The following is a 117868-nucleotide window of genomic DNA, read 5'->3' on the forward strand; positions in this document are numbered from 1 at the left end:
GGCAGCTTGCTTTCCCACTCTGGTCCTGTTTCCTCCTTCAGTGAACAGTCTGGACTGGACACTTCTTTCATCTCCCAGACCTTGTATCCAATTCAGTGCAGCAGGGAGCTCGTAGGAGGGAGATGTGAGTTCACTCTGTGGCCTCAGGCAGGTCCCTCCCCACCTCAGAAACTTGGCCTTTCAGTTCAACAGTAAAAATTCCTGAAATCTATACAGTTCTCACTGTTGACAAACCATTTTCATGCTACAAAGGTAGTACCATTTTACAGATAAGCAAACTAAGGTTCAGAGAGGTCAAATGATGCACCCAAGGCTCCCCAGTAAGTGACTGGCAGAGGGGCTGGGACAGGAGCTGGCCTTAGGAGTTTGTCTCTAAGAATCAAGGCTGCTTCCTCATCTTTCAGTCATCCCACGCCCCCACCGGTATCTGGGCTGGCCCCCCTGAGGCTCCCCACCTCCCAGCCCTGGGCCCCACCAGAGCCACCTGGTTCTGCCCTGGGGAGTGAGGGTTCAAAGGCCAGACAGGCCTCCCACCAGCATTCCAGCTGCCACTGGGAACACAGCTGTCAGCAGGGCCAAGAGAGCCAAAAGCCGCCTCCGAAGCAGACCCACATAATTGGTACATTGTCAACTCAAAACCGGAGATGCTGTGGGATCCTGGGCAAGCCACAGTCCTCTCTGGGCCTTAATTTCTTCATCTGGCCACGGTCGATTGGGCTAGACGAGTTCCAGGGGCCCTTTTGGCTTGGACGGTTGCCTAGGGAGTGACCAAGGAGAAACACGGTGGGGAGAGGCAGCTGTATGGAGATCCCCAGTAGGCCATGGGTGTGTCTCAGGTGTCTGGACCCAAGAATCTGGCCTCTGCCTCACTTGTAGGCTGGGTTCACATCTAAGTCCTCTCTGAAGTCCCACTCGGAGAGTGTTTGCAAGATGGATGCATGGGCAGACAAGTGGACAAACAAAGGTATGAAAGACAGAAGGGAGCAGAAGCCCTCAACCAGCGTCCTAGGGACAAAGCACCCCCTGAGGAGGAAAGAGGACAAAAGGCAGAGGGAGGCTCTCAGACTACCTACCTCCTTTGTTTATTGGACAAACCTCTCTTGAAGGTCACTCTGCCCCACCCTGCAGGGCAGTCTTTGGGGAGGACAAATGTGGGGCAGCTAGAGGAGGGTGGTCAATGCGGAGGGAGCAGTCGCCTGGCCTGTGGAGGAGGCTCCTGGCTCATCTGGGATGGGGAAGAAAATGAGCGCAGGCTTCCAGGAGCAGTCAGAGCAAGCCCGGGGAAGGGAGCGCGCTCCAGTATGTGTCCAAGTGGGTGCAATTACCCTCCCATTTTGCGGATGGGGAAATCAATTCTCAGGAGCAGAGGGACAGAGCCAGGCAGTGTGTCCAGGCCCGCCTGACTGCAAAGCCAGTGTTTTTTTGTGCTATGCCACGCTGCCTCCCGAAGGAGTGAATTGCTAATGGTGGCATTTCAGATTTCAGATGTAGTGACAGCAAACTAGGGAAGAGGTTCTGGACAGATGGTTCCCAATCGGGTCCCTGCCTCGGGCTAGCAGAGCAGAGGGTTGTCAGGGCAAGCGAAGCGCCCTCCCCTCCATTCCTCTTGAGTGTGGGATGCAAACGGGTCCCCCCCCACACTCTGCTCACCATCCCCCTCCAGCCCTTTGGCCCTGCCGGGTGACCTGCATGAGCTCAGCTTCCCAGCAGCCCTGCGGAGGAGTCAGCCGGGGCAGAGGCTGCCTCTGCCCTCTCACGGCTTGGCAGTGCCAAGGGAGGCGGGGCCGGGGAGGGGCGGGGGAGGGGCAGCCTCCCCGCCACCAGACCTCTGCTCCTGTCCCCCAACTCCGGCGCCCCTGGGGTTTGCTGCAGAGGCCCAGGCTGGGACAGGTGGTGCGGGGCTGGGACACGCCGGTCAGGCCTGTCCCCGTTGCTGCAGCCTTGTTGAGCTGCCATTAACAAGTGGCCGGAGGTTGCCGTGTCTCCATGGAGACCAGACAGTCAGTGCGGCTCCGGGGTGAGGGCCGTGATTAGTGAGTGTCAGCTTTGCCAGCTCTGCTCTTCCCACCGCCCGCTGCTGGGCTCAGAGACAACAGGCCTGGCCCCGGGGGTTGGGGGGGTGGGGAAGCACTCCCAAGCCCAGGCCCAGGTGCTGTGTCTTTGTCTCCCCCAGTGGCTCCTCAATTCCCCCTGCCTTCCCTCCCAATCAATCTTCCACACAGCCCCCAGGGGGGAGCCTTCTAAAACACCAGCTGAATTCTGACCCGGCCTTCCTTAAGAACTTTCCATGGCTCCTCATTCCCTCCAGGCCAAGAGTCAAATTCCTTCTCGCAGCCTTCAAGGCCTTCATTCATTCATTTCTTCATTCGCTCACTCATTCCTGCAACAAATCTGGTTTGGCCCATCTGCTATGTGCCCGAGAGACTGCCAGGTACACACGGGCAGTAAAGCCAGCAAGATCCCTGCCGTCCTGAAACTTCCAATCTAGTGAGGAAGACACACTCTAGACAAAATACAAATCAATAGATACTTGATTACAAGCATGGCAAGGACTGGGAAGAAATGGAGAGGATGTGCGGGCAGAGATTAATGCAGGGGGGCTGGCCTACCTAGGACAGTCAGCGTGACTTCCTGCGAGGGAAGCGATCCACCAGTGGGGACACAGGGAGGAAGAGCTTTCCAGGGAAGAGCCTGGGCCAGCGCCCCAGTCTCTCGCCCTGGCCCACTCCTCTCCCCACCCCCACCCCCATGTTTCCTTTTTTTTTTTTTTTTAAGGTTTTTATTTATTTATTTGAGAGAGAGAGTATGAGTGAGGTGGGGAGGAGCAGAGGGAGAGGGAGAAGCAGACTCCCTGCTGAGCAGGGAGATGAGCAGGGAGCCTGATGCAGGGCTCAATCCCAGGACCCCGGGATTATGACCTGAGCTCAAAGCAGATGTTTATCCCACAGGCGTCCCCCCACCCCCGCTCCACTCCGCCATGTTTCCTGTCTTGGTTAAAGCATCAGGCTTACTCAAGGAAGAGACCTGCAAGTTAGGACCAATTTTGTCTCCCCACCCCTACACCCCCACCTCCACCATGCTCACCTCTCATCAGTCCCATGTCCTGTCAACTCTACCACCTTCCGCTGGTCTTCTCTCTCCTCATTGTTACTTCGGACCCCATCCTTTTCACCCCAATCACACCTGCCCACTAAGGAGTTTATCCATTCACTCGCTAGCTCCTTTGTCACTCTGATCATGCGTTGAGCGCCCCCTATGTGCTGGGCCCGAGGCTGGGCCTTGCAGATGCACCGGTGAGCAGGAAGCACACAGTCCCTGATTCTCGTCCAGGAGACGGGCAAGTCCACAGCAGTAGGAGTAGGAGGACCTAATCTGGGACAGGGGTGCCTAGAAGAGCTTTCCAAGAGAAAGTGGCTAAACGGAGACCTGAGGGAGGGTGAGGAATTTGCTGCAGAAAGAGAAGGGGAAGGTAGCCCACGCGGAGGAAAGAGCACGTGGGCAGGCCACGTGGGCAGGCAGAAGTAAGAGAGTCAGAGTCTCCTGTGCAGGCTGGAGGGGGCCACTGGGGGACTTGAACCCACAGGGGCGCACCCTCAGATCTGCTATCCATTACACTCTATAAGCTTTGGCTAGAATCATCTTTCTACAGTTGGCACAACCATGCCCCTTCCCAGCTCTTAAAATCCGGCTCTGTCCCCAGTCTTTTAAAGTCCAAACCCTGAGGAGCAAGTCATTCGCGGCCCTTGAAACCCTCAAGCCGGCCTCATTTCCTATCGCTTCTCCTGCCGCTCCTCCTGCCGGCAGACTGCTGGGCCACACCCGAACAGGTCATATCCTTTCCTGGCTTTGGGCCTTTGTCCTTGGAGTCCTTGTCCTTTGTCCTTGGAGTGCTCCCCTCCCCGAACGCACTCCCCCACTTCTCCAGGTGAAGTCTTCATGCTTCGGGGACCCAACCCAGATGGGCCTCCTCCCCAAAGCCTCTCCTGACCCCTGTCCCCAGCAAGAGTAAGTTTCTCCTCTATGCCCCGATCACTTCATGACAGAGAGCTAATATTCAGTGGATGCTGTTTCCTCTCTGTTAGGCTTTACAGAAGTATTTCATGCTCACGATATTCTTTAGGAACGTGTCTTATCATCAGCCCCGTTTTACTCATGTGAAACTGGGGCTCAGAAACTTGAAGGGACTAACCTAGTTTCCAAAGTGACAGAGCAGGGACTCAACCCCAGGCGGCTGACTGCTACAGCTCATGTGCTTAATCCCTAGGCCCCCTCACCCTCTAATAAGGTTTTCTAGCAATGTACGTGCCTCCCTGAGCAGACTAGCAGCACGTGGAGGTCAGCGTCCAAGTCCAATTCATCTAGGCTCCCCAGGATCCAGCATATGGCTCTACACATAGGAGCAGGTAAAAATGTGTGTAGAGCGAAGAAAAAATGAGCTAGAAGGCTACTATAGGGTTGCGCTCTGGGCACACAGACAGCTTTCCTTTTCTTTTCTTTCTTTCTTTTTTTTTTTTTTTTAAGATTTATTTATTTATTTTGGAGAGAGAGAGAGAGAGTGCACATTTTGGAGAAAGAGAAAGAGGGACAGAGGGAGAGGAGAGAGAATCTCAAGCAGACTCCCTCCTGAAATCATGACCCAAACCTAAACCAAGAGTCAGACATTCAATCGACTGAGCCACCTGGCACCCCTAAAGACAGCTTTCTGAGGATGGGTTAGACCCCTCCGTCCTGAGTGGGTCTGGTCATCAATTCTGGGACAGACACTGAGCCCAGTCCAGCACCTAGCTCCTGGCCCAAAGCCAATAAGGGTCTGCTGGTGACCTCGAGATTCCCATCTCTTAGGGAACAGCCCCTTTGGAATCAGATGGATCCAGCTCTGAATCTCAGCTCTGTTTTTTTTTTTTAAAGACTTTATTTATTTATTTGACAGAGAGAGACACAGCAAGAGAGGGAACACAAGCAGGGGAGCAGCAGAGAGAGAGGGAGAAGCAGGCTTCCCGCCGAGCGAGGAACCCTATGCAGGGCTCAATCCCAGGATTCTGGCATCATGACCTGAGCCGAAGGCATACGCTTAATGACTGAGCCACCCAGACGCCCCACATATAGCTGTGTTACCCCAAACAAATGGCTTACCTCTCTGAGTCTCAGTTCCTTCATCTTCAAAATGGGCTCAGTAGTGCCACTTTTATTTTAAGATTTCATTTATTTATTTGAGAGAGAGAGAGAGACAGCACAAGGCGGGGAAGGTCAGAGGGAGAAGACAACTCCCCATGGAGCTGGACCCTGATGCGAGACTCGATCCCGCAACTCCGGGATCATGACCTGAGCCGAAGGCAGTTGCTTAACCAACTGAGCCACCCAGGTGCCCCCGTAGTGGCTGCTTTTAAATGTTGGTGGTGAAGATAATGAATGGCAGCCTTTCTTATTATTCCCCATGTGTCTACTACATGCTGTGCTGGGCTTTGTCGTTTATTCTTGAGTAGTGTAACCCTTAAGCCAGGCAACTGGGGAGGTGGGAGCCCCTGCATTTCAGAGCCCACTCTGGCCCTCCTCTGCTGGGCCCTTCCCTGTGGAGCCAGGAGTCAGAGAGGGCAAGAGGCTACACCCACCTCTACCCACTTCTAGACCATCTCTGGGTTCCCAGATCCCATAATCCTTTGAGCTAGCTTCTCAGTGCCTGGATCGGTCTTTGCCGAATCCAAACCTCATTGCCAGTGTAGATTTCCAGGGCTGAGGGGTAACCGAGGGACAGCTGGTTGCTGGGAGTGGGTGAATAGACCTTGAACTTGCTGGGGGTAGAGCATGGATGGAGTGGAGGAGAAGAAGGGCCTCTGGTACACTCTCATTAGGGACAAGCTTGCCCTTACTGATCTTTGCAAATGCCCACAAAGGAAGGAATTCCTGGTGCCGTTGCAGAGAAGAAGAAATCGAGGCTCCGACTGGAGGAACGACTCTAAAGCCTGTTCATTGGCTTGGCCCTGAGGCGGCCATGCTTTAGGTCTCTCATCTCACTTCATCCTCACGACAACCTTCTGATAAAGCAATATTGGCATCCCATGTTACAGATGAGGAAACCGGGGCACGGAAGGATTAGGGGACTTGTCTGAAGTAATGCCGCTCGGAAGTGACAGAGCTGGGGGTTGAATCTTGGCAGTCCAGTTCTTAACATTGAGCTCTGCTATCTTACCATTACCAGAGTTATAACTGGCTTCCTTAACTTGGCTGGCCACCACCCTGCCTCAGTCATCTGTCTGAGGAATGGGTACGGTAAAAATGCCTCTCACATCAAGGCCATAAAGCCAGGAAGAGGCAGAGATGGGATCCAGGCTGAAGGAGGGCCATATGGCAGCTGCTGGGGGAGTGGGGCTTAACTCTGCTCCTCACCCCCCTGCCCTGCAGGCCCAGGATAGCTGAGCAGGGCCCTGGGGGTGGCTCAGAGAGAGGCCCCTCTGGCTTGGGCTCACTACTGTGCCCTCCCTCCCAGCCTGTGGCCAGAGAACACAGAGTTTTCTCAGGGCCAGAGGCAGAGGAGGCAGCCCCCCTCCTTCCTCTCCAAGGCCCAGCTGTGGGGCGGCTGCCCAAGCTCCCACCAGCCCCGCCTCTCCTACTCCCCAGCCAAGTTGCTGCTCTGTGGTCACCTGGACCCAATTTCCTCCTTCCTGCCCCCTCCCATCTCTGGGAAGCGCCCCTGGGCTGCCCTGCCAATTTCCAAAGTCTTCTCCCCCTGGAAGCCTTCTCTGTCCTCCCCCCCACCCCCACCCCCAGGTCTTCTACCCCTACTTGGAACACTCCAGCTCCTCTCCCTTCAGCCCCACACACAGAGAATCATCTGGACCATGAGCCTATTTTCCATTTGGTTCCTGGCTGAACATTGGGTCTCCTTGGCCAGACTGCGAGTTCTCTTCCCCAAGGCAGTTATCACATTGTGTGCTTCCCTTTCCCCCCACAGCGCCAGGTAGGGAGGAGCCCAGAGCCAGAGTGGCCCATACCCTAGATGCTGAACCTTGGTGCTCAGATACCTGAAGCCAGCATCACTGTTAAGCTTTTGAGATCTAAGCACCCCTCCTCTTAGGTGAAGAAAACTTTAAGGTGCAGGCAGGAGAAGGGACTTGCCCAAGGTCACCCAGAGGCCAGGCCAGTACTCTCAAGTGCAGGTTTCTGACACTCGACCTGAAGCAAGTTTCTAATCCTCCCGGGTCCTCATTTTCAGGCAGGGGACCAAAAGAGTTCCCAACGATGTATTATCAGAACCTGGGGCGTTAATTCTGCCTCACATGCCAGATCTGGAAAAGTCCCAAATCCAACCTCCCTCTATCTACCTTCATTTCATAAACAAGCAAACTGAGACCCCAATAGCAGAAGGGACCTCCTCAAGGTCACACCAAGTTGGGGCTAGAGTCAAGACTGGATTCTATGTCAAGTTCTTTGAAGAAAAATTAAGTATCACCAACTAATCCATTGATTCAACAAAGGGGTTGTGTGTGTGTGTGTGTGTGTTTTGAGAGTCTAATAATGCCAGGCTCTATGCCGGTTGCTAAGAATATAAGGGTAAAAAAGACAGTCAGAGCTGGTAGGGATATGAGGGGGCTCCTGGGCAGGAAATGTTCTGCATCTTGATTTGGGTACATGCTACATGGGTGTGTTCAGTTTGTGAAAATTCATTGAGCTGTACATTTTGGTATGTGCACTCTTCTGAATGTATATTTCAAAGAAAAAAAATTTTTTTAAGATTTTATTTATTCATTTGAGACAGATACAGAGAGAAAGAGAGAGAGCACAAGCAACGGGAGAGGCAGAGGGAGAGGGAGAAGCAGACTCTCCGTGGAGCAGGGAGTCTGATGTGGGACTTGACCCAGGACCTGGAGATCATGACCTGAGCTGAAGGCAGACGCCCAACCATCTGAGCCGCCCAGGTGCCCCTAAAAACATTTTTTTTTTTTTAAACAGTCACAAGCATTGAGTTTACAGAGCTACAGTATAGTAGAGGAGGTGAGATGTTAACTAATTACACCAATAATTGATTAATTACAATTGTGACAAGCGCTACAATGAAAGTAGAGGGTGCTAAGTGCCGTGGAATAGCCCTTAGCTCACGTCGGGGTGGTCAGGGAAGGTGTCTCAAAGGAAGTGAGGGATAAGCTGAACTGTACAGAGTGACCAGGTATTTAGAGAACAGGAATAATTCCCAACCCCTACCTTACACCGCCCGAAGATTAATTCAAGATGGGGCGCCTGGCTGGCTCAGCGGTAAAGCGTGCGACTCTTGATCTTGGGGTCGTGAGTTTGAGCCCACATTGGGCGTAGAGCTTACTTAAAAAAATAAGAATTCAAGATGAATCACAAACCTAAATGTGTTAACACTATAAAGCTTCTAGAAGAAGATGTATTGGAATATCTCCATGATCTTGGGATAGGCAAAAATTTCCTAGGGACCAAAAATACTAAACATAAAACAGAATTGTCAGGGGATGGGGAAAAGCATTCAAGACACAGAAAACAATGTGTGAAGGCCCAGAGGAAGGAAGAGGCAAGGTATGTTAGAAAAACTGAGAAAAGGCCAGAAGAAGCAAAGGCAGGGGGAGAGTGAAGTGTGAGAAAATCCAAGAGGAGGTAGGGGTCCAAGCCAGGTCCAGGGTGTTATAAGCTGGGTTAGGAACTAGGAGATTATCCTCACAGTGGTAGGCAGGCAGAGAAGGGTTTTTTAAGTTTCTTTCTTTCTTTTTTCTTTTCTTTGTTTTTTAATTTAAGTCATCTCTACACCCAATATGGGGCTTGAACTCACGACCCCGAGATCAAGCATCCCATGCCCTTTTGACTAAGCCAGCCTGGGCATCCCAAGAGAAGGGTTTTTAGTAGAGGGAGTGGCAGGAGCAACAATTGAAACAACAGTTAGGGATAATATGACCGTCACCTGGGTTTGCAAAATCAAGAATTACCCTCTTTGATGTGCCCAGGACTACAAGATATAGTCTATGTAGAACCACGAATGAAAGGGAACATCCCCCTTTCTCCCTGCTCAGCAACAAGACAAAGCCAGGCTTGGGTTTTGCTTCCTTGCAAATCAAGATGTAGCTTTACAACTTGAAAAGTCACTTAATCCAGGTGCCAGGATGAGGGTGGGTATGGCAGGCGGGGACTTGGGCTGCGAGGCCCTGTCCTGCCAGGCCCAGCCCGGGTCTTAGAGGAGCTGGAGTTTGCCAGCTCCCACCCACGCCCCAGCTCTTGCTATAGCCCCACCCACCTCACCCCCGCTCAGCACCTGGACCTACTCATATCCTCTTCCCTCTTTCCCTTCCTTGGAGGACCAAAGGGTCTCACCAGGAAGAGCCCAGAGGTCAGGAGTTTCCTTCGCCCCCTCCACCTGCCACTCCCTGCCACCAGTATCCCCAGCACCAGGCCCCCGCAGACTCCAGCTGTCTCACCACTCAGGCCTTCTCCCTGCAAGGTGGTCACCAAGCCACGGTGACCCCCTTCAATTCAACCAACATTTACTGAGCACCTGCTGCGTGCTGGGCAGGGCCTTAAGGAAAACGGTATTTATTCCTCCTCTCCAGGAAATCTTGGGGTAATGGGGGAAAGAGAGAGCAAAATTTACAAGGGCTTTATAGAGGAGCAAATGCAAGCAAGTATAGAAAGTGAGACTGACTTCACCTGCGGAACAGAGTGTGAATATCAAGGAAAATTTCCTCTAAGAGGTGACATTTGAGCTGGGTCATAAAGAATAAGTAAAACAGAAAGAAAGAAATGAAAATTAAAAAAAAAAAAAAAAAAGGGGCACCTGGGTGGCTCAGTGGGTTAAAGCCCCTGCTTTCGGCTCAGGTCATGATCCCAGGGTCCTGGGATCGAGCCCCACATCGGGCTCTCTGCTGGGCAGGGAGCCTGCTTCCTCCTCTCTCTCTGCCTGCCTCTCTGCCTACTTGTGATCTCTGTCTGTCAAATGAAATGAATAAAATCTATTAAAAAAATTAAAAAAAAAAAAGAAAGAAAGAAATGCTCTTTGTGACAGTGGAGAGTATAAGAATTATAGTGACCATTGTGGATGTCAGATACTGGGCTCAGCCAATACCTTCTGATGTCAGATACTGGGCTCAGAATACCTTCTGTATTCATTGACTCCTTACAATGACTCTGTGAAGTAGGTATTAGAATAATGCCCATTTTCCAGATGCAGTAACTCAAGGCTTAGAGAGGGGAAGTGATTTGCTTACAGACTCTCACGGCTGTAGTGGCAGAACCAAGACTTGAACCCGGGCCTCTCTGCTTCTGTGCTTTTTTTTTTTTTTTAAGATTTTATTTATTTATTTATTTGACAGAGAGAAAGAGAGAGATCACAAGTAGGCAGAGAGGCAGGCAGAGAGGGGGAAGCAGGCTCCCCGCCGAGCAGAGAGCCTGATGTGGGGCTCAATCCCAGGACCTTGAGATCACTACCCGAAGGCAGAGGTTTAACCCACTGAGCCACCAAGGCACCCCTGCTTCCGTGCTCTTAACATCTACTACATAGAGTGGCTTGAACAGAGGACATGTGGAGGAGGGGGGTAGGAGGGAAAACTGGAGGGGTGGAGGCAGGGCTTGGTGGCAGAAGCCTTGGTGAGGAGTATGGGCTTTATCCAGAGAGCCGTGGGGCCATGGAAGGCTCATTAGTGAAGGAGGGGGTAAAGAGGGACAGCACCCGCACTCAGCTTTTTACACTGAGAGCCCACTTTGAAGGAGGAGAAGTTAGAGATGGAGAAACCTGTAAAGCAGTTGTTACAAAAATCCAAGAAAAGGGGGCCTGGCTGGTTCAGTCAGTAGAGCATGTGCCTCTTGTTCTCTGGGTCATGAGTTCAATCTCCACATTGGGTAGAGAGCTTATTCAAAAAAAATCCAAGAAAGAGATGAGAGTTGAGGGATGGAGAAGAGGAGGTGCACTGAGGAGAAACCAAGCAGAACTTGGGGATGAGATGGAAGGAGTTGTCAGAGATGGCCTCCGGGGCTTCTGGCCCAAGTGTGCCCTCCAGAGGGAAGCCAATAATTGGTCTTTCACAATTTATTGGGCACCCTGTCCCCCAACCATGCCTCAGCTCCACACTTGGCACCTGCAAAACTCACTCCTGGAAGGTGCTTTGTTCTTCTTCAAAATGTATCTTCCTCATCTGTTTGTGTATTCATTCACACTGAGCACCTACTGTATACCGCTGTTCTGGGAGCTGGGGAGGAGCAGGGAACAAGCTCAGCCTGCCTTATTCGAGGGGTAATGGTTACAGCCTGAGGTCTGGATTTGAATCCCGGTTCTGCAACTCTTTGGTTCTCCGTCCTGGACGAACCTCCAGCTGGCTGTGACTTCAGGTAAGTCACCAAACCTCTCATTGTCTCAGGTGGCTCATCCATTAAGACAGGGGAATGGACAATCCCTGCCACAGGGACTCAGTGGGCAGTCCCTGGTAAGGTCCCCGGTACTGGGTAAGCATTGGGTGTCAGCTATTACTTGAGTTCACATTGTAGTGGGGAGACAGATCCAATTACACAATTAATTATTTAATTATAACAGTGATAAATACCCTGAAGGAGCAGTGCTGTCTGGAGGTGAGGGAAGGCTCCCCAGAGCGAGGGACGGTCCTGCTGAGCCGAGCTGAGTGAGTTGGGGCTGGCCAGGTGAAGCTTGAGGAAGGGGGGGTTCGGGTGAGGCAGAGGGCTGTCTGAGTAGGCAGACCCTCAGGCAGAAGGAGGCGCCGAGAGAGGTCTGTATTTCTGTAACTTTACCTCTTTGGAGACCCCACATAATGTTGAGAAGTAGGTCAGGCAAATCCTTGGCTCCCATTTTCTAGAAAGGACACTATGGCCCAGAGAGGGACGGCGTCTTAGCTGGTCTGTAACCAAGCCTCTGGGTCGATGCTCTGCCCCCACTGATCCAGGGAGCTGGAGGGGATCAGCCTGAGAAGAGGCCTTTGTCCCCGAGCCCACTGGGGTGGGAGCGGCAGGAGCGGAGGCTGCAGCTGGCCACCAGCGGCTGTGGCGGCCAGAGCTGCATTCCTTCCCCTGCCAGCAGAGCAAGTCCAGGCTCATGGCAGGGGCCTGGAACGTTCTTTTTTGTCTTAAAAAAAAAAAAAAAAAAAAGGAGAGAGAGACAGAGACAGAGATAGAGAGAAAGAAGGAAAAGAAAAGCACTTTAGTCAACATTAAGTCTTGACTTCAAAGGACACAGCTTCCAACTGTCTCCCCTAACCCTGGGTCTCTCCCACTCCCTGGGGTAAGGCCCCAGGCAGCCAAGTTTCTGGGAAAGGGAATGCGAACTGGACTTGGAGCCCAAAGACTTTGTGGTGAGCCCTGGCTCAGCCTCCAACTTGCTGTGTGACCTCCGGTAGGTCAACAGCCCTCTCTGGGCTTGAGGGTCCCCAGCCAAACAGGGAAGGGAGGGTTGGATGACATCAGGTGGGGTGGGGAGTCCAGGAACCGGCTCCAGCCAGCTGCAGCAGCTTTGCTGCCCTTCAAGTCTGAGGCACTGGGGCCTCGGGGGTCCGGAAGCTGGGGACAGGCAGCCTTTCATCTCTGCTGGCCCAGGGTCGCTGCAGGTTGGCAGGCCCCACATCCCGAGATCGCGTTTCAGGCTGGAAGGGGCCTTCCTGTGACCTCAGCCGGCCAGCCCTGCCCCTGCCCCCCTCCTCCCCGTTCTCACCAGAGGGAAGCAGGCAGCATCCCGCCCAAGGTCACCGACCAGCAAGTGGCTGTCCTTCGGCCTGCCCTTCCCTCCCACCCGAGCCAGCACCCCCTCACCCCCCCCCACCGCCTCCCACAGTAAAGCCCCAGGTCTCCTGGGCCATTAGGAATCTGCCAGGCGAGGCGTGGTCTTCTTCCTCTCTCTTGTTTCTTGGCTTGTTTTCCCGGTTCTCCAACAGCCGCCTCCTGCAAAAGCCTCCGGGTGCGTGTACAGGAACATTTTTCTTTAAAAAAAAAAAAAAGAAAGAAAGAAAGAGAGAGAGAGAAAGAGAGAGAGAGAGAAATGCAGCTACAGTTTGGGTAAAAAAGCAACCAACTCCTTAATCCTTCCCTGTAACCTCTGGCTCCTCAGCCCGGTTGGCTCCAGCCGCTGGGAGGGAAGGCCCTGCTGGGCAGAGGCCGGGGCCTTTCCCTCCAGCCCTCCTCACCCGCCTCTGCTCTCCTTCAGGGTTGGGTCTGACTTCTGGAGCCACGAGGAGCCAAGCTGCAGGGTTTGGCAGGCCTGGGAAAGCACGGGGGGCTGAAGGGCTTGGCTGGGCCTTTTGCCCCTCTGCCTACTTGGCCGCCTTCTTGGGAGGTTACAAGACGAGGATTTTACACCCCTCGCCCATTGCCTCTGCCCCCGTTTTCATTCCTTTATTCTCCTATCTTAGGAACCTCTGGCCTCTTCATAGCAAAGAGCCTGAATGGCATCTCCCACCTCAGGGCCTCACTGTCCGGCACTGGGCTTGGCTCTCTCTCTGCAGGGCCTTCCATGCTCCAAGCCTTTGTCCAGCCAGACCCACTGTCCGGTGGCCATCAGTGTCCCTGCCCGCCAAGCCCTTAATTATCTGCTGCAGCCCCAGCACCTGGGTCAGTGCTTGAAGCCTAGTAGGTACACGGGGTCTCTGGACTGAATGGATTCAAACCGGAAATAGGTCTCTAGAAATATTCAGAGTGAGCTCTTGCAGAAGGGACCCTGGATTATGGTGTATCCCAGTAAAAGCCCTTTCGTGCCTCCCCGGCTCCCTGAAAATCCAGACCAATTCTCTATTGCCACCTCTTCCCACTTGCCAGCTCTCATCAAAGGATTTCCTTTTTCCCCAAAGTGCCATCTTTCCTCTTGCCTCTGGGCCTTTGCCTGTGAAATTCCCTCTGCTTTCCACACCCCTCTCCACCTCTCACCTGGATGACTCCCTCTGGCCTATCACCCTGTCTGATTACCCAATCAGTAGACCGAGCACGTGTTTAGGGCACTAGCAAAGCAGAGACACATAAAAAAATATACATATATGTATATATACATATATATACATATACATATATATATATACATATATACATATATGTAAAAAAATATACATATATTATTTTTAAAAAATATTATTTTATTTATTGACTTATGGGGGGGTATGAGGTGGGAGGGGCAGGAGGCGAGCAGACTCCTCGCTGAGCAGGGTGCCTGCCCCTTGCTGTGTGAAGCCTGATAGATCTGGGGACCCTGAGATCATGACCTGAGCCGAAGGCAGATGGTTAATCCACTGAGCCATCCAGGCGCCCCCAAATATTATTTTTTTTAATTTATTTATTTTTTAAAGATTTTATTTATTTATTTGACAGAGAGAGATCACAAGAAGGCAGAGAGGCAGGCAGAGAGAGAGGAAGGGAAGCAGGCTCCCTGCCGAGCAGAGAGCCCGATGCGGGACTCGATCCCAGGACCCTGAGATCATGACCTGAGCCGAAGGCAGCGGCTCAACCCACTGAGCCACCCAGGTGCCCCTTATTTATTTATTTTTTTTAACTAATTTGATGTTCAGGGTGCCTGGGTGGCTCAGTGGGTTAGGGCCTCTGCCTTCGGCTCAGGTCATGATCCCGGGGTTCTGGGATCGAGCCCCACATCCATCCCGGCTCTCTGCTCAGCAAGGAGCCTGCTTCCTCCTCTCTCTCTGCCTGCTTCTCTGCCTACTTGTGATCTCTGTCTGTCAAATAAATAAATAAAATCTTAAAAAAAAACTAATTTGATGTTTGATAATTAAAAAAAATTAAAGAGCACTCATGGGAAAAAATAGAACTTTATTGGGGTTTCTTACTCTTATTTTATAGTCAAAACTGTTTTTTTTAATTTTTTTTTTTAGAGATTTTATTTATTTAATTTGACAGAGATCACGAGTACGCAGAGAGAGAGGGGAAAGCAGGCTCCCCACTGAGATGATTCGGGGCTTGATCCCAGAACCCTGGCATCATGACCTGAGCTGAAGGCAGAGGCTTTAACCCACTGAGCCACCCAGGCGCCCGGCCAGCACTGTTTTTGTGGCTGGGTGGCAGTAGGTAACATCATGGGGCTCTGCTCTTTGAGTCTTAGCCTGGACATCAGCACCTCTCCAGGAAGCCTTCACTGACCCCATGACAAGTTTAGTTCTCTTTTAGGTAGTCTTAAAGCCCCTCTGGGTTTTTCTTTAATACCGATATCTTTGCTTTACTTGTGGCTTTCTGCCCCCCCCCCCCCCGCCCCCCGCCCCACACCAAGTCTGGAAGCATCTTCAGGGCCCAATTACTCTCTCTCCACCTCTATACCTGCAGCATATACAGTACAGGGTCTGGCACAGAACTGACCCAAAATATATTACTCTCTAACCTTTATTTATCCTAGTCCCCTTTGCAGGGTCTGCACTACACATCATATTCTTTTTTTTCTTTTTTTAAAGATTTTACTTATTTGACAGAGAGAGAGAGCACAAGCAGGCAGAGAGGCAGACAGAGAGAGAGAAAGGGAAGCAGACTCCCTGCTGAGCAGAGAGCCCGATGAGGGGCTTGATCCCAGGACCCTGAGATCATGACCTGAGCCGAGGGCGGAGGCTTTAACCCACTGAGCCACCCAGGCGCCCCAATAAATAAAATCTTTAAAAGAAAAAAAAAAAAAAAGAACCGTATCTGAGGAACTCCTACTCACCCTTCAAGGCCCCACCCAAATGACCCCTCCTCTATGAACCTGCTCAATCCTTCAGCTGTGTTAGGTTGAGGGTTTTGTGAGCTTACAGCTCCTGCTGCAATTGGTGTCTCCCTCTTTTATGGTAATTTTTATGTATGTAGGGGCACTTCAGTGGCTCAGTTGGTTAAGCCTCTGCCTTTAGCTCAGGTCACAATCCCAGGGTTCTGGGATAGAGTCCCACATTGGGCTCCTTGCTCGGCGGGGAGCCTGTTTTTCCTCTGCCACTCACCCTGCCTGTGCTCTCTCTCTCTCAAATAAATAAAAAAAATTTTTTTTAAACATTTTATTTATTTATTTGACAGACAGAGATCACAAGCAGGCAGAGAGGCAGGCAGAGAGGAGAAAGCAGGCTCCCCTTGGAGCAGAGAGCCCGATGTGGGGCTCGATCCCAGGACCCCGAGATCATGACCAGAGCTGAAGGCAGAGGCTTAACCCACTGAGCCACCCAGGCGCCCCCAATTTTTTTTTTAAAGATTTTATTTATTTATTGACACAGAGAGAGAGAGAGAGAGATCACAAGTAGGCAGAGAGAAAGGCAGAGAGAGAGGGGAAGCAGGCTCACTGCTGAGCAGAGAGCCCGATGCAGGACTCGATCCCAGAACCCTGAGATCATGACCTGAGCTGAAGGCAGAGGCTTAACCCACTGAGCCACCCAGGCACCCCTCAAATAAATAAATTTTTAAAAATCTTTTTTTTTTAAAGATTTTATTTAATTATTTGACGGAGAGAGAGACAGCGAGAGCAAGAACACAAGCAGGGGGAGTGGGAGAAAAAAGCAGACTTCTCACCAAGCAGGGAGCTCGAAGTAGGGCTCGATCCCAGGACCCTGGGATCATGACCTGAGCCAAAGGCAGATAGACGTCTAATGACTGAGCCACTCAGGCACCCCTAAACTTAAAAAAACTTGAAACAAATATTTTTTTAATGTATGTATTTTCTTCCCCACCAGATTGGGAGCTGCTGAAAAACAGAGACTCGGTGGATGGATCACTGGTCCCTAGAGCCCTGGGTTGGCCTGGCCAGAGGAGAGAGCAATGTATGCTCTTTAAAGAAACAACCTGGAGGATGTCATGACGGAGGAAAAATTCAGGCAAGATTTTGAATGTGGGGGAAGAATAACATGTACTCACTGAGGGCACAGAGTCAGCGCCAATAAGAACAAATCAAACAAAACAAAAAAAAGCAACAATACCCGTGACAGCCAGTACTGAGCGCACCATAATGTGGTGGGCAGAACGGAGATGAAGCTCTGCCTCTCACTGGCTGTGTGACCTTGGACAAGGTAGATCATCTCTCTGTGCCTCAGTTTCATCATCTGTCAAAAGGGGAGATTAAGGGTACCTACCTTATCGGGAATTCAATGGGCGAGTATCTGTAAGGTGCTGAGAGCTGGGCCGGGCCCGCATGGTGCTTGTGAGTTTGCCCCATGGCTTAGCACCTTGGCTGTGCCAGGCATTTTCATCTGGCACCCCACTTAGCCCTCACAGCCGCCTGAGAGGCAGGGCTGTTTGTCCTTTTACTGAGAAATGAGGTGTGTGGGGGCCAAAGGTTCTTGCTAAGGCCAGGCCAGTCACTGGGTAAGGGACAGGAATGGGATTTGAACCCATGTCTCCCTGGCCTGCCGCCCACCCATTTTCCTTGACTGTGGCACCTGCCTGCAGGAGGAGGGGGAGGAAGAGAAGATGGCACAGTGGGAAGGCAGGGAGGCTTCCCTGAGCAGGGGGCCTCCGGAGCAGAGCGGCAGGCATTTTTTTTTTCTAGAGCTTTCATTTCCATCTGCCTCTTCTGAGCAGGTGAAAAACCCCACAGAGGGCCCTTCATGGAGTCCTCCCCCTTTTCCTCCCCGTCCTGATGCTGCTTCATCCCCCCACGCTGGGAAGGGGGGGAGGTCAGGCATGCAGCGTGGGAGATGTAGGGGAGTGGAGTGAGGAGGGGGGGAGCATCATTCCAGATCCCTTTCCTTCAGCAACCCCCCCTCTCCCCATCACAAGCGCTCCGGGAGGAGAGAGCATTCCAGGTGGAAGGAATGGCAAATGCAAAGGCTGTGGATTAAGGACGTGGAGGCGGGGAAAGCCTGTGAGCTTGGCTGGAACTGAGGTTCAGGGCCCCCTGGGATTGCTCAGTGGAGAAGAACTTGTTTGACGAGAAGGAGAGAGAGAGAGAGAGAGATGCAGTGGACCCAGCAAGAGCTGATGATGCTAGAGGTAGGGAAGTGGCTGCAGACTGTCCTGGGCTCTGAACACACTGGTCTCCATCTTCTTCCCCTCAACCAGGGGTGGTGAAGAGGGGTCACTGTGATTCTTCATGGTCCTTGTGATTTGTTTCTTCCCTTAACACACTGGGTTCTGCCAGCTCTGTACCAGGAATTGGTTCATGGCTTTTTATGCATTCCCTCAGTGTTTTTCGCCCCAGCTGTACAATTGGTATTATTCACTCCATTTTATGGATGAGAAAACTGAGGCTCAGCCAGGTTTTATAACTTGCTCAAGGTCACACAAGGTGTAACAGGCAGATCCTGGACTCAAACCCAGGACTTTTTCTAGAGACGGCAATTTTGCCAGCTGTACTGGTTTAGGCTGCTTTCCCTGGGGTGTTTGCCATCTCCATAGCAACAATGAGAGGCCTGCCTGTGCTGACAGCACTTCATAGTTTACGCAGGCCTTATTCTTTCTGCTCCTCACAACAGCCCTGTAAGCAAGCTGCTATCATCCCTATTTCATAGATAAGGAAACTGAGGCTCAGACAGGGGGTGTGACTTGGCCAAGACTGTTGGGACTCAGACTCTAAATGACTTTTTGCTTTCCCTTGCAGTGGAAGAGGGTCTGTTACCTGCTCTAAGCTGCCTCAGAGGGCAGGGAACAAACAGGCAGGGATTACTTTTCAAACCTGGTGGGAAAGGAACAGGTTTGGCCTTCAGAGCCTGGGACTTGGCTACTGGCAGTGGATAATGTCATCCCTGCGGGCCGGTAGAGGAGGGAGGGCTTACCCTCAAGCGCAGTTAAGTCTATTCATGTTCAGAGGCTGGGTTCGAATTCCAGCTGTGCCGCCTGCAGACTGGGTGGCCTTGGGCAAGTCATTTAACCTCTTAGTGCTTCTTTTGTCTCATTTGTAAAATGACGGTAATGACAGGACCTCACTCATAGGGCTACTAGGAGGATTTATGAGTTAATGCATGGACAGCACTTAGCATGTGTTTGACACATAGGAAATGTTCTGTGTTAGTGCTTATTAATATGATTCCTCAAGTGTTCAGTACCATCCCCTCAGAAAGCAACTTGTCTATGTCCGTTGCCTAAAAGGAGAAACTATGGCTCTTGTTGTCAGACAATCTTCAAGCAAAAGCTCCAAAATCTTACCTAGGACAGGTGGTAATGCTGGTATCGACAAAAATAATTATTATTAAATTACTAATAGAGTTAATGACAATATTATTAAAGTTAATATTTAACAGCTGCTTACTATGTGCCAATCACTGTGGCTTTGCATTTATTTATTTTTTTAAAGTTTGTTTGATTGTTTAAAGATTTTATTTATTAATGAGAGAGAGAGACAGCATGAGGAGAGGGGTCAGCAGGAGAAGCAGACTCCCTGCTGAGCAGGGAGCCTGATATGGGACTCGATCCCGGGACTCCAGGATCATGACCTGAGCCAAAGGCAGTTGCTTAACCAACTGAGCCACCCAGGCGCCCCAGTGCTTTTCATTTATTATCTCATTTAACTTTCACAGTTCCGGGAGATTAAAAACAATTATGATTCCCATTTTACGGATAAGGAAACTGAGGCTCACAGAGGCAAAGTCACTTGCTCAAGGTCACACTGCTAGAAAGTGCTATAGTTATGATTTGAACCCAGGCTTGCCTGGCTCGCAAAGTCTCGCAAAACAATTAAGGTCAGATGACAACTTGCCCAGTGTATGGATGCTTCCATCAGCTCTCTCCTAAACTTATCTGATGGATCTGCTGCCTCGGGCTCACCTCCCTTCATGCTGGGAAGAATGAGCACCTTTTATGGAGGGCCTTCTGTGTGCCGGGACACTTTAGACACATTCCGCATTGAGTCCTCACTGCCCCCCATGACACTTTATCATTATCCCCATTTCTTAGAAAAGGAGATGAGGCACAGAGAGGTGTGGTGACTGGACAAGGTCACACAGTCTGAAGTGAGATGGCAGAGCCAGGATGCAAACCCTGGGTTGGCCTCAAAGCTTGTATTCAAGGCCTACCAGAAAAGTACACAGACCCTTGGAAATGAGCCTCATTTCAAAGTCAGGTTCCCTCACCTCTAACACCTCATTTGCTTAGGCCCCTGCATGAGCTCTGTCCTCCCTTCCCATTGCCACCTATTCCAACTGGCCTGGATGCCTTTTCTTGGCCTGCAATCCTTCTCCCAAAGAGCAGCTGCCTGGTTCAGCCCCATTCACCAACTCACCCCGAGATATCACCTCTACAGGAAGCCTCTTCTGGCCCCACCCCATTCCAACATGCACTCTCATAAACACCTTGTACTTTGCCTTCTCGTTCCTTACCAGTTTCTAACTCTATTTTGATTCATCTGGTCATTTGTTTTATGACTTACTTCCTCACTAAACTCTAAGCTCCATGAGGGTCTGTCTTTTTTGCCCACCATTGTAGCTGTACCACTGGCAGGCTGCCTATTCATAGTCAGTGCTTAATAACTTTTTTTAAAAGATTTTATTATTTATTTGACAGAGATCACAAGTAGGCAGAGAGGCAGGCAGAGAGAGAGGGGTAAGCAGGTTCCCCGCTGAGCAGAGAGCCTGATGCGGGGCTAAATCCCAGGACCCTGAGATTATGACCAGAGTTGAAGGCAGAGGCTTAACCCACTGAGCCACCCAGGCACCCCAATTTTTTTTTTTAAAGTAAACCCTACACCCAACATAGGTCTCGAACTCACTGACTCTAAAATCAAGAGTCATATGCTCTACCGACTGAGCCAGCCAGGCACCCCGGTACTTAGTAATTTTTTTACTAAATAGATGAATCCATGAATGAATAGATAAATACCAGGTACTTTTTACACATGACTCATTAATTTCACAATTAACTCACTGAATCCTCACAACTGCCCTGCTGTCCCCATCTTATTTTTAATTTTTAATTTTTTTTAGCAGCGATGTGGATATACATATTTTTTTGCACTGATGTGGATATATATATATATATACATATATATATATATATGAAAATTTTTTAAGATTTTATTTCTTCATTTGACACAGAGAGAGGGAGAACAAGCGGGGGGGGGGGGTGCCTCAGGCAGAGGGAGGAGGACAAGCAGGCTCCCTGCTGAGCAAGGAGCCCTATGCAGGACTTGATCCCAGAACCCCCAGATCATGACCTGAGCTGAAGGCAGATGCCTAACCGATTGAGCCACCCAGACGCCCTGTTGTCCCCATTTTAGAGAAGACATAAGTGAGGCTCAAAAAGCTATAAAGTGGTGGAGCTTGGATTCAATTTCAGGTCAGGCTAACCCGAAGCCACTGACTTCTGCACAGCACCTGCTGCCTCCCAGCACCCATTGGCCACAGTCATGATTTAAATAGTCATTGGTTGTCAGACCATATGTCCCAATTTGAGCCTGGAGGTCACTGACTCAGCCAGCACTGAGGCTTTTTCAGCACCATGCACTTGGTGGTCTCTGCCATTCTAAAGACTTAGACGGCTCCCCCTCCCCCTCCCATATTGGCCTCCTTCCTTTACAGAGAGGGAAAAGGACTAGGAATTACAGCCAAGGCAGCCCTTCTGGGAAAAACAATCCTGTAATGAAAAGAGCCCTGTTCTGAGAGCAAAGAGACCTGGATTTAAGTCTTGGCATGGAGGCTGCCCTGCTGAGGGCCAATGCCACTCACCATTGAGTGACAGTGGTGTCACTGCCCCTGTGTCCTTGTTTGGGATTCTGTCTGGGTTGCTGACCCACCTGTCATCCCCTACTCACCTCCTGATTCCTAGGACCCTAGAAACAGCTGGGGCCTAGGGTGACTGGAGAGAGGGGAACTGTACTGGCACTCTCACGACACTCCCCAGAATGCTAAAGGATTGGTGGAAGAATGTCTTTCTCAGGGGTCACCAGGCCTGGGAGGAGAAATACAGAAATGGAAGACAAAAGATACAAGTTTGAGTCCTGGGGTTGTTTCAAATTCCCTGGGTGACCCAGGGTAAGTCATGGAGTTTTCAGTTTTCTCTCCTGCAAAATGAAGACAACATCCGCCTTACAGAGTTGCTCAAAAGAACTAAATGAGAGATATTCGCTAACTTGTGAATTTGTCAAATGGTATCCAGCTGCAGCCTTTTATAATCAACAAGATGCACATATACCCAACTCAGGCATGTAGCTTCAAAACGCCAGGACATGAGGCCGACATGATTACTCCTATTTTGCAGAAGGACAAACTGAGACCCAGATAAGTTCAGGAAGTCGTCTGAGGTCGCAGAATGAGGTGACGCCTGACCAGGGTCTTGCTCACCTGACCCCGGCCTTTCAGAATCAGCTCCCAGTCCCAGGACCCCAGACCTCGCCCCGGAAGACTCGTTTAGCAGCGGGCCAGAGCCAATGACTCACTCTCCCCACCCTACTTTCGGTCCGGCCTGAGACCCGGGCAAAACTATCTGCAACTTGAGGGGTATCCGCAGAAAGTTCATGGGTTTGCCCCCTTCCTTCCACCAAAAACCCCAGTTGTTTGAACTCTAACAAGTGAAATCCATATTTAAACACACTCTGTAGGAGTTTTTACACTTTCTTAGGTAGGATTTTCCTACCTTGAATTTAGGAGTTGATTCAGTTTAATCTCCACCCCCACTTCACTTGGTTTGCCCTCTCGCTGTTTACTCCGATTGCGGAAGTAGCTCGGGTGGAGCTCCCCAGACTGTACCCTTGAGTACGTCTTTTGCGTAGCTATTTAACTGGCATTCCACTCGGGCCAATGGAATGCCCGAAAGCCCCAGGAGGGTGGGGCAGAGAGCCAATCAGGGTCGTTGGCGGGGTGTGGCTGTGTCCCAGGGCGGGGAATTGCGTAATGGCGGACGCGGGCCGGGTGAGCGCGGCTGGGGGCGTAGCGAGCTGAGGGGGGTTTGGCTGTGTGGCATTCCCGGAGGCGGCCCACGGGAACAGACCCCGTGCGGAGAAGGGCGGCTGGTAGGCCTCTCTGTCGCTGAGGGCGACCACACGAGACCAGGTGAGCAACAAGTCCCCGCGGGCGGGCCCCGCCGTGAGGCGCCGGGCCCGGCCGCGCCGCCACCCCCCCACCCCCTCCTTCGAGCCTCGCGGGGTCCCGGGGATTGGGTGGCGCATCTTCTGCCGCGGACCGGCAGTGGCCGGGGGAGCGGTCAGCGCGGGGTGGCCTCTTATTCTACACTCCCCTCCACAGGGAGGAGGTGTCCTGGAGGTCCCCTCGGAGACTTGGAGGGGCCCGCGAATCTGTGAGGCTGCGAAAGTGCCCCCATCCTGGCCTGGCGCTGGCACTAAGTCGCTGTGTGACCTTGGGCAAGTCACTTCCCTCTCAGGGCCTCAGTTTCCCTACTTGTAAAACGAAGGCTTTGCAGGCAGTTGTACATGAGTTGGATCTCAGATGTTCTCGGAGATCTCGGGCAAGTTGTTCTCCAGGCGGAGCTTTAGTTTCCAAAGTGGGGCCATGAAGGAATTGTAGGGCTCTTTGAGATCCGTGGCCTGCTGGTTCGAGGAGTGGCGGAGAGGATTGTGTGTACGTAAGTGTGTGTATGGACGTATGTATGTATGTACGTATGTATGTATGTATGTATGTATGTGTACAGGATGGTTCTGCAGGGTAAGGAGACGAGTTGGCTAAGGGGGCTCTTCCATGAAGGCTGGATGGACCCCAGACTATAATTAGGTAGATTCTGGTTGTCTTGGTCCTCTAGGGACCTAGAGCCTTTGAGATGGCAAAGTTTTATACACTGGGGCTCCATAGCATGGGAGGAGAGGAAAGTATCCTTGGAACCTCTTGGGGCAATGATTGAAAGTTAGGCCCCAAACAATTCAGGGGGTTAGGAGTGGGAGGGGAAACATTTATGGTGCTCCTACTATGTGCCAGCCCTTGTTTAGGCTTATGTTCTTAATTTTTACAGCCGCTTTTGGGAATTTACACTTAAGGAAACCGAGTTTCAGAGACATTTAGTAACTTATCCAAGGTCACACAAAACTTACCAACCAATCATAAGGTGGTTTCCTTTGAGAATCATCAGACAAGGGGGAAGTTATTATCCACTTAAAAGAAGTTTGCTGTGTCACAAATGGAGGGAGAGGTCTGGTCCCAGACACTTGAATTGACTTCTGGCATGGAGACAGGCTGGACCTTGAACTCTGGATGGCTAATTATAAGTGCATCCCCCTTTTTCAGTCTGTGAGTTGGAAAGGACCGTTTCTAAATTGTAAAGTTACTTTAAAGTTGTCAGAACCTCAAAGAACTCAGTTTGAATCTTGAATGGGTGGCTTGTAGAAGTTGACCAACTGTTGGTGTATAGATTTGACTCTTGGTTCAGAGGGGAGCCAGCCCAGTAACTGTTTCTCCTCCCTAAATTTTCTCTGGATGAGAGAAATTTCCCATTTGTTCAAATTTTTTTGGATTCCTGGAACCGAAGGTTCAGTACCCTGCCTGTGATGCAGCGTAATGTTCCTTCCTTTCTTTGTGTTCCCTGTTATCTGACTTTTAGATGAGTGAAGATTGTGGACCTGGAGTCAGAGACTAGTAAGTAGTTGGATATGATAAATTGTAGCCCTTAATTTTTCTAAGCCTCAGCTTTTGGTTAATCAAAATGGTAGGACCGGCAGTGTGTATTGTTCTTGTATGTCAATGGCAGGGAAGAAAATTGGAAGAGGAAGTTGCTGAGAAAGAGGGCGTTTCTTAGCAGTGGAGCCAATATGTATTTCTTTGTTTGAAATTCTAAAACCAGAAAAGCAGCAACTGAAGGAGGAAGGAAGGAAAGAACTGAAACTCTTCTTCCATTTCAGATATCTTTAAGTTGCTCCCTGTCCAAGGCCCTGCTTTCACAGAAAAAGTCAATTGTAATTTGTTCAAAGTTTAGAAGTTGTATTCTAGAATGATACTTTATTTATTTGTAATTTTTTTTTAACTTATTTGAGATAGAGCACGACCAGAGGGAGTGGCAGGCTGAGGGAGAAGCAGGCTCCCCCCTGAGCCAAGGAACCTGATGCAAAGGACCCAGGACACTGGGATCATGACCCCAGCCCAAGGCAGACGCTTAACTGACTGAGCCACCCAGGCGTCCCTAGAATGATAATTTTAGATATGAAACCCTCCGAGATAAATTTCTTAAAAATCAGAACATTTTACTGAGTTTCTTATTTACCAGTGGATGATTCTTTTTCTCAACTTAATTGCCAATTGCAGTCTTTTGGTCTGTATTAACTGTGATTTAAATTAGTGAATTTCAATCTAAGTAGGATTGATCTAGATACTGGATGATGTAAATATCACCATCACTTGAAAAAATATGTAAGGGTGTGTTTGAGTTTTGCATTTATTAAAAGTCTTGTTAATGCTTTGTTTTACAGGATTGTGTATGTGTGAATAGTTGTTAAGGCATTGAATTGATCTGAAGATCTACCTTCATTCTCTATATTAGTTATATTTTCTGTATAAGACTTAGTCTTTTTTTTTTTTTAAAGATTTTATTTATTTATTTGACAGGCAGAGAGGCAGAGAGAGAGGAGGAAGCAGCCCCCCCCCCCAGCAGAGAGCCGGACAGGGGGCTCCATCCCAGGACCCTGGGATCATGACCCAGGCTGAAGGCAGAGGCTCTTTTTTTTTTTTTTTTTTTTTTTAAGATTTTATTTATTTATTTGACACAGAGAGAGAGATCACAAGTAGGCAGAGAGGTAGGCAGAGAGAGGGGGAAGCAGGCTCCCTGCTGAGCAGAGAGCCCAATGCAGGGCTCAATCCCAGGACACTGGGATCATGACCCGAGCCCAAGGCAGAGGCTTTAACCCGCTGAGCCACCCAGGCGCCCCAAGACTTAGTCTTAATTAGCATACCAGTCTATAGTACCTTGGGGCCAAAAAAAAAAAAAACCCCACCCCACAACAGTTCTTGGGACCAGATGTATTTTGAATATAGAGTTTTTGGGATTTTAGAAAAGGAATATGGTACATGTACTGTGTGTTATGTAACGTCCCAGAGAGATCAGGGCAGCACCTTGTAATCAAACACATTCCCATTGCTATAGTAAAATGTCAGAATGTTCACAGCAACTGGTATAAATAAATATTATAAATAGCCTCATGTCATTTCATGTCGGGTTTTGCCACCAAATGAATAACGAAAATCTTATTTTTACAGCCTTTTAGATTTTGGAATTGAAGTTAAGGGATTGTGGATAAATGGGTAAAATTTACATGGGTCCATATAAGTTTGGATAAAAGTTATATGATGACATGGACAATTACAAGGAGAAATACTGTAAACCAAACTAATTTCAAAACTATGGGTCCTAAAAACAGTAGTACATAGAAAATGCTTCATGTAATTGTCTTGTTGTAATTAATATGTTCCAATTACATTTTTCCTTAAGTTCCCAAATTTACCTTTTAATACCCTCCTTGTTCTCTCTTTTAGATCATTGAATGGCACCCTACTCCTCTTTTTATTTTTTTATTTTTTTTAATTTTTTTTTTTAAAGATTTTATTTATTTATTTGACAGAGAGAGATCACAAGTAGACAGAGAGGCAGGCAGAGAGAGAGAGAGAGGGAAGCAGGCTTCCTGCTGAGCAGAGAGCCCGATGTGGGACTCGATCCCAGGACCCTGAGATCATGACCTGAGCCGAAGGCAGCGGCTTAACCCACTGAGCCACCCAGGCACCCTAATTTTTTTTTTTTTTTTAAGATTTTATTTATTTATTTGACAGACAGAGATCACAAGTAGGCAGAGAAGCAGGCAGAGAGAGGGGGGAGGAAGCAGGATCCCAGGGGCTCAATCCCAAGACTCTGGGATCATGACCTGAGCCGAAGGCAGAGACTTTAACTCACTGAGCCACCCAGGCGCCCTCTCTTTTTAATTTTAATTTTAATTTATTTTTATTTTTTTCTATACCTCTTTTTTAAAAAGTAATTTATTATTGATTTATGTTAAATATTTTATTTGTTTTTTGACAGAGAGAGAGAGAGACAGAGAGAGAGGGAACATAAGCAGGGGGAGTGGGAGAGGGAGAAGCAGGCTTCCCACTGAGCAGGGAGCCGAACACAGGGCTCCATCCCTGTACCCTGGGATCATGACCTGAGCCGAAGGCAGACGCTTAACGACTGAGCCACCTAGGCACCCCTAAAAAAGGAATCTATAGGGTCTTGTGCTCACCAGTTTTTGTGTAACAAGAGAATTATACCTTTTTCTATGTGATTCAGAGAGAGACTAGTTAGGCGAGGATCTGTAGGTTTATGTTTGCAGAATTGAAAGCTCATGGTCTCTTCAGGGTGGTCTTTAGTATGAGGACATCACTGCTGGGTAGGATTTAGGTTGAAGTAAGTTTTTTGTTTTGTTGTTTTGTTTTGTTTTTTAAAGTAAGCTCTGTGCCCAATGTGGGGCTTGAATTCACATCCCCAAGATAAGAATTGCATCCTCTACCGACTGAAAAATTTTTAATTTTGGGGATGCCTGGCTGGCTCAGTCAGTAGAGTATGTGATGCTTGATCATGAGAGTGTGAGTTCAAGCCCCACTTTGGGGGTAGAGTTTACTTAACAATATTTTTAATTTTTAATTTTTGAGGCTTTCACAATTTGGATATCTTGGTAGGGAGTTTACTGAAATATATTTAATTTAGAGTATTTTTATTTTAAGTGTATGTTATATGAGAAATTTGAATTTACCAGCCTTATGAATTTGGGTGATTTCTTTAAATGGCCAGGTCCTCTAAGAGCAAATTAAAAAACTTTTCTTGGAGTGCCTGGATGACTCAGTTGGTTAAGTGTCTGCCTTTGGCTGAGGTCATGATCTTGGAGTCTGGGATAGAGCCCCGCATCAGGTTCTCTGCTCAGCAAGAAGTCTGCTTTTCTCTCTGTCCTTCACCCTGCTCTAGGTCTGGCTTTCCCAAATAAATAAATAAAATCTAAAACAAAAAACAAAAAAACTCTATTCTTTATTCTTATTGGACACTTCAGCTATACAGTGAGGTACACTGGTCATGTTGGAGGTTAAAGAAGTATTTCTTCTCTTTAAAGGAGTCCCCATGGGACACCTGGGTGGCTCAGGTAGTTGAGCCTCTGCCTTTGATTTGGGGTCATGATCCCAGGGTTCTGGGATCGAGTTCCCCCATCAGGCTCCTTGCCCAGCAAGGAGACTGCTTCTCCCTCTGCCTCTTCCCCTTCTTGTGCTGGCGTGCGCGCTCTCTCTCTCTCTCTCTCTCACAAATAAGTAGATAAAAATTAAAAAAAAAAAAAAAAAAAAGAGAAGCCCCATGATGACGTGAATTTGAGAGATTCTGGCTTTCAGGTTACCTTGTAGCTTCCTGATTTGTGGGCCTCAGTTCATTCTCCTACTTGGGATGTCTCCATAGCTCCTGAGAATGGTACTTTACTGTCTAGGAGATAGAAAGGGTATAGAACAGCATATCAGGAGTTGCAGGTGGATTCGGTGTACAACTGGACTAGGTGATAGGAGCAGTTTTCAGACTATCCCAGTTTCTTCTATTTTATAAGCACTGATAGTATTGTAAAAGGACTACAATTGGTAGACTAACATCTTTTTCCAAATTAGCCTGTTGTGATTGTGGATGAGCTTTTCAGGATGGGAACTGACTGTGTCTTATACTTTTTTTTTTTTTTTAAGATTTTATTTATTTGTCAGAGATCACAAGTAGGCAGAGAGGCAGGCAGAGAGAGGAGGAAGCAGGCTCCCCACTGAGCAGAGAGCCCAATGCGAGGCTTGATCCCAGGATCCTGGGTTCATGACCTGAGCCCAAGGCAGAGGCTTTAACCCACTGAGCCACCCAGGCGCCCCTACTTATCTTGCATTAGAATTTACCATTAAGACATATTCATATCTGGGTTGGGAGCTCTGATGTCAGTACACAGCGAGGGGTGAGAACCATTGACATAAGCATATAGTAGGTGCTCAATAAATATATTTGGTTACTTTTTTTTTTTTTTTTTAAGATTTTGTTTATTTATTTGAGAGAGAACATGAGGGGGAGAAGGATAGAGGGAGAAGCTGACTCCCCATGGATCTGGGAGCCTGATGCGGGACTCAGTCCCGGGACTCCAGGATCATGACCTGAGCCGAAGGCAGTCGGTTAGCCAACTGAGATATCCAGGCACTCTATTGGTAACTTCTTAAAAAATTTTTATTTATTATTTTAAAGAGAGAGAATGGGGGGGAGGAGTAGAGGGAGAAGAACAAATAGACCCCATGCTGAGTGTAGAGCCTGGCCACAGGACTTGATCCCACAGACCTGAGATCATGACCAGAGCCGAAACCAAGAGTCATATGCTTTAACCAGCTGAGCCACTCAGGTGCCCCTATATATTGGTTACTTTGTTGCTGGTCCTGGCATGCATTGGGTAGGGTGAAAGAGGACCCACATTTTTTGGTAAGGTAAATGGACTTTTTTTTTAAGTGATGGCAGGGGCGGGAAGGGGCAAAGGGAGAGAGAGAGAATTTTTTTTTTTTTTTTTTTTAAGATTTTATTTATTTATTTGACAGAGAGAAATCACAAGTAGGCAGAGAGGCAGGCAGAGAGAGAGGAGGAAGCAGGCTCCCCGCTGAGCAGAAAGCCCGATGTGGGGCTCGAACCCAGGACCTGGGATCATGACCTGAGCCGAAGGCAGCGGCCTAACCCACTGAGCCACCCAGGCGCCCCGAGAGAGAGAATCTTAAGCAGGCTCCATGCCTGGCAGAGAACCCAATGCAAGGCTCTGTCTCACATCCCTGAGATCATGACCTGAGCCAAAGTCAACATTCTTTTTTTTTTTAAGGATTTTATTTATTCATTTGAGAGAGAGAGAGAGAATGAGAGAGAGCATGAGAGGAGAGAGGTCAGCGGGAGAAACAGACTCCCTGCCAAACAGGGAGTCCAATGCGGGACTTGATCCCAGAACTCCAGGATCATGACCTGAGCCAAAGGCAATTGCCTAACCAACTGAGCCACCCAGGCGCCCCAAAGTTAACATTCTTAACCAACTGAGATAACCAAGCATCCTAGCAAAATAGCTTTCTAAGATACTGATGGCGTTGGTAGATGTGGGCCCATAGTTAGATCATTGCCAGTTAGTTGGTAGGCTGTGATTTTGTGACTTAGGCAGGATTAGACAGAGTCTGTGTCTGCAGGCAACTGAAAGTTTTATTTCTGGGGTAGTGGTTTTACTTAGTAAGACTGATGAGGGTGACAGTTGCTAAACTGAGAATAGGTGCAGAGTGCAGTAATTGTTTGGGATTTGGGTGGGGGGATGTTTTTTGTTGACCGAAGAAATGAGTGGTTCTTTATTTGGAAAGAGGCTCATAAGCTATGAAACAAGATACTTCCTGCTCTTCTGAACTGAACAAGATGTCATCTCTTCCATGAAGCCTGCCGGGGGAAAATTGAGTGATTCCTTTGTATATTCTCTCCTTTTTTTTTTTTTTTTTTTTTAAATATATTTTGTTTATTTATTTGCCAGAGAGACAGACAGAGCGAGAGTGTGAGAGTACAAGCAGGGGGAGTGGCAGGCAGAGGGAGAAGCAGACTCACTACTGAGCAGGGAGCCCGATGCGGTACTTGGGATCATGACCTGAGCCGAAGGCAGACACTTAACCATCTGAGCCATCCAGGTGTCCCTCCTTTTTTTTTTTTTTTTTTTAAAGATTTTATTTATTCATTTGACAGATCACAAGTAGGCAGAGAAGCAGGCAGAGAGAGAGGAGGAAGCAGGCTCCCTGCTGAGCAGAGAGCCCGATGCGGGGCTCGATCCCAGGACCCTGGGATCATGACCTGAGCTGAAAGCAGAGGCTTTAACCCACTGAGCCACCCAGGTACCCCCCTCCTTTTTTTTTTTTTTTTTTAATAAAAAAATTTATTGGGTCACCTGGGTGGCTCAGAAGGTTAAGAGTCTGCCTTCGGCTCAGGTCATGGTGTCTAGGTCCTGGGATCAAGTCCCATGTCAGGCTCCCAGCTCCACGTGGAGTCTGCTTCTCCCTCTCCCTCTCCCCCTGCTTGTGCTTTCTCTCTGTCTCTGTACCTCTCTCAAATGAAAAAATTTCTTTTTTAAAAGATTTTATTTATTTATTTATTTGACACAGAGTGAGGGGGGGACACAGCAGGGGGAGTGGGAGAGGGAGAAGCAGGCTTCCCGTTGATCAGGGAGCAAGATGCGGGGCCTGAGCCGAAGGCAGATGCTTAACAACTGAGCCACCCAGGCGCATCTACTTTTTAAGATTTTATTTATTTGTGAGAGAGTGCATGCATGAGAGAGAGCTTGAGCAGGGGAAGGGGCAGAAGGAGAGGGAGAAGCCTACTCCCCACTGATCAGGGAGCCTGACTTGGGCTTGATCCCAAGGTTTTGGATCATGACCTGAGCCAAAGGCAGATACTTAACCGACTGAGCCACCTAGGCTCTCCTGTTTTCTTCTGTGTGTATCAGTTTGTCAAATCTGATATTAGACAGATTACAAACTCTTCACTCTGCCTGACTGTGAGCTCCTTAAGAGCAGGACTGAATCGTTTTTTTTTTTTTTTTTTTAAGATTTTATTTATTTATTTGACAGAGATCACAAGTAGTCAGAGAGGCAGGCAGAGAGAGAGGAAGGGAAGCAGGCTCCCCGCTGAGCAGAGAGCCCGATTTGAGGCTCGATTCCCAGGACCCTGGGATCATGACCTGAGCTGAGGTAGAGGCTTTAACCCACTGAGCCTCCCAGGTGCCCCCGAATCGTTCATTTTTTTTTTTTTAAGTTTTGATTTTTTTTTTTTTAAGATTTTATTTATTTATTTGACAGAGATTACAGTAGGCAGAGAGGCAGGCAGAGAGAGAGGGGGAGAAGCAGGCTCCCTTGCTGAGCAGAGAGCCCGATTCGGGGCTTGATCCCAGGACCCTGGGATCATGACCTGAGCTGAAGGCAGAGTCTTTAACCCACTGAGCCACCCACGCGCCCTGGAATCATTCATTTTTGATAGGACTGGTGCTCAACACGCAGTAAAGGCTTAGTAGATGCTAATAACGCTTAAATCATGGCCTCTGTCTTCTACTTCGTTCTTGTAAGTTTTGCTTTTCTTCCAATTCATGGTCTTTTCAGTTCAGATCAGCAAACATTTATTGAGTGTCTTCTGAGAGGTAGGTCTTAGGCCTTGGGGTAGGGTGTCTCAGCCTTGACAGTATTGACATTTTGGGCTGGATCATCTGTCATTGTAGAGGACTATCCTGTGCGTTGTGGGATGTTTAGTTGTGGGATGTTTAGCAGTATCGCTGGTCTTTACTCACTACCCATTAGTACCCTCTTCTCACTATCTCTAACAACCAAAATGTCTCCAGATGTTGTGAAATGTCTCCCCAGGGGCACAGTTGCCCCCTGTTGAGAACTGTTATATAGAGGGTAGGGGTGGTGGAATCATAGAGGGAAGTTAAATGTAGATGTTCTTAGGTGTACACTCGCCTTTTATTCCTTCTTTCTAGTTACACAATCTCTTGTTATGACTTTGGATAAGAAAGAAAAATGGATAAGATTTGGGTAAGATAAGAAAGAAAAACGAGGGGATGCATGAGTGGCTCAGTCAGTTAAGTGTCTGCCTTTGGCTCAGGTCATGATCCCAGGGTTCTGGGATTGAGTCCTTCATTGGGCCCCTTGCTCAGCGGGGAGTCTGCTTCTCCCTTTGCCTGCTGCTCCAGCTGCTTGTGCTCTCTCACTATTTCTCTCTTTCTTTCTGGCAAACAAATAAAATCTTTAGAGGCACCTGGGTACCTTGCTTACTCTCTCTCAAATAAATAAATACAATCTTTTTTTTTTTTCCTCTCAAGGTTTTATTTATTTAGTTAGAGAGAGAGTGAGAGAGAGCATGAGAGGGGAGAAGGTCAGAGGGAGAAGCAGACTCCCTGAAGAGCTAGGAGCCAGATGCGGGACTCGATCCTGGGACTGCAGGATCACAACCTGAGCTGAAGACAGTGGCTTATCCAACTGAGCCACCCACGCGCCCCAATAAATAAAATCTTTAAAAAAAAATTAGGGAAACCAGGAAGTGACAGCTTTAAAGTAGCCCCATTATTTTCTTTTTCTGTTCAAATTTTATTTTATCTGGTTTAAATATATTAGAGCAGGGGTGCTTACAAGTGTCTGCCTTGGGCTTGGGTCATGATCCTGGGATCAAGTCCTTCATCTGGCTTCCTGCTCAGAGTCCCTTCTTCCTCAGCGGGAACCCTGCTTCTCCCTCTCCTACTCCCCCTGCTTGTGTCCCTCAAATAAATAAATAAAATCTTTATTTTTTTTAAAGATTTTATTTTTTACTTATTTAACAGAGAGAGTAAGAGTGAGAGCACAAACAGGTGGAATGGCAGGCAGAGGGAGAGGGAGAAGCAGGCTCCCTGCGAAGGAAGGAGCCCAATGTGGGGCTTGATCTCAGGACCCTGGGATCATGATCCGAGCCAAAGGCAGCTAGCTGCTTAACCAACTGAGCCACCCAGGCACCTCAAATAAAATCTTAAAAAATAATAATAAATATATTAGAGCAGTATAGATAGATAGCTGAATTTTATTTATTTATTTTTTTAAGATTTTATTTATTTATTTGACAGAGATCACAAGTAGGCAGAGAGGCAGGCAGAGAGAGAGGCGGAAGCAGGCTTCCGGCTGAGCAGAGAGCCCGACGCGGGGCTCGATCCCAGGACTCTTGAGATCATGACCTGAGCCGAAGGCAGAGGCTTTAACCCACTGAGCCACCCAGGCTCCCCAGATAGCTGAATTTTTATACAGATTTATGTAAATTTAGTTTCTACCACTGATTAGTGGAGTAAAGAACTACTAGACTATTACTACCTTGCATAAAAGATTTTCTCAGAAAAGCTCACAGCTGAAAAGTTTAACACCTAGAGAAGAATCAGTATTGGTTTTATAGAAAACTTGCCAGGACTTGTCAGGATTTTTCTTTGATAATTTTTGATGGCCCTGCATTTTTATAATTTAAAAAAAATTATGTTAAGCTAATGGGCATATTTTTCTAAGCTCAGTATTTTTTTTGTGATAGGTAGATTGGTCAAGGCGATGGTTCTTGTTCCCTTGGGGCATTCATAAAGTGATTACAAGTTAGTAGTAACTTTTGGGGACTTCACTGTCCTTTGACCAATCCTCCACAATATAACATTATAATCATTCATATTTTAGTCACCATTAAAGTGATGTTGAATGAGTTTTTTCCTGTTCCATTTGAAGTTGTGAATGGTACTCTGGAGAATTCAAATGTATAGTTATGAATGGTATCTCAGAATAGTTACCATTTATGCAAATGAAGCACACTTCTTAACTTAGAAACCAAACAGAATTGAATTAGAAAAGAGAAGAATAGAAACAAGAATTGTTGAATGCTTGCAGAGGAAATAATGTTCAGATATAGAAATATCTCAGAAAAATTTGCTCTTCATGATTTCTACACACCAATAAAGAAAATTAGTTTGAGATTGATGGGAGAGGCTATTAAACTTTGCCTGTAATATTACTTTTCAAGCTGTTTTTCTTTTCTGGTAAAATATGAGAGTCTGAAGCATACTCTGTTAGTTGTAAGATTAATTCTGGTTGAACAGAAGTAAGGTTCTTATTTTTAGAATATAGAAGCCCTTTTGAAAAGAAGTAGTGGTTCACCTTAGTTCCAATTTGAGTGAATATGTGTGTGTATAAGCACACATACACATATACACACGTATGTATGATGTGGCTTATGGTGATACTTAAAGTTTGTAATCGACATAATAAAATAACAGTTCTTTTACTCTCGGGTATTCAAAAGTGAGACATTTTTCTCTCCTGATTATGCCATCATTGTAGCAAGTACTAAAAAGCAGTATAAAATGCTTTCTCTCTCTCTCTTTTTAAAATTTTTACTTATTTATTTTTGAGAGAAAGAAGCAGACTTCCCGCTGAGGAGGGAGCCTGATGCAGGACTTGATCCCAGGACCCTGGAATCATGACTTGAGCCAAGGCAGATGCTTAACCAGCTGAGCCACCCAGGTGCCCTGAAATAATATCTTGAGAAGTTGTGTTTAACTATGTAGAAGGAGGCCTTAGGTCATGCCCTTTGATGTTCCTTTCTGTTCATAATTGAGAACTCTAAATTTCCCTTTGTAGAATATTGATAGTCTTTAAAGAATAGTATTCCTGATACCAAAATCATTTGTGGAATTGTAAGATGTTGAAGAACAGTTTTGCCCCTTTTTACTTTTAAAACTCCTTTAGCATTCATTTGCAATGAAAAATTGCAAAGCACAGTGCTCCCACTTCGGTATATACCGTTACAATCACTCCCCAGCACTTAAGATAAGTTATATTATGTTAGTAGCTACATTTTACAGGTAAACAAGCTCAGAAAGGTTAAGTAACTTCCTTTAAGTCACTCAACTGATAAATAGTAGATTTGAGTCGAACAGTGTCTTTTTTCCCCCTTCTTTGTACTCTACAGCCTCTGTGTATCTATCTCTCTATCTGAAGTATAGTTGACACACAATGTTACACTAGTTTCAAGTGCACAGCATAATGATTGGATAACTTCATGCTCACTACAGGTATAACTACCTTCTGTCATCATAACAGGGCTATTACAATACAGTTGAGTATATTCCCTACCTTGTACCTTTCATCCCTGTGATGTATACATTCCATATCTGGAAGCCTGTATCTCTCCTTCCCTTCACCCATTTTGCCCATCCTCCTAGCCCTCTGTTCTTTATTTTTACTTTGTAATTAATTAATTGATTAATTAATCAACCTATTTATTTATTATTTGTCAAGGAGGATATGCAAGCCGGGGGAGCACACAAGCAGTGGGGAGTGGCAGGCAGAGGGCTGAGCAGGGTGAGTGCCCAGGACCCTGGGATTATGACCTGAGCCAAAGGCAGGGATTTAACCTACTGAGCCACCCAGGCATCCCTATTTTTAATATTTTCTAAAAGATTTTATTTATTTATTTATTTATTTGAGAGAAAGCAGAGCACATGCGTGAAGGCATGGGTGGGGAAGGGCAGAGAGAGAGGGAGAAGCTCAGTGTGCTCCCACATTGAGCACAGAGCCCCAGTGGGGCTTGAACCCAGGACACTGAGATCATGACCTTAGCTGAATTTAAGTCATATGCTTAACTGACTGAGCCACCCATAGGCCCCTGTCCTTTATTTATTTATTTATTTTTAAAGATTTTATTTATTTATTTGAGAGAGAGACAGTGAGAGAGAGCATGAGCGAGGAGAAGGTCAGAGGGAGAAGCAGACTCCCCATGGAGCTGGGAGCCCGATGTGGGACTCGATCCTGGAACCCCGGGATCATGACCTGAGCCGAAGACAGTTGTCCAACCAACTGAGCCACCCAGGCGTCCCTGTCCTTTATTTTTTTAGTGAGATTTTTTTCTTTCTTTATTTGAATTTAATAAAATTTTTAATTTTATTTTTTTTAAGATTTTATTTATTTATTTATTTGACAGCCAGAGATCACAAGTAGCCAAAGAGGCAGGCAGAGAGAGAGAGAAAGTGGGGAAGCAGGCTCCCTGCTGAGCAGAGAGCCCGATGCGGGGCTCGATCCCAGGATCCTGAGATCATGACCCGAGCTGAAGGCAGAGGCTTAACCCACTGAGACACCCAGGGCGCCCCTTTAATTTTATGTTTTAAAATTTATTTTATTTTATTTTATTTTTATTTGACAGAGAGAAAGCACAAGCAGGGAAGTGGCAGGCAGAGGGAGAGGAAGAAGCAGGCTCCTGCAGAGCAGGGGGAGCCCTAAGTGGGACTGGATCCCAGGACCCTGGGATCGTGACTTGAGCTGAAGGCAGTCACTTAACCAACTGAGCCACCCAGTCTCCCTAATCAGATTATTTTTAAAATATTTTATTTATTTATTTGACAGAGATGACAAGTAGGCAGAGAGGCAGGCAGAGAGAGAGAGGAGGAAGCAGGCTCCCCAGGGAGCAGAGAGCCCGATGTGGGGCTCCATCCCAGGACCCTGGGATCATGACCTGAGCCGAAGGCAGAGGCTTTAACCCACTGAACCACCCAGGCACCCCCCAATCAGATTTTTTAATGATACAGTTTACATACTGTGTAATGGGTAGAAGCACAAGTATATAATTAGATGAGTTTTGACAAGTGTAAACACGTGTAGCCAACACCCCAGTCAAGAGATAGAACATTTCTATAACCTTCCAATGTTCCCTCACACACCCTTCCAGTCTCCACTGTCTTAGGGGCAACCACTGTTCTGATTTCTGTTGTTACAAATTAATTTTGCCTGTTCTTGACTCCTACCATATACACTCTTTTGTGTCTGAATTCTCTTGTTCAATCTACAGTTTTTGTGATTCATCCACATTAATGTATGTCATTATGAACCCAGGTTTTTGTTTTTGTTTTTTTTTTTAAGATTTTATTTATTTATTTGACAGACAGAGATCACAGGTAGGCAGAGAGGCAGGCAGAGAGAGAGGGGGAAGCAGGCTCCCTGCTGAGCAGAGAGCCCGATGCGGGACTCGATCCCAGAACCCTGAGATCATGACCTGAGCGGAAGGCAGAAGCTTAACCCACTGAGCCACCCAGGCGCCCCATGAACCCAGGGTTTTGATGTGTATCTAGAGTTCTTCCCAACAAACTGCTGCTCCTCTAATTTGCTTAATCTTATATCACATCCTTTTTTTTTTTTTTTTTTGCTTTGGTATTTGCATGTAATTTACTTCCCTTTTCTAATACCTTAGATTTATTTGTTTTTAAAATCTCTGTGAAGTTGCAAAAGTAATACATACTCATTGCAACAAATTACACAATTAGAAGTAAATAAAGAGTGAAAGTTACCTTAGATTTATTTTTATTTATACCTTTTTCGAATGATGAGAATGAATGCTCTTTGTAAAAAAAATTTTTTTAAATTGCCAAATCCAAAAAGTGTGAAGCAGAGAATGAGAATCATCCACGATCCTACCAGTTAGCATTTATTTATTTATTTTTAAAGATTATTTATTGACGGAGATCACAAGTAAGCAGAGAGGCAGGTAGGGGGTGGGGGGAAGCAGGCTCCCTGCTAAGCAGAGAGCCCCATGCAAGGCTCCATTCTAGGACCCTGAGATCACAACCTGAGCCGAAGGCAGAGGCTTAACCCACTGAGCCACCCAGGTGCCCCTATTTATTTATTTTTTAAAATGTTTTACTTATTTGACAGAGCACAAGCAGGGGGAATGGCAGGCAGAGGGAGAAGCAGGCTCCCTGCTGAGTGATCCCAGAAACCTGAGATCATGACCTGAGCCACAGCCAAGAGTCAGACATTTAACCTAACCGACTGAGCCACCTGGGTGTGCAGTACCACTTAACATTTTGACATATTTTCTTTTTCTCTGCATTTTGTTTACCATAGCTGAGTCCATAGTTTAGGGTTTTTTAGGCTTCCTTTCTTCATTAGGTTTGTCACATCCACATTAGTCAGTTTTTGTTGTTTCAGTGTTCATGCTTTTGGCCATCCTAAATTTCAGTAGCTGGCCGTCATCTTGGCTAGGTTGGCCTCATTGGGTTTATTTATTTAGTTATTAGATTTTATATATTTGAGAGAGAGCACACAAGCGGGGTGGAGGGGAGGGGAAGAGGGAGAAGCAGGCTCTTTTCACCTAGCAGGGAGCCCGAATGGGGGCTCAATCCCAGGTTGCCAAGATCATGACCTAAGCCAAAGGGACTGAGCCAGCTAGGTGCCCCTATTTATTTATTTATTTATTTTAATTTTTTTATTCATTTGAGAGGGAGCGGGAGAGAGAATAAGCCTTGCATACTAGGTAACAGTATTGTTCTGTGGTTATGAGTGTAGATTCTGCAGTCAGTCCATCTGAGTTCAAATGTAGGCTCTTTAACTTACTAGCTCTGTATGAAATCTTGGGTAGTGACTCAGCCTCAGTTTTCTAATGTGTAAAATGGAGACCTGTGTAATTTTTCTATAAGATACAGAACATATCTCAAAGGATATTAGAAGAATTAAATGACATCATTACTTGGTCCAGTGCTCAGTACTTGTTAACAGTTGTTATAAATTAGGAAATGGCATATTTGGGTGGATACATCATCTGCCTAGCCCCAAATTCTGCTTATGGAAAAGGGATGAAAATGTCACCTTCAAAATTTAGGACTGTGTTGCCCAAACTTCATAATTTGTCTTAGGAATTTCTTATGGAAATGTTACCTGTGTATTTATCTAGACTATGTAAATTATTTTTTCTTGTATTCTGTACACCTCATCTGAGTAATGAGTTTTATTACTTTATATGCTGGATTGGGTAGTAAACTGTTTCCTTTTATTTGTCCTAATAAAAGCAGTAGCTGCTGGGTAGTAAATGTATACTATGTGCCAGACAGTGTGTACATTCCTCCTCACAACAGTCCTTTAAATTAGTTGTTATTTACAGTTGGGAAAAGTGAGGCTGGAAGAAGTTAAGTAGCATGCCCTTAGTCACAGCCAAACCTTCTGGTACTAGAATTCAGAGCCTTCCTCCCTTCCTTCCTTTCCTTTTCTCTCCCCTCCACCCTTTGTGTTTTTTTTGACATAAAATTCCTCTATTTGATTCTAAAATCTGGGCTTAAAAAATAATTTAGTAAAAGTTATTGTTTCTTTAGACTTCTAACTGCTTTATAATTTCTAAGGTTTGATGCAGAATCTGTGTTTACTATTTCACATCCTCTTTGTTTTATTTTTTTATTTATTAAGATTTTATTTTTATTTATTTGACAGAGAGAGATACACTGAGAGAGGGAACACAAGCAGGGGGAGTGGGAGAGGGAGAAGCAGGCTTCCTGCTGAACAGGGAGCCCAATGCGGGGCTCGATCCCTGGACCCTGGGATCATGACCTCAGCCGAAGGCAGACGCTTAACAACTGAGCCACCCAGGTACCCACATCCTCTTTGTTTTATATTAGTGTCCTATCTATCTATAATTTTTTAAAAGATTTTATTTATTTATTTGACAGACAGAGATCACAAGTAGGCAGAGAGGCAGGCAGAGAGTCAGAGAAGCAGGCTCCCTGCTGAGCAGAGAGCCCTATGTGGGGCTCCATCCCAGGACCCTGGGATCATGACCAGAGGCTTTAACCCACTAAGCCAGGCGCCCTCTATCGATAATTAAAAAAGGGGGGGTGGCACCTGGGTGGCTCAGTGGTTTAAAGCCTCTGCCTTCGGCTCAGGTCATGATCTCAGGGTCCTGGGATCGAGCCCTGCATGGGGCTCTCTGCTCAGCAGGGAGCCTGCTTCCTCCTTTCTCTCTCTGGCTGCCTCTCTGCCTACTTGTGATCTCTGTCTGTCAAATAAATAAAATCTTAAAAAAAAAAAAGATTTTATTTACTTATTTGCCAGAGAGGGAAAGAGAAAGGGAGAGTGCATGCACAAGCTTGGCCGATGGGGGGGTAGAGCAGCAGGCAGGGGGAGAAGTAGGCTCCCCGCTGAGCAAGGAGCCCTGGCTGGGATCATGACCTGAACTGAAGGCAGATGCTTAACCGACTGAGCCACCCAGGCGTCCCTATATATTATTTTTTGAAGTCTGTAAGCATACAGAAGCTCCTCTGGTCTTTTTGGATACCTTTATAGGCCTTCTTTATCTGTTTTACCTTTTTTGTGCAGTGATGACTGCAGCTGCACATTCTCTTCTAGGTACAGATACACTTTGGTTTGTACAAGGGCAGGATAATGTGTTCTGTGTTTCCAGAGCTTTTATAATAACAGCGTTTTGTTGCATTTTGTAGCTATATTCAGGATAAGCTTAGGGACTCTGAAACCCTTTTCTTATATGTTGTAACAGGTAGCTTTAGAGCTCATCATCTGATAATTATAGTTTGGACTATTTTTCCATTACTGCATTACCTTATTTTTATCTGCATGGAAGCTATTTTCCACATTTCTCAACACACAACTTTGTACCATCATACTTCTAGCTACTGCTATAGAGTTATCTGCCAACAAAGAAGATTTTACTAGATAGTTTTTTTGAGATAATTTCTAAAAATGTTACTTGGGATAAGTTTCAGCATCAATCCCTGGGGGACCCCTTTGTTTATACATCTTTATCTATAAGGGGCCTGTATCCTAACTGTCTTATTCCTGTTTCTAAATGAGTTCTCTGGGGGAAAAAATTGGTTGTTTTTTGTTGTTTAATTTCATTAAGCAATCTCTAAGAACAACCTGCAGCTCAAACACACAACCCCAAGATAGAGTTGCATGCTCTACCAACTGACTCAGCTGCTAGAGTGTGCGTGGTACTCTTTTTTGTTCTTTTTGCTTTGTTTTGTTTTTGTTTTAGAGCTTGCTGTTCTTGATCTTGGGGTCTTAAGTTTGAGCTCCATGTTGGGGGTAGAGTTTACTTAAAAAAAATAAAACATGGATTGCTAAATTGGTTAAGCATCTGCCTTTGGTTCAGGTCATAATCTCAGGGTCATGGGATGGAGCCCCAGCATAGCACAGGCTCCCTGCTCAGCAGGGAGTCTGCTTCTCCAATTCTGCCCCTCCCCTACCTGTGCACGCTTGCTCTCTTGGTCTCTCAAATAAATAAATAAAATCTTTTTTTTTTTTTAATTATCTTTTTTTTTTTAAGATTTTATTTATTTATTTGACAGATAGAGATTACAAGTAGGCAGAGGCAGGCAGAGAGAGAGAGGAAGGGAAGCAGGCTCCCCGCTGAGCAGAGAGCCCGATGCGGGGCTCGATTCCAGGACCCTGGGATCATGACCTGAGCCGAAGGCAGAGGCTTTAACCCACTGAGCCACCCAGGCATCCCAAAAAATAGATAAATTTCATCAAAATTTAAAACTTTTGTGCTTAATTTTTTTTTTAAAGATTTTATTTATTTATTTGACACAGAGAGAGAGAGATCACAAGTAGGCAGAGAGGCAGGCAGAGAGAGAGGGGGAAGCAGGCTTCCCAGGAGCAGAGAGCCCAATGCAGGGCTCAATCCCAGGACCCTGAGATCATGACCTGAGCCAAAGGCAGAGGCTTAACCCACTGAGCCACCCAGGCACCCCTGTGCTTTATTTTTTATTTATTTTTAAAATATTTTACTATGTTTTTGAGAGAGAGAGAGCAAGACATGAGAGGAGAGAGGTCAGCAGGAGAAGCAGACTCCCTGCCGAGCAGGGAGCCCGATGTGGGACTCAATCCCAGGACTCCAGAATTATGAACTGAGGTGAAGGCAGTCGCTTAAACCAACTGAGCCACCCAGGCAACCAAAACTTTTGTGCTTTAAGGGCATGATCAGAGCACTTGGGTGGCTCAGTTGGTTAAGTATACAATTCTTGATTTCAGCTCAGGTCTTGATCTCAGAGTCATGAATTCAAGCCCAGCATTGGACTCCACACTGGGCGTGGAGCTTACTTAAAAAAAAAAAAAAAAAGATCTTATTTTACTCACTGTAGAGGAAGAGAGAGCAAATGTCAAGGCTGTTGGGACAGAGGGGGAGAGGGAATCTTAAGTAGGCTCCGTGGTCAGAGCAGAGCCAAACATGGGGCTTGACATAGGACTTGATCCCAGGAGCCTCAAATCATGACCTCAGCTGGAATCAAGAGTCGGATGCTTAACTGACTCAGCCACCCAGGCACCCCGGATGTATTTTTATTAAGTAATCTCTACACCCAGCAAGGGGCTCTAATTCACAACCCTGAGATGAAGAGTTGCATGCTCCATTGAATGAGCTAGCCAGGCAACTCTGTTCCTCTTTTTCAGTATTGTTTTGACTACGCTGAATCTCTTGCTTCCATCTGAATTTAGGTCCAGATTGTCAATTTCTGCAAAAAAAGCCAGCTGGGATTTTGGTAAGGGTTTCATTGAATCTGCAAATTAATTTGGGGAGTATTGCCATCTTAACAATATTAAATCTTCTCATACATTAGTATGGAATGTCCATTTATTTAAGTCTTTAAATTTTTCTATGTATTGTAGTTTTTAGCATACAAGTCTTATCTTTCTTCTGTTAAATTTATTCATATTTTCTTTTATCTTTTTTTTTTTAAATCTCAGAACTACCTCAGGTATGGTGATTTGTGAGCATTAAATGGGTGGGCATCATTGTTTTGTTGTTCTTAGTTCTTGGTGTTCTGAGTAATTCTTCTCAAATCTATATCTCTACATTTATACTGAATAGTTAAAAGGATCCCTGAAAAAGAAAATTTTTAAAAGATTTTATCTACTTAGGGGTGCCTCAGCTTGGGTCATGATCCCAGAGTCCTGCGTTGGATCCCCAGCATGGCATTGGCTTCCTGTTCTGCGGAGAGCCTGCTTTTCCCTCTCCCTGTCACTCTGCCTACTTGTATTCTCTCTCTCTGTCAAGTAAAAAACAAACAAACAAAAACTCTTTAAAAAAATTCTATTTATTTATTTGAAAGAGAGAGCATGAATTGGGGGGAGAGGCAGAGGGACAAGCAGACTCCTTGCTGAACAGGGGAGCCTCATGTGGGGCTCAATCCCAGGACCTTGTGATCATGACTTGAATCAAAGTCAGAAGCTCAACCAACTGAGCTACTGAGGTACCCCAAAAAGGGTAAATTTCTAAAAATTTGGTACTTACATCAATGTATTTGTGCATTTCTAGGCTAATCCTCAAGCACCCTTTGGTCACACAGCCTCAGTCACCTGTTTGTTTAAAGCTTGCTTCTAGGGACAAACAGTATATTATGAGTATATGTGAAAGTATTTTATTCTATTTGTATTTTATTTCTAAGTATTCTATTCTTTTGTTTTAGGAGAGTGCATGAGTGGGGGGTGGACAGAGAGAGAAAGAACCTCTCTCTTTTTTTTTTTAAGGTTTTATTTTATTTATTTGTTAGAGAGAGAGCACACATAAGCAGGGAGAGCAGCAGGCAGATCAGGCAGAAGGAGAAGCAAGCTCCCTGCTGAGCAAGGAGTCTGATGTGGGACTCAATCCCAGACCCTGGGATCATGACCTGAGTCAAAGGCAGATGCTTAACTGAGCCACCCAGGTGTTCCATTTTTGTTGTTGTTGTTAAAGATTTTATTTATTTATTTGAGAGAGAGAGTGCGAGAGAGCGTGAGCAGGGTGAGGGGCAGAGGGAGAAGCAGATTCCCTGCTGAGCAGGGAGCCCAGTGTGGGACTCAATCCCAGGACTCCAGGATAACGACCTGAGCCGAGGGAAGACGCTTAATGTCTTAACGCTTAACGGACCGAGCTACCCAGGCGCCCCTCTGAAAGAGAGAATCCTTTTTTTTTTTTTTAAGATTTTATTTATTTATTTGACAGAGATCACAAGTAGGCAGAGAGGCAGGCAGAGAGAGAGAGGAGGAAGCAGGCTCCCTGCTGAGCAGAGGGCCCGATGGGGGACTCGATCCCAGGACGCTGAGATCATGACCTGAGTCGAAGGCAGAGGCTTATTAACCCACTGAGCCACCCAGGCGCCCTGAAAGAGAGAATCTTAAGCAGGCTCCATGTCCAGCATGGAGCTGGACGCCAGGCTTATCTCACAACCTTTAGATCATGACCAGAGCTGAAATCAGGAGTCAGACATTCAACCTACTGACCCACCCAGGCACCCTAGTATTTTATTCTTTTTGATGCTATTGTAACGAAATTGTTTTCTTAATTTCATTTTTGGATTGTTAATTGCCAATGCATAGAAATACAATTGATTTTGTGTATTGATCTTATATTCTGTTACCTTGGTCCTAGCAGGGTTTTTTTTGTTTTGTTTTGTTTTGGTGGATTCCATAGCATTTTTTAAAAGATTTTATGTTATTTTTTTAAGATTATATTTATTTGGGGGCACCTGGGTGGCCCAGTTGGTTAAGCGACTGCCTTCTGCTCAGGTCCTGATCCCAGTGTCCTGGGATTGAACCCCACATTGGGCTCCCTGCTCAGTGGGGAGCCTGCTTCACCCTCTCCTTCTGCAGCTCTGCCTGTTTGTGCTCTCTCACTGTCAAATAAATAAATAAAATCTTAAAAAAGATATTTTATTTATTTGTCAGAGAGAGAGAGTGTGCAAACGGGGGAGTGGCAGGCAGGAGAAGCAGGCTCCCTGCTGAGCAAGGATCCCAATGTGGCATGCAGATGCTTAACCAACTGAGCTATCCAGGTGCCCCAAAGATTTTATTTTTTAATAATCTCTGCACCCAATATGGGGCTTGAACTCATGACCCTGAGATCAAGAGTCAGATGCTCCCCCAACTGGGCCAGCCAGGCATCCCTCCTTAGCATTTTCTATATACAAGATCATTTCATCTACAAATAGAGTTTTATTTCTTCCTTTCCAGTTTTATACCTTTTATTTCCTTTTCTGTCTGATTGACCTGGCTAGAACCTCTGGTACACTGTTAAGTAGAAGTGATAAGACTGGACATCATAGTCTTGTTCCTGATCTTAGAAGGGAAAATCTGTCTGGTTGTCATATCAGAGTAATACTGGCTTCACAGAATAAGTTCAGATATATTTGCCCTTATTACTTATGAAGCAGATCTCAGACTTCATTTCATTTGTATTTCAGCGTATCTCTTTAAAATACAAGTATTCCCTCATTGGAACATATTTTTTTTAAAGGTTTTGTTTTTACGTAATCTCTGTGCGCAACATGGGACTTGAAATTACAACCCAAGATGAAGGGTTGACTTCATGAGGCCAGCCAGGTGCCCTGGAACATAATTAGGTTAGCGCTGCCACACCATTATTTATTTATTTATTTATTCATTTATTTATTTATTTATTTATTGTGTGTTCATCCCCATGATATCTTTAAATATCCAGTCACTTAAAGAGTTTTAAGCAGGGGGTGGGTGTGTATGATATGATTTCCTTTCCTTTTATTTTATTTTGTTATTTTTCTAAGGAGGAGAGTGTGTGTGAGCAGGGGATGGAAGGAGAGGGGCAGACGGAGAAGGAGAGAATCCTAAGCAGGCTCCATGTTCAGCCTGGAGCCTGACTCAGGGCTCAGTCTCATGACCCTGAGATCAAGACCTGAACTGAAATCAAGAGTTGGTTGCTTAACTGACTGAGCTACCCAGGTGCCCCATATGATTTCCACTTTTATTTTTATTTTATTTTTAATTTATTTAATTTTAATTTTTTTTTTAGATCTTATTTATTTATTTAACAGAGATTGAGAGAGAGAGAGAGAGAACACAAACGGGGAGTGGGAGAGGGAGAAGCAGGCCTCCTGCTGAGTAGGGAACCCGACGTGGGGCTCGATACCAGGACCCCAGGATCATGACCTGAGCTGAAGGCGCCCAACAACTGAGCCATCCAGGTGCCCTGATTTACATTTTTTAAAGATTTATCCAGTTGCTGCAAAGAAAATGAATTATCTGGAGGCAGGAACTGATTGCAGTGAGTAATAGAAGGCTATTGCAGAAGTCTGAATAATGATAGAGACTTGAAATAGGTGGTGAAAGAAGAAATGGAGCGAAGTAGATGTATGTAGTTAGTATAGATTTTGGAGGTGGAGCAGATAGGACTTCATGATGGATTAGGTATGTGGGTCAAGGAAGAATGGACGGATTGATTGAGCATGCCTTCCTTCTGGAAACTCTTAACCTCTACAACAAAGCATTGTTCTGATTCTCCTGCCTTCCTTGATGCTACCTTCTTTGTCAGTCTCTAAGTTGTCCTCTGAACTTGCCTCTCTGTTTACGCTTTTATGTTGGGAAGTCATGTACTCTCATGTCTTTAACTCCAACCTCCATGTAAAAGTCCCAAGTCTGTCTTTTCACTTCTGAACCCCAGTCCCAGAATTTCTATTGGATCACTCTATCTATCATTCTGTACCTTCAGCTTTTCTTGGACTGTTTGCTTTGGGGAACCTATAGTCAGATTGGTATAGCTTGTCTCTCTCTGGCTTGGGAGACATGCTTACAGGTTTTTAAGCATGGATTTTTATACCTTTTATACATGTTTTAATGATGGAAGCTTTGCTTCTCTAGGAAATATATTTAGCACACCTGGGCAGCATTTTCTTTCAGGACCTCGACTTCCTCATAGGTTAAAATGAGAAGAAGGCTAAGCTTATCTTCTGCTCATTCCTCACCTCCAAATCCGCTGACTTGCTGCCTGTTATTCTGACTCGCATATTTCTGTTTATTCATTCACTGTGTTAATTATTCAGCACATTTTTTTTTTAAAGATTTTATTTTTTTGACAGAGATCACAAGTAGGCAGAGTGGCAGGCAGAGAGAGAGGAGGAAGCAGGCTCCCCGCTGAGCAGAGAGCCCGATATGGGGTTCGATCCCAGGACCCTGGGACCATGACCTGATCCGAAGGCAGAGGCTTTAACCCACTGAGCCACCCAGGCGTCCCTGTTCAGCACATTTTTAAAAAGATTTTATTTATTTATTTGGCAGAGAGTGGGAGTACATAAGCAGGGGGAGAGGGAGAGGGAGAAGCAGGCTTCCCGCTCATCAGGGAGCCCAGTGTGGGGCTCGGTCCTAGGACCCTGGAGTCATGACCTGAGCTGAAACCAAGAGTCGGATCCTCAACCAACTGAGCCACACAGATGCCCCTCAGCACATTTTAGGGCTGTGTTATATGTCTGCCAACATACCAAGCATTGGCTTCACTATTTTCCCAGTTCATCCAGATGTAAGGCTTTAGTTACTATTAACTTTCCTAAACTCTCTATCTTTTTTCATACCAAGACTCTTAGGTCCCCTCCATGTCTTTTTCTCCTACTACTGAAGTTCAGATCCTTTGTTAACCTTTGCCATGACTCTTGTCCCTAATTCTTTTTTTTAAGATTTTATTTATTAATTTGACAGAGAGAGACAGCGAGAGAGGGAACAGAAGCAAGGGGAGTGGGAGAGGGAGAAGCAGACTTCCTGCTGAGCAGAGAGCCCAATGTGGGGCTCGATCCCAGGACCCTGGGACCATGACCCGAGCAGAAGGCAGACACTTAAGGAATGAGCCAACCAGGCGCCCCTCTTGTCCCTAATTCTTGTCTCCCTCTCCAGCTCTGTTCTCTTCTACTCTGCTTAAATGAGATGTGTAACATCTTCCTAAGTATTCTGTAATCTGTAACTCCATTTGTGTGACTCTCATCACTTACTGACTAAAGTATAAACTCGGGCTGTTTAAGATTCTGTGATCTGGCCCTACTTGTCTTTCCAGCCTTGCTTCTCACTACTTTTGCAATAATGTGCTCTTCTTCATTCCCCAGAGATGTCTCATTATTTTCTGCTTATGTGCCTCTGCTCACATTGTCTGTCCACCTCAAGTATAGTACTCCTTTTCTCATATATCCAAATTCTGCTTATTTTTAGCTTTCAATTATATGGCACTCCTCTGTGATGCTTCTGTGATTTACTTAACCAAAAGTAAACCATAACTTCATCACTTTTTTTTTTTTTAAAGATTTACTTACTTATTTATTTGACAGACAGAGATCACAAGTAGGCAGAGAGGCAGGCAGAGAGAGAGGGGGAAGCAGGTTCCCTGCTAAGCAGAGAGCCTGATGCGGGGCTTGATCCCAGGACCCTGGGATCATGATCTGAGCCAAAGGCAGAGGCTTTAACCCACTGAGCCACCCTGCGCCCCAGCTTTATCACTTTTTATTTTGTTTTATATTTGTGCACTTTTCTCATTTCTCCTATATGACGGAACTCCTTAAATAGAAACTATTTCTTGTGTCTCTATACATCCACAGTGTTGGGGCCTTTGTGTAGTAGTAACTCAGTAAATATGTGTTGAGTGGGTTAAAATTGAAGATAATGTTCCTGGAGGCAGAAAACTAGATGTAATGCCTCTTGAGGTACTGGCCAACCTTGTGATTTTCATAAATTTTGTAGACTGAATAACTTCTATTTCTAAAATTTTTGAGTTGTTTTTTTTTAAAGATTGATCTTTTGGGATCCCTGGGTGGCTCAGGTGGTTAAGCGTCTGCCTTTGGCTCAGTCATGATCCCAGGGTCCTGGGATTGAGGCCCGCATCAGGCTCCTTGGTCAGCGGGGAGCCTCCTCCTCCTCCCTGTGCCTGTTGCTCCCCCTGCTTGCACACACTCTCTCTCTGAAAAATAAATAAAAATTTTTTTTATTTAAGGTTTTATTTATTTATTTGAGAGAGGGAAAGAGAGAGAGCATGAGTGGGAGGAGGATCAGACTCCCCATTGAGCAGGGAGCCCAGTGCAGGACTCCTCCAGGGACTCCAGGATCATGACCTGAGCCGAAGGCAGTCGCTTAACCAACTGAGCCACCCAGGCTCCCCAGTAAACAAAATCCTAAAAAAAAAGAAAAAAGATTTGTCTATTTGTTTTAGAGAGAGAGAGAACAGGGTCAGGCAGAGAGAGAGAGAAGTCCTCAAGCATACTCCCTGCTAGCATGGAGCCTGCTGCAGGGGCTTGATCCCAGGACCCCGAGATCATGACCTGAGCCAAAATCAAGATCGGACACTTAACCAACTGAGCTATCTGGACACACCTGTAAATTGAAAAACTTGTAGATAAACTTACATATAAACTTTTAGTAATCAGTAAAAAGAAAACATTGTTTTGAAAAATTTCAAACATACATAAATTTGGAGAAGACAGTGTAATGAACCTCTGTATGCTTGTTGCTCAGCTTCAACAATGATCCACCCGTGGTCAGTCTTGTTTCATCTGTACCACTTTGCTGCCTTCTCCCTCACCCTCGGGATTTTTTTTCTTTTCTTTTTTTTTAGAGAGAGAGAGAAAGAGAGTGCACCTAAGTGATGGCAACTGGGTGGAGGGAGAGGGAGTTGCAGGCTCACTGTGAGCAGGGTGCCCAGTGTGGGGGGAGGCCTCGATCCCAGGACCCTGGGATCATGACCTGAGCCCAAGGCAGATGCTTAACAAACTGATCCACCCAGGAGTGCCAAGTGAAATTCATTTTAATAATAATTTGTTATTAATCCAACAGTTGTAAACTATTTTCATTTCCACATGTAATTAATATAAGGAGTATTAATGAGAAATCTTAGGTTTTTTGAAATACTGAATCTTTGTGATTTTGTGTTTTACACCTACAGCACATAATCAATTCAGGTGAACCACATTTCAAGTGCTCGATAACTACATGTGTGTAATGGCTACTTGTTGGACAGCACAGCTCTAGAGGCTTGATCTGAGTTAGGTTTCCTGCCCTTTTTTTTTTTTTTTTTTTAAATAAAGATTTTATTTATTTATTTATTGACAGAGAGAGAGCCGGAGAGAGGGAACACAAGCGGGGGAGTGGGAGAGAGACAAACAGGTTTCCCACTGAGCAGAGACCCCCATGGGGGGCTCAATCCCAGGACCCTGGGATCACAACTGGAGCTGAAGGCAGATGCTTAAGGACTGAGCCCCCCAGGCACCCCCAGGTTTCCTGCTTTGACAGTAATGCTTCATAAGTGGTGTACCATCAGGAGGCTTATAATATTCAGATGTCTCTTTTTGTGTTGTAAGTCATCATGGATAATGATTACCTAGATGTTTTATTTCATTAGATGTTTGCAAAATGATGATATTTTGTCATTATTTATTTATTAGCTGAAATACTACAAAAAAGAAAAACTTCCGTTTATCAACTCTTTGGTTACCATGAGGTTTGGTTTGTACAAGAAAGGCAGGATGAATACTTGATTCTTTCCCTTCCTCCTTTATTTACAATTTTTCAAAATAGTGGGTTAGTTCCCTGACATGCTGCAAAGGGGATCAGTGGATTGTTTTTTGTTGTTTTTCTTAAAGAATCATTATGAATTTATGGGTTTTAACATTTGATATGTTTTAATCCATTGTAGTTATTTTTACTGATGTTCATTTTATTCCATCTTAGATCAGTGGGGACCTCTTCACATTGGCTCATGATTTCTTTTTTTGTTTGAGAGAGAGAGAGTGCATGAGTGTGCAAGCTGGGTTGTGGGGAGGCTGTGAGGGGGCAGCAGGGAGAGAGGGGGAGAGAGGATCTCAAGCAGGCTGCACCCTCGCCATGGAGGATGACATGGGGCTCAATGCCATGACCCTGATATCATGACCTGAGCCGATATATCAAGAGTTGGATGCTCGGGGCGCCTGGGTGGCTCAGTGGGTTAGGCCGCTGCCTTCGGCTCAGGTCATGATCTCAGGGTTCTGGGATCGAGTCCCGCGTCGGGCTCTCTGCTCAGCAGGGAGCCTGCTTCCCTCCCTCTCTCTCTCTCTCTCTGCCTGCCTCTCCATCTACTTGTGATCTCTCTCTGTCAAATAAATAAATAAAATCTTTAAAAAAAAAAAAAAAGAGTTGGATGCTCAACCGACTGAGCCACGCCGCACCCAGCTTCTGATTTCTTTCTTTCTTTCCCTCTTTCTTTCTTTCTTTCTTTCTTTCTTTCTTTCTTTCTTTCTTTCTTTCTTTCTTTTTTTTAAAGAGCACACACCCAGAGGAAGCGTGGGAGAGGGAGAAATAAACTCCCCTGAGCAGGGAGCCTGATGTGAGGCTCTATCCCAGAACCCTGGGATCATGACCTGAGCTGAAGGCAGACTGAGCCTGGCATCCTCCATCTGCTGATTTCTTTTGACATAACTGCAGTAGGCTTTGATTAGCGTTTCTTGCTTTCTAGTGTAGTTCTAGACTTGTCTTGCACATTTCCTATGTGTTAGCCAAAGAGCTCTGGATCCTTTTAGTGACCACATTCTTGGCTCCTTCATTTGGTAGATGAGATAACTGAAGGCTAGAGAAGTAGAGTGATTGAACCAGGATCACACAAGATTCAGCAATGTAATCTGGGTAGTACCCTAGCCTTCTGGCTCTTAGCTCTATACCGTGGCCGTTTTGTCTTGTTTCTTCTACGTAGTTTCTAGGACTGATGATTTAACTCTGGGACTGATGGTTCAACTGCATTTGAGCTTCTACTCTAGCTTGTCAGGGGAAGATAGGTTTTGTGGGTCATCATTGGAGGTACAATCAAGCCTCATTAATTTGGGCTAATTGGGGTAAATCCTAGTGAGAGTGTTGTTTGTTGTTTTTCTTTAGGTGCAGCTGTTTGAGTCATACAGTAGCTGAAACTAGGCTAATAGTGTTACCAGGTTATTTTGTTAGGTAGAGGTCCTTGTACCTGGTTTAATGAATAGCTGAGAACGATGTGCAATTTAACTTTAATTGTATGTAAATTAGACTCCTGAAATGCTTAAAAACAGCTCATTAAACATTTCTCCCTGAAATCTTATTTATACTGTTTTCTTAGCCAGCCTTTTCTTTATTAGAGTGTGGAGGTTAGCTTTATTTCAGGTCTGAATTTATCTCAAGTTGCAAATGTGTGGAGTCTAATATTAATAAAGGGTTGCCATAAAGTTCAGAGAATTTTAGAAAGAATATTGAGAAAGTGCAGAGGAAGAGCATCTGAAAGTCAGACATCTGGCAGTTTTGGCCAACCAGAAGGTAACTTCTTGCATTTAAAAGTAAGCTAGAGGGGCGCCTGGGTGGCTCAGTGGGTTAAGCCGCTGCCTTCGGCTCAGGTCATGATCCCAGGTCCTGGGTTCAAGCCCCACATCGGGCTTTCTGCTCAGCAGGGAGCCTGCTTCCTCCTCTCTCTCTGCCTGCCTCTCTGCCTACTTGTGATTTCTCTCTGTCTAATAAATAAATAAAATCTTAAAAAAAAAAATAATAAAAGTAAGCTAGAGGGCGCCTGGGAGGCTCAGTGGATAGGCCGCTGCCTTCGGCTCAGGTCGTGATCTCGGGGTCCTGGGATCGGGTCCCGCATTGGGCTCTCTGCTCAGCGGGGAGCCTGCTTCCCTCTCTCTCTCTGGCTGCCTCTCTGTCTACTTGTGATCTCTGTCAAATAAATAAAATAAAAAAAAATCTTAAAAGTAAGCTAGAAGTGCTTTTGAGTGGCATAGAGCTTTCAGAATGCTTGTTCATTTTACCTCAAAAGTAGTAGCATCACTCTAGGGCTTCAATCAGGTAATTGTGTATGTTAAGGGACAGAGGATCCACGTGTGTGAGGGTTGGTGGTGTTGCCTGTTGGCTCTGTGGCCCAAAGTAAGTCACTTGACCTCTCTGAGCCTTAATTTATTCATCTGTAATGAGGTAATTAAAATTGGGAGTGGTAATACATGTTCCTTTTGCATCACAGACTTTTGTGAGATTCAAATCAGCTAATTAATCAAATGACATAGTAGATATTTATTGAATTAATGAGAGATGATATGAAAGGGGCCTTTTTTAAACCAGAAGCTTTGTAAGACTATAAGCATTATTAGAACAATATAGATAAGGGGTTCCTGGGTGGCTCAGTGGGTTAAGCATGTGACTCTTGATTTCAGCTCAGGTGATGGTCTCAGGGTCGTGGGAACTGCGCTCGGTGTGGAGCCTGCTTAAGATTCTCTCTCTTTCTCTCTCTCTCTCTCTATGCCCTCATGTCACAGTCCGTTAAGTGCCTCTGGCTCAGGTCATGATCCCAGGGTCCTGGGATTGAGCCCCACTGCCAGCTCCTGCTTAGCAGGGAGTCTGCTTCCCCTATTCCCTCTCCCTCTTCCACTCCCTTTTCGTGTGTTCTCTCTCTCCCTCTATCAGATAAATAAATAAAATCTTTTTTTTTTTTTTTTTTAAGATTTATTTGACAGAGGGGCACCTGGGTGGCTCATTTGTTAGGCACCTGCCTTCGGCTCAGGTAGTAATCCCATGTTCCTGGGATTGAGCCCCACATTGGGTTTCCTGCTCCACAGGAAACCTGCTTCTCCCTTTCCTACTCCCCCTGCATGTGTTACCACTCTTGATCTCTTTCTGTGTCAAATAAATAAATAAATAATGTCTTAAAAATTTTTATTTGACAGAGAGGGAGAGAGAGCGAGCAAGCACAAGTAGGGAGAGCAGCAGGCAGAGGGAGAAGCAGGACTCGAGGCCGGACTCGATTTGAGTGAGACTCCAGGATCATGACCCAAGCCCAAGGCAGTGGCTCAACTAACTGAGCCACACAGGCGCCCTAAATAAAAAGAGAGAAAGGGGAAAAAAATAGAGAAAGAAGGGAGGAATAAATGTGGTAAAATGTTAGTAATTGGTGAAATTTAATGGAGGACTTAAGGGAGTACTTTGTAATACTCTTGCAACTTTTCTCCAAGATTGAAATTATTTTAAAATAAAGAGTAAAACAAAACAAAACAAAAATTCATGAGGTCACAGAGCTGAAGAGTTTGTTAGGGCTGAGATTTGAACTCAAGCCATTTGATTCCAGTCCACTGTGTTTTTGATCACAGTGCTATTCTGCTGTTCTGTAAATCTGGACTGAATTTTAGTTGGGACTATGATTGGATCCTGAACTTTGAGCTGTTCTAGCAGCCCTGCTCCTGGTTCTTCAGGGATAGGATGGTGTTATAATTAATTTATTGTATAAACCAGTTCACTTTTTTGTTTTTTTAACCAGTTCACTTTTAAGAGTAAGAGGAAATACTGTTAATAATTTCTGTTGGAAATTGATACAAACAAGAAGACAATTGATACAAACCAAGAAGAATGGACACCTTAAAAGGATACTGTTTGGCAGATTCCATGTTTAACAATGTGACAAGACATGATAATTGCTTCATTATAATTGAATTTTGTTTATCATGGATCCTAGTTTACACAATACAGACACTTTTTTCTCTGCCAACAAACCTCAGGCCTTCACCTGACGCATTTTCATATTTTCTTCTTTCAATTTTGCTAATTCTTTTGCTTCCTTCCAGACCACTTGGGAAATACTTTGTCAAACCGCATTTCCTCCAAGACTGAAAAAATACCAATAAGAATTTCTGTAACACTTGTCCATTTTTTTTTTAAATATTGGCATTTAAAACCATAAATCTCCAAACATCTTTATTAATGTGATTTCTGCAGAGAGGGGCTGGTAAAATGCATCTATATTACTAGATTGGCAAAGAAATATTACTGTTGTCAGTTTCCCATAGATGTTTGGAAAAACCTTACTGTATGGTGCTGAAGGCTGTATTAATGTTAGTAAAAAAGGATTATACCAGTGTAGAATCAGAGGTGGATGTGCTGTCTCATTGATCTGTTTCCCACATAGTGTCCATTCCCATTTTTTTTTTTTTAAAGATTTTATTTATTTATTTGACAGACAGAGATCACAAGTAGACAGAAAGGCAGGCAGAGAGAGAGAGAGAGAGAAGCAGGCTCCCTGCTGAGCAGAGAGCCCGATGCGGGACTCGATCCCAGGACCCTGAGATCATGACCTGAGCCGAAGGCAGCGGCTTAACCCACTGAGCCACCCAGGCGCCCCTGCTCTGGATTTTAAAGATCAAGCTATCTCTTTGTTTCTTTTTCCTCAAATGGAATATATTTAACCAAGTATACTTCCCCTAGAGCAGGAGAGGGAAAGACAGCAAGGACACTGAAATTTAGATCAGGTAGTTTTCCTTCTAGTTAGCTACTGTAGCTTAAGGTTTGGGGAAGGAGTAGGTAAAACAAATGACTAGCATAATTTTTTAAAGCCACTTAAATGACTTTTTTTCATATATCATGAAATGTGCTTTTATAGTATCAGTAATCTTAATAATTACATTTTTTTTTAAAGATTTTATTTATTTATTTGACAGAGAGAGAACACAAGTAGACGGAGAGGCAGGCAGAGAGAGAGAGAGAGAGGGAAGCAGGCTCCCTGCCGAGCAGAGAGCCCAATGCGGGACTCGATCCCAGGACCCTGAGATCATGACCTGAGCCGAAGGCAGCGGCTTAACCCACTGAGCCACCCAAGTGCCCTACATTTTTATTTTTAAAAACAACATGTATTGGGGTACTTGGGTGGCTCAGTGGTTAAACTTCTGTCTTTGGCTCAGGTCATGATCTCAGGGTCCTGGGAAAGCCTCGCATTGGGCTTTCTGCTTGGTGGGGAGCCTGCTTCCCCCTCTCTGCCTGCCTCTCTGCCTACTTGTGATCTTGCTGTCTGTCAAGTAAATAAATAAAATCTTAAAAAAAAAATAGCATGTGTTGTATAGTTCAAAGCTGTTAAATTTCTTCTGATGATTTTTTCTTTAAATTCAGTGAATTGCTGTATTTAAAGGGATAGATTTTTTTACATCTAATTTAATGAATGAGGGGCCTCTGAAACCAGTTTTTACTTAATTTTTTAAAAAAGATTTTATTTATTTATTTGACAGAGAGAGCACAAGTAGGCAGAGCGGCAGGCAGAGGAAGATGGAGAAGCAGGCTCTCCGGTGAACAGGGAGCCCGATGTGGGGCTCGATTCCAGGACCCTGGGATCATGACCTGAGCCAAAGGCAGCTGCTTAACCAACTGAGCCACCCAGGTGCCCCAATTTTTACTTAATTTAAAAGAACCTTTATTTTAAAGACAACTGCAAGTGTCACTCTGGTCAACCATGCGTTAATCAAAATAAACTTATTAAAATAATACTGACTTGAATTATCAGTTTTGTATTTTTTTAAATATTTTTAAAAGATTTTTTATTTATTTGACAGAGAGAGAGATCACAAGTAGGCAGAGAGGCAGGCAGAGATAGAGGAGGAAGCAGGCTCCCTGCCAAGCAGGAAGCCCGATGTGGGGCTCCATCCCAGGAACCTGAGACTATGACCTGAGCCAAGGCAGAGGCTTAACCCACTGAACCACCCAGGTGCCCCAGTTTTGTATTTTTTGATATAGGAAATCAACAAATACTTTTGAGAATACATTATAAATGAAGGGGTAATGATCAGCATGACCGTGACATGATCCCATGTCGCAAAGAAGCCTATATTCTGGGAACACAGAGATACATGAAAATGTTGCAGTATTGTGGACTCTTCGGATCTTTATGTCTTGGATCCTTATCCCTGCCATTATTCCATTCTAGCCATTTTATCCTAATAACAGTAATTTTTGCCACTCGGTTTAAAGAATACTATGAATACTTTCTTGGTTTATTTTGAAATTTAGATAAAATGGACAAACTTCTAGCAAAAGATAACTTACCAAGATGCCTCAAGGAAAACGTGAAAATCTTTAACTATTAAATAAATTGAAGTTGTAGTTCTCTTCCAGAAAACACCATGCCCAGATGAATTTCAAGGTACAGTCTAAGGTTTTATTTATTTTCCCTTTTTTCAAGTTTTTATTTACATTCCAGTTAGTTTGCATACAGTATAATAATAGTTTCAGATCTAGAATTTAGTGATTTCATCACTTACATACAACACCTAGTGCTCATCACTACAAGTACCCTCCTTAACCCATCACCCATTTAGGTCACCCTCTCTCTCCTCCAGCAACCCTCAGTGTGCTAAGAGTCTGTTTCTAGCCTAAGGTTTTAGAATCAGTTATAAATTCTACTTTTCCATGCTGTTGGAAACGCCTTTAAGAAAGTAATTGCAGGGACGCCTGGGTGGCTCAGTTGGTTAAGCAGCTGCCTTCGGCTCGGGTCATGATCCCAGCGTCCTGGGATCGAGTCAGGGAGCCTGCTTCTCCCTCTGCCTCTGCCTGCCACTCTGTCTGCCTGTGCTCGCTCTCTCCCTCTCTCTCTCTGACAAATAAATAAATAAAATCTTAAAAAAAAAAAAAGGTAATTGCATGGTTTACATTTTCATTTCTTGGCTTTCCTGACTTGGATCTTAATGTATTAAGGGGACCTAGCTGTCACAATTTATTCTTCATTAGCTCCCACTCCCTTTCTTCTCTCTTGCCTTTTCTCTCATTTCCTCTTCATAGTCAGCAAGAATCAGAAAGGACCTTTCCATTGTTTAGAGACTCATTTCTTCCTCAGATTCTGTTCATCTTTCTTTCCATTTATCTAGTATTTTATGAGGGATTGATGGGTGACAGAAGTGCTGCTCAGCACCTTAGGATTTGAAAGATGGTACCTTCCCTCAAAGAGCTCACAGTCTATCCCTGTTAAAACTGTAATGTGGGATGGATGCTGTAATAGAATAAAAGTATGCTATCAAAGCAGACTAGGGCTTGATGAATTCTTTCTAGGGAATAGGGTCACAATGGCTTTGTGGAAGCAATTCATTTGAACTGGATAGAGAAGGATTAATAACATTTCAAGAAGCAGAGGGGGGAAAGAAATGAAAACGAATAAAAGGTGGGTATTCCAGGAAGCAGGAAGTGTCTTGAATGATCACAGAGACATGAGAGTATAGGAGGGCCTCTGTGGTGAGTAGTGGCTGAAGTGTAAGTGCGCTGGAAAGCTGTGGCCATAAGGAGGCTAAAGTATGTCAATGCCAGATACTGAAGCGTTTTAAATATCACATATTTGCCCTGATCATTCCCTCTCGATTTTTCTCTCAGCCTTTCTTCTTCTTTTTTTTTAGATTTTATTTATTTATTTGAGAGAGAGGGAGATCATGAGAAGGGGGAGGGTCAGAGGGAGAAGCAGACTCCCTGCTCAGGGAGCCCGATGTGGGACTTGATTCCGAGACTCCAGGATCATCACCTGAGCTGAAGGCAGTCGCTTAACCAACTGAGCCACCCAGGCGCCCCCCTCCCTTTTTTTTTTTCTTTTTTTAAGATTTTATTTATCTGAGAGAAAGAGAGAGCATGAGCAGGGGAAGGTGTAGAGGGAGAGGGAGAAGCAGCTCCCTACTGAGCAGGGAGCCCAATATGGGGACTCAATCCCAGGACCCTGGGACCATGAACTAAGCTGAAGGCTGCCATTTAACCAGCTGAGCCACCCAGGCGCCCCATTAGTCTCAGTCCTTCTAAAATCCCTAACTCACCTTCAATTTTCAGATGAAAAATTTCAGATTTTTCTCTTTGTCAGGTGTCCGTAAGGCTGAGATTTGGTTATACAGTTTTACCTTAGTGCTGAAGAAGACCAATCTTTATCTGGTTAATTACTGGGAGACAGCATTTTGAATGACCTGCAGCTGTTCTAGGCTTTCAGAGAAGGTATTTGATCTTGGTGTTTTGGAAAAATAAAAAGTAGCTCTTTCCAACCAAAAGGGTCAGGAGTGCTCAGCTTCATTAGCAGTCATCAGGGAAATGCAAATTAAAACTACAATGATACACTCTTTTATGTCCATCGAATTGGCAGAAACTAAAGTCTGACAAAAGATGTTGGTAAGGATATGAAGCAGCCAGAACATGGCAAGCAGAAGTGTAAACCATTTTGGAAAACAGTTTGGCATTATCTCAGAACTCAAGACTTAAATACCCCATGACCCAGCAATTCCACTCCTAGGTATCTATCTACCCTTAAGAACTCTTCCACAATCATAGACCTGTACCCCTGGGGCTAATAATACATTATATATTTATAAAAAAAATTTTTTTTTAATTATTAAAAAAAAAAAAAACCTCTTAGGGCACCTGGGTGGCTCAGTCAGTTAGGTATCTGCCTTCAGCTCAGGTCATGATCCCAGAGTTCTGGGATCAAGCCCATGTTGGGTTCCCTCATCCACTCCCTCTGCTTGTGTTCACTCTCACTGTCTCTCTCTCTCTCAAATAAATAAAATCATTAAAAAAATCATAAAATCAAAAAAAATCATTAAAAAAATTCTTATATGTATTGGGAGACATGTACAGAAATGTCCTTAGGAACACTGTTGGTGATAGCAAAAATTCCAAACTGGGAGAAATCACAGTATCTATCATCTTTAGATTGGATAAATAAATCATAGTATAGCCGTACAATGGAATACCATATAACAGTGGAAATGACTAAATTGCAGGTATAGCAGCATGAATGAATTTCAGCAAATGGTAGAGTGAAAGATTGTAGAAGAATGTATGTTAGGTTCATGTAAAGTTTAGAAACATGGGAAACCAAACTATGTTTAGAGATAGAGATACGATATAACTATAAAGAAAATGAGGGAATGTTAAACATATTTCTTGATAGTGTTATCAGAGTGAAAGGGAAGGAGATGGGTTTGGGGAGAGTCATGCAGGGGACTTTAAAGCTAATGGTGATATTCTTAGGTGATAAGGACACTGATATTTGCTATATCATGATTTTTTTAAAAGTTTGTTTATTTAAGTAATCTCTGTACCCATTGTGGGGCTTGAACTCAGAGACCCTGAAATCAAGTCACAACATACTCTTGAGACTGAGCCAACCAAGCCCCCCCATCATAATTCTTTATACCTTACATGTATTTTTAAAAAATTTTTGTATCTACAAATTTAAAGCATTAAGGTAAGGTTGTTGATATTGGACCTAGTCTGGTTGTACCCACTAGTAATTCTTCCACAAACAAATTTTTCAGAATGTAAAAACGGAGGCCCAGAGAGATTAAGTAATTTAATTGTTCAAGAGGGAAAGCTTATCAGTGACAGCCTGGTTTCAAACTTTGTAGAGAGCACTTTCTGTCATTTTATGTTGCAACTCTCCCATTATGTAGATTCTCTCGATCAATTAGAAGTGCTTCTACTTGGATTACTGCCTCAGTCTTTCACCCCTTCATGTAGTATGTTCTCCACACTGCTGCCAGAGAGAGCTTTCTAAATGCAAGTCTGATCATGTCACTCTCTGGCCTCAATCTTAAATAGTTCCCAGTAGCCTTCAGCACACCCCAAGTGCTGTAGTATAGCAGGCAAAGCTCTCTCTGCCTCGGCTTCCATCTGCCTTATTAGCTTCATCACTCATGACTTCTTTTACTTCAGCCACACCAAGCTATTTGCTGTTCTTGGAACATTGTTTGCCTCTGCGCACACTGCTGCCTCCATCCACAACTTCTTCTCTTACCTAAATTTTTTGTCCTTTAAGATAGCCCCCCCTCACTTTGTTTTGTTTTTAAATAAAAGTACCTTTTCTTTTTTTTTTTTTAATATTTTTTGAAGATTTTATTTATTTATTTGACAGAACTCACAAGTAGGCAAAGAGGCAGGCAGAGAGCGGGGAAGCAGGCTCCCTGCTGAGCAGAGAGCCTGATGCGGGGCTCGATCCCAGGACCCTGAGATCATGACATGAGCCGAAGGCAGAGACCTAACCCACTGAGCCACCCCGGCGCCCCAAAGATACCCTTTCTTAATGACATTCTCTGCTGTCAGCCTCATCCAGTCTGAGCTGGATGCCTCCATTAAAACCTTGAACTTAATGTTTTTTTGTTTTTCTTTTTTAAAGATTTACTTATTTGACAGAGACAGCAAGAAAGGGAACACAGGCAGGGGGAGTAGGAGAGGAAGAAGCTGGCTCCTCACCGAGCAGGGAGCCTGATGTGGGGCTTGATCCCAGGACCCTGGGACCATGACCCTAGCTGAAGACAGATGCCTAACAACTGAGCCACCTAGGCACCCCGAACTTAATGTTCATAGCGACACCACAGAATATTTTTGTCCCCTTCAGTAGCTTTCAAGCTTCATGAGGGCAAGGGCTTTGTTGAATTTATCCCCAGTGTGTGGCACAGTACCTGATATATAAGGTTCATGGAAGGAAGGGAGGGAGCAAAGGAAGGGAACGAAGGAAAAAATAAGTGGATATCACGTTATATAAGTCTAACATGTAGCTAGAAGTTGTCATTTGTTGGGGCGCCAGGTGGCTCAGTCATTAAATGTCTGCCTTTGGTTCAGATCATGATCCCATGGTCCTGGGATCGAGCCCCACATTAGGCTCCCTGCTCAGTGGAAAGCCTGCTTCTCCCTCTCCCACTTCCCCTGCTTGTGTTCCCTCTCTTGCTGTCTCTCTCTCTGTCAAATAAATAAAAATCTTTAAAAAAAAAAAAAAAAAGAACCACTGAAAAAATAAAATAAATGCTTAAAAAAAAAGTTGTCATTTGTTTGCCAGATTTTCACCAGCTCTATCTGTATTTATAAAGGTGGGAAGGAAGGGAAAGAAAGAAAGGCAGAGAGGCTGGTGGATGGGTAAGTTGGTGGGGACAAAGTATTGGGAGGAGCAAGAGGCTGATTTGGTGGGGGAAGGAAAGTTTCAGAGGTTTCAGAGGCTGCAGATTTTAGTGACAGCCTGGATTTCTTTCAAGCCTGGATATGTGCTGATTTTCCAGATTTAACCTATTCTGACTGACCTTAGCCTTTTTAGAAGTGTGTCTCCTTTGTCTGATAATTCTTATCATGATAATATTTTTTTAAGATTTTTATTTATTTATTTGACAGAGAGAGAAAGCACACAAGCGGGGGGGAGCTGCAGGCAGAGGTATGGGAGAAGCAACCTCCCTGCTGAGCAGGGAGACCCTGTGGGGCTCGATCCCAGAATCCTGGGATCATGACCTGAGCCGAAGGCAGATGCCTAACCCACTGAGCCAACCAGGCACCCGTTTTTCTCTCTTTACATTGGAAGGTAAAAGCTTTGAGGTACATGAATAAAAGGGAGGTGGCAGGTAACTCGTGTTGGTTGGGGTGACCTTGGTTTTCTTGTCTATTTTTAATTTTAAAAATTTTGTTTTTTTTTTAAATTTTTTAAAATTGTATTTATTTATTTGAGAGAGAGAAAGAGAGCATGCATATGTGGGGAAGGAGCAGAGAGAGGGAGAGGCAGACTCCCCACTGAGCAGGGAGCCCAGTGACTCAAGTCTCCATCCAGGACTCTAGAGTCATGACCTGAGCCAAAGGCCAGACGCTCAATTGACTGAGCCCCCCAGATACCCTGGTTTTTAATGTCTCACTCTGCTTTGTACCAGATTAGACCCCTGGCCATTTCCTACAAGAGTGTGTGTAGATCCTGTCTTGTGATCTGGTGAGCTACCAGGAATCTTAATTCTAAAATAGAGGTTGAGCTTGGGCTACTCAGATTGAGTTCTCTTCCCTCAGAAAGCAATACTATAAGACTGGAGGGTCAGATACCTTCTCTGTCCTCACCTTTGTGAGGGCCAGAGCACAAGAGCTGCTAACTTCATTCGTTCGATTAATAGTTACTGAGCATTCTCTCTGTGCCTAGCGTGGTGGTGGGCAGTAAGATTAGAGGTGATTGATCACCAGCCTTAAAGAATTCACAGTCTAGTGGGAGAGCAAGTAAGAAAATCAGTCATTTAATTCAGTGTTGTGGGGAAGGCATGCACTGGGTGTTATGGAAGTTTAAAGAGTGTGTAAGGAGGGACATCAACTCCTTTGGTGCAAGGCATGTCAAGAGACATTTCATTTGAACTCAGTCTTGGAAGACCTTAGACGTTGTTGGGGGTGGGTGGGTGGTCACACTTGAGCAAAAGTAGGGAGGCAAGGGAGAAAACATGATGCAGTGGGGAGCCATGCAAGGGTCTATGGGACTTCAGGGAAGGGTATGTATATATAAAGATGTGATAGGAGATGGGACTAGAGCCATATAAAGGGACCATATTGTGAATGACCTTTTCTACTTTCCTAAATAAAAGGAATTATCAGTAGAAGTGTTTTCATTCATCCAGTGTTAAATGTTTAGTGTTTCTCTTACTGTTGTCTCTTGAGCAACTGAGTTTTATTGTGTTTTATTTCTTTGATTTGTTCTTTTTATGATACCTGAATTTGGAGTCCTCTTTCTTTTCATGCTTTAGATGAGTTCGCTTTGGGTACCATCTAGTCAAACCCCACACTCAGGCATTGTGGAATAGATGACGCATTCCTTTTAAGGCAGTTTGGAAGTAGGAGGATTTAAATGACCTTCAAAGACTAATGTCAGGCCCCCATGTCAATGTCACTGCAATTCATGCATGCATGGAGAGTAGGAAAGAGAACTTAATTATGGAGGAGGGGAATCGTAACCTTGCTTGAATGGGTAGTTGAAAGTCCTGGGCCCGCCCCTTAGCCTCAAAAAAGGACTTTCTTACATTTGCTGCCAAAGAGGTCATAGGGAGAGCCCAGATAAATACCATCCTCCCTCTGGGGCGCGTGAGCCAGTCTTATTCTTTTGCTTCCACAGGTGCAGAATAGGTTCACCAAATAGTGTTCTGATCTCCATTGAACAGAATTTGGCATCTTACTGTCCTCAAGAAAATCAGTCCCTTTAAAGCATGGAACATGGCAATTTTAGGTCAGCAGGCATTTAAAGACACCTTTTTAACTTTCAGGTGCTGGCCTAATAAGATACATTTTGTACAAAAATATCAGTGTTATCAAGATGAAACTTTAATCATTTAAATCCTGAAAGGAGCTAAGTTTTAGGTGCTGGTACACCTTTTACCTGTGAAATTACTTGTCTTTGAATGGTACTATCCTGGAGGACTGTGATCATCATCAGTTACCAGCTCCATTCCTTCTGCTAACCTTTGGTAACTGTTCAGAATCCATTACAGTGTTTGGAGATGAAGGTACCAAGAGTGACCCATGTCACTATCCTTTCAGACCATAAAATAGCTTTCCATAGTTAGCCCGGATGACACCAGAAGTCAGCCCTATGTAGCCAGGAACTGCTTCAGCATGGGTACAGTCTGAATGACTGAAGGAGTTAGTCATAGTCACCCTCCTCCATTTCATTAATTTATTTTGGGAAGTGGTATCAGTGTGGCAGAGTGGCATCTTTGGTTCATTAATACAGGGTCTGAACAGCAAAATCTGTTTCAGTGAAATCCTTGAGAGTTGCTAAAAACATACAATGCTTCCTAGTACTTTATTTTTTCTTTTAAGATTTTATTTTAAGCCCACATCCAACATGGGGCTTGAACACAACCCTGAGGTCAAGAGTCTAATGCTCAACTGACTGAGCCAAGCAGGCACCCTGCTCCTTAGTACTTTAAGTAGAACTTTTTCTTTGGAGGGAAAGTGTTGTACAAACATGGCCCTGATTGTTAACCTGTACAACATAAATATTTATATAATTCTTCCTGTGTCTAAAGTTTAGAAAAAGTTCTGTGTTAATCTAAATTTTATTTTTTCTAAATATATATTCAGATCTTTTTATTTTATTTTGAGAGAGAGAGAGCATGCACCTGGGATGGCAGAGGAAGAAGGAGAGAGAACCCCACACAGGCTCCATGCCCAGCACTGAGCCCAACACGGGGCTCGATCTCACGATCCTGAGATCATGACCTGAGCTGCAGTCAGGAGTCGATTGCCTAACTGACTGAGCCACCCAGGCACTCCTCAGTAAGTGTTATTTTACAATAAGAATATATATTTAGGGTCACATGAGTGACTCAGTCGGTTAGGTAACCGACTCTGATTACAGCTCAAGTCATGATCTCAGGGTCTTGAGATCGAGCCCCGTGTTGGGTTCAGTGCTGGGCATGGAGCCTGCTTGGGATTCTCTCTCCTTCTTCCTCTGCCTCTGCCACCCATATGTGTGAGCGCGCTCTCTCTCTCTCTCTAAAAAACAACACTCAGTGATAGATTTTGGTAAGAGGTAGAAAAAGTACAATCTTCTTAATTCCTCATCTGTGTAAGCCTTTTCCCTCCATTTTAATAGAAGTTTTTCAGTGCACAGACCATGGCAGAGCCCATTTTCAAAGCACTTCATAGAGATTTAGCTTTGCAATTTATTTGCCCTTGGTTACCAAAAAAGAGTAAAAACCAAAGAACCAGATGGCTGCTGAGGGAAAATGTAACAGCAAACTTGAAGGGCTAGAGACCAGAGAGCAAGGAGAATGCTTGGGGTGGTCTTAGGGAGCTAAGATGGTAGTAACAGAATATAAATTAGGTAACAGAAAACTTAGGCTACATACCTAAAGACGTTCTTCTGACAAATTTTGGCTTGGAATTGTCTTTCTAAGTAAAGCTTCTGTGAGGATACGAATGCCACAGAATTCATCTCTTGGCTTTTTGTCCCAGAAGGCACTAGAAACAGACCCTTTAACATGATATATGGCGGACAAGAAATACGAGTTCAGTTAGGGCAGGTGGTATTTAATTACCCCATTCTGTGGGAGTGGGGCTGTTCTCACTAAAATTTTTTGTAGGTGAAATCATAACAAAGATCCATAAGGTACAGCTTTGGTATATTTTTAAAAAGAGACCTCAGTTCTGCATTTTCTAATGTCAGAAGTTAATTTAAAATATTAATGCTGAAAAGATTAATTTAAGATATTAAATCTAGGCAAGAATACATGTACATATTGTAATTACTTCCTTTTTACAATTAAAGTAATTGGATTATATTTAATGAGCTATTTACATTTAATAATTAAAAAAGACTTATCTTTTCAGTATTCCCCATATGCAGAAAGAGATGGGGGAAACACACTTCTGATATAATCATCTTTACTTGGGCTAAAAAGGGAAAACAACTATGCTTTTTGGAAAAAAGTCAGAAGATATTATTTTAACAATAGACACACACAGTTTAGGAATACCCATAGGAATGTGTTGTGGTTCATTGTAAAGAAGATAAAGATTAGGGGCTTTTAAAAAAAAAAAAAAAAAAGTCCCGATGATAAGATTTGATGAGCCAAACAGTACACAGAGAATGAAACTTAAAGTGATTTTCAGGGACCCTGTAGATAAAAGTAACTTGTCAGAAGTGCCGGAACCCCAAATGCCTGGTTGTTTGAAAACAGGAGTTTGTTCGAAAAGCAGTAGCATCTGAGCATGTTATCTGAGGCTGGCACTTTAAATGAGCCAGTGTTTATGTTGTTTAAAGTGAAAGATGTGAAGCCCCTGAGCAGCTGGCTAAAATTGGGTGTAGAGAGGGAGAAAGCAGTGTGTTATCCTCATTAACACCATTTCAGTTGGAGGGTAAATATGTCAGGAAGGCTTTCTTGTGTTAGCATGCAGTCTTTTTTTCAAGGGAAAGGAAACTAGTCTGGGTTTGGTGGCACTTGTGTGTGAAAATGAGAAATATGAGCATGTTTGTCTAACTTCTTGGTTTGGGTGTTTGTGAAGAGTCAGTGTGACGTCATGGCAAAGGCATAAACTTTGTCAGGGTTGGACCTGAGTTTTAAAAGCTGACTGCGTGACTTTGATGAAGTTACAGGACTGCTCTTAGTTTTAGTTCTCTCACCTGTAAAATCAGAACACTAATACTTACCTTACAGTACTGTTTTGAGGATTAGAGATATATAAGAAAATGTGAATAAATCCCTGGCATGTTTTAGAAATTCAGCAAACATTTATTGAACAGACATTATAATAATACAGAGATATTTGAAGAATCCCACCCTTAGCTGCTGCTGTTACTACCTACTTCTGTTAACTTTAAAGATATTTTGTTTTTCTGTTCCCATACTCAAAGAATTGTACACTCCAAAAATCTGTACTACAAAATAGAATGTAGTGACTGCCATGAAAAAGGTTCCACATCCCTCTTTGGCGCTTTTGGAAAGGGAAAAATGACTTCAGACTGGAAGAGTCAAGGAAGGCTTCTTAGAAGTGGTGACATTTGCTTTGGGCCTTTAAGATGAAAGAATTTTTTAAAAAGAAATGCCACAATCCAGGTAATAATCCCTTTGAGACTGTTTTTCTTTCAGAGTACATAAAGTGAAAATACTGAATTGATTCTTGACTATGATTTGGAAGACTGATATCCTTTATCTTAATCTTTAAAATTGGCATAATATAAGCACAGGCCATCCATTTCTTTCCCAGCATTTGTTTCCACACTCCCAGAAAGCATGTCTGAGAAGGTAAGAGATCCACCCACTACTTGGCCTCCATTGAGACCAAAGAAAAGAGGACCAATTAGGAGAGCCCTTTGTGTAGTGTTCAATGCTGTTTAATCTGACCTGCTGTCCTTAAACTATTTCATTACTGCTGGGAGGTAAGTCTAAACAAACTGCATTTCTTTGAATTGATAGTAATGAGAGCTGTCAGTTACTGAGTACCTACTGGGTGTTAGATATCCCTTTAGAAGCCTCAAATCTGTTATCTTATTTTTCTCTTTAGGACCATTGTATGAGGTAGGTTTTATTTTTCCCATTGTACAGATGAGGTTCGGAGAAATTAACCAGAGCAAAATCATGTAACTAGTGGCTTAGGAAATCCTTGAATTTCTTGGCGGATCATGCCTCTGGGTTCACCAAGCTATATTGATTTTTGAAGGTGGTAGGTACCTATATGAGTAGGAGCTTTAAGAAAAGAACTTTGTCATTGCTCTCAATTCTGATCATTCAAAAAATTAATTAAATGTTATCCAGATATGTTATATGCTTATAGTGATGGTGTGCTACCTGTTGGCAGTGCTTTCTTTGATTTTGTTTGATTTCAGGACACCTGCTTTTTCCTGTTCCTAAAAGTACTCCATAGTACATACTTGAAGATAAATTGAAATTAACCTGACTTTAAGAATTATATAATACTTCTTTACTATTGAGGGCCTTGTAAAAGTACAGTGGAAATCAACCCTGACCTAAACAGGAAGCACAGGGCTGTGATCCCTGTGAGAAGGAAAATAGGGGAGCCCTGTGATTACCTTGGCTTTCTCTCTAGATGTCTTTTCTAATCATGGAGCAGGGAGGGCGATTCCTAGCAGAGCACCCTAGTCTTTGCTGAGCTGAAGAGACATATTATAGTTGAAGGAAAGCTGAAGCAACTGAAAGCTGTGAGGATGAGTTCTGGAAAGGGGGAAGCGATAAAGACAAACTGCCTAGAAATCTCGTCAGAGTCTCCTTGAATCGTTGCTGACCCCACACATGACTGGGGTCACCCTGAGGGAGATTGGGGAGGAAAGAGTGACCAGGAAGACGCGAGCTAACTGGTTCCCAGAGCAGGGAGGTGTTTGAGTTCCTACCAGCCAGAGTGGAAAGCCCATGGTGTGCTCAGTGGGGGTGTCCAGTATTGATCACAGGGGGCCACATCTTTGCCCTGGGGCTTAAATATCCGTAGAGTATAGGCTACTCTAGAGCCACCCTAACAAAGCTTAAAAACAAGCCTCACACGTACCAAACTGAACCAAAAGTAACTTAACTGCCTACCAGAATAAAGTCCAATACATTTGAAACCAAGACAACAATACTAGATATTCAGCATTATAAAATCATGTCTAATATCCAATCAGAAGTTACCATATTTACCAGGAAATGTGGTCCATAACTAGGAGAAAAATCAGTCAGTAGAAACAGAAATGACAAAGATGATGGAATTAGCAAAACAAGGATATTAAAACAGCAATTACAACTATATTCAAGTATATAAAGGAAAATTAGAACATACTAATTAGGACATAAATATTGTAGCCTTCCAAATAATTAGTGGAGTAAGGTTCCACACTCATTTTTATTATCTTTGTTCTTCCTGTGGTATTGATGGTTTGGTGAAATTTGAATATTCTCTTAAAAGTCCAAGTTCAAGAATCATCCATGGCATTTTAGGGTTGGAGAGACCTTTTATAAGTCATCTTGTCTACCCTCTCATAATATAAAAAAAGTATATTTCATTGATTCTGAGATGTGTGTTTTCTCCACATTTTAACATCTTTTGAATCATAACACATCTCATACATGTCACAAAGTGGCATCTTAGATTTGAAGAAGTGTGGTAAAACAAGCCCATTAGAATTGTGACCTTTCCATAAATTCTTAGTGGTAGAGTTCAAGACTTCTGCTTATATTACCCCCCCGCCCGGCTAGAAAACCTTCCCTCTTTATTACTACTTTTTAAATGTTTGAGATGTGTTTTTTTTAAGATTTTATTTTTTTAAGATTTTATTTATTTTTTTAATTTATTTGACGGACAAAGATCACAAGTAGGCAGAGAGGCAGGCAGAGAGAGAGGAAGGGAAGCAGGCTCCCTGCTGAGCAGAGAGCCTGATGTGGGGCTCGATCCTAGGCCCCTGGGATCATGACCTGAGCCGAAGGCAGAGGCTTTAACCCACTGAGCCACCCAGGCGCCCCTAAGATTTTATTTTTAAGTAATCTCTGTCCCCCAGTGTGGGGCTTAAACTCACAACTCCAAGATCAAGAGGCACATCCTCTACAAACTGAGCCAGCCAGATGCCCCAGATCTATTTTTTTTTTTTAAAGATTTTATTTATTTATTTGACAGACAAAGGTCACAAGTAGGCAGAGAGGCAGGCAGAGAGAGAGAGGAAGAAGTAGGCTCCCTGCTGAGCAGAGAGTCTGATCCGGGGCTCCATCCCAGGACCCTGGGATCATGACCCGAGCTGAAGGCAGAGGCTTTAACCCACTGAGCCACCCAGGCGCCTCCCCAGATCTATTTTTTAAATTAAGTTTTTAATTTTAATTCCAGTATGGCTAACATACAGTGTTATATTAGTCTCAGGTATATAGCATAGCAATTCAACAGTTCTGTACATTACTCAGGATTCATCATGATAAGGGTTTTGCTCTTTGTTATATCCAAATCCTGCCCAAATCTTTATTCCCGGAAGTCCATACAGTCCCTTCAGTTCACAGTGATCTTTTCATCCTTTCTGTTGCATCATTGAATACATCATTCATATGATAACTGAACTTCTATTTATTTGCTATATTGTTACTTAATTGTGGTTTTATCTGTCTTCTCAATTAAATTATAAACTCATAGAGTCAAGGGACAGATTTATACTTCTTCGTGTCTTTTAGTGTCTACTTGATAAATATTCATTGATTGATAAGGGTACTATAATTAACTATTAATACAACCTGAAATTTATTAATAGTTTTGTTTAATGGTTGAGAGAACCACATATAAAACATTTGGAACAGTGCCTTGCACATGGTTAAATGCTAAATACATGTAGAACTAGTACTATACTACTATTACTATTACTACAACAATCACTACAGCTTTTTTTTTTTTTTTTAAAGTAAGCTGTATGTCCAATATGGGGTTTGAACTCATAGCCCCAAGATAAAGAGTCACATGCTCTACCGACTGAGGCAGCCAGATGCCCATCTCCATGACTATTATTATTATTATTTTGTGGTGTGCACTGTGTTAAGCATTTTATATATGCATTATTTCATGTTTCTTCACAACAACCTTACAAACTAGGAATCATTATGCTATAGCAGACTAGGAAACAGATTTCACTGCTTGCCAAGGTCCCAAAGCTAAAATTTGGAATAGTGAGTTGAAACCTGTTCCTCTGTGTGGTGCTGTCCATACTCTTGCTGTTCTACATTACCGCTGATTAGGTTTTGAGGGTTTGGGTGACTGCCTAGTAAACTGAGGGTAGAAAGAAAAGAATGGGTACTTACTTTCCTTTTGCTCAAGGACTTTTCCCTATAAATGCCATCTTTTGAGTGAACAGACCTTGTGAGAGGAAGTAGATATACAGTTGCCCTTTGCTGCTAACTCTTAGTTGCTGGTGGCTTGGCCATTAGTGACAGATGAGTGTGTGACACTTCTTCAGGAATGAATTCTTGTTACAGCTGGCAGAGTAGAACAGTTGTTATGGAATTGCATGGCAGTTTGCTCCGTAATTCCACTCCTGGTACTCAGATGCGGTTGTGATTTCTAGATCTCTCTCTTACTTAGGCTGGTGTATTAACAGTCCCATCTGGGTCTGCTGCTTCTGCCTGCTCCATGACCACACGGTGTCTTTGTATGTTGCTCTGAGCTGTCAGCAAAACATTTTGCTGAATCCCCTTTTTTGTTGTTGCTCTGCAACCTTTTTTCCCCTGGCCTTTCTCAGTTATGTAAAGTCAGTTTCTTTTTTGGCGTTTCCATTCCAGAGAGGGAGCCGTTACCCCAGAGAGAAGCTTGAAATATGAAGTGAGGCACCATAGAGATTACAATGAAGAGTTAGGGGTGCCTGGCTGACTTGGTCAGAAGTCTAAAGTTTAAAATCTTAAAAAAAAAAAGATTTTATTTATTTATTTGACAGAGAGAGACACAGTGAGAGAGAGAGTACAAGCAGGAGGAGTGGGAGAGGGAGAAGCCTGTTTCCTGCTGAGCAGGGAGCCCTATGAAGGGCATGATCTCAGAACCCTGGGATCATGCCCTGAGCCGAAGGCAGACACTTCATGACTAAGCCACCAGGCGCCCTATTTATTTATTTTAGAGAGAGAGAGAAAGACCATTTGCACAAGCAGGGGGAGGGGTGGGGGAGAGAGAGAGAGAATCTCAAGCAGACTCCATGCTGAGCCCCATGCGGGGTTCTGTCTCACAACCCCAAGATCATGACCTGAGTGGAATCAAGAGTCGGTTGCTTAACTGACTGAGCCACCCAGGTGTCCCAAGAGAAATGCATTTTGTATCTATCCTCTTACCTCAGATTTTTAGGGACCACTAACTGGAGATTGATCTCTCTCTCTCTCTTTTAAGATTTTATTTATTTGTGGGAAAGAGAGTGTGCACCAGCAGGCAGAGGGAGAAGCAGGCTTTCCACCAAGCAGGGAGCCTGACATGGGGCTCAATCCCAGGACCCTGGGACCATGACCCAAGCCAAAGGCAGACACCTAACCTACTGAGTCATCCAGGCACCCTTGAGATCATTCTGTCATTGGAGATAAATAAAAAAGGAAGCTCTTAGAAATGTAGGATTCTTTACTGGGGCTTGTGTGAGTTATTGGCATATTTCTAATCTTGGCTCTAAATGAATTGTAGAGGTTTGATACTTTTTTAAAAAAAGATTTTATTTAGGGGCGCCTAGGTGGCTCAGTGGGTTAAGCCGCTGCCTTCGGCTCGGGTCATGATCTCAGGGTCCTGGGATCGAGCCCCGCATCGAGCTCTCTGCTCAGCGGGGAGCCTGCTTCCTCCTCTCTTTCTGCCTGCTTGTGATCTCTCTGTCAAATAAATAAATAAAATCTTAAAAAAAAAAAAAAAAGATTTTATTTATTTGAGAGAACGGTCTAGCACAAACTGGGGGAGCAGCAGAGATAGAGGGAGAACAGCGTCCCCACTGAGCAAGGAGCCCAATGCGGGACTCGATACCAGGATCCTGGGATCATGACCGGAGCCAAAGGCAGATGCCCAATGGACTGAGCCACCCAGGCACCCTGATACTTTGTTTTGTTTTGTGTGTTGGGTGTTTGTTTTTCAGAGCAGCTTAGTTGTTTTTCATGTTAAACTTCTGTGCGATTTTTTTTCTTTGCAATTTTTTATTTGAATTCTAGTTAGTTAAACTTCTGTGTGAATTTAATGCTGAATTAATGGCTGTAGCTGAAAGAAATCTGGTACTTTAGTACCCACAAATATCAGGGGTAAGATTTCTCCGTTTCTGAGTAAAATCATTCAAAATTTATATGTATTCAATCAGTAAAAGTAAGCCCATTTTGATGAATAGTTTGGAGTATTTCAGACCATTGCAATTTGATGAATTGAGTATTGCTAGAAATTGGCATTAGATTGGAAATGTGAAATGAACTTTGTGTTTATAACTGAAAGTCATCAGTGATAACATTGTTGATCCTATGTATTGTAAGTGGATAGGTTAACAGGGAACCTAGGTGGGGATAGAGATGTAAGAAATATTTTATGTGAATAAATCTTTTCTTTGGAGACCAGAATACTTTGCAAACAAAATTTCAGTTTAATACACATCTTTTGAGCATTTTTTTAGTGTAGCCCAAAGCTGAGCTAGAAGAATGAATTGAAATTTTTCCCCCATTTGCCAGTCAGTCATCATTAGATTAAGAACTAGAATCCAGGTTTCCTCCTCTACTGTTTAAGTGTATTTTCTGGGGCGTCTGGGTGGCTCAGGGGGTTGGGCCTTTGCCTTTGGCTCGGGTCATGGTCTCAGGGTTCTGGGATTGAGCCCTACACTGGGCTCTCTGCTCAGCGGGGAGCCTACTTTCCCCCTCTATCTTTGCCTGCCTCTCTGCCTACTTGTAATCTCTTTCTCTGTCTAATAAGTAAATAAAATCTTTTTAAAAATAAATGTATTTTCTTTTGGACAACCAAACGATCACACTGAAAAAAAAAAAAAGCCTCATTTTGGCCATTTAAGAGGCAGTCTTCTATGGAATAGTTGATACTAGGGAAAAAAAAAAGTTATCCCCCCAGTTTTAGGCTTAAGAGCAGAGCTATGATTAGAGCCTAAACAGTAATAAAGGTAAGAACAAAAGGTGGTATTGCCCCCAAAAGGTAATAGAAAGTTATGGAATTACCAGGTGTGAATGGTTCTTGATAGATGTACAGTGTGCTCAAGGAGTAAAATACTGGAATTCAGAAGTCGTGTTTCCTGGGCCACTTTCCCCAGACCAAATCAAGACAAGAAGGAGCCTTAGATTTATTGAATGTAGGTTCATAGCCATTGTCATTACTTTAGGAAATTGGAAATTTCTCCTGGTTTTAGATCACAAGTAACTTTTTTTGGTTCTCTGTCCACTATAGGAGCTCCATTCCTGTCTTGCTGTCTCTTTTAGACATTGCTCTAGTGACCTAAACTGATTTGTAATTCCTTGTGTTTGGAGGGAGTCTAGTTATATTTGTAGGTTCAGCCTCACCCTGTATTTCAGCAGGAAGTGGGCGGGTGCTTAAGTCTATAATGAGGCATTTTTCCTTGTGGTTGCTGCATGGTAGTGAGGATTGCTGTATGCAACGGTAAATTCATACTTCTTTAAACATTTTAGTAGACAGATTTAGATTACAGTAAGCCTGTGTGTTGTCTGTCATTTTGAAATAAAATTATTTGACTTTTCAATTGAAATTTTTGAACCCCTGTGGAATGCATATTCTTTTTTTTTTTTTTTTAAAGATTTTATTTATTTATTTGACAGAGAGAGATCACAAGAAGGCAGAGAGGCAGGCAGAGAGAGAGGAAGGGAAGCAGGCTCCCTGCTGAGCAGAGAGCCCGACGCGGGACTCGATCCCAGGACCCTGAGATCATGACCTGAGCCGAAGGCAGCGGCTTAACCCACTGAGCCACCCAGGTGCCCCTGGAATGCATATTCTTTAACATAAAGAAGTTTGTCTATTGAAAGAGGAAACTGGTCTACAAAGTAAAGCTCTTCTCATATGCCCCCATCCAAAGTGCTGTTAACTACAGAACAGTGGGAAATGCTGAAGTGAAAGCAGAAGTCCTAATTGCCACACATATAACATCCCCACATGTTTGCATCCCCTGCTACTGCTGATCAGCATTTTGGGGGAGGGGGAGTGTTTCAAAGAGGAACTGCCTTGAGAAGCGTTTCTGTTGTTATGGTTATTGCTATAGCTCAGATATACTTACTTTTGGATGCAACCTTAGAAATTTGCAGGTGCTATCAGTGATCTTGGCTATTAATGAAGTATTATATATTTATTTATAATAAATGGCTAGTAATAAATATTACTGCCAGAATGAGCAGTCATCTGTCTTCTGTCCTGGTGGTGACAGGAATTCAGAGTGGTATACAAATGAATGTGTCCTGTCTCACATGTAGCCTTCCTTCCTTACCTTCTACCTCCCTCTCAGTCTTTCTCACCTCACTGCACTTCAGCCTCAGGGTGTTGGGATCAGAGTTGTAAGAATGTAGGGCAGATCTCAAAGTCTCCTTTTGACTTTACACTGACCACATACGATATATAAATATTTCGTGATAACTTACTAATTTACAGACTTGTAGAACCTTACTGTGGAAGAGACCTAAGAGAACACCTCATCCAGTTTCCACTTCAAAGCTCGAATCCCACTGTGGTACTGACAGTCTAGACTGGTCCATATGCTGCCAGGCCATGGCTAGGGAGGGATGCCTAAGTCTTCTATTTGTTCTCAGACTCATTCTCAAGTCCCTTAGGCTGAAAATAGCCAGGAGTAAAGATGGGGTTGCTGCTGAGTCTGGCTGCATGTCTGGAACTATTCCAAAGCCAATTTTTCCTTTGGACTTACTTGGGTAGCCAACTCCCAGATCAGTCTGGGAACCTCCCAGGGTGTAAATAACTTAACCTCAGGACTCTGTCTGGAACATCCTTTGGACCATTCTGTATCCTGTAGGTCCTAGTAACTAGATGGATCTAGATCTGGAGAAGGGTTTGATTCATAGCTATAATCCATCCCTCTCTACATTTCTTAGACCTGCCTCTAGCCTTGTGTTCAAAATGCAGTGGAGGTTGGATATTGGATGTTGGTCAGTGAGGAGGTTATGGCAACTTAGGTAGAAGCAAATCTAGGAATTTTAGAACTTCTTAAAAATCATCTGACTTAGTCCCTTTATTTTGCTGATGAGGCACCTGAAGCCCAGAGTGAGAATTATATTATCTCTGGTTTAGAAGGCATTGCAGAAGTCACCCAGTCTGACCTCTCAACATCAGCACCTTACAATCTGGGAATATCTCCCCCAACGTTCTTGATAGCTGGTCATCCAGGGGATTGTACTGGGAACTCATAACCTCTGAAGAAAACCTATTCTAATATAGAACAGCTCTAATTAAAAGGAACTAAGTAAATTAAAATCTATTTCCCTGTAACTTTTATCTTCTCAATGGTTCTAATTCCTTTCCTGTGTTAATATCTCCCAAGGTGTAAGACCTCAGACCCCCAAATTAGCAAATATCAGTATATAGTTTCCCTAATCAAAGTAAAATAGAACTGAAAAAGAACTTGATTGATACTATGAAGACAGGTCATTCACTCTTTTTTTTTTTTAAAGATTTTATTTATTTATTTGACAGAGAGAGAGATCACAAGTAGGCCCGCAGGCAGAGAGACGGGGGTGGGGGGGAAGCAGGCTCCCTGCTGAGCAGAGAGCCCAGTGCAGGGCTCAGTCCCAGGACCTGATCATGACCTGAGCCGAAGGCAGAGGCCTAACCCACTGAGCCACCCAGGCGCCCCCAGGTCATTCACTCTTTCGTGGATCCAAAATTTCTTTTTCCAGCTGAGAACCACTGCTTTCTTAGATTTCTTCACTTTCTCTTCTGTCACTGGCACTAGCATTTACCCTTTTCATGCTACTTTTAATGAAGAAACATATGTTTTATCACTTTGTGAATATACCTGTGTTCCAGAGTATCAGGAGAAAGCAAATAGGACTTGAAAGGGAGACTCACCCCTGCAAACTGGCTTCTCCATTCATATTTGCTAGCCGTAGTTGGCCTCTCCATTTCTATTGTCTTTTTCTTAGCCTGTGAAGAGTCCTAACTGATCTGTTTACCTCCAGCCTTCTCCTGCCCAAATATAACATCTTTGCTTCTGTTAGAATGATTTGTCTAAATGCAAATTTGACCGTGTCACTTCCTTGATTCAGTGGTTTCTAAACACCCTGTACTCTACAAGTTTTCCACTAAATGACTACTGATGATAGAGGAGCCTTTCTCAACTGGATTTCCATGAGAGAATTAAACCCTAATGCCATTAGGCATCCATTGTATGTAATGTATTAACTTTTTCTCCAATGCATCTGGAATGGTGCTAGTTATGTATAGTCTTGAGGAGAATTGAGAAAATAGTCACTCTAATCATTTTCTTTGTTCTGTGGATCAGATGAGGAACTGAGTGTGAAAGAGTGGGGAGAGAATGTATGTTCTTCAGGAGATCCAGAAGCCTGGCTGGGAGCAACCTCGAGGAAAAAAACAAAACAAAAAAAACACTAAATGTCATAAAAGTTTAGGGTTTCATCTTTAAATTTGTGTGACTATTGCATTCTACCACATAGTATGTCCATAGTTAAAAGTGTTTAAAAAATATTTGTGAATGAACATACTGATTTTATAGGAAGGTTTCCCTAGGGCCCATGGAACTACATTTATAACTACCTTTTTTCTCTTAGCCCTGTAGTGGGCATTTTATATGTATTAAATTACTTAATGTCTCTAGGAAAATTGCCCAAGATTGTACAGCCAGTAAGGTGTCAAGAGTCTGGGTACTACCCAAGTAATGTTTCAACTCCACAACTTGAAGCTGAATTGAGTCAAGAGCCTTAGAAGTTTTTTTCTAAGTTTATCTTCACCGGATTGTAGGCTTTTTTTTTTTTTTTAATCCCCTTGGTCAAATTACTGTTGTGTTTCAGATCAAGCATAATTCTGTACTTCTTATGCTGAATATAACTAACTTTGATTATCCAAAAGGAAAATGAACAGTGACTCAGGTAATTCCATATAACAGGCAGTTTTGTCTGTCTTTGGTGTTTCTGAAACATACTAAATGGCTTTTTTTTTTTTTTAAGATTTTATTTCCTTATTTGAGAGAGAGAGAGAGAGCGAGCTAGCATGAGTGGGGTGAGGGGCAGAGGGAGAAGCAGACACTCTGCTGAGCAGGGAGCTGCAGGGCTAGATCTTGGGGACTCGGGAGGGAATCATGACCTGAGCTGGAGGCAGACGCTAGCTAAGCGACTTTAAGCGACTGAGCCACCCAGGTGCTGCTAAATGGCTTTGTTTTATAGCAGATTTACTTTTCTAATGGCAGCTAGCTTTTTTCGTAAGAGGGAACCATCTTGCTATTGAAAACTTGGTTCCCCACCCATATGACATAGAGTTGACTCCATTTGTATCTGCTTACTCAAGGCCCTTGGGAAAGCATAAATGCTAAACTACCAAGGTATTAGAAGCACCCCCTGCCTGGCCCCCAGTTCTACATGTACCTGACCATCTGGAATCCAGTTTCCGTTAAGTGTCCAGTGAGAACGTCTGGAATGTCTTGTCAGTGGCCACATTCAACACAGAATTTCAAGGGGGTCAGGCTTCTCTGAGAAGCTGGAACAAACACTGAAATGATTGCTAATAGAGGGAGCTACAGTGACTGTTTTCAATCATTCTCTGGCTGCACCATTGAATTTCTGGTTCCTCCAGAAAGCTTGAAATTTGGGAGTCTAAGAGCATCCAGAGGATGGTGTACAGATCCCTATGAGGTTCAGTTTGTAGCCTCCTGCCTCCTTTCTTGTTAGAAACTCTTCACCAGTGAGTTACTAATTGATTGCGTCTTAGTACCTGATAACCCTCTACATCATGTAAAAGAGAGGTTAGACTGGAAGGGAAAGTCCAAAATTTGGATTAGAAAACCTGTTGAGTCAAAGGGGAACTTAGCAGAGGAACGGAATGAAAATTATTTCCTTAGACAGTAGACAAATATTCAGGAAACACCTCTGCACCCCAAAGATAGGCACAGCTGCCACACAGTGACTATTAAAGGGAGGTTCAAAGTTATGAGCAAACAGCTGATTCTCTTGGTTCTTGGGCTGTTGCTGTTGGTGACAGGAAATCTTGTTCCCCAAGCTGCTGGCTTCCTGTTTTATTTTTACTCTTAGTAGATCAGAATGTCCATAACAAGGAGCAGTCTGTTCCAAAGGGTTCTACTCCCCCTTTGAGCCTGAAGGGCTTTTTTTTTTCCCTTTTGGTCAGACAATATGTTGGTTCACTTTTAAGATCTATGATATTTAGCTTGGTTTAAGCATTTTCTATTCACAATCAACTTTTTTTTGGTGATGAGCTGGTGTTTTAAGATTTGATGTAAGTAAACCTCTGCTTTGCTTGTTCTAAAATGTATATAGAGAGAGAGAGGGAGGGAGGAGTTTGCGGTTTGGGGGATGTGGGCATGTTACCTTTATGCTTTACCTTTTCATTTGAAGTGAATTGGCATTTTCCCTAGCATGAAAACCATTAGGTTGTTGTACATTTCTTTAGTTTCACAAGATACAGAAATAGGACCTGCCAGCCCAGTGTGCCTTTGGCTGTAGTCAGTACCCGTTTTGTTGAGACTAAAACCTCCTCCTATCCTTGTAAAGCTAGGAATTTGATAATCTAATTCTAAAACAATAGCTCAGCATGAACCTGAAGTGGTGGGGGATTTCCTAGGGAAAGGGGCTTAGCTGACAGGATAAGAAACGGTAACCGGAAGGTTTCCGGATCTGCTCCAGACACTTCCTGCTGTCTCAAGAGCCTTTTGGCCCAGGTGTGTTGAACTGGATGTGAGAGAGAGAGAGAGAGAGAGAGAGAAAGGGAGCTGTTGGGTAGAAGAGAAAGGACTGGGGAATCTTATAGAACAGTTTGCTCAGCATCATGTTTGACATATTGAACATGTAAAATTTTCCTTGATATTCTTTAATTCTGTCAATGTACAGACGAAACTTTAGTAGTGTTACTAGACACTGGCAGCTAGTGTGTAGTTGTACATTAACAGTCATCTATCGGGGAAGAACTGGAGAAGTTACGTCCTGATGTAGATCAGTGGAATCAGTATTGGCAGCTTAATTCCATTGTGGAGATTATCGGATGACAGGAGCTCTTTTTTGATCCTTGTAATTGATCATCTGGAATCTGATCTGTGCTGATTATGGACACACCAAGGATGGGATCCATCCAGACCATTCAGAGCCTGCTGAATGGACTGTTTTCTGACCATGCCTCTTTGCCTCGGGAGACTCTTGTTGGTTGGAGCGCAGTTGTTATTTTAAGGTTTTTAGGTTTTTATGCTCCCGGTGTAACTCAGCCAGCAGTCACCAGTTCAGAATTTCTAAACGTATCCAGCATGCCTTCTAATAGCAAATCTTAAAGATTGAAGGGAACGGGGTGGGGGCTTAAAAAAGAAAAAAAATGATGGGGGAGAAAAGATTTTTTAAAAGCTGTTTTAGATCAGAGCAAGACAAAAGGAAAAAAAAAAAAAAGAAAGACTGACACAGCCCTAGTGTGCCTGGAATTTGTGGTTGAGTAATACTTTCCTGTTATTTCTTTTTTAGGTTGTTTTTCCATCATTCAGAGCATTGCCTGAAGCAGGTCCACCATGCCGTTAGTAACGAGGAACATCGAGCCAAGGCACCTGTGCCGTCAGACGTTGCCTAGCGTTAGAAGCGAGCTGGAATGCGTGACCAACATCACCCTGGCAAATGTCATCCGACAGCTGGGCAGCCTGAGTGAGTGCCGCAGAGAGCCTGTGCTTTGCCCTCAGGGGTCGTTGGTGCTCTTTATTTAGTTTCCTTCTCCTCCCGTGTTCCTGTTTCTCCCCCATCTGCCTTTCCTAGGTAATGCGAAAATGTATCCTCCCCCCCCTTCCTGAAAGAGAGGTTCCTTTTTGGTACAGATTCTTCCCCTCAACCCTTTCTTCATCTACTGCCACCCTCTAGGTTCCCTCCACCTCCCCCTCCACCTGCTTCAAAAGAAATCTGTGGGAAGGGTAGCAGGAAGGGCTGCAGCAGAAACTGCAGATGGAATGACAGAGCAGAATTCTCTGTGTGTAAAGTGGGAGGTTCACAGAGCAGTATCTTGGTTGGGGAATGTGCCTGTAATTGCACGAGCTGTTCGATGTAGCTGACTTCGATGAAGCCTCAAATGTGCCAGTAGTCTTTATCTCTCCGACACCCCCCTCCCCCCAACTTTTCTTCCCAAAGAGGAGTAAAGCAAACATACTCAGATTCTAGCCGACTTGTCTACCCTGGTAGACATTTAATTGTGCTGCAAGCCCCCAGGTCCAAGTTCAGGGTACAAATTACTTTTGCAGTCTCTGGGGTATTGGGAGTTTTGCAAGCTGCGTTTACACACAGTGACACAAAGTGTAGCTGGAGCCATTCTTTTCTAGGAGGAAGATGGGGTTTAGCCCAATCTGTTTTGGAGCTGAGGGAAAGCCAGCTCAATGATTTTTTTTTTTTTTTTTTTTAATTGGCAAGAATGAATGAGATTGCCTTGGGTGGGGTATATGCATGGGTTTGGATTTCACTCTGAATCAAGCTGATTTTGTTTGAAGCTGAGATATGGGAAGGGCCGATGCTTGGATAGGTTCTGCATTTGTCTAGTGCCACTCCAGCTCCCATAAGAACGTCCATCAAATCGCCATTTTAGTGATCTTTCTTAGCAAAGGCATCTTGGTATGAATTATTTCAGACACTCACCCTTCCTATCGCATCACTGCCCTTAGTGAAGGCAGTGGGACATCAGGAAAGCCTGCCTTCCCCCAGATAGTATCAGGCCTTCCTTTAAAATAGGGCCCCGAGGAGACAGAGCTCTGTGACCATATGATGTATGGGGTCTGAGATTCCTAAGCCTTTACCTAGCTCACTTGATCCAGGGCTTAGGGAAACTTGGATGGGGTGTCAGGAAGAAATGAAACCCTGCCAGTGCCTGTCTTACACAAAGGAACACTGACAGCAGTGCAGCTGACGAGGAAGCACGTGAAGGTGGCAGAGAGCCTCACTGCTTCTTAAAAGCATCATTTCTGCTTCTGTCACCCTGAGAAGGCCAAATGGGTGGAAGTCAATCACACACTGGTTCCTTCTCCATAGGACAAAGGACATCTAGCTAATGATGCTTCTTACTCTCACTCAGCAGGAGTTACGCTCTCTCTCAGGTGTTTTTCAAGGGTAGTGTTGATGGATGTCATTGCTCACTCTCTCACTTGTGATCAGACCACTCCTGTCTGGAGGAAGCCAGTCTGAGGGCCAGGGTTGGTTTGTGCCTATGGAAACAAGATTTCCTCACGTTGTGGCGCTAACTGACCCTTTATTCATCCAGTAAATATGTATTGAACATATTTTATGTGCCAGATGCTGAGGGAATACAGCGATAATAAGAAATTTTCTCTGCCTTCCAGGAGCTCATAATCTACCAGAGGAGACAGAAATGAATAATTCTTACAGGGAAAGGGTGAGAGGGGAACTCATATTTGTTGATTGCCTACTTTACACCAAGTTTTAGTAGGCTATTGACATAGATGTCAAGTAATTCCCCTGGGTGATCCTTTGAGGGTAGGTGGTGGTATTCCCATTTTTCAGGTGAAGAAATGAAGGCTCAGAAAAGTAAGGTGAGGGGCACCTGGGTGGCTCAGTGGGTTAAGGCCTCTGCCTTCGGCTCGGGTCATGATCCCAGGGTCCTGGGATCGAGCCCCGCATCGGGCTCTCTGCTCAGCGGGGAGCCTGCTTCTCCCTTCCTCTCTGCCTGCCTCTCTGCCTACTTGTGATCTCTGTCTGTCAAACAAATAAATAAAATCTTTAAAAAAAAAAAAAGAAAGAAAGAAAAGAAAAGTAAGGTGACTTGCCTAGAGAGACAGCAGCCAGTAAGAGGTAAAGTCAGACTTCCAAAGACTTTCTCAGCTCTGTCCTGTACTCTCTGTCTCTGCCAACACTGCCCTGGTTCAGACCTCTGTTGACTTTTACCTGAACGATTGCCTTATCCTCCCTTTGGCTTCCCTTTCTCTGATCAACCCTCCTAAATCTATAAACCTAAAAATCTTGTAAATCTTAAGCCTATATCCCTGCCAGAGTGGTCTGCTTAAAACACAAATCTCACTTTTTACTTTTATAATTCTGAATTGTTTGAATTTTTGAAAAGACTGTTAATGTTTGCAATTTAAAAAGTGTATATGGGTTGTTGTTGTTTTTGTTTTTTGTTTTTTAAAGATTTTGTTTGTTTATTTGAGAGAGAGAGAGAGAGAGATCACAAGTAGGCAGAGAGTCAGGCAGAGAGAGGGGGAACCAGGCTCCTTGCCGAGCAGAGATTCCCAATGTGGGGCTCGATCCCAGGACCCTGAGATCATGACCTGAGCCGAAGGCAGAGGCTTAACCCACTGAGCCACTCAGGCACCCCTGTGGGGTTTTTTTTTTTTAAGATTTTGTTTATTTATTTGAGAGACAGAGTAGAGAGAACACAAGCAGGGAGGAGGGGAGGAGCAGAGAGAGAGGGAGCAGCAGGCTTCCTATTGAACAAGGAACCTGACGTGGGGGTTCCATCCCAGGACCCTAAGATCATGACCTGAGCTGAAAGCAAATACCCAACCAAGCCACTCAAGTGCCCTTAAAAAGTGTTTTTTGTTTTTGTTTTTTTAAAGATTTTATTTATTTATTTGACAGAGATCACAAGTAGGCAGAGAGGCAGGCAGAGAGAGAGGGAGAAGCAGGCTCCCTGCCGAGCAGAGAGCCCAATGCGGAACTCGATCCCAGGACCCTGGGATCATGACTCGAGCCAAAGGCAGAGGCTTTAACCCACTGAGCCACCCAGGCGCCCCTTTACTTACTTTTTTAATTTTTTTTTTTTTTTTTAAGATTTATGTGTTTGAGAGAGAGAAAGAATGAGCAGGAGGAGGAACAGAGGGATAGGGAGAAACAGACTTCCCGCCGAGCAGGGAGCCAGACACGGGGCTCGATCCCAGGACCCTGAGATCATGACCTGAGCCAAAGTCAGAGGCTTAACAGACTGCGCCACCCAGGCGCCCCCCTTTACTTACTTTTTAAAAGAGTTTGTTTATTTGTCAGAGAGAGACTGCACACACACTGCCAGCAAGCCACAGCAGGGAGCTGCAGGCAGAGGGAGAAGCAGGCTCCCCGCTGAGAAGGAGCTCAATGTGGGACTCCATCCTGGGACCCCCCAGGATCACGGCCTGGGCTGAAGGCAGCGGCTTAACCAGCTGAGCCACCTAGGTGTCCCTAAAAAGTGTTTTTATTTTTTTAAGATTTTTGATTATTTATTTGACAGACAGAGATCACAAGTAGGAAGAGAGGCAAGCAGAGAGAGAGGGAGAAGCAGGCTCCCTGCTGAGCAGAGAGCCCAGCGAGGGACTTGATCCCAGGATCCTGAGATCATGACCTGAGCCAAAGGCAGAGGCTTAAGCCACTGAGCCACCCAGGCGCCCTTAAAAAGTGTTTTTAAGTAAGAGTACAGGGGCTAAATGTACAAATAAATGTACAAATGTTAAAAAATCTTCCCTGTTCCTCACTGTGGGATTGTATAAGTTTCTTGGTCTTGCATTCGAGACTTTTCAAGACTTGCCTTCCTTTCTAATCATTTTTCTTTTTCTTTTTCTTTTTTTAAAAGATTTTATTTATTTATTTGACAGAGAGAGAGCACAAGTAGGCAGAGAGTGGGGTGAGGGGAGCAGGCTCCCCGCTGAGCAGAGAGCCCGACGTGGGGCTAGATCCCAGGACCCTGAGATCATGACCTGAGCTGAAGGCAGACGCTTAATGACTGAGCCACCCAGGCGCCCTCCAGTCATTTTTTTTGCAATCCATCTTCTCCCAGGGATTTTAAAAATATTTTTTTAAATTTTTTTATTTTTTAAATAAAATTTTAAATAAAAAAATAAAAAATATATATTTTTTAATGAAATAGGAGGAAAAGGGGGGGAAAGGAAGGAAGAAAAAAATGAATTATCAACTACTTGTAGTACTTCTGAGATAGACCATAGTCTCTCGTGCGGTGCCCTTGCTATTGTTTCTCCTGCCTGGAGAAACCTCACCGTCCTTGTAGCTGATCTTCAAGGCCTAGCTCAAGGACCTCCTCCTCCAGGCTGGACTAAGTGCTTCTCTGAGCTCCTATTACGTGCCTGTAATTATTACCTACCACATTATATTGAAAATTATCTGTATCTCTTATACTAAATTAAAAGTTCTCTGATGGCAGAAATCATGTCTTGTTTGTTCTTAAACCCCAGTGTTTATCCTGCGTAGTATCTGGCACCCAATAGAAGCTCAGTAAATGTTTGTTGAATGATTCATGCCTATATTCTCGCCGCCATTCCATGCTGTTGGTGCATAGAGAATACAGGGAAGGAGGTAATACTCCTGTGGGGAGTCAGTGCATGGTGTGGGAGTATAGGGAGAGTTAGGGAATGCTTCACAGAGGAGACTAGATTTGAATCAGGCTTTGAACGATGACTGGAATTTCATCTTGCAGACAGTGGGGCAGGAATAGGCTCATATGTGCTTCATATTCATGACCTTGGCCTCATGGCCTCATGTACTACAGCCAGAAGTGCTTGGTCTGGTAGGCACAATCTGATTATGGAATGGATAAAGCACAAAACTAAAAATTCCACAGTCTTGGATTGCTCCGTGATCGCATATCCAGAGTTTTTATTTTCCGTGCAGAGAGATTGGCATTTCACATATTAGGTTGCCGTATCTTAGGAAATACAGGCACAGCCAGCCAGCCTGCACTTTTGAGTCAGTATCCTGACCACCTGGTAGAATGGAATCCTCACTTGGGTAAATTAAGAAATCATGCTGTGATATTGGGTTTTCTGAGTGTAGAGGGGCCATGCCACTGGGGGACTACTCCAAGACTCTTAGACCTCAAGCAAAAGCAGTGCCATATTTGTAAAAATCAGATTTAACCTGTTCATGTCTGCCTAAGATTCCATTTGAACAGTTCTGCTAAGGGTGGGGGGGGGATTGAAGACTACTTGGAATCTCTTGCAAAAATATGGTTGGTAACTGTTGTGAATGTCCTGATGTGATAGTGGATCTGTTTTTGTAATCTGAATGAATGAAATTTACTCTGAACAAGGTACTTTAGTTTTCTCCTTATATAAGTGTGTCACACTCCTATTTTCAGAGATTGGGGTAATATTTAGTACCCGAAGAATAGGAGCTATCATATTACTGACTGGAATTATATCTTAAATTTCCTGTAAAAAGGCATATTTAGATAATCATAGTCTTGAAAGTCATCTGATGTGGTTGGGCAGTTTCATTGTAACAACCTAACATTTTTAGCCCATTTAATTCTATGACAGTTTGGTAAGGTTGATACAGTTACCCTCATTTTACAGATGAGGAAATTGAGGCTGAGATATTGTGACTTGCTGAAGAGTATGTAGGTATAAATAGAAAGAACTGAGATTAACTCCAGATTTTTCTGATTGAAGTCTGCTGCGACTTCCATGTATAGACCCAAGGTGGGCCTGATGTGATGATGTGGGGAAACCTTCACACCACCTCCCTCCATCTTCAGATAGCATTCTCAGTGTTTACATGTTTATATGTTGGGGGTAAGATTTATCTTGAAAATCGCTTTCACATTCAGCCACTACTCACACTACCACTACCCCCTTCACCAAGGAGCAGGAAATCCTGGGTATTCTTGGTGCCTTAAGGATGGGTTGCTTTGGGGTTTTCTTTTCCTCCAGAATAGCTAGTCAGTTAACAGATTTTTTTTTTCTTAGTAATCCCTAAGCCCATTGTGGGCTCAGACTCACGACCCCAAGATCAAAAGTCACATGTTCTATCTACCAACTGAACCAGCCAGGTGCCCTGGTTAACAGATATTTTTGAGCCTGGTTTATTTTTCATAAGTAATGTTGTATGTTTATCGGCTTTAGCTTTCCAATCACAGTTTTCCATTACCTGAATGAACATGATGCCGTGTGGTTTTTACAGGAACTTAGCTGTATTATGGACAGGGATCAGATAACATCGTCAGCCTGCAGAACAGAAATGCCGCTTCGTTAGCCAGTTTGTGTCTTTGAACCCAGGAGCTTCCCATGGTTGTTTAAATCACAAGATCGTTCAGTATGCAAAAACTTGTTCTTTCCTTGATTAGAAACTCCTTATTGACTAAATTTACCAGCAATTCAAAATATGCTGTTGATTGGTCTTATCCTTACTCTCCAGGTTACACTGGGAAGGTGAGCTGCAGTTCACCATGAAGGTGCAGTTTTGGCCTTTTGACTAATATTTTCCCCCTCAAGTGTGGACTAAGCACAAAGTTTAAAAGCTACTTAAAATAGCTTTTACTTAAAGCTTACTTGAAATAGTTCTCAGTAGTTTTTTTGGTTGGGCACCATCACCTATGCCTACCTTCACCTTGCAAGTAAGAAACTCAGTATATTTATTCATGTGTGCCGCTTTTCATTCCTAGCAAGAATGTGCTTTGTGGCTTGGAATGACAATATGGAGGTAGTGTCAAATTGCTGGTAGGTTTCTTTGGCTGCAAATTCTCATTGCATTCCAGGGTTGAAAGTACGGAACTCTTTTCTTTTTCTAAAAAATAAGATACTGTGGAAAGAGACCACTGGTATGTTGGTTTTCAGGCAGGGCTTGAAAATTTCAGCTTTTCACTTGTTCCCTCAGATGTAGATTTGAAGGACTATAACCTAAAGCAAAGACTTCCAAAGTTATAGGTTATAGAACATAAAATAACCTTTTCACCTCTTAGAAGAAGTTTTAACTCTCTGTTTTGAGTTGTTGATAAATTCAAGGCCCCTCAAAGATACCACAACTCATCATGGTTATTGAATGTACTTCGAAGGTTCCATTGAGGATGTAATTTTTTATTTTTCATGTAAATTGTAGACACCTACAAGGTCCTTGTAACTCCCATTCTGTTTTCAAGAACCATTTTACAAGGTGGTTTTACAGAGCAGCAAGGGGTGAAGGGCTGGCTATAGGCAAATGTGTAGACGTATTGTCTACTCTTCCAGGATTAGTTTTTTGTATTGCACCTTTTGATATTATTCAGCCTGCATTGAGTTCGTGACCATTCAGAGTTTGCCAAGAAGACTATTAGAGGACAAATGCAGACTGCTCTGGCTATGGAGGGCGCATCTCCATCTCCAAAAGCAAGCATCTGCATATAACCCAAACTGTCCTGGTGGGTGGGTTTGTGTTGGGGAGGTGGGGAATAAGATCCTTAGGAACAAGTTTTTCTAATCATTTATGTCATTCTTATGCTCTAGTGACTTGGTTTCTTTGCTCTGTCAGGTAAATATGCAGAGGACATTGTTGGAGAGCTCTTTACTCAGGCAAATACCTTTGCCTCTCGGGTAAGTTCCCTTGCTGAGAGGGTCGACCGCCTACAAGTTAAAGTCACTCAGCTGGATCCCAAGGAAGAAGAAGGTAAGGAAGCTGAGCTCAGCATTTGCAGGCTTTGCTGAGCAGTTTCTTAGGATTTTTTCCTCCGGATTTATAAAAAAGGGGAAAAAAATCACAGAGACCTATGGAGTTTTGCTTTGAAATGACACAAGCCCGGGTGGTGTAAAGAAACTTTTTTAGCTCTACCACACCCCCACATGCTCCGTTTCTCCCATTCCCCCAGTTCTTGCTCAGATCCCCCCTCCCCGAATCGTATTTCGTTACCATAAAAGTACTTGGAAGATTCATTCCTCCTAAGGAGAGGCCTGCTAGATCTGGCCACATAGTAAACCTTTGTGTTGCCTCATTTTGTTCAGTCGTGAAATGGCTGGGCTGCTGACAGCCTTGTGGGGCTTCCCCAGAGGGGGAGAAAAAAAACCTGGCTGCAGACAGCCGCAGCCAAGAAACGCAGCAGCTGAGGCCTCTCAGACTGGTGTGACTCAGTGTTTGCTCAAATAGCCTGTCGTCCATTTTCTCCTGCCTTCCATCTTCTCTCAGTGTCACTGCAAGGAATCAACACCCGGAAGGCCTTCAGAAGCTCTACTATTCAAGACCAGAAGCTTTTTGACAGAAACTCTCTCCCAGTACCTGTCTTGGAAACATACAACACCTGTGATACTCCTCCACCTCTAAACAATCTGACCCCTTACAGGTAACTTGGCTAGTTCTTCCCTTTGTTGACCTGTGGTTAACAACACTAGATTGGCCTTTTAGTTAAAGATGTTTGCATCAGAGGATTGTGTCCAGAAGCTTACTACCTACCCCAGAGTTGTTTGTGGTGGCGGCAGCTATGTTTACCACATGAACACTTGTCACTTAGTATTGTTTGGTCTCTGAAATTCATAGTAAATATAATATATATTGAAAGTTTGCTCTAGCATTGCATGCTGCAGAGTTTAATTTGGTATAAACCAGGTCCATCCTGGATTCCATCCAAAGAATTTAGTTATTACAGAACCAAAAGGACTTTGTTACAAAGCAGTCCTAGAGCTTGCATCCCAGGGGCAGCATTCGAGCAAGGCTCCCACTTACTCTGCAACCACTAGATTACCAGATGTTCGGGTGTGTTAGTAGAGCTAGCTTTGTGGACTGGCTACTCCGGGCCCTCAGGGTCCTTCCAAAGCTTAAGGAATAATTGGCGTTCTTCCAAATGAGTGTCGCCCACTTTGTTTAGAACATCCTTTTGACATTCCCCTCTGCTAGGACCTGTACTGCTGCAGCTAAACTTGAGATAGACAGCTTAAAGCCCCTTCCCCTCCAGGGGTCTGTAGTACGATCATCCTGCAGAAAACCACTGAGCAGGGGCAGAAAGTGAATATTTATCTTGCTTGTATCCATAAATATCTTTGGAACAGGTAAAAAGTAATTACAGATAGCTGGAGGCAGATGTCTTCTGCGAGACATGGGTATACTGCAAAGTAGGATGTGTGTGTGTGCAGAACTCAAGGACACCCACCTGATCCAGGGAGCCTGGAAATAAGAGCGTGGTAGCTATTCACACAGATAAAAGTACACAGCATCTACCCCATAGTGTCTATCCTGCATTATTATTATGTAAAATTATGTTTATACCTTGGCTTTCAAAAGGGCTAGCTAGCAGAGCAGGACAGAGTTTTGACTCTGTAGCCTCCATTATTTATCAAGTTGGATTTGGGCAGAGAGGTTTCAGGGCAAGAAGGGAGTGTACACCTGATACTGAAGGGAGTGTGACATATGACATGGGGCTTGTGTGATAGAATAGGATAAACAAATGATATTAAGACGAAGTTTATTTTTCAGTTAATGATATTTTCCTTTTTATCATTCTCCTCTCAGTTATCTGGATTTGGCCTAACAGAAATGAGCAGTGGTGTAGCTAACTCAAAACAAGATTTAATATAAAAGTCATTAGTGTTTGATTCGGAAATGCTTTCTGTGTGTCAGGACAGGCCAGGGAATAGAATTGCCTTTCTAATAAATGTCCACCCCTAGCGCATGCTTTCTGGAAAGAGAGAGAGACTTAGTCATGCCAAAGTGCGGGATTCCAACCAGGACTATCAAGTCTGGTAGGTAACCCTTACATGGACACTCAGTAGCTCTCTTGGTTACTTCTGTCACCGCCACTAAAAGATGGTAATTAAATCTTATCATAAAACAGCTGGCCATCTGTTCTCACTGGGGCCCCCTTGTGGTTGGGGGTACGGTGGGGGTACTGAGCTATTCTAGAAGGGAGCAGGAAGGTGGATTGCTATGGTGACCTGTTTTTACAGAGCAATAACAGCTGCATACATAAACACTTTCATGTATATGTGTATCTATACATAATGTACACATGTGTGCCTGCACATACATGTACAGGCTTCAGGTGGGTGGGAAGCTGCTAATGGTTCCTGGAGAGTCCTGGGGAATTGGTGGAGGAAGGGGAACCAATGGCAGAAATCCCCTCTGATGTGCCAGGATATCAGGTTAATCCTCAGGGAGATGTCTGTAGCCATGCAGATCATTAGAAATAATCAGGATCCCTGCTGCTCTAGCCTGTTCTTGCCCTGACCATGCAAATTCCTCTACCAGGAATTGAAAGTAAGGCTAAGTTTCTTAAAAAGCCAGATAAATAAAGAGCTGCCATTCTGGGGGCACTGGAATGCTGGTGTGTAAGAGGAAATATGTGGTCAATTTGAATGACTTCTTGATTCCTCAGTGTAAAAACTGCTAACTGGTAGGTATTTGGAATATTGGATTTGCTTGGGAGCTCATCTGTCTACTGACAGCTACTTGTCTTCATTTCTATCCCAGGGACGATGGGAAAGAGGCACTCAAATTCTACACAGACCCTTCGTACTTCTTTGATCTTTGGAAGGAGAAGATGCTGCAGGACACCAAGGATATCATGAAAGAGAAGAGAAAGCATAGGGTGAGGGGAAAGGGGCCTCTGTTCTACACATCAGTAGGCACGATTGTGGAGGGGGGATAAAAAGGAAGCCAGTCTTATATGAAGTAATCATTCCGAGTGGCTGCTTGCTTGGATGCCAGGTGAAACTCTTTAAAAAATGTGTCCACTCCAAGCACAACCAAGATGAAAGTATAAATCACACCAAAAATGTGTTTGTTCCCCCTAGTGCTATTAACAATTGAGTATATTCAGGCTGAGTTTTAGAAATTGACTTTTCTATTCACCATTTATTTCTCTTGCAATTTGCACCTGACTCTGCTGGACACTCAAGCTAGGCTAGTCCCTTCCCCGCCAGTTTTGCAGCTCATTTCTCAGAGAGCAGCACAGGGCTCCACAGTGTTTGATTTACAAACAGGAACGGTTTAACACCTTCACTACTGATTGGGTAGGGCTGGGTGAGTAGGCCTAATTTTGGGAGCCGCTCCTCTCCCCTTAGACCTCCATTGATGTGTGTAAGCGTATGACCAACCAATTGCAATGTCACAATCCCATTAGCATGGCTGCCGGGAGGCCCAAGAGAGCACCAGGGGCGAGTGCAGCTGAACAGGCTGAGGAACTCCTCATTGGTTGTTTGATTTTGTTTTGTTAACTGTTTCCTTATATTTGTCCCAGAGACAGTGACTGACCTTTGTGGCAGAGCAAGTAACAAATAGCTTTTTACTAACTTGCTAACAATTAGAGCTGCTCAGAAACATGAGTGAGTTACCCAGAAAGGTAGTGAGTTTCCCATCTGTAGAGGTGTCTGAGTGTTGAACTGAGTGAATGTGTTTGACCTTGGAAGGTGGTTTGGACTAGGTGACCTCTAGGTCACTCCAAAACCAGTAATTCTATAAATTCTCTAGTTATTGTGTGTTTTCGAGGCACGTTATCTCTTGGGTGTGCATCCCTGAAGGTGGATGGAGTTTTAATGAAGGACTTTGGAATAATGTTTTACAAAGGCTTTTCTGTTTCTTTTCATTATAGAAAGAAAAGAAAGATAATCCAAATAGAGGGAATGTAAATCCACGTAAAATCAAGACACGGAAGGAAGAGTGGGAGAAGATGAAGATGGGACAGGAGTTTGTGGAATCCAAAGAAAAGCTGGGGCCTTCTGGGTAGGTAATGCTTTCGTATTATTGGTAGCATTTCTGAAGGGCCTGGGGCCATGGGGGTAACAGCCTGGCAGCTCTGGTGTGGCACCTTTCACACCCCCCTGAAGTCTGGCTGTGTGGCTAAGATCAATATCACTGTTAACAGCTACCTTAATGTGCATCCATCTGGTGATAAAAATTTGCTGAATAAATCAAGAGACTTAGCAGTTTAAATGAGATAACTGTAGTAGTTCGGAAAAGAAGGCCCACGGCTTCTAGTGCCCTTGCTCTGCCAGACGCTAGTATGTCTGTGGGCCCCAAAGGAAAGACTGGAAAGAAAAGAAAAGTGGTCTTGGGAGCCCTTTGCCTCCAGAGCATTGATTTGAAGGTCATGCCTAAGAGCTGGGCATTTCACAGGACTGGAAATGGCCCGGTAGAGAATTTGTGCACATCACCGAAGCAACTTTTCAGTCAGCCTTTGTCAGTCTCAGGAGAGAGGCTGGCCAAGGGACTGAAAGCAGACCTCAGAGACAGTGTGGGAAAGGTTGCTCGGCCAGTATTGAGGCTATATATCTACATCGGGAAACAGTAGATGTCAGTCTGACCCATTTCCCAATACCAAATCACACTGGAGGTTTAAAAGGGGAAAAAAAATGGTTTTGAGCTTGGTTCGATGCTTATCCTGGTGTCCGACCTGTGTGACATTCAAAGCCAAGTCACCACGACTGCTTGGCATGAATGTTGCCCTGGTTTTTTCTCTAAATACATTGCATCCTGGCTGTCAGAGAACCATGCCAGCCCATGCCGGGTGTCTAGGAATGATAAAAGGAAAGAGTTGAGTTGTTCTTGCTTTTAGGAATAACTCTACCATGAAAATCTTGACTTTTAAAAATCTTGACACTTCTGACACTAGTTCTTCTTGGATTAAGAGATTTGTTTTTTAAAGAGTGATGAAGATGGTGAGAGAAAAAATAAACCTTTCTCTCTACAGGGAAATCAGACCTGAGGGTACCTTCATTACCTTCACCTCCCAGTAAAAGGGGCCATTTGTTCTGTGGTCCCATCCTGTTCAGACAGGCCTTGTCCTAGGTTCTATGACTGTAAGGCCAGAAACTTGCACGTTCATTTGGTTTTTGTTGTGTTTGTGTGTAATGAGACTAGCGAAAATGAGGACTTTGCCTTCCATTTTCCTGTTGTTCAAGAAGTTTGGGATTGGGCTACATGGCTGGTCTGCCTGGATGTGCTTGTTGGTGAACCTATAAAGAGATGTACCAAGCCTACAGGGCTCCAGGCCTTGGGGATTTTCTGCATCAGAGCATCATTTGACTCGTTAGTTCCCTCCAGCTCTCTTCTCTCCGGGGTCTGTTTGAGATGAGTTCTTTAGAACCCAGCAGTAGTGGAGAGAAGGGGGAGATGGAGCAGAACCAACCGTATTTTGCTGGCTGCTGTTTGTTGTATTCGTGTCATTTGGAGGTTTGTTGGTCACCCAAGGCCCAGTGCTCTGAGGGATAGGTTTGCGTGAGGCACAGGCCCTAGTACCCTCCTTAAGTTGGCAGCTCGTCCTATTGGATAAGAGACCTGGCAGGGAGACCGAGTCTAGCTCCCACACAGCAACTTGCATTTGTCCTTAGCTTGGTTTTGCAATCAAATGCCTCCTTGGCCTTTGAGTACTCCAGAGGCTTGCTGACCTCCACACCAGGCTGTGTGCCAGTCACGTGTTTGCAGCTCACTAGCCTTGGGGCTCAGCTTTGCCCTTTGCCACAAGACAGACTTTGGGATTTTGCGGATGGGCTGCTCTTAACATTTGGGAGAGAATTTAAAAGAACTGCTGCATTTGACAAGGCCAGCCAGCACTGGGAAAGGAGCAGCATGGTTTTGATTATCCGTGTTGAATCCCATTCCTCTGAATCCAGCAGGAATAGCCGGGAGAGACTTAACAATAGAATTCAGTACTAAATTTTAATCCTGAATTTAGTCCTAAAATAAAGTTTCAGAATAGCAGAAAATATGTGGGAATATTCTTATTTCGTTCTTCCTAAAAGCTTTTGTATCAAATGCATTTTTGTAGGGTCTCTTAAAAAAAAAAAAGAGTACCACTCACACTCTTTAAATGACAGTTTTGACATTGGGTTCATTGTCAGGTATCCACCCACCTTGGTGTACCAGAACGGCAGTATTGGCTCTGTTGAAAATGTGGACGCAAACAGCTACCCACCACCACCGCTGTCAGACTCCACTTCTCCACCTTCTCCTTCCTTCTCTGAGGACAGCTTGCCTCCCCCACCAGCAGAATTCAGGTAAATGGTGCTCTCTCTCCTGTCTACTCTGGGTGGTTACATACTCAAGAACAAAATAAATGTACCTCAGGCCACCTGGCTGGCTCAGTCAGTGCAGCATGCAACTCTTGATCTCGGTTGTGAGTTTGAGCCCCGTGTTGGGTGTAGAGATTACTTAAAAAAAATAAAGTCTTAAGGAAAAAAAAACCCAACAAAATAATTGTTCCAAATTCAGGGCAGGACCAGTAAAATAACTTGAAGCAGGTCTCTCTAGATAATAGAAATAATTAACATTTTATTAATTGTCTGTGAGGTGCCAGGCATTATACCAAACACTGTATATATTGCTTCATCCTCACAACAGCCCTCCTGAGATAGGTACCCATTTTACAGATGAGTAAATGGTGAGGCACAAAGAGGTCAATGAATTCACCTAAGGTCACACAGCCAGTCAGAGACAGGGCCTTGATTGGAAAGCAGGTCATTCTGTCTGCAGAGCCCGTATTCTTTTTTTTTTTTTTTTTTTTTTACCTTTTTTTTTTTTTAAGATTTTATTTATTTATTTGTCAGAGAGAGTGAGAGTGAGCAACAGAGTAGGCAGAGAGAGAAGCAAGCAGGCTCCCTGCCAAGCAAGAAGCCCGATGCAGGTCTTGATTCCAGGACCCTGGGATCATGACCTGATCCAAAGGCAGACACTTAACCGACTCAGCCACCTACGTGTCTCGAGAGAGCCTGTATTCTTTTTTTTTTTTTTTTTTTGAAGATTTTAATTATTTGACAGGCAGGCAGGCAGAGCGGGAGGGGGTAGCAGGCTCCCTGCTGAGCAGAGAGCCCAATGTGGGGCTCAATTCCATGACCCTGAGATCATGACCTGGGCCGAAGGCAGAGGCTTAACCACTGAGCACCCAGGTGCCCTGAGAGCCATATTCTTAACAACTAGCTATACTGGAGCAGATAGAGATCACCAGCTTACCTCTTGTTTTTTCTTAGCTTTAACTCAGCATGGAATAAAGTGGTATATCGTCTGCTGTCCTTAAAATATTTAACAGACACCTTGCCCAGTTATCGAGGAACTTAGCAATCAGTCACCTTTCTACCCTGTTCTGGTTCATTTCACTGCCAGAAAGAATGAAACAAAGGAAAAAGGGAGGTGAAACTTCGACTTTGTCTGTACTGGTGTTTGGCAGAGATGTACAGGGGAAGAGTTAGAAAATGGCTGGAAAGGGTCTGAGGAGTGTTCAGATTTCAGTGTTTGCTTACAGTTACTTTTCCCTTTCTGATGCCTGACAAATGAGAGCTTTGAAAGATGCACTGTTCTCTGTGGACACTGTTTAATCGGAGATTAGATATGTTGAAGACCCCTCAGCTGGACACCTAGAGCAGTGCTGTAACCCCTCCCCTAACCCAGCCCCATTCTTGGTGGCTCTTGACAGCATTCATCCCAGAGTGCTTTTGGCTGGCGGCCCTGTCAGGTGCAGCTAAGGCTTGAAGGTCTGTGGAAGGTTCCAAAATGGATGCTTTTTTCTGAGGAGTAGTTATTAGTGGAGGGTAGGTACAACAGTGGAAAAAGAAACCTTTCAGCCTCACACATGGCCTGAGACCTTACAGCTGCAGCCAAGCATATCTGACCCGGGAGGGATGCTCCTTAGTTGTCTCTCAGCCCAGGCAAAGTCTGGTGGCACATTCATTTCCCATCTCTGCTGACCCTCAGATCTTCATCCCTTCTCAGGACTTTCCTCATGAACACTGGAGGTGCATTTACCTCAATCTGTGCCCTGTTCAGGTTTGGTCAGCTTAGCTTGGGTTTCCTGCCCTCACGAGATCTGGTGAATGGTAATAGCCTGAGGACTAGAGCCCAGTGGGTGGGTGACGTTTGGATTTTTTTTTTTTTTAAGATTTTATTTATTTATTTATTTGACAGACAGAGATCACAGGTAGGCAGAGAGGCAGGCAGAGAGAGGAAGGGAAGCAGGCTCCCTGCTGAGCAGAGAGCCCTATGCGGGGCTCGATCCCAGGACCCTGAGATCATGACCTGAGCCGAAGGCAGAGGCTTTAACCCACTGTGCCCGACGTTTGGATTTTTATTCCAGTTTTTCTTGCACACCTCTTGGTCCTGGTTCCACAATTAAACTGACTGTCTGTCCTAGAGGAGGGTTCAGGAGGGTGTCTTCCCTTGGAAGGAAGCTGGAAGGTTTGAGGGGGACCTAGGTGATGACCTTGGCCAACCCTTACCTGATAGAGGAATCCCAGTCTAAACTTCTCTCAGATAGCTTTTCTCAATTTCTGCTTACATCCCCTTGCTGATGAGAAGCTCATTGCGTTACAAGACTGTCATTGATTGTTGGTCTGTTCTGACCATTCTCAGGTGTTTTCTGTTTGAGCGAAAATGAAATGATAGCAGTCAACAAAAATGAACCTAGTTTCGTAGATAAGCTTTGTTAGAGATGGGTGTTTGCATGCTGAGAGTGATGGTGGGTCTCTTCTTTGTCCTTTCAGCTGCCCAGCAGACAGCAACCAAAGAGGGCCTGGCTTAGCTGGACCCAAAAGATCCAGCGTGGTCAGCCCAAGCCACCCACCACCAGCTCCTCCTCTGGGCTCTCCACCTGGCTCCAAACCCGGGTTTGCTCCACCGCCTGCCCCTCCGCCTCCACCTCCAATGATGGGCGTTCCACCCCCACCACCGCCTGGAGGATTTGGGCCTCCAGGGACCCCACCACCACCTTCACCCTCATCTTTCCCACCTCACCCCGATTTTGCTGCCCCTCCGCCTCCTCCCCCACCGCCCACAGCTGACTACCCAACTCTGCCACCACCTCCCTTGCCCCAACCAGGAGGAGGTGCACCTCCCCCTCCCCCCCCTCCTCCTCCTCCGGGGCCCCCTCCTTTCCCTTCCAGTGGTGCAGAAAACCCATCTGTTGTACCACCACCGCTTTCTGATGCCACCAAGCCTAAGTCATCCTTGCCTCCTGTGAGTGATGCCCGAAGCGACTTACTTTCAGCCATACGTCAAGGTAATTCCCAGTGCTGGGTCCAGGACCTTGAGGCCTTGTCTTTCTGCAGCCAGGATGACTGGAGATTGGATTAGGGGTTCCATGCCCTTGGGTGGGCACAGATTGGGAGGGACCTCAGGCCTCACATCACCCTAAAGAAAGGCTTAATTCTAAAAATATGAAAAATGTAGATTTCTTTCCACCTTAGTTTAAAGTAAAGGATTCTTGGGTTCAGAAGAGCTTGTGACTCTTGATCTTGGGGTCATGAGTTAGAGCCCCACCTTGGGTGCAGAGGTTACTTTAAACAATAAGTAAGTAAGTAAAGTTAGGGATACTTAACTTGGGTCTTTGACCTTGTCTTAACATTGACAAGAGATATTTTGCCTGTGTTTGCATTCATTTTGTGCCACAGAGAAAACCAAGCATCACTAACCTAGAAGGTACTTCTCTGGCCACACTCAGTCATGCCCTGTCCTCCACTTTTGTGCCTTTCATATCCGTCCTCCCTTCTGTCTTCCCCTTTCTCACCCTGTCCTCTTCGGCATTTTTCTCCTATCCCCTTCCTTCTTTGTCTCCTTCCCTTCCTTCCTTCCCACCTTCCTGCCCTCCCTCATCATCTCACTGTTGTGGAGCATTTATTCTCTTTCTGTCAGAGGTTAGGTCTGGTCCCAGTGGGTTAGAGTGGTTTCTTCTGTTTGTGAGCCTTCTTAGAACTAAAGGATTGTCTGGGGGAGAGGAGTTGGGGCAGCTGAGCTCAGCGGTAATCAGCTGGGCAGACTGCATGCCCAGTGGGTACAGTTCGGTGACCACTCCCCACCTAGACCCTCATGAGAAGTGCCATCCTCACCAGCCTGACAGAGTGGAAATGGAAAGAATGGCAGGCTTCCTTTTCGACACGCCTATAGCACTGGGGCCAGAATTGGATAAACCCTCATCTTTCTTTCCTTGCTTCCGCCTTTCCCTTTTTGCTTTCTCAGAGTATCTTTCTTCCCCCGACCTGTTCCCCTGACTCTGTCCCACCTCTGGTCACTCCCCCTTCCTCAGGCCTGTGTGGATTCTGAGACCTTTTGAGATTGACTCGACTTCTAAACCTCTCTCTCTCTCTCTCTCTCTCACATCAGGCTTCCAGCTGCGCAGGGTTGAGGAGCAGCAGGAACAAGAGAAGCGTGATGTTGTGGGCAACGACGTAGCCACCATCTTGTCCCGTCGAATTGCCGTGGAGTATAGCGATTCGGAAGATGATTCCTCTGAGTTTGATGAGGACGACTGGTCGGATTAACTCTTTCTGCCTGCTACCCACCTCTTTTTTCTTTCCTCCTGCTGCTTTCTTTGATGCATATCCCAGCAGTCTAATGTGGGGGGGAAAGGGAGGAAAAAGAATTTCAAGGGGCCAAAGTCTTCCCTGAAGCAACCAAAGATATATCCAAGTGCTTCCTCCAGATCAACATATATTTTCCTATCTCCCCATGGACAGGTCCCCAGATTCAGTAGCTGAGATGTTCCCTCTTCTCTTCAAGTAACTGTTACATATTGAGAGAAGGAAATACTCCAAAGCAGATCCCTTCGATTGGATTTAGATTAGAGTTGATAACTTCCCCTGAGAGCCATTTTCAACTATGGTCTCCTTCCAAAATTCTTACCCTTCAGATAATACCAGCCATCTTCCGGTCCTAAAGCCTGCCCCTTTAGGGGCAGCCCCTATCCTTGCAGCCCCTTTCCCATGCACCAAGAGGGCTGAGCAGGCCACATGCCCTAGCAGCCAGACTGCCACCCCTTTCTGCCCTGGTCGGCAAGATGAGCTTCCCTTTGCTAAGCCGTGTCTATGTCTGGACGCCCTTTATTCTAGGAGCCATGAGGCCCTAAGGAGTGTCTCTCCCTTTGCCCAGAAATGGTGCCTTCTGAAGGCTGAGCTTGTTGCCTCCTTCCCAAGCCCTTTCTCCAGAGTGTGGTGTTCAGGTGTCCCTTAAATGGCCCTCCCTCACTACCAGGTGCTCTAGCTACCACGGCCCAGTTCAGACTTCTAATACCCACGACCAAACTAGCCCCAGTGCGCAGGGATCTGGCCTCTGCTAACTGTCAGGAGCCAAGCCTAGAGACTCGGAACTGCAGAGCTGGTGGAACTCCTTGGACTCCTGCGCCCTTGATGACGCTGAAATCTAGAGATGGGAAATGACTTGCTCTGGGTTACACTTTGGATGGTGACAGAACTCTAGAGCCCAGAATTGCTGATTCCAAGTCACCTCTGCCTTCTGGGACCAAATAGTGAGCACTTGCTAGAATCTAGGCAGAACAGTCTTGGCTCTGTGCTACTCCAGACCTCACCGTAGGTGGGAGTCCAGTAGGAGGGCTCAGAGCCAGTGCCAGGCCTATCCGTGCTGCTCAGAGCCTGTAGCCTGTCTTAAAATTCTCTGCTCCCCCTTTACTATCACCACTGAACCACATGACCTTGGGAGCTGCCCTTCTGGGGGACCAGAGGTAGTGAGAGAAGGAAGGGGGTACACAGCTTTGACAGGTGCTGTTTTCAATTCCTCTGCAACTTGTCCCCCTTTTATTTCCCCAATTTAAGCATAGGTTCTGCCAGCTGTAGAAACTTCAGTCCCCCAGGCTCATGGCTGCCGCAGGTAGCTGCCTAGGGGGGCCTGGCAGCCGTGAGGAGGGCTGAAAGGCAGAGGGGCTCTGGCTGTAGTTTTCAGCTCCCACCTCAGTGCGTGCAGTGATGTTCCCTCCCTGACTCCCCCTCTTCCCAGAGCTAATACACAGGTGCTATTATTCAGAAAAAAACTGGTCAGCTTTGGCCAACAGTGAGGTTTCTTCTCTTCTGCCCTAACTATTGTGTAGCCTCTTATGCTGAAACCGGCTTCTCCTGGCTTCTCTGGCTTTCAGAGCCCTGAAACAAAGAGAAACAGGATCTGTCTCTACCCAGCACAGCAAATGGTTGTAGTAATTGCCAAAGCCCTCATAAAGCCCTCCGGCTTGAGGAGTGCGTGTAATCATGGCTACTACCGCTGTGCCCGGGCTGGCTGCTCCCCCCTGCCTCCTCTCCGTGAACTCCCAGTGCGGGGGGCCGAGCCTGTAGGGGCCCTCGTACCCTCCTGCTGGGGCTGCTGCCAAGTGGACCCTCCTCCCCCTCCTCACATCAGGTGTCTGGCACAGGGCTGGCCCCATGCTCCAGTGCTGAGCAGTCCAGGCTGTGTGTGCTCCCGCCTGGCACATTGGAAGCTGAAGGTGCTTTCTTCAGAACCCTAAAATGGCTGTTGAAGGTGTCCCTAGCTGCAGCCCAGCAGTGGCTGGAGAGGCAGGTGGAGGGCAGTGGTTCTCCCAAACAGGAGTCCTGGGGCCTGTCCAGGCCAGGGTTTGGGCCTAACGGCTTTGACTAAATTACCCCCATCCCCCTCCATTCCGGAAAAGGGGGAGCCAGAGCCACTCGCTATCATTCTGCTCTGACCTTGAAGGGGGCGGTGTTGGCCTGGCTTCTGGAATGGACACAGTCCGCCCTGGAAAGGGCTGGGGGCAGAAGGGGGGGGGGCACTGCCTGCGGAAGGTAGGATTAGATCATTAGCTCAGTGACCTCCTAGGGTTTCGATGTGCTGTGTTCTCATCCTACAGCTGGTTTGGTAATGATCTGCAAGTCCCGGAGAGCAACAGCACAGCTCTGCCTGACGCTCTCATTAAAATCTATGCAGCCAAGCTCAGCTTTGTAGCAGCCGGCCTTGCGCAGCCTCCTCAGCTCGGGGGGCTGGGGACCCAGTCAGCCGAGAGGCCCTCTGGGCTCTATTTATGCATATGTGTACCAAAAAACCAAAAAACAAAACAAAAAAACCCCCCACTTCCTTAAACCCAGAGCCCTTTAAGATGATAAAGGACCCTATGCAGGTAATTGTGTGCCTTTAGAATCCTGTAATTGTAGAATGCAAAGTTTAGTGATACTTAAACGGGGCCGAAGCTGGGGAGTGTGTGCAACAGTGGCTCCTGAGGACTCTTAAGCGCTGAAGGCAAGGAGCCACCTCCCTTCCCTAGTCTGCCCAGCCCCGGGGACCTGCCCCCATTCCTGCGGCCCAGGGACCCAGCTTCCATCGGCGGTGTCAGAAGTGACTTGTGGCTTTGCCATGGTTGTGAGAGGACTACATTCCAAAGGAACAGCCACAGGGAGGGGGCAGGCTGTGCGATCCTCGGAGGCTCAGAGCAGCTGGCCCAAGCTCCAGCTCGCCTCCAGCGGAAGCTCAAGCGCCCTCAGAAACGACCCTGGCCAATGTCACCGCAGAGCCGAGGCGGTGTTGTCAGGGCTAATGTGAAATCTCTTCCCGTGGCGCCGGTCCTCCGGCTCTGCAGCGCCAGCTTGGACAGATTGAGGTCTCTGTGGCTTTGGTGACCCTGCTTAAGCATTCCCACTGTGTCCCAGCTTTGCTCTCAGCCTGCCTCCCTCCGCAGTCCCCCTCACCTGACCTCCGGGCCTGGGGAGGGGGCTGGTGCCCCAGGGTGAGGGGCTTTTGCTCAGGAGAAATGTCAGGCCTCTTGGCTTCAGGCTTTGAGCTCTCCTGGGTCCAGCAGACCTGGAACCAGGTGTCACTAGGAGATACGCCTCATTCTGTGCCTCAGTGAGGGCTAGGGAACAGTTCTGTTATTGTATTAACTTGACTCAGTTAACTCACTTGAGAAACTAACCAATTTTTACTTCCTGTCTAGAATGATGTACATGTAGGAGCGTGAGCTGTTATGCTCCCAAAGTGCCTTGTTTTCTCTGATATGAATATATTTATAAGGACCTATTCCAGTGGATTCTGGGTGTGGTTGCCACGTCGATTTCAGGGAATGGGCATCTGTGTAGTAGGGATACAGTCTGGAAGTGCGTCCCTCTCCCCTGAGGGTAGGATTAAACCAAACCCCTGAGGTGACCCCTTCTTCTTCACCCTACTCTTCCTCTTAGGCCCCTAGGAGGATGTCCAGTTTTTTTAAGCCCTGTGGCTCCAAGCCTAGTCTCCTTTGTTTCCCTGCCAGGCCCATGTGTGGACCACATTAGCACCCGGTGACCTGAGGATTCCAAGTAACGATTTTATGTTATACATGCATATATGTAAATGCCAACATTTTAAATAATTTGATAAATCTTTGTAGCTACTCAGCCACCTCTGGCATGTGTGTGTCTGTCTCTAAGGGGAAAAGTGTTTGGAAGGGGACAACATTAATAGCCACAGGTGGTGGCCAGAGCTCTGGAGGGAGGTCTGGTTGGGGTGGGGGGAGGCTCAAGGAGCAGGAGCCCTTGGGGTCTGGATGGTGTACCCTGTGTGGGAGGGGGAGATGAAGGCCGGAAACCATTTTGGTTTAGAAGGTTGGGGGACCTAGAAGCCCAGACCCCCGGCCCTCAGCCAGCAAGGGCTGCGTGTTGGGGCCAGGGGAGACTAGCTGTTGGCCACTTGCATCAGGCAGAAGAGAAGCACTGGCGGAATGCTGATGTTGCCTCCCAACATCTGGCCGGCATCTTGTCTGCCTCTCAGACCCAAGCAACTTACCTTAAATAAAATGATTTTCAGCGGAATCCGATAAAAAGTTTTTAGGCTGCTGTACACCCCCTCTCCTGCCTGGGAAGGCAGAGGGGCTGAGTTTCTATTCTGACCCCAAAAAATGACCTACCCAGGAAGCAACGGTTGCTCCGAGCACAGCTGCTGCGGGTGACAGTCCCTGGGGGTAATTTATGGGCAGACACCCAGTTCCAGTTCCAGGCTCAGCGGACGCAGTGGGGTGGCCCCGGGAGAGGGGCGGGGAGCAAGGTTAGTGACTCCACTGGTCACGCCTGCTCTTCAGGGAGAAAGAGTCACCCACCGGCGTCCCAGGAGAGGGGGCAGAAGTTTTGAATTGTCAGCAGTTGCTGCGCCAGCCGCTCTGAGCTCATCGCTGGAGGTGGGGGTGCAGGGGAGGGGGCGCAGGAGCCGGCTCGCCCCGGCGGAGCCCCTCGCTCCACCCTCCTGCTCGGGCCTGTGTTTAGTCAGCACTTGGCTTCCCGAGGCCGGTGACTGACAGGCAGCCAGACGCCCGCCCTGGGAGAAGACAAAATGGTGGTGTCGGGAGCCGCCCTTGCTGGGGAATTGGAGGGGAGGAATGTGGTTCTGGGAAGCAGGCGGCCCCAGCTTAAATTCCAGCTCCTCCACTTGGGAGCCGTGACCCCATGCTTCACCTCGCAGGGCTAATCCTGAGAAGAATGAGCATTTGCTGAGCGCCTACTACCTGCCCAAGACTGCACACACTTTATCCCAACCTTAGGAGGCAAGGGTCTCATGGCACACATGAGAAAAACAAGTTCAGAGGTTGAGCTGCCAGAGATCGTGCTGCTGGCTAGGAGCGGAGGCACGCTTCAAACCTGGGTCTCTCTCAAGCCAGAGGTCACGCTCTGTCCATGCACCTGAAACAGCTTTCGGATTCTCCCCCAGTCGGGAGTCCTGGTCTTCAGCTTCCTAAGCGGCATGCTAGGGTTTTCCGTTGTGGTCCGCCCCACCCCCTGGTGCCCAAGTTTACAGGTACCTGTTGTTTTTGCTCCTGCTCCAAGCTCCAAACCCAAGTGAGCCGGACTGAGGGCTCAACTATCCTAGACGGCGAGAGTTGGAAGTACCTCGCGCCCTGAACTGCCGGGGAACACAGTGGGTCCCTAGGTGCGGGCTCGGGCTTCCCGCAGGCGCACCGCGCTCAAGACCCGCGCGTGCACGCACGCGCGCCCCCGTGAAGATTGCACGTTTAGGCACAAAGACATGCAGACACACACAAGGTGACACCTGCACACGTGAGGGGGTACACTTTAGATCCCAGGCCCAGGGACATGTGCACACACCGCACCTAGAGCCCTGCCCTTGTGCAAACAAGGACACAGATCAGCACACAGTTACAGGAACACATAATCGCAGGCCAGCCTCGCGCCGGCCTCAGGAGCCACCCCTCCCTTCGCGCTGCCGCCGCCAGTTCCTCACTGCCCCCCTCCTGGCCGCCCAGTGGTCAGGGCAACCTGGCAGCTTCTCCCGTGAGTTCTGCTCTGGGTGGTTGTCACCTAGTTCCCTTCTCCATAATGAGGCTGGGAGCCGTTTCAGGCGCTATTCATGGTCCCTCAGCCCCGGGAGATGACGGTGTCTAGTGGGAGGTCTGAAGCTAGAGGACAAAAAAAAAAGGAAGGAAGGAAAAAGTCTTTACAGCCAGAAGAATCTCTCATGGTAGAATTCTCAGTACAGTGGTGGCAGGAGGCCTGCATAGACCACCCCCCACACCCTCAGCAGGCAGCCAGCCGCCCTTGCCTGGGGCACTGTGCACACCTGCTCTCTCCGTACACAGATTTCAAGAGAAGCAGACCTCTGGGCGGACAAGGCAGAGGTCAGGCCTTCTAGCTCCCACATCGCTGCTCCCTCTCTGGGCCTCAGCTTCCTCACCTATTCAATGAAGAGTTAAGTTGACCACGATGCATGTGACCCTCCACCCTGGAGTCTCACCATCTTGGGACACCTCTCCCAAACGTCACATGCCTGAGTAAAGCACATCCATAAACACGACCCCATGCATTCTTCAGGCCGGTCCTGGGAGATTTCCAACACAAAGCTTTCAAATGCTATTTTATGGTTGAGGAAACCAGGCACAGAGGGGCACAGCAACTTACCCAAAGTCACACAGCAGATTGGCAGCAGGAATGGAAAGAGAAATCCTCTTCTTGTGGGCACCAAGCTGCCTACAGAGTAGAACTCTCCCTGTGGGCTCAGGCCCAGAGCCAAGGAGACAGAAACAACAGAGACTAAAGCCAGAAGCTCTACCCCTCCCTTTTTTTTTTTTTTTTTTTTTTTTGGTTAAAGGTTTCCATCTTGTTCTGTTTTGTTTAGTAAGCTCTATACCCAACATGGGGTTTGAACTCACAACCCCAAGATCAAGAGTCTCATGCTCCACTGACTGAGCCAGCCAGGCGCCCCAGAAGTTCTGCCCTTCTGTGGAGCCTTGAAGGCCCAGGGGAACCCAACAGAGGTCCCAGGTTCCGTGTTGAGATGGAGGCTGGGAAACGGCATCTTGCACCCCAGGGGAGTTCCACCACTCCCCACCCCTACTGGCAGTCTGCGCAAAGCCAGAGGCAGGCTAAAGAGGCACCCTACTCCGTGGCCACTTGGTAGTCTGTTCATCAAGGTACCACAGACGTGAGTGGTATGTGCATGTATGCCTGGACTCCACGGGTGTGTACTCACATGTCGATGCGTGTTCATATGTGCCTACAAGCACACTTAGGAGCATATTCATAGGTCTGTGTAAAATGTAAGTGTATGTGCTTGCAAGCCTGTATACCTAGGACGGCATTCGTGTGTTTAAACAAGGCGTGTTTTTTTTTTAAACATTTTTATTTATTTATTTGAGAGAAGAGAGAGACAGTGAGAGAGAGCATGAGCGAGGAGAAGGTCAGAGGGAGAAGCAGACTCCCCGTGGAGCTGGGAGCCCGATGCGGGACTCGATCCCGGGACTCCAGGATCATGACCTGAGCTGAAGGCAGTCGCTCAACCAACTGAGCCACCCAGGCGCCCCAAACAAGGCGTGTTTTGATGTACATGAATAAATGGTTTCTGTGTATCTAGCAGGTAAATTTATGTACATGTCAGATGTTGCTTGCACACGTATTGGGTTTGTTCATGAATGTACTTGGGTATGTGCGAATGTTCACATGCATTTGCGTAAAAAAGTGGAGTGAATCACGTCCATGCCCATGACAGCTGAGTGTGTGTAAATGTGTGTGCAGGGAAGGCTCCATGCGACTGTGTACCCATGACTCATAGGGGTGCCCTCTGCAGAGAATATGATGTCAGTGTTCCCCTAAGCTCTGGTACCGGGTGTGCACTGCTGGCTCTAGCCAGGCACTGGGCTCGCAGCACCCCCACCCCACCTCCGCATTCTATTCCCCAGACCCATCCTGCTTGGCCAATTTGCAGCCTCTCGCTCCCAGCTCCCGAGAAGGCCTGCAGCAAAGTCAAGGGGCTGGTGGCCAATTAGCGAGGGGGTTAATCAGGGATCTGGGGACCCCTGGGGGGCGGGAAGCCGAAGACAGGCATTGAGGTTGGCAGGAGCACTTACTGCCTGTCATGGGGGTGGGGGAGGGGAGAGACAAGGAGGGGAGGCTGAGCCCGCCTGGTGGCTGAAAACGGAGGGTCTGCCTGTGAATTCATGATTGCTGAGCACTGATAGCAGTGGGGAGCCTGTGTGACTGTGTGTGCAAAGGGGCATACACATACATGCATTTGCGTCCTTGAATGTGGTCCTATGTGAAATGTGTGTACCCAATGGGATACCATCTGTTTAAACATGTGCAGTTTTGTGTCTGTATATGTTGGTGTGTGATGGTGTGCAAGTGGGCCTGGGTATGCAAGCATGGACAAGGGCAAGCCTGTGTGTGCATACTCGTGCATGCAAGGGTGTGTGCACACATTGACAAATGTGCTCCCATGCAAACACATGCACATGAAGTTGAGATGGCCCGCTAACGTGTGCAATGGTGTGTTGTGTGTGTGTGTGTGTGTGTGTGTACCAGTGTGCAGATACACCTGGCTAGATATGCATGTCCAGATGTATGTGCGTGTGTGTGTTCTCTGAACGGACTGCTTGTGCCCATGTGTGTATGCCCGTAGGTCTGCACGTATACAGGTCTCAGCGTGTCAGGAGCTGGGGAATGTGGGCTGGCGGGCTCCGGGCTCCAGGAGAGAATCTGACAGACGACCAGACTTGCAGCAGCCCCCAGCCCCGGGAGCCTGTTTTCCAGCCTGCGGAAGCTGTGAGCCCGTGAACTCATCTTATATTAATAGCTGCTGTCTCCTCACTTATTGCCGGGAGAGGCGGTCATGGCCCCGGCGGGGGCTCAGCATTCGGGGCTCCTCCCCTCCCCCACACAGGACCTGGGAAGAAGGGAGGGAAAGATGGGCCCTAGAGCTTACCAGGCAAGAAGGCAGGGCTCAGGGCTCCAGCCCTTGCCTCCCCCAATCCACTGCCCAGCTCACCTCCCAAGCCTCTGTAGCTGGTAGGATCAGGCATGGGGGTGGAAAAGCGTCAGGGCCTTGGACACCCCCCGCCCCCCAACAACCCCCCCCCGCACACATATGCACCAGACATGCTCTCACCAGTGCTGAGTAGCTCTGGGCTGAGAACCAGATGAGTCTAAGGCAGCAAGAGACAGAGAAGTCTTTAGCTTGAGAGGGCAGACATGTTCCTTCTCTCAAGGACCCTCCGCTGGAGGGGGACACACAGCCCTGCGTTCAGGGGTCCCTATGCTGATGAAGAGGGCAAGACTTCTCTATAATATTTACTTGAGAAGTACAGTAAGGTGTTTTGTATAAACCACATCTTCAGGGCCACAAGAGGACTTAGCCAAGGAGGCTTCCTGGAGGAAGTGAGGGTAGGGGTGCAGGGAGGACCTGAACTGTATCTACAGAATCCCTGGAGGAGGGAGAAACCAGCGAACCCCACCACGCACATGGGCTCCAACCCGAGGAGCAGACCGAGATATCCCTCAGGTTGAGCCCAGAACCCAAGCAGAGAGACGCCAGATAGGGGCTTCCAGCAATGTCTCAGGTCCACCATACTACCAGGGGCAGGCAAATGGACTAGGGCCCGCAGCGTGGCAGCCTACCCCAGGCTCTCCCAGACAAAGCTTTGGCTTTGCTGAGCTCTGGAGCCAGGAGCTGGGATGGGGGAGGCAAAGGGCCAAGCCTGCCCAGAATAGTATGGGCACTTGGACCCTTTCCTTCTGGTTCGTCCCCCCACCCCCTCGCCAGTGGAGGCTCCTTGGGAACATGGGTGAGGCAGCAAGGATGCCCTTCTTCACACCGCCCCTCCCAAAGGTGTGGGGGCGCCTAGACACCTCCAACTTCTCCCCAGCCTGGGGACAGGGCTCCCTGCCCGGGGTTTCCTTGCTTGCTGTTTCTGAATTGCTCTTGAAACTCACGCCCTTACCCCGGATAGAAACAGATTTGAAGTCAAATGGCCCCGAATTCAAATCCCAGTTTGGCCCTTTGCTATGTGACTTTAGGTAGACCTGTTGTCACCTTCAGTGAGGTCTTTCTTGGGATTCCCTCCTTTAAAGATTACACGTACTCCCCGTGCCCTTTCCCTGCTTTATTTCTCCCCCAGGACTCTGCTCTCTGACATGACCAAATCTTAAACTTGTTTCTTTATTACAGTCTCCCTTATGAAATTGAAGTTGTCCGCAAGGAGGGCAGTGAATGAATGAGGGCTTTTATTCTCAGAGCCTCAACTTCCTTTTCTGTAAAATGGGGAGAACGATAATACCACCCAAAGGGTCATGGTGATGTGTGAAATATTTGGGCCGAACCTTGGCATGGAGAGGTGCTTGCTGAGTGGGTGTCTTTTCCCGAGGACCTTCCAGGAAGGTGGGGAAAAAAGTCTCCCCCTGACCTGGTGGGACCCCTTGCTTTGTATTTGGATTGGAGCTGTGTGTAGCTCAGCCTAGGTCTGCCTTCCACCAGCTCTGACGCTGCCCCTGTTGGCAGGTCCATTCCCCTTGGGGTCCTGTGGCCAGTGTTGGGGAGTAGCCTTGAACACTAGGTGTAAGAGCTCTTGGCCAGGGAAATGGAGAAAGACCTGAGTCTTAGCCTGGCACAACTGTGTAGGTTTGAGCAATGACTGCTCAACATCAGGCCTCAGTCTCCCTGTCTGTATAATGGGGGGGGGGTGTTCTAAGGGTTCCCTCTCCAGGTTTTGCCTACCTGGGAGCCCTGGGAGGCTGAGAGGCTTTGCAAGCCAAGAAACAGCTTCCTCTTCAGCCACACTTCCAAACCTGAGCCTGCCCTTGCCTGGTGAACATACTCTTTCTTGTTCTGAAACACCATTACTCGGGACCCGCACACTTATGTCCTCAAATGCACACATTTACCATCACTGGCCTTTGGATAGAAAAGAAGCTCTTTCAGTTCCAGAATGACCATAGTCCCTCCAACCTCCTCCCAAATGTGGCCTCTGGCTCCAAGAATGAATCCCAACACAAATCAGGGTCCAGAATGTCCTGAGCTCCGGGCTTGGGAAGGAAGGAGAGGAGAGGCCATTGGCTAATGGAGCACAGGTTGTGGAAATGGATGTTTCCTCGGGCCAGTCACTAACCCTCCTTTGACCTCAGTTTTCTCATCTGTAAAATGGAGAAGATACTACTGGTCCCATGGGAGGCTTGTTCAGCATAAACAAGGTAACATAGGCAGTACACTCGGTGTAGTGCCTGGCACACACTAAACACCCACAATTAGAAGGAGCTGTTATTAAGGAGATGGATATGCTTTGAGCATCAACTTCATGCCAAAGCTCCAAACAAAAGCGCATTCTCAACCGGAGAAGGGGTTAGCACCCTGGTTCCTGTCCTCAGAAAAAGATGGGATCCTTGGGATGCCTGGGTGGCTCAGTCGGCTAAGTGTCTGCCTTCCGGTCGAGTCATGATCCTGGGGTCCTGGGTTGGAGTTCTGCATGGGGGCTCCCTGCTCAGCTAGGAGCTTGCTTCTCCCTCTGCCTCCCGTTCCCCCAGCTTGTGCACGTGCGTGCTCTCCTTCTGACAAATAAATAAACAAAATATTAAAAAAAAAAGGAAGGTGGGGTCCTTGCCTGGCAGTGCCCAGGTATGAGCAGAGCAGGGGGGCCCATTAGCTCAGCCTCTAAAGGGGCGGGGGTGTCACCTGTCAGCCTCACTCCTCCCTGGGTCTGGAGCTTCCCCAGATCCCTCCACAGGCTCCCAGGCCTGATCTAATCCCCTCCCATTCCAGGCTTTCCGCCCACATCAGGCCCACTCCAGCCCCTCCACGCACAGAGACAGAAACAGACTTATCACAAAATCATTCTTTATTGAGCGATGGGTTGGGGATAGGGATAGGGGAGCACTGGAGGCCATACCCCGGTTGGCAGAGGGGTCAGGTGTTGGCTCACACCCTGCCACCTCTAGGGCACCGCAGGGTGGGGCCTGGCCCCCAGGTCCTGGCTGTGGCGCTGGATGCCAGGCTGGAGTGGACTTGGGGTGGCGCGTGTTCTGGTCCCGGCTGCCTGGCCGGGCTGCAGTTTCCCCCGAACGGCCACCAGAGGGCAGCCGGCCCCCAGCGCAGAGGAATTCTCGGTTGCTCAGGTGATGGCTTCTTAAAAAAATAAAAAACCAGAGGCTGGTGTGTTCTCCCAGCAAACCCGAAAGGGGTGGGCCTGGGGAGAAGGCTCTGGTTTCTATGATCTCTTTGATAAAAAATAAGCAAAAAATAATAACAAAATACGTGGTTTCTCTTTCTCCCTTTCCCCTGTCTAGGAACTGAGGTCAGCAATGGGGGTGTGGGGACTGAGGGGTACCCTGGTATGGCCTGGATTTCAAGGTGTGGGTCTCTTTTTTTTCCCCTTACTGCCCATAAATAAATAAGTAAATAAATAGGTAAATAAATAAATTATAAATAGATGCTCTTTTTGTATGTGCACATATAAATAGATACATTTTTCTTTCTTTCTCCTATCTAGGCAACTGAGTGACTAACCTCTCTGGCTCTTTAGCTTGGAAACCCAAAAGTAAAGTGACATGATTAAGGTCAAAAGGGGGGTGGGGGGAGATCAGGGACTTGGAATGGCACTATAAAACACCCAGCAGCATTCTGGAACTCCAAGCCAGCTGGGCTGTGGGACATTTCTGAGTGGAACCCTGGTCACCTGAACATTCTAGAACCATGGAGCCAGCTGAGCCCTGTAGGGATCTGGACAGAATCTTGTGAAACACCCGATGTCCTAGAACTCCAGAACCAGCTGGGTCTTGGAGGTGTGGAGCTGGGAGGTTGGAACAAAGCCCTGGAGGACCTAACATTCTGGAATTCTGTAGTGATCAGGGGTGGAGGATCACCGGGATAGGACTAGACGTCACTGGGGGAACGGGATCGGAAGGGGATCTTGGAAGAGGAACAACAGCAGCAGATGGCCCACAGCACCTTCTGCACGTCCTGGTTGCGGAAGGCATAGATGATGGGGTTGATCATGGAGTTATAGGTTGCAGGGAGCAGGGTGAGATAGGTGTAGAGGGGTGGAGAGTGGGCGTCACCCAGCAGGCAGTAGACAGTGAAGGGCAGCCAACAGGCGGCAAAGGCGCCAAGCACCACGGCCAGCGTGGCAATGCCCTTTCGGGTGGCCACATAGTGGGAGGCAGGCAGCAGATGCCGTTGGAGGGCAATCTGCTGGGCATGGCGGCAGACGATGCGGCAGATCTGGGCATAGAGCTGCAACATGATGCCAAACACCATGAAGAAGGCAACGGCCAGGACCACCAGATGGTTCTTGGAGAGCGGATATACCACGCCACATGTGGCCCGGGCATCCAGACAGTTCCAGGCCAGTACAGGCAGCAGCCCCAGGCCCAGTGCGCACCCCCACACTAGGGCCAGCATCACATAGGTCCGAGTCACCGTTGTCTCTGAATAGTACGTGAGGGCATTGTACAGGGAAAGGTAGCGGTCGACCGTGATGGCCAGCAGGCTGCCCACGCTGGCAGTAAAGGCCATCGCCAGCACGCCAACCAGCACCAGGCTCAGTTCCACCGAGCCAATGCAGAACACAGCAGCGAAGTGCAGGACCAGGCCCAGGCCCGCCAGCAGGTCGGCCACAGCCAGGCTGCCCACCAGCAGGAACATGGGGGCACGGAACGTGGGAGTGCCCACAATGATAGCCACCACCAGCGCGTTCTCACAGGACACCAGGGTGCCTGAGATGCACAGCACCACGTCCCAGGCCCTGGGGGAGGGCAGCGGGGCGGCTGGACCTGTGGACCCCTCTGTTGAGCCCACGCTGCTCACATTCACGTTGCCTGAGCCGGCGGAGAGCCAAGCCAGGGGGCTGCCTGCACCCCACATCATGGTACCTGTAGGAGAAAGGCCCTGTGAGAAGCTGGCGGGCTGGGTGCTGGGCGAAGGGGTCTGAACGGAACAAGGTGCCACTCAGGATACATTGTGAGTGTGTCTCCTCAGGATACCTGGCTGGGTCCTAGTGTTTCATCCCCCACTCGTGACCCAGGGCACCTTCCAGGATACCATTGTCTCTCCCTGCCGACCCCCACCCTCACCCCAGGAGGGACCTATTTTCCTCTCACTGTACTGGGTCCCTCCACTCTCCCTTCCAACTCCCTGGCCCCGCAGGCCTCTTTCTCCCACGTGTGTGACCAGCGGAGAACCAGGTGAAGGACTACCATAAGTGGATGGGGGGCCCGTGGGATTCTGGAGATGCCAGGTAGGCCCAGCACTGGGGAAGGGAAACACATCTCTAGACTGAGGGTAGCTCTGCTCCCTCCCCATCAGGGAGGATGACGCTTAGTTATTGAGGCTTGCCAGACCCCTCACGAGTCTCTGTATTGCCAGCCCGAGGCTCCGCCCCCAGAGAATGCGCGTGAAGCTCCCTCCAGCCCCCACCCTGCACTCCCGGGGTAACACCACCTAGAAACTCAGCCCCACCCCCAACACACGCGGGCCCAGACTTCTGTCCCTGCCAGACCCCTCTTTCTGCCTGATCCTCCGGGTCTTTGGAACAGACACCCTCTGCCTGAGGCCCGGATCCCTGAGTCAGACCCCTCCTTCTGCCCGGACACCTGGATCTTGGGCCTGACTCCGCATCTTGCCCGTGTGTCTAGATCTCTAAGTGAGACACCTCCTGCTCGGACACCTGGGTCCCTGCCTCCGATGACTCCTGCCAGCCCAATCTCAGAGGACCATCAGTCCCTCCAGGGCCTTGGGCCTTGGAGGAGAGCGCACCTCACGCGGGGTCACCCAGATGACGGTTCTCAGCACCCCGGACACTGGGTCCCCGCCTGCTAACCCAGATTCTGGATTCCTGGTCTTAACCTCCGACCTCTGCCGGCCGCTGGGAGCGTCCGCCGGCCCTGCTCCCCAGCATCCTGCGTGCCCTTCCGGATGCCTCGTGCCTGCAGCGGGGCCCCCTACTCACCTCTCGGGACCTGGTGCGGCTGGGTCGCGTGGAGGCTCTGCTCGGGTCCGGGCGGCGAAGGGTTTGCGCGGACCGGGAGAAGCCCCCGCGGCCGCGGGAGAAGCGGCGTGAGTCACCCGCCCCGCCCCGCCCCCGGCCCCTGGTTCGGTGACGTCAGCGGCCCGACCGGCCAATGGGTGCGTCGCGCCGGGGCGCTGCGCGCGTCGGCGAGGCATAGTAATGAGGCCTCGCACCGCCCGCTCCCCCATTCATAAAAAGCGACCGTGGCTGCGGCCCCGCCCCCTCCCCACTCGGCCCGCGCTGTCCTTGACGCGGCGCCCTCTGCGGGCCGGGATTTCGGGGGGCGCCGGTGGGAGACCTTGGAGAAGTCTTAGGGACGTTGCGGGGAATATGTAAGGGGAAGCAGAAAGGGGCCCTGGAAAGACTGTGGGGGTGATGGGACCCTCAGGTGTCAGAGACCGACGGAATTCGGGTGACGGAGACGGAGTGACGAGGCTGAATGGGCGTCCTCCGTGAGGATGATGGGGGTTGCCAAGATGATGGGGCCCTGAGGTGATGGTGACAGCAGCACGAGGGAGCAGGGAAGTGGGTGGCAGTGACAGTATGAGCAAGGTGACAGGATCCTGGGGGATGGTGGCCATGAGACGCTGCCAAAGAAAGAGAATCCCCCAGGGCAACCATAGCAGTGTCAGGGTGACTGTGACATGATGGAACTCAGGGATCCCAGGGTGGCAGAGGTGATGGCAAGGGAAAGGGAAGATGGAGTGTCCAGATGATAGGACTTCAGGTCACCATGACCCTGTCACAAGTGCTGAGGTACCCAGGGGACAAAACAGTGAAGAGGGTTGTAAGGTAGCTTGGAATGAAGATACCGGGTGACTGTGGTGAATGAGCTCCAGGGTGAGAGGGACAAGGTAGAGGGTCTGCACTGACAGTGACCAGGCAGGTGAAGTGCTGCCTGGGAAGGTCCTCGTGATGCTGAGGCTGGGATAAGGAGCTGCATGACGTCACTCATGTCAGCCCAATAGCGCCCTCCCAGCGTGGGAGGGGTGGGCCTGGCAAGATTTCAAAACCTGAATTATTTATTCAAAGATCTGGAAAGCCGGGGTGGGGGGGGCACTTCCCCGAAGCAGTAGGAGAGGGGGAGCCAGGAAGAACTTGGAAGCAGAAAACCTGACAGCACAGTCCCCAGGGCAGGCCCCTCTCACAATCCCCCATCTTAGGCATTCTGGCAGGGTAGGGCACAGAGAAGGAGCTCCATCTTCCCCAGCCCTGCCTGTCCTTTGTCCCAGGGAAATACACCATTCAACTGACTTTTCCAGAGGAGACAGATGTGCCCAGGGAGAGAGAAACTGGCTGCTTCTCCTTCCTCTGTCTCTAGCTTTGATCCTCAGTGGATCCCTCCAGGCCTGTGGGATGGTGGTAGAGGACAGGGATCAGGTTAGGACTTCAGGAAACCAGAGGGGCTCAGATCCCAGGCCCCACTGACTTCTCCCTTGACTGTGGCACTGCTGTAGTTCCCTCAGTCAGTGTGGGGCAGGGGGAAGGAGGTGACAGGCCAGCGGCAGAGTACAAGGGAAGAGGAGAGTGTAGGGGCTGGGGAAGATGATGCATTTCCAGTTGGATGTGGTGAGTTGGGGGTAGAGGTGGTCAAATCCTAGTTCCTGCATTTCCTCGCTGTGTTACTCTGGGGGAATTTCTTCAGCACTCTGCGCCTGTCTTCTCATCTGTAAGAGAGGGTAATGTTAGTATCTACCTCAGGATTGGTGGGAGGGCCCGGCACATTCTAAGCACTGTGTTAGCTACCAATAGCATATCTGGCAGAAGGAGGACACCTGGGAGGCATAGGTGTGCAGGTAGTAATTGAGTTTTCTAGGGCTAGATGATCTCACTCAGTGAGGAGAAAAGCCCCAGGGAATGCCGCCACTGAGGGCACAGAATGTGGGTGAATGTGTTCTTGCAAAAGGTCCTGGCCTTCCCTTCGCCCAGAACCCCTTCACTTCATTCAAGCCTTTGCCGTCAAGTCAACCCTGAAGCAGGCTTCCCGAAACTCTATCCTAGATTACCCCACCCGCTCTCCCCTCTTTCCTTGAGTTATTATTTCTCAGAGCTTCGCATTCCTAAATTTGTGTTTATTCATGTATTTTCTTTTTTACTTCACATTGGCCTCACCAGAATATAAGCTCCATGAGGGGAGAGACTTTGTTCTGTTCTGTGCCACCACAGCACCTGGCACTGTAGCAGGATGCTTAGAGTAAAAAGCAGCGTCTAGAGAAAGTGGAGAGTACTGATATGCCCAGTGTCCAGAATGGGAGGGGTGGGAAAGAGAGAGCATACAGGGGCATCAGCCCCCCAGAACTCAGGTGTCCGCTCTCTTCCCCATCTGAGCTGGGTTCCAGCAACTTCCCCTCTGGTCTCTGGGTTGGGAGAAGGTGGCCGGCAGGTTGGCAGGAAAGAGCTATGTGAGAGACTATCTTCTGCTATTCTGAGTGGCAGTAATAGATCTTTATTTTATTTTATTTTTTTACAAATGTTCATCGTTAATTAATCCTCTCATGAAATGTCTGCACAATCACCACAGATAAAGTCACTGCAGAGTCTTTCTTTAGTCCTTTTGGCCTGAGCCAGCGAGGGCCTGTGTGATGCCTGACATTCTTCATTCTGTTCTCATGTCCCACTTGCTTTTTTCTTGAGGTCTTTTTCTTCTCAAGCTGACCATGTCTTACAAGGCTGTCTTTGGGCTCATTTTTCTTTCATAATCCAAGGAATTGTAAATCACGCCCAAGCCAGTTGCTGCACCACTGTCAACATGGGTTCTGACTCCAAATATAAAGATGACATCTGGAGTAGGAGATGTCCTACTCCTATTTCAGTTAGTTTTCCCCCCAAAGTTCTGCCTTAGATACTGTTGCCTTCTCGCTGTGAAGAACATCAATGACCACATTTCCACTGAAGTAGTTGGTTGGCTAAAACTTCCTGATCCACAGAGCCACAGGGTCGTTCAAAATGGAAGGTGATCCTCAGGCAGTCGGGGAGGAAAAGAGTACAGTGATATTTCTAGCCATGAGAAACGCCAGACACCCAAGAGACTCAACTGAAGCTATGGATTTTCCCACGGGCACTCCCTCCATGCTTCAAAACTGCCCGATGCCAATGAGACAATGGAGGCCATCACTGCCAACTGGGTCTCTCTTCCCCAAAGATCTGCTATCTAGAGAAAGGGCTGTCCCTTCCTCTTCTATCCTCCTCATGTCCTCTGCCCTATCTCCTTGCTTCCTCCCCACTACTGATACCCTGTCCAGTCCTTCCCACCTACCAGGTGCCAGACCAGATCCCAGGGCTTAGAACAACCCTGTATCCCCATTTCATGGGTGAAGCCTAGAGAAGCTGAAGGACTTGGCCCCAGTCACACAGTACATGGCAGAGCTGGGATGTGAAGCTGGTTTATCTGCAAATCTAGTGTGCCTTCCATTCCATCCTAAAGTCACCTGGGAGTCAGTTTGACTAGGGCTGACAACACCTGTAGTTCCCCAGGTGACCACCAGATGGCTATGAACACTAGATTCCAGGTAAGACTTCTTCCCTTACCATTCTCTCTTCAATTTGGGGAATCCCATGGGCCTAGGTCTTCATGGAAGATGGGTGTGTGTCTGAGGCACAGATAATATCCACACGAGCCCCTGTTCAAGCCCCAAGAATCTGGGCATCCTCTGGGCACACATTCTTAACACAGACCCATTTGTTCATTCACCCAGTATTTACTGACAGTTCCCTGGGCTTTGAGTGGGTGTTATGGACAGAGAGATGATCTGGCCACATCCCTGCATTTTCTTTTCTTTTTTCCTTCTTTTAATTCCTTCTTTTCTTAAGTAAACTCCATGCCACACATGGGGCTCAAACTCACAACCCCGAGATCAAGTCACATGCTCTACAAACTGAACCAGCCCAGCGCCCCCACATCTCTGCATTTTCAATGTTCAGTAAAGTTTTACTGAGCATGTGCTACTTTCCAGGCATGGTTCTAGGGACAGAAGATAAGGCAATGAACAAAAATCCTTGATTTCACAGAGTGCCATTCTGATGGGGAAAGATGGACAATCTACAAATAAACACTTAAAATGATTCTAAGTAGGGGGCCCCTTGAGGGTCTCACAGACCAGAAGGACAGGACAAGCATACAGTCACAACATGATACAATCTGTTTATTTAATAAACACCTACTTAGCCCTTAAGTGTAGAGGGAGTTAACTGCAGAAGAAGATAAACATGGCTCCTGCCTTCATAGAAATTATAGCCTAGGATACAAAAGTGTAATTAATTACACATTTGATACGTTTTTTTTTTTAAGATTTTATTTATTTATTTGACAGACAGAGATCACAGGTAGGCAGAGAGGCAGGGAGAAAGCAGGCTCCCTGCCGAGCAGAGAGCCCGATGCGGGGCTTCATCCCAGGACCCTGAGATCATGACCTGAGCCGAAGGCAGAGGCTTTAACCCACTGAGCCACCCAGGTGCCCCGATACGTGTTTTGAAGGAAAAAGGAAGTATCATGAGTGGGGAAGAGAAATGGGGCAGTTTTAGGGGTCTGGGACACACTCAGGTGAAGGTGCCCAGGAAGCAGATGGACCCACTGGGTCCTGGGTTCACATCCTGGCCCCCCTCATTGTAACCATGTGCCCGTGGGCAGGTGATTTTACTTCTTTTTTTAAAGTTTATTTATTTATTTACTTATTTTAGTTATCTCTACACCCACGACCCCAAGATCAAGAACCACATGCTCTTCTGACTGAGCCTGCCAGGTGCTGGATTTTACTTCTGAAGCCCACAAACTGGGG

General features: G+C 46.2%; 2 protein-coding genes and 2 long non-coding RNA genes across 5 annotated transcripts; 2 read left to right on the top strand and 2 right to left on the bottom strand.

Moving 5' to 3' along the window:
* Positions 1-10405: 10405 nt before the first annotated feature.
* Positions 10406-22226, bottom strand: LOC125098996 (uncharacterized). Its single transcript, XR_007127000.1, has 3 exons — positions 22146-22226; positions 21617-21753; positions 10406-12917 (listed from the first exon to the last, which is right to left on the bottom strand). It is a non-coding gene; the product is annotated as an uncharacterized LOC125098996 (long non-coding RNA).
* A 438-nt stretch (positions 22227-22664) lies between these two features.
* On the top strand, positions 22665-102216 carry WASF2 (WASP family member 2). 2 transcript variants are annotated; one of them, XM_047724804.1, is made up of 9 exons: positions 22665-22853; positions 79958-80131; positions 87683-87817; positions 88331-88484; positions 90605-90722; positions 91725-91855; positions 93973-94128; positions 96604-97118; positions 98219-102216. In XM_047724804.1, exons 2-9 carry the CDS (start codon positions 80002-80004, stop codon positions 98374-98376), a joined length of 1497 nt encoding a protein of 498 aa, XP_047580760.1. In that variant the 5' UTR covers positions 22665-22853; positions 79958-80001; the 3' UTR covers positions 98377-102216. The 2 variants fall into 2 exon arrangements, with proteins under 2 accessions (XP_047580760.1, XP_047580761.1); XM_047724805.1 differs by lacking the exon at positions 22665-22853 and adding an exon at positions 78710-78731.
* Positions 80139-82445, top strand: LOC125097206 (uncharacterized). Its single transcript, XR_007126518.1, has 2 exons — positions 80139-82011; positions 82237-82445. It is a non-coding gene; the product is annotated as an uncharacterized LOC125097206 (long non-coding RNA).
* Positions 102217-109686: 7470 nt separating the features above from the next.
* GPR3 (G protein-coupled receptor 3) lies at positions 109687-113114 on the bottom strand. Its single transcript, XM_047726761.1, has 2 exons — positions 113034-113114; positions 109687-111957 (listed from the first exon to the last, which is right to left on the bottom strand). Exon 2 carries the CDS (start codon positions 111950-111952, stop codon positions 110960-110962), a length of 993 nt encoding a protein of 330 aa, XP_047582717.1. The 5' UTR covers positions 111953-111957; positions 113034-113114; the 3' UTR covers positions 109687-110959.
* Positions 113115-117868: the final 4754 nt, after the last annotated feature.

The sequence above is a fragment of the Lutra lutra genome, chromosome 4, assembly GCF_902655055.1.
Source record: "Lutra lutra chromosome 4, mLutLut1.2, whole genome shotgun sequence".
Taxonomy (NCBI): domain Eukaryota; kingdom Metazoa; phylum Chordata; class Mammalia; order Carnivora; family Mustelidae; genus Lutra; species Lutra lutra.

Bases quoted from the DNA above. Each gene is read 5' to 3' on its own strand.
- GPR3 (XM_047726761.1), bottom strand. From the start codon at position 111,952: ATGATGTGGGGTGCAGGCAGCCCCCTGGCTTGGCTCTCCGCCGGCTCA.
- WASF2 (XM_047724804.1), top strand. From the start codon at position 80,002: ATGCCGTTAGTAACGAGGAACATCGAGCCAAGGCACCTGTGCCGTCAG. The intron at 80,132-87,682 runs GTGAGTGCCGCA...TTGCTCTGTCAG, and splicing joins CCGACAGCTGGGCAGCCTGA to GTAAATATGCAGAGGACATT. The intron at 90,723-91,724 runs GTGAGGGGAAAG...TTTTCATTATAG, and splicing joins AAGAGAAGAGAAAGCATAGG to AAAGAAAAGAAAGATAATCC.